This window comes from Vicia villosa, linkage group LG4, assembly GCF_029867415.1.
Source record: "Vicia villosa cultivar HV-30 ecotype Madison, WI linkage group LG4, Vvil1.0, whole genome shotgun sequence".
Taxonomy (NCBI): domain Eukaryota; kingdom Viridiplantae; phylum Streptophyta; class Magnoliopsida; order Fabales; family Fabaceae; genus Vicia; species Vicia villosa.
Genome location: NC_081183.1, coordinates 146,858,911 through 147,003,089, shown reverse-complemented (window position 1 = coordinate 147,003,089; position 144,179 = coordinate 146,858,911). Strand labels below are relative to the sequence as shown.

Sequence of the window (144,179 nt, the reverse complement as noted above, 5' to 3'; positions counted from 1 at the left end):
ACTCTTTGAATTTCAAAGCCCTTTGCGGCGAAGACCTCACAAATCTTACAGCATTACGAATGTTGGAGATGGTTGTATCTTGTTCTTTTAATCCATCGTTGACAATCAAATTTAGAATATGTGCGCAGCAGCGCATATAAAAAAAATCAGCTTCACCCATTAATCCATTCTTGATATGAACTCTCTTCTTCAAATATGCTACAGCCACGTCATTGCATGATGCATTGTCAACAGTGATTGTAGACACATTCCTAAGACCCCATTCCCTCAGCACATCCTCAAGTTTCCTACCAATGGTCTCGCCTTTGTGATTAGCAACTGAACTAAAGCTAATGATCCTTTTTTGGTAGTTCCAATCATTATCAATAAAGTGGGCAGTAATTGTTATATAGCTAAGGTTTTGAACGGAACTCCAGCAGTTTGTAGTAAGTGCTACCCTACTGCAATCAGACCTAAAATAAGCTTTCAATCGCAACTTCTCATCAAGGTATAGTTGAAAACAGTCCCTAGCAATTGTTCTCCTAGACGGGATAACTAAAATTGGTTCTAATTGTTTACATTAGATCTGAAAACCCGGACCCTCGACTACTCTAAATGGGTGTTCATCAAGGATAACAAACAAAGTTATTGCCTTTCTACAAGCTTCTTTGTCAAATTTTGGGCTAACAGAAATCAAGCCACTGCTTCAAAAAGCAAGGTTTGTTTGTTTGAGGTCATTTTCTAGGTAAGGGTTTTTGTAGCAGATTTTTGAGTGGGCCAGCATGTTAGACATTCCGTGTGATTTAGGATCACATCTATAACATTTATGGCAATGTTTGCAGGCAACAGTTCTTTCAGCAACATCAGTTAATTCGAGAAAATGGTCCCAACATGAAGATCTTTTCCTAGGACCATCTGCATTAGGCCTCCTTTTCTTGTTACTATTGTCAATAGGAGGAATAGAGGCCTCAATCACCACCTCAGTTGCAGCTGCAACTACAACTTCAATTGCATACAATTAATAAAGCATACAAATGAACACACTTTCACTAAGCTTACATGTATTTTACCATACAAATAATAAAGCTTACAAATGTGAACTAGGTAAAGCAAAAACATTTAAAAAAGGAACACACTTTCAGTAAGCATATACATTCAAAATGCTTGTTCACTTTTATACATATCTTTTAACGTAGAAACATGTTAGAAACTTCTGATGTACACCATTCAACACCGGTAACAGAAAAGTAGTGCACCAATAATAATCTATTTATGGCTTTTGAAGATGAATCATTTAATAAGACAAGTTATTAGAGACAAAAACATTCCAATTAGTGATAAATAGTCATAATAAAACACACTTTCACTAAGCTACACTTTCACTAAGCTAAAAGATAACATACTCATGGTCACATTATTCCACTTGAATCTAATAGCACACAGTCAACATAAACTATTAACATTCTTATATACTTACAGTGTTGTTGCTCCATAATATCCAAGACAACTCTCAGTCCTTCTCTACTGCTACCTCCTTGCTCCATCTTTCCAATTTCCAATTTAGAGATCCAACATGTCAAAACAAAATTCATAAAAAATTAATACAAATAAATCAATAATGTAGCAAGAAGAAACACATTAAAAACATTAATCTGAAAAATAAAAGTAAACATACCTGATTACTGAGTGTTTTACACGAATAAAAGATCCAAGTCCAACATGTCAAAAGAAAATCCAACAAAAAAATAAATACAAAAAAATCAAGCAAGAAGAAACATATAAACAACATTAATCTGGAAAATAAAACATACCTGATTACTTGAGTCAATTTTAGACGAATCAGTGATGCAACATGTCAAAATAAAATCCAAAAAAAATTCAGAAACATGTAAACTATGTTAATATAAAACTTAAAAACTTAAATACTCAAAAATTTAATTTCAAAACTCATGAACAGGGTCAAACCCTAAACATGGAGTTATAGAATCAACAACTTATGAACAAAAAGTTTAAAAGAGGAAACTTTTTAATAGATGTTAGGTATTTCATGTATAGATGAAACAAAAGATTGGAAAAATGCGATGAAGACAATAAGAGGGAGAAGAAAATGAAATTACCTTTTGAAATTAAAAACAAGCTGAAAAAGAAGATGAAGGAACGTTAGATGAGCGAGAACTACGGTGTGGAAGAAGGATCTACGCCATTTTTTAGCTTCTCAGCAGCGGCGGCGATGGCCTAGGGTTTGAGTATTTTGAAGGTAGTGATGAATGAAAGAAATGAGAGAGTGAGTCTGTGAGTGTATTTACTAGGTCTGAGTGTTGAAAAAGTGAGAGACTTTAGTAAGTAAATCAGCAAAAACGACATCATATGGTAAAAATATGTGTTGGTTCGGTCGGTTTCGGTTTTTTTTGGTTTAATTATGTTGGTCTGAACCGGTCCAGTGTTATCCAAGTTAAACTGGCCAGGCCAACCGATGGAACCGTCCAACCGATCCAGCCCAATCCATTTTCATTTTTTTTACAGTTTTGTCGGTTCCGGGTCGGGTCGGTTGTGTTTGTCCAGCCCTGATACAGAGAGACAAAATAAAGTAAGATAAGAACTTGAATTAAGACAAGATATATGATACTATAAGAAGAAACTAGCGAAATACCCGTGCGTTCGCACGGGTATGGGTACGCGCATTTGTTTTTAAAATGTAATAAAAGAAAGTTAAATTTATTTAATCAACAAATTTTATTATTTTTACAAAAATAATAAATTTGTGTCTTTATTTTTTGTATATATATATATATATATATATATATATATATATATATATATATATATATATATAATTTTTAAACGAACAATTTACTTTTTCGGATATAAACATAATTTTTGAAGATTGTTGTAGAATGTGGCCACTAACGCAACTTGGTCAAGTTTCTTCGTAATCACAAATATTAATTCTACAATATAATAAACCGTTAAACAAACCTGAGGCGTGACACTGTCCTTACGGATTTATCCGCCTTCCTTAAGGATTTATCCGCCTCATATGCGCAAATCTCCCAGGATTCAATAGGTTCTTCCCAAATTCTTATCCGCCTCATAAGCGCAAATCCCCCGGGATTCAATAGCTTCTTCCCAAATTCTCATTATGAATTTGAGGTATCAGAAAATAATAGAAAAAACATTTATATTGTTGACGGGTAGTTGTAGTCTAATGTCATGTCTAATTTATTAATAATATTAATCGTGATTTATAACTTAATATATTAAATATATTGAAAAGATTTAAATAGTTTTTTTAACAAAAAAAATAATGACATAACAAATGACATGTGCTAGTATGGATAACAATTGGTAGGGAATGGGTAGGGTATTATAGTACCCGTTTTCATACCGCAGTTTGAAAAATCTCCGTACTCGAGCCCATATCCGTTGGGCACCAACGTTTGAGCCTATTCTCGTGCCCTATAGGTACCTAAGTACCCAAACCCATATCTATACCCGTTTACTGGAATTTCTAATAAAAATTCATGATCAATTATAATTTATCATGTGATTTTAAGTTTTTTGACAACATTAATAAAAAAATTAAAGATGTTATTATTGAGTTAAGATATTAACCAACACTTGTATTAAGACGCGTACAAATCTAATAGTGATGTATGAGACGCGGTGAGACCTAAGGTACCCGTACCCACGTCCATACTCGTTTATTATAGTGGGTAATTATTCGTGCTCATTTTATAGGTTTTTACCCTATTCGTTAATGGTCATTTTTGCGGGTGCCCATTGGGGATGGATCCAATTGTCATTCTTAGATGCTATGGTCGGATAGGAAACTTGATACTAATATTTTGAATTATACTAGTTAAAATTAGTGATAAGTGACACACATTTTTGTATTTTCACGTATATTAATAAGGCTTAATTGCAATTTTGGTCCTCCTATTATTCATTTTTTTGGATTTTGGTCCCCTTATTTTAAAATTTGGAATTTTAGTCCCTTTGTTTTAGTTTTTTGAGGATTTTGGCCCCCTATAAAACCGAAGGCAATTTTTAATGAAATGGAACTCAAATTAATGACATGTTCAACATAAATCTTAAATAAAAATAGCTTTTTTGAACAGATTATTGCAGAACTGGTACTGACACACCATCAATAAGAGCGTCATTTTATTTAAAGTTGCCTTCAAATTTGCAGGGGGCCAAAATCCTCAAAAAACTAAAATATAGGGACTAAAATTCCGAATTTTAAAATAGAGGGACCAAAACTCAAAAAAATGAATAATAGAGGGACCAAAACTGCAATTAAGCCTAATTTTTTAAAAAAATATTGTATCTTAAATTAAAAATATTAGTAACATTAATAATTAAAAAACAACACATTTTTTTCTTCATATTTGAACTCATAGATTGTTTTAAGTATATACACAATAATATAAATATGCCTTAAAAAAACTAAATATATTTAGTGCATAAATATAATTTTTCCATATATACAAATATTTGGATCAACTATATATTTTACCGTATGTAAATATTAAATTTATTTTGACGTTATTTATAATATAAATGAAAAAACAAAAAAAAAACAAAATTATTTAACCAAGAAGGTTTAATATTTTTAAAATTAAACATATTTTTTATTTATATTTGAAGCATAAATATAATTCTTCCATATATACAAATATTTAAATCAACAACATATTTTCCCGTGTGTAAATATTTTTATTTTTATTTTCATTCAGGTAATTTGTTTAATTTATAAAGTATTTATTAATAAAGTATTAAAATAATTACATTAATACAATAATTTTGTTTCGGTAATCATAAAATAGTTATGAATTGTTTATATTATCATATAATTTTAATGTCAATTAATTCATTCATTACTTTTTTTTGTCTAGTATCTTTTTACTTATAAATATTTGCCTCAATTATTTCTTTAGTAGTTACATAAATAATTAAAAAATAACATATTTTTTCCGTGTTACATTTAAGTATATATTTTTTTAAACTTAAAACATATAGAATGAACTTGACCTGTTAAAGTTTTAAATTTTAATATTTCAACCATTTTGTGATTATATAGATAAATGTATATTGGTCAATAATGAACTTAATCCATTAAAAAATTTCTTATTTATTTATTTTTATCATTATATTTTTATCATTATAATTATATAGATAACATTTTTAGAATTAAAATTTATTTTTTATAAGCAATTAAATTGACTACACAATAGTTTAAAAAATAAAGATGAATATTTAATTTAATTTAAATTATAAATTTATTTTTTAATTTCACACCTATTAAAAAATGTAGCTAATTTGAATTGGAAAAATATTAGTTGTTCTATAAAGGTATTTTTTATAATTATAAATAATTAAAAATAAATATAAAATAAATGATAAAATAAAAATATTTATTTATAAATATTTTTTCATATAATTAAATTATACAAAAATAAAAAAAAACTTTATTTTATAAATATTTTTTATAACGTTTGATGTTCACACTATTCAATGTGATATTTGCACTATTCAATGTAAATCCATTTTGAAAGGTTTTACTATAATCATATCAATAATATCAAAAATAATTAAAATAATGATGATAATTTATATTAAATTAAAATAAATAATAGCATTTTTTTTTAATAAAAAAAACACATCTAAGTAATTTAAAGGATATCCCTACATATACGGATTTTTTTATGCTTTTGATAAATTAAAATTGTAATCTTTCACATATTGTTAGAAAAAGAATTAATAAATTAAAATTGTAATCTTTTCACATATTGTTAGAAAGGAAATTAATAAATTGATTAACTCAATAATTAAAGAAGTGTAACCAAATAGATATAATAGTAAAAAGTATTATAAAATAATATGATGAAGAAATATTCAATCAAATTATATATTTCAATTAGTAATAATTATTTAATATAATTGATAAAAAATAATTTACTATTAGTAATTGAGTGAATCAAGTATATTAAAAAGTATTGAATATAATATTTATTTTCATTGAATTTAAGGAAATTTAAAATACATATAAAGTTAAATCATGCACATAATATAAACATAAAACATGCCTAAATAAAATTTATTGAATTAATATTTATAATAAGAAATTAAAGTTTTCATAAATGAAATCACATCATATTTATTGTAATATCAAATCCTTGATTATTATACTTATATAAATATAAGTAATATATAATTATATTGATAAACATAAACCAATATTACATGAAAAATATAATTACAAACAAATCATTATCCCTACAAACTAAAAATCACATTCCATGATACTAAATATTTTTTCACTGGATAATAAACAACACTAAAAATGCCCCAAAATTTCCTACCATTTACGATTATAAGCAATATCGACCCAGGTAAATTATCACACAGTCCAATGAAAAATATAATTACAAACAAATCATTATCCCTACAAACTAAAAATCATATTCCATACTAAATATTTTTCCACTTCCATTGCATCTACGGTTAGAAGCAATATCGACCCAAGTAAATTATCTCACAGTCCAATGTCCTTGTAAATCAAGGAATAACAATATCGTTGATTGCAGTCCAGACTAAACTCTGCTAATATTTACTTCATAACAGTAACCAAGAGCATACTTCATAAGCGTAACCAAGAGCTATAGATTCAAAGAGAGAATGGAGAGATCGATGGAGATTTATGATGCACAGACTAATAATTCATCATAATAGTAACCAAGAGCTATAAATTCAAAGAGAGAATTGAGAGATCAATGGGACCTGTGATGCACATATTTACAGACTATTGAAAAGTATGACTTGAATTAGATGAGAAAAAACATGAAAAAAATCCAAGGATTGAAAATCAAGCCTTTTGGCAACCAAGGCATCGTTATGATACATGCTTTTATTCTACCTGCTCCAAACATGAAACTAATTGATATTTATTTAGCCTGCTCCAAACATGAAATCAATTGTTGATATTTATTCTGCCTGCTCCAAACATGAAATCAATTGTTGATATTTATTCTGCCTGCTCCAAACATGAAACCAAAGATACACTTAAGCAAATTAATAGTGTTTGATTTCATCATCACACAAAATGGTAACAACCCCATAAGCATCACATAAATCAAAATTGTTACAAAATCAAAAAGGAAGAAACTTTACAAAACCTCAAATGTAGAAAAGCAAAATAACACAAAACTCATATGATAGAATTCAGAAGAAAAAAAAACAAATTCCTTAGGATGGCACAAAAGGTAACACCAAATCGATCCAGTGCCCGATTGAACAACGACCAGGCCCGGCCCAAAGCAAGTGCAGCAAGAGCTGTTGCACAGGGCCACATACATTAAAGGGCCTCACTTTTGTTAAACTAAAAAATTGGCTTGTAATATTTTCTTTAGGAATTAAAACAAAATTTAAGTTAATTTAGTATTGTTACATCCTGTGAGTCAATTTTAAACTAACCTGTGAGTTACTTATTTCATGATTTACTCTTTCTCTAAGCATTTATTAATTTTTAACGTGGGATTATAATATTTCATTATTTATTATTTGACAATAATTAATATTTTAATATCAGATTTCCTATAAATGTGTTTGCTATTGTTTGATTTAGTCATCAATCAAAATTTTTTAAATATCAATGTTATGAAACTTATAAGTTTAAATATATACATATATATAGAAAAAAATTAAATGTGCCAAAAACAAAATCTATTATTTTATTTAAAATTTTTAAACTTATTTATTAGTATACCATCTCCTAATAAAAAATTTATGTGTTTTCTAAAGAAATATTTTATATTTTATATTAAAAATTATATATTAGTACATTAGAGTATTAAAATTTGTCATATACATTGTCTTCAACTAAATTTATAATTGTATGAATGATTCTAAAAAATTAAGAACTTTTATGGATGGAAAAGATTAAAAAAAAATTATAGTTGAATTTGTCGAAATATTTCTAAACAATTATTTAATTTTTTTAGTTCTTATGCTACAATTTTAAATAATTTTTAAAAAAAAATTTATACTTTATTTTATAATGAACATATTATTAAAATAGAACAGGGCTTCTAGACAGTTTGGGCCGGCCCTGACAACGACTGAGGTGTAGCATCCTGCACCATAGAGAGAAAGAGAGGAGGAATAAAAAAAATTAGAACACGATGTTAAAATTTTGGCTTCCTCGTTATACGTGTACAATTTTGTTTCTTTTGAGCATATGCAATACTTCTCACACTTGATATATATGGACATTTTTAATTATAGTAAGATTTAAATCCACCCATAAAAACTATTAAAATTGAATAATTGTTTGCAACGTAACTATTCACAAAAAGTAACAGTAGGTACGTTGATAACAAATAATGAAATTGATTATTCCAATTAAACCATTTAATTTGATTGAAACATAATTCAAATTAAATTCATTTAATTTGATTGTAAATATTAAAAGTATAAAGGACAATATTTGGAACAACCAACGTTACAAAATTGATTGGAGAAGAAAACAAATGAATAAATGGAAAGAGGAAGAAATGAAGTGAAATGGAAAGAGAAAGGGAACGTTACATAATTGATTGGGGAGGAAAACAAATGAAAGGGAAAGAGGAAGGGAATGAAGTGAAAGGGAAAGAGAGACACATGTCATTTTCAGGAGAAGTCACGTGGGTTGCTGTGGAAAAAGTAGAATTGATTTTCTTATATGGTAGATAATATTCTATTATGTGTTTGATTAAGACAATCGTGATAGTATTATTTTATTGTTTAATCATTAATGTATTTCATATATGTTTAATAATAATATGATAGAATAAATATTAAATTATGCTATAAATTTTTTTAATTATAAATATATATTTGAAATTAATTTTAAACTATAATAAATAAAATAAATTAAATTTACAAAATAATACGACAAGTTTAGATATTTTTTATTAAAATTCATTGATGCTATTCAATAATCAATTTCAAATTTAGAAAACATTTAATTCATTGATAATTTTTAAGCTTAATTAGTTCTACGATCTCTTAAATTAATCTAAGGGTTCATTTAATGCGCATGATAAGAGACAGGAAATGATATACGTATCATATCTTATCTCAATTTAGTGTTTGATGACACAATAGGATATCCAATTTGTTAAAAAAATATGCAAAATATGCAAAATTGATAAAAATCAGTTTGGAGAATTTGGAACTGAGTTGAACTCACTGCCCCGCTTGAGTTCAAATTGTTATTGTGAGATATTGGATCCAACTCTAGTATGGTCGAATGGTAGCTGGTGTCGAAATGTGCATGTTGTAGTCGAAGATGGGTTTAGCATGCAGGTGTCGAAGATGCTAGGGTTATTAGCATGTTAAATTAGGTTTTAGTGTTTAAACCTAATTTGTTAAGTTAGCTTGTTTATTAAGTTAGCTTGTGTAATGAGCCCTGTGGAAAAAAACCCATTAGTTAGTATGTTAGGTTTTATTATAAATAGCATACTAGTCTATCATCATTGCATACTACAAATTCTAATTTAGGGTGAGAGGGTTATTTGTTATTCTTATAACTTGTAATCTTGTTTTAAAGAGAAATGAAAGAATAGCAGTTATAACCAATACTTATTTTTTTTGTTTTTCCCTAATTCCCTATTATACTTTGTTCTTGACATTGTTTTTCACAACAGTTATTATGAATATAGGCTGGGTTAGAATCCGACAAAATACAGATATAATAAGAAAATAATTTACTAATTTACTTTTATAAAATATAATTTAAAATAAAAAAATTAAATATAATAAAATAAAATATAAATAAAAATTAATATGATATTAAATTAAAAAATATTAATAAATAATTTTTAAAAATATGTATGATTTTGCTATAAGGGTAATTTTGTAACTTTATATAATATAAAAAACTTAAAATCTAATAAATTGAAATATTTAAAAATAAAATAATTATTAAAATTTTAAAAATATGAATATTAATTTTATTTTTCTATCAAATAAAATATATTTTCTTAAAACAGTACTTTTTTCATTTACATATTATATATACACATTTTTATTTTGTTTATTTAACATATATAATATAATTCATGATATTTTTCAAAGAAAATTAAAATTGTTTATTCATCCGTGTCAATGAATTTTTTAAAAATTTATTTAAAAAATTTATCAATTTATAAATTTTAAAATATTTTATAAAATAATTTGAAAAAAAATTAGTTGTTTTACAAAGGTAAATTTGTCATATATATCACTTGGGTCTATTTCTTGCATGAAAAATCACAAGCTTTTGTCACATTCAAAAACTTCAAGGCTTGTGTTGAGAAGGAGACAGAGGCATATATAACATGTTTGAGGACAGATCGAGGCTGTGAGTTCAACTCAAATGAATTTGGAGAATTTGGTCGATCACAAGGAATCAGTAGGCAACTGACAGCAGCCTATATCCCACAGCAGAACGAAGTTGCCGAGAGGAAGAACAGGACGATTATGAATGCAGTCCGATCCATGCTAAGTGAGAAACAAGTTCCCAAAATTTTATGGCAAGATATTGTGCGATGGTGTGTGCACATTCAAAATCAATGTCCAACAATAACAGTTCAAAATACAGCCTCAGAAGAGGAATGGAGTGGTAAGAAACCAGTGGTGGAGTATTTTCGAATCTTTGGTTGTGTAGCACGTTTCCATGTACCGTATAAAAAAAGGAGCAAGTTAGATGATAAGAGCAAAAAGTGTGTTTTTTTAGGAGTCAGCAAAGAATCTAAAGCATGGAGATTATGTGATCCAATCTCGAAGAAAATTATCATCAGCAGAGATGTTATTTTTGAAGAAGAATAAAGTTGAGAATGGGGCAGAACAGACGAGGAAATCAAGGGAGATATATTAGAATGAGGCGATGAAGATGAAAGTGATGATCAAATTGAAGAAAATGGTGAAACAAGAAATTCGAGCAACAACTCAAGAAGTAGTCCATTAAAGACATCGTCAAATCAGCAAAATCTGAATACACTTGAAGTTCTTGACACATTTGGAGAATTAGTTGAAGGGAGGGGAGAACGAGAAAGAAGAGCACCAGGTTGGATGGCAATGTATAAAACAGGGGAAGGAGTTTCAGAGGAAGAGAATCTCAATGTAATGATAGGAGTAACTAATCCAATTATGTTTGGAGAAGCAAATAAAAGAAAGAAATATAGAGAAGCAATGTCAGCAAAAATTGAGGCCACTGAAAAGAATAAAACCTGGGTGCTTATAGTATTACCTAAAGGAGTAAAGGCTATTGGAGTTAAATGGGTGTTCAAGACTAAGCGCAATGAAGTTGGAGAAATAGAGAAATTCAAAGCAAGGTTGGTTGCAAAAAGGTATGCGCAACATCATGGAATAGATTACTGTGAAATATTTGCTCCAGTTGCGAGGCTTGACACCATTCATGTGATACTTTTAGTGGCTGCTTAGTTCAGCTGAGAGGTCTTTCAACTCGATGTAAAAAGTGTCTTTCTTCATGGGGAACTCAAGGAGGAAGTGTTTGTGCAGAAACTAGAGGAATTCATTAAAAAGGGAGAAGAAGAGAAAGTCTACAAGCTAAACCGAGCACTCTACGAACTGAAACAAGCACCACGAGCCTGATACAGCAGAATTGAAGTGTACTTTGTGCATGAAGGATTTGAAAGATGTCCCACTGAGCACACCTTGTTCACCAAGACAAAAGGAGGTAAAATTCTAATAGTTAATCTATATGTTTATGATTTGAATTTTACCGAGAATGATAGAAGCATGTATGATGAGTTTAAAGCTTCAATGATGTCAGAATTTGATATGTCTAATTTTTGGGGATAGAAGTTAAACAATGTTCAGATGGAATATTCATATGTCAGAGAAGGTATGCACAAGAAGTATTAGCAAGGTTTGGTATGGAAAATAGCAATGCCATCAAGAATTCAATATTTCCAGGTACAAAGTTGTACAAAGATTAGGATGGAGCTAGAATTGATGAAACTCTATTCAAGCAAGTAGTTGGAATTCTCATGTATTTGACTGCAACCAGGCCTGACTTAATGTATGGTGTTAGCTTAATAAGCAGGTTCATGGCAATTTCTACTATGTCACATTGGCTTGCAGCAAAGAGAATTTTGAGGTACTTAAAAGGTACAACAAATCATGGAATTTTCTTAAAAAAAGGGTGAGCAACTTGAAACACTTGGCGTTTATAGGCAGTGATTATGATGGTGTTAGTTGGAGATTTCGACAAATAGATATTCTAAAAAGTTTTTTGCTTCGAACGAAGAATAGCTTTATAAGGCTATTTGTAAGATTCTTTATGTCAAAGATTTCCTGTAAGTCGAAGTAAGGCATGAGTTGTAATATCTTTGAAGTCGAAGAGACGAAGGGCTTAGGATATTTCGAGGTATTTTTTGAAGATACGTATTGACAAAGTCACGTTTTTTCGTACTTCAGAACTTCGAGCGGGAATGTTTTGAATTTCAAAGTGATTCATTTGGTCAGAGAGACACGTGGAAGCATCAGGGAATCGAAGCACATGCAAAAGAACAACGTGGCGTTTTAGTAGAGTAAGACCGTTAGGGTCGAATTAGTATAAATAGGGATAGTAGTGGTAGGATTCAGAGGTGTTCATTTTGTACAAATCACTAAAAAAAACCGCTCAAGTACTAAGTGAAAGAGAAAGAGTTTTCATTGAGAATGTACGTGTAACACCATTTGTACTTTTACATTATTCTCAGTTTTACAAATTCAAGTTATTTACATACATTTCTTTTTCTATTCATGTCTTTTATATTTATCATCGAACCCTTTTAAATCTTTTCTTCGAATTTCATCTTTACATACTATATTGCCTTTATATTAGTTACACATTCGAAATATCCCTTTAAAATATGAACTCAGTCATAAAATTAAAAAATTTCAGACACATGTCTTAGGATCAATCTAGTCGATCCTGCAAATTATCAAAGTACATTTCATAATTTGGAAGACTAGCGGTTATTTACTAGAAATCACTGTAAACAAATTGGCACACCTGGTGGGACCAGTGTCGAAAGTTTAAAGGTTCATAAGTCTCGTTTATATTTGCTTGTTCTTTTTAGTTTAGAATATACTAAGACGTTGTATGAACCTTAGGAGAGGTAAAACTACTTATAGTTCACAACCAATACCTAAAAGAAAATATAACAGAAAAATGGCTAATGTTGCCAGTGATCAAGGAGGACAAAATCCTCCACAAAGGTCAGGCACGGTCGTTGCAAGTTCGACCAATGCTTCGACCACTATGCCTGGTTCTCAGGCCATGCCTACATCTACAGGAACATAAAGTGTTCAATAACAACCCTATTGAATGTTAAATTTACAACTCAACTAAGACAAATTTACAACCCAACTAAGACAAACCAACAACTATTCCAAGTTACTGAAACATATAGTGTTGTACACAAAGAATCAACATTAACCCTTATGATGGCATTAGTGTGGAATACAAAAAACACTTTCTTCTCAATTTTATAGATTTAATATCTTGGAGCAAAGTTTTACAACTCAACTATCAAACCAAACTCTATGCCTTAAGATATGAATTGAGGCGTTAGAGTGGTGCACAAAGATAACTCAAACAAAGACTCAAAAGATAAACCTTAACACCAAGAATATTCAAAACATGCACACTCCAAACATTAAGTTTGAGTCTCCTTAAATAGAAATTCAAATTTGGGATTTTTCTCCTTTGGATTTCTAATTTAATTTCGTCCAGAATAATAACAGATATTGTTGGATTTAATTTGCTCTATAAAACTCCCCAACAAAAGATATGAATTGTTATTAATTTAAATTCAAATTTAAACTCCATTTCAATTGATTTAACAAATGCATTGCTCAAATATAGCAACAAATATGATTGAATCTAAGCATGATTTTTCTCCAAAAATGCAACAATATTGGCCTCTTGAACCAGGTCCAAATGTTGCACACATATTTGAACATCGTGTCCCACACGTGTATCTTCTTCACCATAACTGCAATAACATTTTTCTGTTGAGAGAGACCACATGTTGCATCACACCCTTCTTTACCACTCCTGCAATAACATTTTTCGGTTGATCGAGACCACATGTTGTAGCACACATGTTGGAACATTGTGTTCCACATGTTACACCAATACATCCAAGATAACTATCTTCATATAAATCTTGTTTGTAAAGTAAATCTTGGATATAACAAGCCATGACCAAATATTCCTTCAAGGTACGTCCAATAAAATATTCTTTGATTAAGTCAAATCCAAATCTTTTCAAATTGAATTTGGATTACAAACTTCAACATCAACTGAAAAAGTCAACAACATAACTCTTCTGAAGGACATCACATGTTGAACCTTTTATCTCTTGCTTATATGGTTCCGTTAAGCACTTTGGCTAAACAACTCTTGCTTAATTGATTTTGTCAAGCACTTTATCTACACATCTCTTGCTTAACTGGTTGTGTCAAGCACTTTTGCTCAACACAACTCTTGTTAAGCAATAAACACCAACACACTAAGATGTTGTAACACATGTTGTAACTTCTTGTTCACATGTAATCCAAATACATCTTGTACATATTGTGTTTACATAACACAACCAAACACACTACATTATTTGTTGAGTATGACCCATATAGTAATAATATAATGATTACAACATCAATACGATATCTGGTTCTGACTACAAAGGAAAGAAGATATAAAATTTATAGAAGAATATTGAGCATGAATCTATATGTAGACATTGAATTGAGGTAAAGGCGATGAGCCCATGCGTTTAACCCAAACATGTCTTAGCCTCAATTGTTTGTTACAGGGTGATGGGGGCGATAGCCTCAAAGATACGGTTCAAAGTATCATTGTAAACAAAGTCATAATATTATATATTGCCTGTAACTCTATAACCCTAATTCTTTACATAAATAAAAAGGTATTATAGTTGTTCTATAGTCCTAGAGGTAAGCATCATTGACTGAACTGCATTAACAAAGATCGATTATGTTCAATATCTTTTACTTATGTTTCTCTTTAATCCTCTATCTTAATCGTTGTTCTAACCATATTTAATTTAATAATTTGATAATGTTAAATCTTGTAATGTTAAACATGGTCTATGAGTTCAACTTGCTGGACTAAAAACCGAAACTATTATTGGTTCAAACACCCAGAAAAAACCGATGGTTATAAAAAGAGACCCCCACTCATACCTGACACCCCATACCATTTTTTTAAAAATGAGTGTAACCTATACTAGGTACCGAATATATTGAAAAATCTAGTACATACCAATTTTTTCGAGTTTTAAAAAAATCTGATAGACAATGAATTTTTTGAATGTTTTTGTTTTCTAAACTAAGTTTTAGGCATTTTTAACAAAACAGTATGACAATATTAATATATTGCATCAAAAGTATCTGTATAGTCACAATTAAATAATGTATAATGTACTACAAAATAAATACAAAACAAATTTTGTTGACTTCATTACTTCTTCTTCCCAGTTCTTTATACGTATCCCATATGCTATTTCCGATGCTTTTGCATCTTCACTGCAAATTTGTCTCCAACGGTCATTGACGGGAGACCATGAACAACCGTGTTTCAACTTCAGATGAATCTAATGACTGTTGTTAACAACATCAATTGCAATAAGCTTATGTCTACTCGTAGACATATGTGGAGATACCACTAGTGGGAATAAAGTTATGTTAAGGTTCTTGGACCACGTGGCCAATGTGATATTGTATCTAGAAGCAATAGGGCAACCCATATCAGAAATCATCACATATTTGTCACGACCTTAAACTCCCAAGCTAGCTACTCCCAACGAACTCCTAGCTTCAAAAACCATGTCATAAAACACATTGTAATACAATTGATGATTTTGATATACTTCACCATCTAACAGTGCCCAAACCAAAAACCATGACTCTCCCATCCAAGTAAAGTTGCAATAGCACGAAAATCACAATTTATATTAAGCTCCACATGAACAATGTCATTAATGTAGTAGTGTAAGAAAACATTCTGAAGTGAACTACCCGATTTTTCACACTAGGCTAAAAATCTATTATACTAGAATTTTCTAAAAAGTCTAAAGTTTTGTTGCTTCCCGAATTTTTCAATAATTTAAAAATTAATTTCGATTTTGCCAAAAAATATTGTTTTTTTAATTAAAAAATATGATATAAATGCACAAGATTTTCACAAAATTCAGCAAAAAACTAAGGATTTTTCCCATAAAAAATATTGATTTTTTTTTTAAAATCCAATAAAAAAAATGAGTTTTTAAGAAGTTTGGTAAAAATGCAAAGATTTCCTCCAATTTTAAAATTTTCATATCGGATTTTTGATAAAACTACCAAATATTTTAAAATTTACAACTTCTCCGACGTAATTTTTTTCAATCATATGTAATTTTGTGATAGGAAAATAATGACAAAGGTATATTAGTCAATATAAAAATAAGGGGAGGTATTGGATATGAGTGGGGGTGGCATGAGAAAATCTCCTTTAAAAAATATTTTAAAAAAATTGAAAAATCAAATGGATGCTTTGAACCAAACTCAAGTTTGAGAATACACCCGGTCTAACAAAATTAAGAGGAATAAACTTGTCCCTCCCTTACTTATACATGACACCCCATTTTATATGTTTTTATGATTATACCCTTGTTTAAAGTTACAAAATTTTAAAAACTATGAGTTTTTATAGAAAATTTTAAAATTAGACTTGAAATTTTGAGAAAATACTGAGAATTTCAAAATTTCCATGAATTATTATCAAAAATTTCAAAACTATATCAAAATTTTTAAATTTTAAATAAAAACTCATGAAAATTTTACCAAGAACTTTTTATATGTGCGTTTTTACAAAAAAAATCTAATTAAAACTCTTGTATTTTTTATCAAAATTTTTGAATAAACTATCAAAAATTTCATTATCAAAAATTTTAAATAAACTATAAAAAAAAATTCGTTCGACCATTTTATTTAATTTAATCAAAAATATTTTTAACATCATAAAAATATTAGGGGTGCGATATTTAAATTTGGGGTCCAAGTCCAAAACTAAATTAAACTTACTTTTGTTTTTTCTTAAACTAATTTCATTTGTTTTCAGAAAATCTCTATCTTCCAACACAAACACTTTCAGTCACCCTAGCCCCCTTTCTCGTGCGATAGCCGCCGCTTCCCCCTTCCCGTCCGGCCAAGCCTGTTCAAACTCCGGCCAAAACCAATATCAGTTTGATAATCGAAAGCAACATGTCAACATTATTGTTGCAGTTACAGAGAGTCATAAGAAGCAGAAGTGTTGATTTGATCTCCACACTCCCGCATTCTTCATCTTACTCTTCTTCTAGATCTTTCTCCAAATCATCACCCTACGTTGGTAAAGCTTCATTTTCTTCCCTCTTACTTAGCACATTTTTCATTCCTTTTTTATACTCATCAATGGTTTACGGTACAATTTGCAGTCAAGGTTGGAATTCCGGAATTTCTGAACGGAATTGGAAGCGGAGTCGAATCTCATGTCGCTAAGCTCGATTCGGAAATCGGTGACTTTCAAAAGCTTCTAGTTACTCGAACCCTCAAACTCAAGAAACTCGGTATTCCTTGCAAACATGTAAGCTATTTTATTTGCCTAATTATTTTCTTATCGTGTTTATTCACATAATTACAATTTACAAATGCATATGCCTTAGCATGGAATTTGAAAATTTGCCAAATTTTGTAGTCTTAGTGAATAGGTTAATTTTCAGCTTCTCTATAAAATTTGGGGTTTTGGGAATAAAATTATCTTTTGCATTTTAGCCATAAGAACTAAGTTGTTCTCCGGGGTAAGATCACCTATGTAGAGTTAAGATACAACTTATGGTAGTCTAAAAGTAATAACACAGAAAAAGTTATAACACATAGATTTCTTTCAAACACCCTGATATATCCACACTCCAAAATATATAACTTATATATTCTTCATAACATTGTAAACCAAGAGTATAAGAGAAAGATATGAATCAGATGTAAACTATAAAGTCTCATTGTTTGATGCATTTTGTAACAAAAAATTAGAATAGATGCATATAATGGATAAACTCTAAAGAGAAAGTAAAATAAATGACATACAAAAGTGAAAATTTCAAACCATTGAGAAATTTAGCAATGTTTAATATGATCTCAGATAGTTTTGTAGGTTGTAAATTATTGAAATCGCAGTAAGTTGGGTTTCAAATTGCAGAGCATCCTGATTCCTGAAGCTCAGTATGGGGGTAATTAACTTAGTCAACCAGTCAGCTTGGAACTTTACTTTTTATAAGTAATACTAGCTAGAATCAATTGTGTAGTGTAGTAGGTATAAAATTCATGAAAAATCAACAAAAAAGTTATGCTCAATAGAAGGTATGTAAGAACCAAACAGTTTAATTAGTCATTACAACAAGAGGGAATTACAAAAAACATTCCCAATTTGTACAAAATCCAAAATGATGATCAAAACTTTGTTGTGGGCAAGTTTATAGTATCACACAACCTGAAAAATATATCTAGCACTTCTCCGAATTCTTATGTATTAGAAATTCAAACATGCAATTACATTCTGGCAGGTTTTGTGTTAGATTAAGTGAAGACAATAAGAGTAAATTATATTGAACCTATGTAACCTTAAATAAGGTTTTAAATGGTGTCAAATTCACTACTTTGATCTACTTAATTAACTCTTGGATAGAGATATATCTCAATTCCTTTATATTGTTTCTCATAGCATAGTTTGATTCTATCACTTAATTAATTAACAAAGATCTATCTACCCTCTTTTGTCTGGGTTTTCTTTTAATTAGGGAGAATTCTACCTATAGGACCTTTCATTAGGCATGAGTGCAGGTATTGAAGTCTCTCATTCTCAAGGTTTCCCAGTGTTTGAGTATATCTTTGCTGTTAAAAAAATATGGTCAGGCATACTCATCATTTGAACTAATAAACTTCAGATAGTAAGATTCAAATCCAATAAGATTAGAAACATAAGAAAGAAAATGCTGTCAATTGGAATCCTACACTTTAGCTAGTGCAGCTTCACAGTTTACTTTCTTTCTATCACACATCACATACCAATCTTATAAATTTGCACTGTCATCTCACAGTTTCCAGCATTTTCTACCATAGTATGGCAGTTGATATCTAACATATTGTTATGGTCCCTTGTCTGGGATCGTGTTGACACAGTCCCAGACGCGGTAGACACGTTATTTCGACCTATAGTGAAGGTTGAAGCGGACTCGTCCTTGACAGAGTCTCTTCTAATTCACAAGTATTTTTGATAATAATTATTGATGAAATTTATTGAAAATATGAATGCCTTTAAATAGGCTTACAGTAGAAGAGGAATCACTATCATTTCAATTTAAATAATAATAATCCTATTTAATAGGTAGGTTCTGTTCTGATCCCCAAACCTTTTTCTGAAAATACTGAACTTCAAGTTTAAAAATTCTGGTAGTCTAACTTATTAAAAACAAATAAAATAACTAATAACTAATCCTACTCAGCCTAACTAATTCAAATTAATAAAATTAGAGTTCTTCCTCCTTTGATACTGCTTTCCACAAATGCATCCATATCATCACTTCCCTTCTCGGTATTGAGCGTGTCCTCAAGCTCAAATTCTGGATAAGCCTCGCAAAACTGATTATAAGGTTCCCATGTTGCATCTTCTGGAGTACATCCTTCCCACTGGATTAACAATTCTCTAGTTCCTCTATTTATTCGACTGCGAAGGGCTGTTTTGGGAGTAGGTAAGGCCTTGCCATCGAACACTGGGGGTAATTTTCCTGCTGAAGTTGGTGGAGGTCCTTTATATTCCTTGAGGAGGGACACATGGAATACATCCTGTATTCTACTGTCCATAGGAAGCTGAAGTTTTTAAGCGGCCGAGCCTATCTTGGCCACTACTTGTAAAGGACCAAAAAACTTTGGCAGGAGTTTGTGATGTTTCTGTTTGGACACAGGTAGTTGTTGATATGGGTGAAGTTTTAGCCAAACCCAAGCACCAACCTCAAAGTTCAATTCTCTATGTGCAGAATAATATGCATTTCTCATGCGTTGTTTAGCTTGCATGAGTCTTGCTCGGGCATCTTGGAGGACTACATCTGGTTCTTGAATAGCTATATCAACTGCTTCAATGCGGGTGGATCCAACAGTTTATTGGAGAAAGCGGGGTGGGTCCCTTCCGTATACCAACTTAAAGGGTGTGGTTCCCAGAGAAGTATGGTAAGAGGTATTGTAACAGAATTCCGCCCAAGGAACCCAATCAACCCATTCGTGCGGGTAATCACTAGTGAGGCAGCGGGTGTACATTTCGAAAGTGCGGTTGACCACTTCTGTTTGTCCATCAGATTGTGGATGGTAAGCAGAAGAAAAAGCCAACTTAGTCCCACTAAGGCGAAATAATTCCTTCCAAAATAGACTTTGGAAGACTTTGTCACGGTCCGACACTATGGACTCCGGCAATCCATGAAGCTTGAAGATTTCTGCAAAGAAAACAGTGGCCACAGACCTCGCCGTAAACGGATGAGATATCGGTAAAAAATGCGCATATTTGGAGAGCCTATCAACCACCACCAGTAGAACCGATTTACCATGGGCTTTAGGCAGTCTTTCCACAAAATCCATGGAAATATCCGCCCAAATCTGTTGTAGAATTGTAAGAGGTTGCAACAGTCCTGCAGGTTGAAGGGTCTGCCATTTATGGCGCTGACAAACTGAATAATTCTGTACAAACTCCAAAATAGTAAGCTTCATGCCCTTCCAGTGGAAATCTCGTCGAATCCGACAAAGGGTTTTTAGGCTGCCTTCATGTGTCATGTCATGAATGGCGGAGAGGATAGTGGGTATAAGAAAGGAGGTGGGTAGCAAATGTATCCTGTTCTTGAAGAAAATTAAACCATCATTAATGGACCACTGTGACCCCAATTCTCCCTGTTCAATGGTTCTCCTCAGTTGTAATAATTCCGGAAGTGTTGCTGTTTCCTTGCGAATATCTTCCAAAATACCTGCATGAAGAAATGATATTGCCATTACATGCGGTTGCTCCTCTTCTCGCCTGGACAAGGCATCCGCACTTCTGTTTAATTTTCCTGCTTTGTGTTCTACTCTGAAATCAAATCCCATTAATTTACTCATCCAATGTTGTTGTGGGGAGGAGGTGGTCAGACGCTGTTCCAACAAGTATTTAAGGCTGAAATGATCTGTCCGTATAAGGAAATGCCTGCCCCAAAGGTAGGGACGCCAATGCGCTACTGCTTTGGCCAACCCGATCAATTCACGCTCGTAGGCGGCTAATTTTAAGTGTTGTTCTACTATTTTGCGACTAAAATAGGCAACAGGGTGTCCTTGTTGCTGTAGAGCAGCTCCAAAACCACTGCCAGATGCGTCACATTCAACCACAAACTCTACATTGAAGTTTGGTAATTTTAGTACCGCGGCTTTTGATAAGGATTGTTTTAATGCTTCGAAGGTCATGTCAGCTGCAGAATTCCAATGGCAGGCCTTTTTCTCTTACAAACTTGTTAGTGGAGCTGCTATTTCTCCATACTCTTTGATAAATTTTCGATAATATCCAGCTAAACCAAGGAAACCCCTGAGGGCCTTTACAGATTGAGGAATGGGCCACTCTGTGATAGCTTGAATTTTTGCTACATCCATTTCGACTCCAGCACCATGAATAATATGACCCAAATAAGCCACTTGTGACTCACCAAAAGAGCATTTGGATTTCTTTAAAAACAGCATGTTGGTCCTCAATAGTTCAAAAACTAGCCGCACATGATGTATGTGTTCCACCCAAGTTTTACTAAAAATTAAGATATCGTCAAAGAAGATTAGCACAAACTTACATAAGTATGGCTGGAAAATTTCATTAATCAGATTTTGAAAGGTTGAAGGGGCGTTGGTGAGACCAAAAGGCATGACCATAAATTCGAAGTGTCCATTCTAATTCTACTCAGCCTAACCAATTCTAACTTATTAAAAATAAGTAAAATAACTAATAACTAATCCTACTCAGCCTAACCAATTCTAATTAATAAAATTAGAGTTCTTCCTCCTTTGATACTGCTTTCCCACAAATGCATTCATATCACATGTTATCTGATAAAACTATACACAATTTAAAAACCAAAGTAATATTACGCAAGTGAACATGATAAAGCCGATGGATAGGATTTTTAACTGTTATTAGTTTGTGTTGCATCTCTTCCACCAAATTTTGTGCAGAAAAAACTGTTATTTGTTAAAAGTCTCATTAATTCGTTCCCTTTCCCCACTTAATTCAAGCGGGCAGGGTTGTGTTATAATTATGGAGTTACTGTTACTTTGAAACTAGATGAATCTGATTTGTGCATATCATTTGACTGCGACTACCTTTAAAATGAAACTAGTCGGCTCTGATTTTTGTTAAATTTACCTAAATGAAACTTGGTAAACTAGAGGGCTTGAATGTTAGGATTAGTAGACTGTGGAAGAGTCTTTAGGATCCCTAAGATTTTTGTTAAATTTATCAAAATTGAGGGCTTGAATGTTAAGATTATTAGGGCTTGCGAAGAGTCCTTAAGATCCTGTATTGTTGCTTTTGCTGTCTTAGAAAATAAACATGTTTTCATAGGCATGATAAAGTCATTCGTGGATATTTTCTTAACAATTTATGCGTTTAATATAGTTGATCTATGACATAAATTATATATTTGAATTATATTACTTTTCAACTTGCAGCTTTTACTGTTTGGATTTAAAAAAAATCCCTTTCAATGCTTACAACAATTTCTGATTTCTGTCTGCAAATCCCATCTTGATGTTTCCTTTAGCCATTAGACTTGTCCTAACTTGCTACAAGAGTATGATACACATGTTTTTGTGAACTAAGGGGTTTGATGTACTATTATTTTCATCTGGCGAGGCATATGCCCGTGTTTGATATGCAGGTATATAGTACCAGCATCTAAGATGCCCATAGGCATATGATTCCATAATCAACAACTGAGTCAGGCATATGATTCCATAATCAACAACTGAGTCAGGCTGTGACCTTAAATGACTTTTAAAAGAAAATATAAATGCCATACCTAGGAGGATCTTTGATACCAGATTACTTTGTATCTTACATTTGTGCCCAGAATGCGTATGCATCATTAGAATGCGTATGTATGTATGTATGTATGTATGGTAATCATATCTTAAGACTTGTAGACCAGGAATGCAGTTACCTTTGACTTTTGGTAGGATTGAGGTTAATGCAATGTTACATTGATTTTATGGTGACATTAATTTGATTGTGCTTGGCCACATGCCATACAATTAGCTAGTCCACCAGCAAACTTTCTCACAACTCGTTTATGCTTTTTTGCAGAGGAAGCTAATATTGAAACACGCACACAAGTACAGGCTGGGATTATGGAGGCCACGTGCTGAACAGGTCAAAGCATGATTAGTTTCTATGTAGTAAGTAGCCTTTCTTTGTGAAATCATATAAAAAATGTTTAGCCATTGCGGAGTGACAGTGCTCGACTTTGCATAAAAAGATGAAGTTATTGGCTCCGGAAACCTCCCACCCTTATTTGTCACATTGATGTTTGTCATTTGCACCAGTCAAGTACAATGAACTAATCTGAATTGACTGTTTGTGATTGTTATGTCCAATAATTTCACTGCATTTTTTGCGTTGTATCAGTTGTTTCTAGCAAAAGAGAATTAACTTAGGACTTAGGAGTTTGCAATGGTTCATTTTTTTGGATGCTGTTAAATTTAACGTGCTCTTCCCGCCTTTCACACCCTTGCTAATTATCTCATGCTTGATCTGTTACTCTTTTTGTTGTGCATGAATCATTATTTAACTGGACGTCTACTTTGAAGAAGGTTGGTGATGATCCATGTTGTTTGATGAGTTGTTCTTGTTTGGCAATGTTTCATCACTTTTCCGCATTTTATATTTTGGAATAATTTATTATTTAATTATAATTGTAAAATTTGTACACTCCGATCAATAGTCTTTAGTTTTAATTAAAATTCATCTTTAGTTGACACCTAACTTCAGATTATAGGTGTTAATCTGATTTTCATGCTAACACATTTTTCATCTTACTGTTCTTCTAGTTTCTTTCTCTTTCCTCAGTTGGACCTTTTCGTCCCCTCTTTTCATACTCATCAATTGTCCGAGTTTCTAAATGAAATTGGAAATAGAGTTAAATCTTGTGTTGCTAAGCTTGATTTTGAAATTGGTGATATCCAAATGCTTTTTCTTACTGAGTCTTTAAACTCAAGAAGTTAGGCTTCCCTGCAAATATGTAATCCTTTTCTCCTTTTGCCAGCAAGTGAAAGGTCATGTTGATTCTTTACCTTGTCTCGTTCAACCCTTAACACGAGTCTGGAAACTTGATTATTGGGATTAGTTTTAATCTTTATCACATGCACATTTGAATCGAGTGAGTTTTTCACAATTCAGTCTAAATCTATAATCTTTGTGTTGTTTTCCTCTTTGAGTTATATAGGTCTGTCAAAATTTGGGTAATTTTCTACTCTAGAAAAGTACTCCCTCCGTCCCAAAATATAAGAGAAAAAAATGCATTTTTCTTGTCCCAAAATATAAGGGAAAAATTCATCTTTCATTTCTTTCAAGATAAAATTAAATGCAAATTGCATTTAACTTACATTCTCTCTCATCATTTCCATAACCAACAACCAATTAGAATTTTTTTAAAATTTTTCAAAACACTTTATTTCAAAAAAATCATAAGTCAAATGAGTGTGTTATTACTTTTCTTAATAAGCGTGATTTTGTTTTTTTCTCTTATAATTTGGGACGGAGGGAGTATTCCGTATCATCTCCTTAACTCTCTCACACACACTTTATATATCCTACATCAGTAAACATCCAGACACAACCCAATACGCACATGATAATTTTAAGAATTAATTTCAACAATAAGCTGCCACGTTTTGCTAACATCATACGAATGTATACCGGAATGTATGATTAATAACAATTCCACATTAACTTACGATAAAAGAATTGAAATTCAAGACTGGGCAGTGGTTTGCAATTGCGTTGCAGAACATGAACACTGAAGTAGTAGGATTTATGATGAAAATATCATTGAGTAGTCTAACTAGGTAAATCATTTCCTTAAATTTATCCCCTTTCTTTTATGGGTGTTCAAAACACTAATAATAGAATTTAAGGTGTTTCATCTCGGGTAAATTTTAGAGTGTTCATGCCCCTGAGTAAAGCAAACTTCTCCATTTTTAAATTTTAATAGTTTTTAGTTTTTTTCAACAAATTTTATAGATATTTTTAATTTTTTAATACAGAGTGTGAGCACCATTAAAAATGAGAAAAATAATGGCAAAGAAAAAACTACTATTTGCTTTTGAGTGACATTTATATGGGCTTAGGTTTTGTGAATGTGTTACTAGAAATTTTTACCCTGCACCCCTACTTCTATACCTCACACTTCCTACATTTTCAAATAAGTTAAATTTACTCCTTTCTTAAATTATCTATAAAACTTTTTATTTTTATTTTTTAAAAGAAGTTAGTGCAAAAACTTTTAACAAAAGCAAAAATCTAGTAAGCAAACAAAAGATCTGCTAGAGGTTTTTTTGTGATCATTATTATCATTGAAAAAAAAAAACTTACATATTTGAGGTTAGTATACAAATGCAATATATTTCTGAATTTTTCATTAAGAGTTTGTTTGGTATGACATTTTTTTAATTTATAGTTTATAAGTTCATATGATAATAAAAAATCTATTTGATAATAAAATTGTCATTACAAACTTATAACTTATTTTAGTAGTTTATAATTTATTTTTGCAGCTATTGTTTTAGTTTATATTTTATAGTTTATTTTATTTTATTTCACTATCTATATTATTTTAATTAATTCCACTTTTACTTCCTATAATTAATTTTATGGGTGCGATGAGAAGCATTTATGGGTACGACACTCTGTAGGATCAGGTAATGTACCCGTCGACGCAGCTCCAGTTCGTCTCTGATGTGGTCGCCCGAGCCTCTGTAGGAACCAAGTGGTGCTCCCAGTCTGCAAAGACCTCATCGAGCTGCCGACGGGTCATGGCGATAGGAGCTGAGTAAGAAGGGTGGCGAGGTATGGTTTACTGGTAGCCGAACTAACGCATGACGTGCTCTGGAAGATAACAGATAATGATGATCGAACTGGCAGCCAACCATCCAAAATATAGCACGATCTTATCAAATGAAACCGTCTCACGGTGATCAACGTAGTAGTCATAGTGAATGTCCTCAGCAGCCATGCGATCAAGACAACGCCTGTAAGGATCTGGCACCTGGTTCCCTCTGAGGGGGGGCGTAGGCTTTGGCACACGACATATTCTTAGTGTAATCCGGCACCTTTCCCCAACCAATAATTTCAGGGAAGTGCTGTAGTATCCAACTCTGAAACAAGACCCAATGATCACACATACTATCACAAATATATAATAAACTTTGAGAAAATGTAGAAGGATAAAAGTTTGATACCACTAATAGGGTACAGTTGCCAGCCACAGTCCTCACCTTCTACAGGCATCCCTCTCCCAGTCGGTGGTAGGTGTAGGCCAGTGTAGTCGCTCCCCAGTTGTACTCACGGACACGTGCAATGTCCTACAACTACGTCAGATAAACGACATCAGTGTAGGTCGAGCCCGTGTTCACAAAGAGCTGAGTGCCTATCAAATATAGCAAGTAACATCTCAGCACCCGCTCTCTATGAATATCAACCTCTACCTTGTCACCAGCAGCCTGATGTGCCGCTGTAAGCTCAGCATCATATATCCTCTACAAGGTGTGAAACCTCACATGCGCCCCGCGGGTCCTTTCCACCTCCTCAAGCGCATCATCGGGATCAACCCCTAACTCCTCTATCAGTATATCCATCGCTTCCTCCTTCTTCAGCCTACCGTGACTAAGGAGGATACCCCTGATAGGTAGATGCAGGAGGCATGCAATATCATCTAGAGTAATTGTGATCTCGCCGTGAGGAAGATGAAAGGACGATGTCTCTGGATGTCACCTCTCCGTAAATGCCATCAGCATCCCATTATGAATCGTCTGGAAAACAACCGTGCAGAGGTCCCTCCGACCATAAGCTACGAGTGAATCCTGAAACCACGGCTCGTCAGGCTCCGCGAGAGCAGCAATCTTTCGGGTGTGGTTGTAGAACTTCTGGGGATTCCTCTCCTAAAATTTTCCAAAAAAAGCAATGTTATCTTCAAGCAAAGTCATAAACTGAATAAAAATAATAATAAGTAATAAAAAAAGAAAATTTACCTCTCTCTCCCAAATATGTCTAGCCGAATGATCTGCATACCCTGTCAGTAGGGACACATCTACAGGACCCCCCAGATACTAGACATGCTCCGACACCAGATCATCCTCGCGTAGCTCAGCAGATGGCACCGAAGATCCTGCAGCATCTGTCACTGACACATGCACAAATGTAGAAGAATGGCCCCGTCGACATCTGCAGGCGGCAGGCATCTGTGAGGAACCCTCTACATCATCGCGAGGCCTCTGTGATGCAGTAGTAGATGGAGTAGCCCTTTTAATTGAAACAGAAGGAGAAGGCCCGTCAACTGGAACGGATGGAGACGGCCCGACTGGAACGGGTGTAGCAGGTACATCGGGTGTATCAGGTACCTGTCTTGGAATGGTAGCTCCATCTGTCACCTGTGATACTACACGCATCCGTTCACGTCGCACGGATGCATGCTTTGCAGTCCTCCCATGTATAACTCTGTCAGGATGGTCGGCCATAATGTCTGCATTCCTATTTAATAAAATCGAGTAAGTTACTAGGTACTTATAACAAGAAAAAAAAGGAAAAAAAATTAACACAGAATTTTCCATAGATGCATCTACGAAAATGTCTTACAATTGAAAAAATGAGTTTCTTCTGTAGGTGCATCTACGGAATGACCCAACGTTTCACTCTTCCGTAGATGCATCTACGGAAGGTTATGAAACCTTTAAAACACAACAATGGCGTCTGGTCATTGTTGCAGAGGGTTCAAAACACCTTTTTAATGGATTGATCATCCATTTCACACTTGAAACATGACCTACATTATAGCTAAACCTTATTTCTAACAATACTAAATCATTCTTACACCTAAAAATCGAATTCAATCTCTATTTTAAAAAAACTCTAAAACAACTCAAAACGTCGAAAACTTACCGATTAAATATAGTTTGGAACTTGTTGGAATGTGTTGGTAGTTGCCCTTGACGTTTCCGACCGAACTCGAGAGGAAGAAATGAACTTGTTTGGAAGTTTGTTTTTTGAGTTTGAGAGGAAATGAGGTTTTGGAAATGAGAAAGTGAAGAATGGGGGAGAGGAAGAGTCTGACACGAAGATAACATCAAATGCTTATGTAGATGCATTTACGAAAGTTTTCGTATGTACATCTATGGAATAAAACAACGTTAAACAAAAAAGGTGTTTTTTGAGGTACATCTCCAAAAACAGATGAACAAATTTGTCAAATCAGTGGTGCGTGAGAGACTTAGGGGGTGGAGTGAAGATTTTTTTTTTTAAACTTTAAGTGTGCCTAAATTTTTTTAACTTTGTGATTTTCTTAATCTTATTGGTAGTTGCCCTTGACGTTCCCGACCGAACTCGAGAGGAAGAAATGAACTTGTTTGGAAGTTTGTTTTTTTAGTTTGAGAGGAAATGAGGTTTTGGAAATGAGAAAGTGAAGAATGGGGGAGAGGAAGAGTCTGACACGAAGATAACATCAAATGCTTATGTAGATGCATTTACGAAAGCTTTCGTATGTACATCTATGGAATAAAACAACGTTAAACAAAAAAGGTATTTTTTGAGGTACATCTCCAAAAACAGATGAACAAATTTGTCAAATCAGTGGTGCGTGAGAGACTTAAGGGGTGGAGTGAGGAATTTTTTTTTAAACTTTAAGTGTGCCTAAATTTTTTTAACTTTGTGATTTTCTTAATCTTATTGGAGTTTCTTTTAGGCCCTTAGCCTTTTCTCCCTTGCCATTATTATTACTTTTTCTTCTGTTTTAATTTTCATATGACCTTTGCTGACCATAAATATTAAAATACTTACATCCAAATATTTTTAATGTATTTAAATAGATGGTGACTAGTGTTTTTTATTTTTTAAGTAAAAAATATTATTTATAAAAAATATTTACTTTATCAAAATTATTTTATAATACAAATATAATATTGTGTCATTAATCATCAACTTCTTATTTCATTTATTATTTATTAACCACTTTAACTATATTAACTAATAAAATATAAAATATTAACTATTTTACTATTTAAGATTTTTGACGTTTGAGAATTCATTAATCAAATTATAAACTATATTAATCAATCTTATACACATTATTAATCAAAGTTGATTCAATATTAAAAATTATTTTTTGATGTCAAGACACTTAATAATCAAACTATAAACTATATAAATCAATTTTTCACGCTCAATTAACCAATTTTATTTTACTACTTAATACTATTTTCTATTTTTTGATTGTAGAATATAAATTAACCAAAGTATGAATTGTATTAATTTAATTTTTATATACTATTAACCAAAATTGTTTTAGAGAAAAAATTATAAAAAAGAAAAAAGAAAAAAGACTTAAATAGTTTTGTGGTCTCTGTAAATAACGAGTTTTTGAATTTGGTCTCTGTATCTTTTTTTTTGTCTGAGTCCCTATATCTCACTTTTCTGTTGGCGTTGGTACCTGACGTTAAAATTCTATTATAAAAACGCCTATGTGGCTGACGGTGTTGAGTTGACATGTGCATATGTGGCTAGGGTGTTGAATTGACATGTGCCTATGTGGCTAACGGTGCTGAGTTGACATATTTTTTAATTTATTTTTTATTTTGATATATTTCACGTAGGCTAATTTATTTTTATTATTATTATTATTATTATTATTATTATTATTATTATTTAATTATTTGAGTGTTAGATATTAAAAGCTAAAATTGGTCCAAGGTTCAAACCCTCTTGGGACAAATTTTTGAAAATGTTGGCTTTTAACATCTAACACTCAAATAATTAAATGATAAATTAGCCTACGTGGAGTATATCAAAATAAAAAATAAATTAAAAAACATGCCAACTCTGTTAGCCATATATGCGTTTTTGTAACAATATTTTAATGTCAGAGACAAACGCCAACAAAAAAGTGAAATATAGGGACTCAGACAAAAAAAGAAGAAGATACAGAGACCAAATTCAAAAACTTGCTAATGTACAGACACCACAAGACTATTTAAGCCAAGAAAAAATTACTATTTACCGTATTTGTGAATTTGTGAACAATAAATAAAATTAAGGTGTAGATGTAAAATTGAGTATCAAAATTAAATTACTATTTTTCTATTGTATAAAAAAATCACTGGCATTTCAACCAAGTTAATAAGTTGAAGGACAATCCCTTCTTGATTTAAATGTCTGTGTATTTCTTATTCATTTTTATCAAGATTGACTCAAAGATAAAGTCTCTAAGAAAATTGTATTCTTAAGCCTCGTAAAACATTAAAATAAAGGGTTATATTAGACAAAACATAGGGATAGCAAGAAAATCTGTACCCGCGGATAAAATCCGTCATGGATACTAGGGGTGGCAAAAAGGATCGTGGCTCGCCAGACCGAACTGCGCACCAGCCAAAAAATGGCGGGTTGAGTTGGATTTTAGGCCCGCCGCCCGCCAAAGTCCGCCGCTCCTCCAAAATTCTATCTTTTTTTAGTTAATTCTAGTAATTTCAATTCTTGATGGTTTATTTTATATATTTATTTGTAAATGTGTATAATATTTTTTTTAAGTAAAATTTTTTAAAAATTACTTTTATAAAAAAATGTTTTAAAAAATAAGTGAAAAATTTAATTAAAAGGTAAAAAATCTATTAATCTATTAAAAAATGAAGAAAAAAAATATAAATAAAAATAGGCGGACGCTCGCCAACCCACCATCAATGCGGGGCAGGCATGATTTTTGTGCCCATTTTACTTGGCGGGCATGCGCACCCCGCTCTTTTTTTGGCGGGCTTAAGACGGAGCGGGCGGCGGGTGTGGCGGGCGGCCCGTTTTGCCACCCCTAATGGATACGGGGCGTATATCTCAACAGATATCTATGGATAAAATTAATGGATATTTAAATATTTGTTTAGTAATAGATATGGATACGAGTTTAATGATATCCATGTTCGCGGATATTCATATCCGTTAATAAATTATAAGAATTACTTAAATATTAATTTATTATACTATGTCTTCTCATATTCTAAAAAATTAATTTTTTATTTTTTACTTTTAAAATTTTCTTTGAAGAAAATATTTTACATTCCATACAAATTATATTGGCTATTTCATATTTAAGCATTTTCATTACTCCATACCTTAAGTCAATAATTCCACCATAGCTCACAATCCTAATATCTTTCATTGAAAAAAAGCATGGAATTATGGATATTATGTTTTGGTAAACATGAAGAAAATTAATGTGATAAATTTCGTTATTAACATAAGAGATATTTGCATGGATGTTATATGATAATAATTCATTGTGTCTTTAAAAGAAATTGGAAAAAAAATTAGAAAAAAATGTTATTCAGGGATATTTGTGAATATCCGCGGATATCTTTAAACTCGCGGATTATTCATTTAACGGATACCCGCATGGATACGGGGCGGATATGAATATCATATTTACCCAACGGGGCGGACACTGATATCATACTATCCGCCCCCATGGATATCCATTTACATCCCTAATAAAGCATATGTATTAGACTGACTAGGCTGTATTTAGTTCATTGGGCATTTCTAATATAGTCTTATGGCCCGTTAGGTTGTATATAAATATTGTAGCTTTTTTGGAACTATACACAAGTTACATTTTTCTCCAATTTGAATTTGCTGCCCATGCCTCATCTTCTTCATTCTCATAAGCTGAGCCATAGCTGTAATATGGTAACCGTAGTACAGTAATTCTAAATTTTCTTTCTCATTCCCGTCCCTTTTCCAACCTTTCTTTCTTCTTCAATGGTTTCTGATGCAGAATCTGACGAACCTACCACGCCAAAGAAACCAGAACCACCCAAGAATGACCAAAACGATCCCATCTTGAACCCCAAAGATCCCTATTATTTGCATCCAGTTGAAAACCTCGGTGCCACCATTGTCGCACGACCTTTAGATGATAATAATTATGATAACTGGAGAAAATCCATGAGAAGAGCCCTGATCTCCAAGAACAAGCTATCGTTTATCAATGGAACCCTCCCCAAACATGCGTTCTCTGATCCATACTTTGAGCTCTAGGGTCGTGCCAACAGTATGGTGCTTTCTTGGATCAACCACTCTCTTTCACCTTATATCGCTCAAAGTACAATTTGTTTTGATTCCGCCTTTGATCTCTGGGAAAATCTTCGAGAAAGATTTATTAAAGGTAATTTTTTTTCGATTTTCTAATCTTCTTCGCGATCTACATTTCATTCAACAAGGTGATGGATCTCTATCTACATACTTCACCGACCTCAAGAGTCTATGGGACACATTGGAGGAATCACGACCAACACCTTCGTGTACATGCCAGACCCCCTGCACCTGTGAATTGTCCCAAGCCGTGCGAAACTTCAAACACATGGAATACATCACATGCTTCTTGAAAGGTCTGAACGATACTTATCATAACATTCGTACACAGATCCTTCTTCTTGACCCTCTTCCTAGCATAAGTCGCGCCTACTCACTCAATGTTCAACAACAAATTGTTCCTCCTTCACTATCCCCCCTAATCTGACGACTCTTTATGCCAATAATAACAACAATTCTCGCAACAAAGAGACAACCACATCCAAAATCTCCATGCTTTGTACATATAGCAGCAAAATCAATCATATGGTGGAAAACTGTTACTTGAAACATGAATTTCCCCTGGCTATCGCAACAAGAAGTCTAAGAATGCATCGGAATCCAAGGCCAACTCTACTCAGGACAAAGACAATGTCATTACCAAGGAAGATTATTAGCATCTCATGCTTCTTCTGCAACAATGAAGAAAAGATCATACACAGACCAAGAATGATAAATCTTGGAATTATGACACATGCGTAATCTTAGGTATGATTAACACATGTAATTCTTTTCATAAACATTCTATCTGGATATTAGATTCAGGGGCATCACACCATGTTTTCCCCCATATAAATTTTTTTCTGCTATCTCTATGATCACACCTGTGCAAATCTATCTCCCTAATGGTACTTGCTTAATTTCTCACTACTCTGGAACCATCATACTTGAACCATCTCTTCATTTACATAATGTCACTTACATACCAGAATTTAAGTTTAGCTTGATATTATTTCTAAACTCTGTCAAAACTTCAATTATAGCCTATCATTCTCACACAATTCTTGTTTTTATTTACGACGTATCTACCAAACAGATAATTAGCCAAGTGATTCAACATAGCAACCTTTACATTCTTCACAAACAGCTTGTGCACAATTTTGCACATGTTAATTTTTCCTTATGGCATCATCGTTTAGGGTACCCCTCTAATGAGGTTTTACACACTATGTCACAATATTTTTGTTAGAAATATCGGAAAGATCGAATGGATCCAGGCTGAATCGCGAACGGAATCACTTTCCTTAAAAGTATTTCAAGCACACTCTCGATTGTCTTAGAGTTGGAACGACCTTAATACCCAGGATAATTCAGCCTTACTCGAGTCTGCACAAGACCGGTGAAGAAACTCGAATGTAAGGAAGCTGTTTGGAAAATATATTAGAAGATAATGATTTTGTGTGTTGATTCTGAAATGAGAAGCATGTATTTATAGGCCATGCAAGTGTTATTTCACAAGTTTGTAACTCTTGATGAAACAACACCATTTCAATGTATATTTGCAATGGTTCATAAAAAATACAATGCACCACTTCATGAAGTGTTATGTATTTCGAATTCAAATTTCAAAATTCAAACTTTAGGCAGTGATCAAATCTGGAGCGATACAAAAAACAAATTCACAGTATTCCGGGTGAAGGCTGGGCCTCCCGCCGGAGGCGGCCGGAGCGCCACCGGCTCCGCCTCATTAACGCCGTGAATAGCCCGATCACTCTGATGCGACGTGCCTAAGTTCTCAAGTGCCGTCTACAAGCCGCCACTAGCGCCTCTACGCCCACGCCCTCGGACCCGGTCCCGGAGCCGGTGGCGACACCGGAGAGGGTGTTTTTGGTAGAGACAAGTGGCATAAGGCTGGGGACCACCACATATGTCTATGTGGCACTTATCCTCTTTGGCTCCTTTGTAAAGTACATTGATCCAAGGATTATATAAATGCTTTTAAAGTTTACTCCACTTTCTATGTGGGACAATTTATGAAGCATTTATTGCTAATTAACTCTATTCCACATTTGTCATTTTGGAACACAACTATATGAAATTAAACTCATAATTTCCAACAATTTTCCTGTTATTAAACACTGCAAAATTTATGCTTGTAATACTTGTCACTTATCCAAACAATGCAGATTTCCCTTTAATATTAGTAATTTTGTTTATCTCAATTGCTTTGATTTAGTGCATATGGACATATGGGGTCCTATTTCTATTGCTTCTATGGATGGCTTTCAATATTTTCTAACCATTATGGATGACTTATCTAGATATACTTGGACTTTTCTAATGGCTAACAAATTTGACACTAGATTACACATTAAAATTTCATTACTTACTGTCAAACTCAATTTTCCTTCAAAATCATAATTATTAGAAGTGACAATGGTACATAATTTCTTATGCCTTCCTACTATGCTTCTCTAGGTATTATACACCAAAGGAGAGAAAGCATAGACACTTTCTTAATGTTACTAGGTCCCTTTTATTTCATGCTAATATACCTAAAAGTTTTTTTTTGGTATTTCTTATTATGTCATGCTATTTTTTTAATCAATAGACTTTGTAGTCCTACTATAAAGAATCACACACCTTATGAGCTGCTATTCAAAACACCTCCTACCTATGACAACATCAAAATCTTTGGGTGCCTTTCCTATGAATCTACCCTTACAAGACAGAGAGACAAAATTGATCCTAGAAGCATTAAATGTATCTTCTTGGGATTCACCATAGGTATCAAAGAATATCTTAGGTTCAATCTTAGCACCAGGTCCTTATGTTCAACTAGAAATTGTGTTTTCTATGAAAACATTTTCCCATATACCCTACTCCCTCCTAACTAATTAAATGATGCTTCCGTTCTTCATACAGAAGACTCTAATCACCCGTTCCTCTTTGATTACACTCCCATAACAGATTCACCTATCAACCACCATAACAAACCTAATACTATACATACCCCTGCCAATAACACTTGATGCTCACACATTACCACTATCATGCCAAACCAACCTACTCTCAATTCTCCTAATAATGATAATGAACACTCCCCTGATATAGATAACACAAGAAAATCAACCAGACTTAAAAATTCCCCTGCTTATCTCAAAGATTTTGTTTGCAATAGTTCTCATAACTCTATCCTTTGTGATATTTCCAAATATATTTCCTATCATAATCTTTCTCATGCATATCACTCTTTTATATCCATTGTCACTACTGCCTGTGATCCCAATTCCTACAAACAAGCATCTACAGATCCTTATTAGGTCAAGGCAATGAAAACTGCAATCCAGGCATTAACTGATAATAATACATGGTCATTTACCACTCCTCCTCATGGCAAGAAAGCCATAGGATGCAAGTGGGTTTATAAAACAGAATTGAATTATGATGGCAACATAGAAAGGCATAAAGCCAGATTGATAGCTCAAGGTTTTAAACTAATATAAGGTATTGATCTATCAGCGTAAATACACATTGGATCAATAACACTGGTTTGCTTAGCTGCAAACTAGTCATTACTCCAATGGCTCGTGATACTCGCCTTCAATAAAACGATGGAACTCCTTTGCATGATCCCACAAAATTTTGCAGGCTGGTTGTACAACTCATCTATCTACTTAACATCAACCCGACATATCCTACTCTGTACAATAATTGAGTCAACATATGAACAAACCCACAGACACCCATTACAATGCTGCACTCAGATTTCTTCGTTATCTCAAAGCATCTCATGGCCTAGGTCTTTACTTCCCAAACAAGTCACCGCTACAACTCAAGGCCTTTTTTGACTCTGATTTGGCAACATGTCCTGAAACTCGCAAATCTATCATTGTTTTTTGCAAATACCCCAACAATTCTCTAATATCTTGGAAGTTAAAAAAGCAACCAACCGTTTCCATAATTTCAACAGAACAAGTCGAATACTGATGAATGGCTTCAAAGTTCTGTGAATTTCAGTGGCTTACCACCATCCTCAAAGAACCGATGATACCATTCAAACAACCCGCCCTCTATACTGTGACAATGCCTCCACAAGACATATAGCCAGCAATTCCTCATTTCATGAAAGAACAAAACACATTGACTTAGATTGCCACAAATTTCGTGAGAAACTCCAACAACAACTCTTTCATCTCCTTCCTATCACATCTTCTCAACAACTACCTGACGTTTTTACCAAGCCATTGGATGCTACACCTTTCCATTCAAACATTGTTAAGCTTGGACTCCACTCAATTTACCCCCAAGCTTATGGGAGGGTATTAGATAAAGCATATGTATTAGACTGTATTTAATTCATTGGGCTTTTCTAATACAGTCTTATGGCCCATTAGGTTGTATATAAATATTGCAGCCTTTTTGGCATTATATACAAGTTGCATTTTTCCCAATTTGAATTTGCCGCCCATGGCTCATCTTCATTCTCATAAGCTGATCCATAACTGTAATATGTTAAATATATTTTCGTCCATATAAAAAATTTAAATTCGATTTCAGTTCTTACAATTTTTTTTGAATAATGGTCCTCGTAAAAATTTTCATCCACACTTTTATGAAGATCATTCTTTGAAGAAATTTTTTTGAGGAACTTAAAGTAAAAAATGTGATATTTAAAAAGGCCACAAATATATTTAACAAAAAAATATTTATTAAAAAGATCTCATTTTTTTACTATTTTAAAAATTAAAATAAATAACATACTATTTAAAAATGATTTTTTTATATATTTAAAATCCAAAATATAAAGCTTTGATATTTTTATTTAAAATTATTATAAATTATAAAAAAATTCATAATAAAACTTAGAGAAATGCCAAGGAGTGCCTAAAAACACACTTTTTAAGATTTAATTTAATTTTTTAAAAATTTATATTCAATAAATTAAAAATTAAAATAGTTAATTTTTTAAATATTTTTTTTTTAAAGTACTTGTATTCAATATATTCAATGACCCTAAAACTTAATATCACAATTCGGCTAACCCCTGCTTTTTTTTTTATCTTTTACAATTTGTGAGTATTTATAAAATAAATCTTAAAAATTCAATTAGGTTATATATTTTTTTTTGATGACACAATTATGTTATATTTTATGGTAATGCTAACAAGTGTCTCAGGGGCATTGGTTAAGAGTTTAAAAAGGTAAGTTTTGTTATTAATATTTGCATTCATTGCATTAAAAATAGAAATAATTAACTTCTTTTAAGTAACAAAATGTATCTTTTATTGAAAATATTTTTATTTAATGAATTAAAAATCGAAATGATTAATTTATTTAGATAATATTTTCTTTATTTAGAAACATTAAAGAGTACTCCCTCCCGGGACATTCGTTAGCATGACCCATATTTTATTAACCTCATTTTTTATATCACTTCCCTATTAAAAGCATGTCAATGAATTAAACTCAATATATTTAAAAACACAATATAGTGGTAAATTTTATTTGTCAAAATATTAATTGTATCCCTTAAATATGTTTCCTTTCTTTTAATTGCTTTATAGTAATTTATTTTATGATAATAACGTTATTTAATTAAAAAAAACTTTAAAATGATAACATTAAGTTAACTAATTTTAATAAATATATTTTTTGACCATTAATTTAATAGTTAAAATATATTTAAATAATCATTTGGAAGTACTAGTTATTTTTTATTTATATTTTAAACTTTAAAACTTTGTTTTTACTAACAGAATAGTGTACTTTTGTACTTTTTACAAAAGAAGAGAGTGTACTTCTTTTTTGTCCATCGAAGTAAAATCAAACTCAATAAATGCACCATATCTTTCTTGTTGTCATAGAAGCACACAGATCTCAATTTTGTATTCCATCGAAACCTCTTGAGAGTCATGACTCATGTTGAACTGATTTTGATAAGGAACAAACTAATGAAGTTAGTCTTCTCCTTCACATGCAAGCACATGAATTCATTCAAAGAAAATCTAATTACTCCATCCGTTTATAAATAGAAATATCTATTGTTTTTAAATACAAGTCATTTTCAACGTCAATAAAAGATCACGCGGTCACCAATTTTATAGAATATTTTTTGTTTAATATTGTGCCTTTAATGTTAAAGTCTAGATGAATTGAACGTGGCCTTGGTATGTTTACTTATTGTTTTATTTAGTGATTTCTTTTTTTCATATTTGGAGTCTCTACAAAATTTATAAAATTGGCGAAAATGACCTCTAGATAAAATCTAAATAATGTTTTTGAGGTCTTAAAATTTTAGAATTCAATCTCATCTAATATATGTTTGTTTAGAAATAGTATCTCGTGTTCACCACCATATTTTCTTTTTAGAAACTTTATTAAAATCCTTTTAAAAACACGAAGTAAGTTCGTGTCTCAAAAATAATCAAATCATCAATAGACTTCAAACACAATATTTTTATCTAAAAAAAAGTAATATGACCCATAATTATTATTTTTATAATATTTTATTATATTTTTCGTTCCATTCACATCACACAATTAATTCAAATTGTAGAATTTAGACGGAGATTTGTTGAGAATTCAAATTGTACAACCCAAATCAATGAGAAACAATGTAAAGTAGAATATATTTTTAAAGTGGTGTTGTCGTAGTGCCTCACAATTTGGTTTATCTGTTATGTTTTGGGGAAGAAGAGGATCTCGATCATCTTTTCGGTAATTGTCCTGTTTTAAGGTCGTGGTGGAGGAAGATATGTGAATGACTTCGGATTAACGAATCCTTGTATCCGGGTTCCATTATAGACCGTTTTCAAGCTTTGGAGATATCTTGTAAATCTCGTTTTATCTTACACTTGAGTTGGTTTTTTGAATTAGTTTTATGTTGGGTTATTTGATCTTGTAGAAATGATATTCTTTTTAATGGTGGTTTCTTATGTAAGATTGATGTTGTTGGTATGGTTAAGTTCTTAGTGTTTGTATGGGTAATTTCTTTCTATGGGATAGGGATGAGTCTTGTTTGGTCGGATTGATTTGTCGATCTGAGCTTGTGTATTGAGGTTATTTAGGTTGTTGTTGTGAGGAGGGTGTTTTGGTTGTTATTTAGTTGGAGTTTTTTCTTTGTTGTCTCCATGGGTTTGACACCTCTTGTTCTAGTGAATAAATGTGGTTGGACCTAACTCATCTCTATAAAATTGGATTTTAGAGTGAGGATTGCCCTCACTTATAAACACATGTTGGAACGTGAAAATAATTGGTGGGTGGTCCGATAGCGAAAATTTAATAGGTGGTCCACCGGATCTTAAACCAGACTCTTATACCATATTAAGAAGTGTGGTTGGACCTAAGTCATCCCTACAAAACCGACTTGTAGGGTGAGAATTGCCCTCCACTTATAAACACATATTCATGCTATATATTATCTGATGTGAGACTCTTAGCCCAACAAAACACAATTTGAATAGTAGAATCCAAAATAAAGTAGTATTAGTTTGATTATAACCATGTAAATTATTTTTAAAAAAATGTTAATATCGTTTGAATTCTAAAATTTAAAAATTTTCAAGGCGGGAGTGCGTCGAAGCATGAATTGACCTAGCGACGTGAACTTTGGGTGAGGTGCAGTGCACTAGCGAGCGACTTCCTTCCCCAAAACAAAAAAAAAGAAAATCACATTTGTTTATTTCATGTTAAACCTCAGAAAGAGAGCCTGTTAATCATAATCATACACAAGTGCCCCGCGTTTGTTTGGATAAAGTCAAACAATGGTCGACGAAGACTGCAACGTACGGTGGAAACATAGTACGTACCAACCCCATAAGGTAACATGTCCTTATGTCGGGTTCCATCCCCTAATATAAATACCCTCACATGATTACTCCAAACATGTATTAAGGTGCCATTAACATGAACGTGAGCTCCATCATAATTCATAACCGGAAACAAAGTCAAAAATTGTATACTTCTTCTTCTTTCAATCAACATCCACCAACTCACTTTTCAATCTCCCTCTCCTATAGTATTTATCATCAAGTTGACCTTATCTATTTCTCATCAATTACCATTATTACTATCACGTAGTATAACAACACCACACGAACCTACTAAGAAACTCTCTAGCCTCCTCTCTCCCAAAATCAAATTCAAATTCAAATTAGTGTAGCTAAGTCCACTTTTGGATTACTACTTCCTACCATACATGAACGTGTCAATATCAAATATTAATGGCCGTATTTCTTGACCAATAAAATTATTCGGATTATTCACTTGGCTCTCTATGTTCAACCTTTTTCTTCTTCTTTCTCTTTTTTGTTCTTTAGTAGATTGGTTACTAAATTTATATCTATGTCGTTTTCAATATTTTCCACAAAGGTTACGTTACAAATTAAGGAAAGATAACGATGAAACAAATGAAGAAAAAAAAGTTAGATAGTACATATTTTTCTTTTTTCTATATCACATGTCTAAGAATTTTGAATAACATATTACATGTCCAAGATTATTCAATGTAAAATGAAACAAAAAAATTGAAGTGATTTTTTTCTTTCATATATGATCTACTATTCTCCTATATATCCTCTTAATCCAAAGACATGGACTAAAAAGAATATGAACATTTATGATGTGCCTTTACCTTAAAAGATGTACAAAAAAAAGGAATAATATATTTTTTGAAATAAAAAAGGAATAATAATCTGAAAAAACAAGGAGGCTAAAAACAAAGTGATTTAGTTTCCTGAAAAGTTGCTAACTGTACTTCTGCTATTGTTGTTGTTGCTGCCGCTGTTGTTGTTTCCATGACCACCACCACCGATGATGGAGGAGATAGCGGCGGCGAGAACAGCGGTGAAGTTTGGATCGGACGTGATAGCGGCGGTGGCGGCGCTGACAGAGTCTGCTAAGGAAGATTGTTGTTGTTGCTGTTGTTGTTGTTGTGTTGGGGCTTGTGTGGTTGTTAAATGAGAAGAACCAACTTCTTGAGATAATTGAAGACCAGAGAATTTAGATTGATTATAAAGCGATGCTGCTGCTGCTGCTTGTTGAAAATTCTGAGGTTGTTGTCCTTGAAAGAAACTAGGGACTTGAAATGGTGCATGATGAGGTCTTGGAAATTGTTGCAATGGATTTGGATTTTGGATTGGGTTTGAGTTTTGTGTTAGATCCAATGTAACAGTTGGGAATGGTGCTGAGGCTGAAAGTGTTGCCATGCTTGTGGAGCAAGGAAGAATAGCTCTTGCTAATAAATTTGGGGTCATGATTCCATCTGCACTTGACATTGAACCTGATAGTAACATGCTTGCAGCTGCTGAGGTTGTTGATGCCATTGCCATAGCTGCTGGTGGAAGTGGATGGTTATGTGTTCCTTCGTATGTTGTTACCAATATTGTTTTGTCCTCAGCACAACGTTGAACCTATGAACAAAAACATGAATCATCATTAGCTTTGAGCTACATTAATGTTTTATTCAGAAAGTTTATTCTTCATTCATCAAGTAATTAAGAAGCTTTTCTTATTCATAAAGTTTATATATAGGCCAGATACATCGCTTATTCATCGTATCTAAAAAGGACCATAGTACTATCAGAAAGAAAACTCACTTGTTTGCGAACTGGACAACCAACTGCCATAGTGCATCTGTAGTATGCTCGAGGACATGGATTTCCTTTCGCCATTTTCTGTCCATATTTTCTCCATTGGCATCCATCACTAATCTGCAATTGTGATCGATCGCATAATTCAGTTAGAAAACTAATCATGAAATCATTCATTGCCTTAATCAATTATGTATGATTTAATTAGTAGTAGTTATTATGTATACCATTGAAGCTTCTGATCTAGCGCGAACGGAGACACGAGCTTTTCTCATTGTAGCTTCTGTAGCAGATTGTTCAGCAACATTGGAAGAGTTGAGTATTTTCTGAACCTTATTAGGCCCCCAACCTTGTGATTCTGAATCAGGACTATCTTCTCTACCATTTTTACCATTGTTATTTCTCTTATGATCTCTAGCTCCAGCTTCAATAAGACTATTCTGAGGCGTGTTCGATCGTGTTCTTTCATCCGATGAAGAATTTGATACTCTATCATCAACTTCAGCTGTTCCATTAGTCCCTATCTCAAGAAACTGCCTCGGTACAATTGCTCCACCAACACCTTGGTTTTTATCCTCAGCTTTTGCATTAACAACCTGAATTCCAATTACTATTAATATCTATGAAACTAATACTTATTTTATTTGAATTTGGTTCATAAACTGAAATCTTATATGCTAATTACGTTTTTATTATTACCTCATTTTCTGCGTGGTGATTCTTTTGCATTAATGCCATGAGCTGCATCTGCATAGCGGTGTAGTTACCGGTAACATGACTAAGCATCTCTTTCAGCTTTTTGTTCTCTGAGTTCATCCGTTGAAGCTCCATTTGCAACTGTGCTAGCTGAATTAATAAAACAAGTTTATATTAATTATCTATCAAACCAATAACAAACTCAAAGATTAAATTAAATTAAATTAAACAAAATTATGTATACCTCAATGGTCTTGGCATCAGATGAAACTCCATCATCCACAGCAGATTGATCACTTCCGGTGTTTGCAAGTTGTAAACCGGTCTATAATATTTGAATCAAATTTAATTAATCAATAGAAGACAAACACGCTATTATTTATAATTATAAACAAGATTTGATAATAATTATGAGAGGCTATATAGTAATTAAGAAGCTTACATTAACGTGAATATTGGAAGTGGAAGGTTTTACATCGGTTGAAATGATCTCCTTTTTGATGTTATTGTGTTTAACCACATGATGATCGTGTGAAGCTGAAGGTGATGAATTGTTTCTTTCAGAGAAGAAATCGACTTCGCCGGTTATTTTCCGATCACCACCATCTTCAGCGTTGGTGTTGCGGGTGAGGTTTACAGGGAATCCTAAAATAGGAAACATTCTATCGTTGGTGGTGTTGGTGTGTTTGGAAGGTAAAAAAGAGTGAGATATTGGAATCGGAGAGGAAGAAGAAGTGTCAAGAGCAAGTCCCCAACCTTTGTCCATATAATAAATAATGAAAACACAAAAAGGGAAAAACCAGAGAGATGAAGAAGAAAAAGGAAAGAGTTTAGAGAGAGAGAGGGGGAAGAGATGGATGAAGTCTTTCACCAGTGAAATGGATTAGGGTATAAAAAGAGTTTTGGAATAGAAGGAACGTGGACCAGATGGAAAAAGAAATTTGGATTGGATGAAAATTCCACGATATTTATTGTATTTTATTATTAGTCCTCAAACTGTTGCGTAAGATGGTGCGTCAGGTTGGACAGTGTCCCAAATTTGAATGCTAGGTAGGTTATCTCCCTCCACACACAAATTACAAATTAACCATACAATCACACGTCCACAGTTTGCCAATATATTTCATATTATTACTATTATCTCTACCTTGCAAATAGGGAGTGAGAATAGACTAGTTATACTTTGTCAAAGAGTCTGTGTTACAAAAATATTTTAAGTTTAACTTTCAAAGAAATTACAGTATAAAATAATTTATGACATGATAGGTTTTAAAATAATTTTATTTAATTTTTAATTTTTTGACTAAATAAACTTTTATTTTTTCAAAAACAATCCTGATTTACTCGATTTAATTTTATTTAATAAATAATTTATATTTAACAGAGTTTAAATCTAAAACTTTGAAAAGAGGATACTCCTTTTAATTAATTGGTGGCCTTACTATTCATTCTTGAGGAATTCTTGCATGGAAATAATCATAATTCACATTCTTATAAACAACTAATAAGAAGTGAGAAAAATTTTAATTTATTTAATTTTTAATTTTTTTTATTTAGATTTATGGGATGGTTGTGTAAGAGAGTTTCTAATAATTTTCCTTGATTAATTCTTGCTTAATTTGGTTATTTAAATGTATCTGTTTGAATTACTATCTAGCTAGGTTATTAGGAGAGTACTAGTATCTTTTTACAAGTATTAAAAATAATATAATTAGCAATAATGTAATAAATCCAATCCCAAGGAATAAAAAATAGTTGTATGAATGCGACGAGGGGTAGAAGTAATGAAGAAAAAGAAAAAGATAGTAGTACAAAAAAGGGGGTTAGATTGAATCAATGAAGAAAAAAGAAGAAAGGAAAATAGAGGTAGGTTCGTGTATGTTTCGTGAAGAAAGGTTTTGACTGAATCATAAATGAGAAGAAGAAAAAGAGCCACCGCCCCCGAATACTGCGGGGACGTTACACGTGATGAAAATGATATTCTTCATGTTCTCTCTCATAGTAGTACACACGCAACAACGCAATGAAATGAAATATGAGAAGAAATTCAACAAGAAGACACGATAAAGGAAAAAGCCAAGTCAACTAATTTGACGGCCCGGCTCTTTCTCTGTCTTCTGTGCTACGTCGGATCCATGACTGAACTCCTCCCGGAACTATGTTGACTCCTTACTCTGTGGGACCATTTCCAATAATATCATACTAAAAATATTGTAAGTATTAAAAGGCCAAAAAAAATAAATAATAATTAATCTATTAGTCATTTCACGTAGCTTACAAAAATATAAATGAACTAGAATAAAACTTTACTATATTACAAAAAAATAAATTATAAAGGAGTATTAAACTAAAAGTGATAAAAGTGATGTATATAATGTATATAATATTAAATAAAACAATTGGATATCACAAAACATATTTAAAGTGTCAATTATTTTAAAATAATTCATTTATTATGAAATAAAGAAAATAAATTTTTAAAGAAAATAATTCATTAGAGATTTACAGAGATTCGACATAATGCTTTGACTTACTCATCTCCCTACAATTTTCTTCTATAGAGTTTCTACTATGATATAAGATTTTGATAGGATTTTTTCACGAAAAGGACAAGAGTTTTTCAATGACTTTCCATCCTATAAAAAACACGAGTTTTAATTTTGGAGACCTCATAATCTAGAGATTTTACCACTGGGACAATCTCGAACCAATTGAGAGTTTATAACACCAGACTAAGTTCGCGAACCAAACAAGAGTATTAAATACGAAGACCTCTCAACCAAACAGAGGTTTTATCAAGTTTACCTCGAGAACCAAACAAAAACTTTTTAATTGATTTAATTACAACTAAAACAAACTCCTCACAATGTGATATTATAATAATACAAGCACCTCATAGATAAAAGGTTCATTTTCAAAAGCACTTAAGGCAATAGTGAATAAATAAACAAAGAGAAAAAAGCGAAAGAATGGTATTTATAATACATTTTTCTGGTGTGTAATGAAAGGAGGGGGACGAGAAGCCCTATATTTACAAGATAAAATGTGGCTAAAAAAGGAAAGGATCTATGAGCCTTTTAAACCTCATAATCGATTATGCGATAGGGATAATCGATTATGTGATATGGAGAGTCGATTATGTAGTACAAAAATGAAGGTTTTCAAAAGGCAGCTCCACTAATCAATTAAGAGACCCAATAATCGATTATTATTGTTGCAAGAGTGATAATTGATTAACCATAATAGGCTAATCGATTATACCATGTAACAAATACCTCCCGATTAAAATGAGTTTTTAATATATTAGTTAGGCACAAAACATTTTATGGTTAACGTAATAAAATAAGACAGGCTTTCTGATCATTCAAAAGTATGCGTATGTTTTTCTTAGTAAATTCGAGAGCTAATCTTATACCTCTGCAGGCACAAATCACTCTACAAAGACATAACAAGCTTTCACACTCCACTCCCTGTCTTTCACAACTATGAAGCATCCAGTTCCTTGCTACAATATCTTTGACTTTAAAACTTCACTATAACCTTGAGTCTTCTCTCTGATGAGGCTTGAGATAACTTTTCCCGATAGACACCGTCATCACACACACGTGCTGAATAGAGATCTTCACTGAATTTACCGAATGCTTCTTGAAATTATGTTTTGTCCTCATAGATAAGCTTTGATATCTTGATCTTCACGCATCACAAATTGATCACTGCATCAGATGACGATTTCACCGTATAATATTGTCATCATTAACGCCATATGGACTTGATCAACAATTTTGATAAAGACTCCACTTTAAAAAAAATTCATCATCAAAACCAAATAGATTGACGTGGACATCATACATGCAAGTACATAAATCCACATTAGCCACTAGAAGTTCCCTTGCAGCTAGAAACTATTGTGAAGAGGGCAAACATATGGTAACAAATCTTAGAGACCATAGTGTGACAATTGTACACACTCATGGAATACTTATGGGACTTGTTGTTAACTCCACAAAAACCTCCCAATGTGAAGAAGAAATATGAAAATTGTGTACTTTAAAGCATTAATTTTACACACTTGAGAATAACTATATCAATTGTACAAGATACTTGAATATCCAAATCCTTCTTGATTTATAGCATAACAAAAATTATTTTTTCCTTTCTTAGTGTTAGTCCCAACCGCATTTGGGCAGTAAATTTGGGTGCAACTAATCACACAAGTAATAATCAACTTTGTTTTCTTTATGCAATCACTGTGTAAATTACCAAAAATATAAACATCACACATGGATCTTTTTAGCCATCGTAAGAAAAAGGTTTCATTATGTTGTCTCCATTGTTAACTTTTACATATGTTTTACATGTGTCAAACCTATCTTGTAGTCTTAGTTTTTTTTTCGTTTTCACTATACCTTTCAGGATTTGAACTCTAGAAATATTATTAAATGCTAAGAAGAGTGAAAGACGCTACTACTTTGTCATTGGAGTTAAATCACAACTATCTTTTTAACCAACAATATATTTCTTTGAATCTCTCTCTCTCTCTCTCTCTCTCTCTCTCTCTCTCTCCCTCCCTCCCTCCCTTTTAATAATGATGACATAGTATTCTGACATTTACGATTAGAGCTTAACTTTCCGCAAACAAATTACCTTCTTAACAAAGTACGATAAAGAGGAATTTTTTGATTTAAAATAAACAACATGAATATTTTATTTTAATGTGATTTATAGGTAAAATGAAAGAGCAATAAAAAAGGGGAAGTTATAAACACCACATAGTCGAGAATTGAAGGAGATAGGGTGACTTTAATTTACTAAGAAAACATTAGACTAGCTAAGTCAATTAAAGTAAGGAAGATGGGGATTATGAGTAAGTGAGTTCTCTAAGCAAACAAAAGATAATTTAGCAAAATGTAAAGTTAGAGTTTCTACTTTTGCAAAGTAGAATCCTATATGTAAGAACTAACATATCTGACTCAGTATCATGTGCGAGACCTTAATAGGTCTTTTACGGTAAGTGACCAAGATTTCATCCCTCGTTTTTCAACAAAATAACGGAGGTTATTTAAGGGGGGTTTTAAACTACTACAGTTAAAAAACTTTGAAATAGCAGCGATTATTGACCTCCGCAACATACTGCACTAGAAAAATAACAATGTATTATAACAGTTTAAAACCCCCACAATATTTTTGAAAAATGAAAAAGGGATGAAATCTTGGTCTTCTACTGTGAAAGAACTATTAAGGTCTCGCACTAGAGATAAATCCAACTTATATTAGAAAATTAAGTAGGCCTAAAGAAACTTGTGCACATCTTGAAAATACTTTAGAATGAAGAAAACTTAATTCACTATGTGAATACAACTCCGCATTAAAAAATTTCACTTACACCATATCCATTACAAACAATCCAGTGTTGTTATTTGAGACATAATCTTAGAATCACGAACTTTACTTCACATGACTCAAGGGTTCCCGCTTCATGAGGTGACACCCTGGGTGTTACCTTTGCGTAGTGTGGGGGCTCGCCCTCCTAATGAGACACGTGCACAACGCCACTATCCCTCCACCAGTTATGCGGACTAAGTCATACCATGACTTCCTACAAAATAGGTAGTCAGCAACCTCCCCGAATCAAGAAAGAGTGATTACTACCTTTTAGGGTTTCCTAAATCTTAGGCCCAAGGGTCTCTACTTCTCCCCTAACAGGAGAGAGGGAGATCATTCATACCTTAAGCACAATGCTTACATACAGAATCTCTCATCTCACATGAGCTGACCCTCTAAAACCACTGTAAACGCTATAACACCACAATACATGCCCTTTCACCGTCGCGGGCAAGTCCTAACCGCCTAAAACGGTTATAAATCTACTAAGATCTATAAATATACCCTACCTTTGTAGGAATACCACACACACCAATACTTTTTTACCATTACATTTATTTTTACAATTATCTTCAATTATTCAATTTAACTTTCTATATCTATATATATATATATATATATATATATATATATATATATATATATATATATATATATATATATATATATATATATATATATATATACAAAGAAGCACTTCTATTATTTTATAATTTAAGTATTTTACATTCTAACTATTAAAATCTTGTCATCATTTTAATTCAAATATATGATTTTTTATCATATAATTTGATTCTATTTAAAAGATATTTCTCAAACAAATTTAGTTTAAAATATAGTTGATTTATAAGTATTAATAATTTATTTACTTTATAATTCAAATCACTTGAGTTATTAGTTTTCTCACAAAAACAACTATATAAAAATGTGAATTTATACATTAATTATTTTATATTTATAAAATTACAATTATTAATTACATATCAAATTAAATCAAAAGTATTCTTATACAAGACGATTTATCCACCAATCGTTAATTGGTTCAGTGGTGATTCACCCTGAATTTGGTAGGGAGGACCACGGTTCGATCCCCCACAACTATGATCGGGAGGGGATATTGTTTGCCCAACATGCGAATCTAATCCACGATCCATATAATCATGTTAGTTTAATTTAATTTTTATCATTAAACTGCGGATTGGATTTGACAATGAATTTTATCCGTTAAAATTTAAACGAATCAAATTAAATAATTGATAAAGTTAAACTCAGTTTCAACCCAATATGCTATGCCTCTAATTTCTAGTGTTTTTTCTTAGTAAATAACCCTTGCAAAAACTTCCCCTTTCCAAAAAAATAAATAAAAACTCTTGCAATAACTTCTTTATATTGGATTTGATTGGACAAGAAGTCGCAAGCTAGCTGTCTTTGGTATCAATCTAATAGGAAAATTACTGGAATTCATCCCTCAACTACTCACATGAATAATCATTTGACATTTATGTATATATGCATTGACAATTGAACAATAACAAGGGAACAGTTCCTGTCAAAATTCTAGAAAAAACACATCCATGGATATTTATATATCAACCGGCACTCTATGAATTTTCTCTCTCAATATTTACTCGTCAATCAACTTGCATTATACATTTATTAATTTCTTCAAATTTCTTTCTCATTCCATTACAAGAAATTGACAAATTCAGAACTTGAATTAATTGTAACAACCAAATTATGTACTAGTGGGCAAATTATCTACCTGCCTTACAATGACGGTATCTCAAAACTAAAATAAAATTATAATTATAATTTATTTATGGGTAAATTAACAATCATATGACACCAGCATAATGATCTAATTTGGTAGTAATATTAATTAGTAAAAGGGATTTGGTATTACTTTCTGCCTAGTTAGAATACATGTTCCTTTTGGCTATTGCATTGAAATTTTCAGAACATGGTCAATTTTCTTTCAATGATATCACCATATATGATAGTAAATTACTACTATATAGCATCATCTTTTGTCATTGTATTACTTTTCTGTTCAAAGCAGAAGAGTCAAGAAAAGCAAAACTTATAACTAAATGCCAAAATGATTTATAGACATTCTTAATTTATCCTCTGTCCTCTATTGAAACCTTTGTACATTTTTTTGTTTGTTTTAAAACGAGTTTGGCATACCATGGAAAAAACCAAACTAGTAGTAAAAAGATACCCTTCACACTTAAGAAGCTTAATTAAAATATGTTATTTTACAAGATGGTAAAAAATGGTTAATTTTTATAATTTTATTCTATTAAAAAAAATAAAAAGTTGATAATATACATTTGAAAAATAGAAGAAAAAAATATAAAATGAAGAGATTAGGCCGAAATCCAAAGTAGATAGTTAAAAACATATACTTACAATATTAACTTTATTAAAAACTTTACCAGAAAAACTCAATGAAATAAAACAATAGGGAGAGTAAGAAATGTGCAAAATAAAATAATAGATCAAACATTTGAAAAACTAAAAAAAATATCAGCAAGACGATATTCAGAATGACCTAAACATTAGAAGAAATAGAATTTCACTATTATTATTTTGAAGACTAAGTGAAACGATTTTGTATGCATAACTATTGCCTTTTTTTTAAAATATGACCAGTAATGAAACACATAATTTTAGTTTGTATTTTACTTTTTTTTTATGTTATTAAATTTATGTCGTAAATTTGAATTTGCTCATTCGCAATTAAATATCTTTGCAATTACCAACAAAACTGAATTAATGAAACAATCCATATTTTACTTTTATTTGAACTAATTAAACATCAATTTTCATAGGAAATAAAAATATATTTAACACTATCAAAATTTAATTTAAATTATTTGTATCGGATACTTTTGACTTCTTAACATCATAGGCATAGTTAATTTTTTTATTATAAATAATCTAGAAAATATATGCATAACAATACAGTGTTTCTTAGATGTATGAATACAATTTTTAAAAAAATTGAGTTTATTATAAAACAAAATTAGCAGCACAATTTATTATCGATTACTTTTATTTTTTATGAATAAAAGAATCAATTTTTTTTTACATTATTAACCTGTTGGTGCACAAAGAATAAAGATGGTGACAAAGAGAATAATAGAATAACGGCGCAAAAGAGATGAGAGAATAAAATGTTGTATATATTCTACTTTAATGATAGCTATTACAAGGCTATTTATAAGAAAAGAAAATCTTGCCACATAAGCCCTAAAACAGTAAACTTAGTGAATAAGTCTAAGGTACAAACAGTACTACAAAATACTAAAGTACCCTTACTACTAAACAGCTAAGCTAATGGGACCCAGACAGCATCTTCTGGTCAATACTATCTTCTGAGTAACCATCAGAAGATCAGTCCATCTTCTGAATATTGAATTACTCTTCAATACCATCCCTTAATTCATATTCTTCAATCAAAACTGACAACGCCAATTCCATCCCTCAAGAGCAGAAATTGATCCGTCTTGATCGCCTTTGTCAGAACATCTGCCACTTGCTTCTGAGTGCTACAGTGCACAACTTCTAATGTTCCATTCTGGACTTGGCTTCTCAAGAAATGATACTTAGTCTCAATATGCTTGCTTCTTCCGTGTAACACCGGATTCTTGGCAAGATTGATTGCAGACTTGTTATCAATCATCAGCTTCAAAGGCTTCTTCGCTCTAATCTTCAGATCTTCTAATAGATTCAGAAGCCACACAGCTTGACATGCAGCTACAGCGCCTGCGATGTACTCAGCTTCACAGGTTGATAGAGCAACAACAGGTTGCTTCTTGGAACTCCAAGAGATAGGGCCTCCCAGAAACATGAACAAATATCCAGAAGTACTCCTTCTATCAACTCTGTCTCCACACCAATCAGAATCAGAATAACTCAATAACTCTGATTCTTCCTTTCTCCCAGAAGGAAACAATATGCCAAACTTCAGAGTTCCCTTGACATATCTCAAGACTCTGACAGCAGCTTGGTAATGGGACCACTTAGGTTTACTCATGAACCTACTAACCAATCCAACTGCATAGCATATATCAGGCCTGGTATTACACAAATACCTTAGAGAACCAACCAGCTGTTTGAATACCGTAGCATCAACATCTTCACCTTCAGAATCAGAGTCCAACTTCTGATTCACTTCTGACGGTGTAACAGCAGCTTTGCAATTCTCCAACTTGAATTTCTTCAGAAGTTCTAACTCATACTTCAACTGATGCAGAATGATACCATCTTCTGAGTACAGAATCTCCATCCCTAGAAAATATGACATTTTCCCAAGGTCTGTAATCTCAAACTCATTCATCAGCACCTTCTTGAACTTCATCAGATCTTCTGGACAACTCCCTGTAAGCAATATGTCATCAACATACAGACACAGCAGAATCATATTGCTTCCAGAATGTTGCACATAAACTCCATATTCCATCTCACACTTCTGAAACCCTTGCTTCTTGAAAAATGAATCAATCTTCAAATTCCAAGCTCTGGGTGCTTGCTTCAATCCATACAGAGCTTTGTGTAATTTGTACACCATCCCTTCCTTATTCTTTTTCACAAAGCCAGGGGGTTGTGACACGTATACCTCCTCTTGTAATGGACCGTTCAGAAATGCAGACTTTACATCCAGATGCATCAAGGACCAACCTCTGTTCGCAGCTAACGCAATCACCAGTCTGATTGTTTCATGTCTAGCTACAGGAGCAAACACCTCAAAGTAATCTAGTCCAGGTTTCTGAAGAAAACCTCTAGCCACTAGCCTTGCTTTGTGTTTACCAACTGATCCATCTGGCTTCAGCTTTACTTTGAAAACCCATCTGACGCTGATGGCTTTCTTCTTCTTTGGAAGTTCTGTCAGCTTCCAAGTTTTGTTTCTTTCTATAGCCTCAAGTTCTTCTTTCATGGCATTCAGCCAGACCTTCTTCTTGAGCGCTTCTTCTATACTCACTGGTTCAGAATCTACTAACATAGCACACTGAATGACCTCTCCTTCTGAGTCAACTTCTGTGTCTTGCAACATGTCAAAATCTGCAAACCTTCTTGGTATAGTTCTGACTCTTTGTGGTCGCTGAGCTACTTCAGAGTCAGCTACTCCTGAGTCACCACCTCCATGATCATCTCCAGAAGCTTGTCCTCCAGACCCTATGTCTTGAGAGTTTTCCCTTCCAGAATCATGACTACCACCAGAATCTGGATCATCATCAGAATCTGGATCAGAATCAGATTCTCCATCTGACTCATCTTCAGAAGATGCTTCATCTTCTGACTCGTCTTCAGAAGATTCTTCATCTTCTGACTCCAACTTTTCTTCAAAAGTTATCTCTACATCAGAAGTTGGTTGAGACTCTCTCCAATCCCAAACTTCTGATTCCTTCACAATGACATCTCTGCTGACTTCAACTTTGTTAGTTTCTGGACAATAGAGCTTGTATGCACCTGTACTGTGGTACCCCACCAATAACATCACTTTGCTTCTATCATTCAGCTTCTTCCTTCTTGCTTCTGGAACGTGTTTGTAACACACAGAACCAAAAACCTTCAGATGACTAACACTCTGTTTCTCTTTAGTCCACTTCTCTAAAGGAACAATTTCCTTCAGCCTCTTTGTTGGACACCTGTTGAGCACATATGCTGCAGTAGCAACAGCTTCTCCCCATAGATTATGAGGAAGCTTCTTCTCTTTAAGCATACTTCTCGTCATATCAAGCAAAGTACGGTTTCTACGTTCAGCAAGACCATTGTGTTGAGGAGTATAAGGAGCAGTAACTTCATGCTCAATTCCATTATCATCACAGAACTTCTGGAATTCTGTAGAGTTATACTCGCCTCCACCATCCGTTCTGAGAATCTTTATCTTCTGACCACTCTGCTTCTCAGCCTTCACCTTGAACTTCTGGAATTCTGTAAACACCTCATTCTTAAACTTAATGAGAGTTACCCACGTCATTCTTGTGAACTCATCCACAAAAGACACAAAATACCTATTTCCTCCAAGTGAAGGTTCTGGAAATGGTCCACACACATCAGAGTGCACTACTCCCAGAGCATGCTTTGCTCTTGGAGCAACTTCTGATACGAATGGCAATCTGGGTTGTTTGCCTTTCATGCATACCTCACATGACTTCTCAGGCTTTACAATCTTAGGAATGCCACGTACGAGCTTCTTAGAACTTAGATGCCCCAGACTTCTATAGTTCAAGTGCCCCAACCTCTTGTGCCACAGCTTACTATCACCTTCTGAGCCTTCAGCACTCAGACACTCTATTTCAGCTGTTTCTACATTCACCTTGAATGTTCTGTTGCTTCCCTGTTCAGATTGCATAATCAACTTCTGATTGGAATCATACAACTTCAAGAGGTTATTCTTCATAACAACTGAGAAACCTTTCTCAATGAGCTGACCCACACTCATCAGATTGCTTCTGATTCCAGGAACATACCAAACGTCTTTGATCAGAACAGTCTTTCCATTCTTCACTTTGACTTTGACATTTCCCATACCTTCTGCATATAGGTACTTATCATCAGCACATCTGATCTTTGTCCTCCTTTCAGAGTCAAAGTCTATCAGCCATTGTTTGTTTCCAGTCAAGTGATTTGAACACCCAGTGTCCATATACCACCATTCTGACGAACATCTTTTGTCCGACTCTGAAGCCATCAATAGCACAGGTTCATCATCTGATCCTCCTCTGGCTATATTTGCTTCTTCTGATCTCCTTCCTTTGTTTGCCAAACAGTCTCTAGCAAAATGGCCAAACTGTTTGCAACAGTAGCATTGAACTTTCTTCTTATCCTTTCCCTTCTGATATCTCTTATCATCAGAAGTTGAGGCTTCCTTCTGGAATCTATCACCACGTCTATGCTTCTGGTCCTTCTTGACAAAAGAAGCCTTCAGAGCTTGCTCAACTTCTCTCTCAGAAGTTCTCTCAGTCAGACGCAACTCTTGTGCTTCTAAACTGCTTTGCAACTCTTCTATTCTCATGGTTTCCAGATCTTTAGAATGTTCAATGGATACAACAATATAATCAAATTGAGGAGTAAGTGACCTCAATATCTTCTCTATGATTACTTGTTCAGAAAGAGTTTCTCCACAAGCCTTCATCTCATTAGTGATCACAATCACTCTAGAGATATACTCAGAGACTTTCTCATTGTTCTTCATGTTGAGATTTTCATATTGCTTTCTCAGGGATTGAAGCTTCACCTTCTTTACTGATACGTCACCACCGTAACACCTGACCAGTATATCCCACGCCTCCTTTGACGTCATAGAATCAGCAATCTTCTCAAACACATTCACATCCACACACTGATGGATGAAGAACAACGCCTTTTGGTCTCTCTTCTTCGTCTCTCTCTGCGCTTCTCTTTGTTCTTCCGTTGCATCCGCTGCAACCGGAATATATCCTCCAGTGACAAGATCTAGAACATCTTGAGCACCAAATAATACACGCATTTGAATCATCCATCTATTCCAGTTTTTACCATCAAGAACTGGAAGTTTGGTATTCAAGTTGCTTCCACTCATCTTTAAACTTGTGCAGACAAAAACAGATTTCACTCACACTCACACAGTGTTTCCCAACCCACAAACAATCAAGAAAAAATGTGATTCAACACAACTTTGTTTCCCAGAAACAAAATCAATCACACAGTCACACAAACTCACGTTCACTCGTGTTTCCCTGTGTTTGGAACCGGAGCTCTAGATACCAATTGTTGGTGCACAAAGAATAAAGATGGTGACAAAGAGAATAATAGAGTAACGGCACAAAAGAGATGAGAGAATAAAATGTTGTATATATTCTACTTTAATGATAGCTATTACAAGGCTATTTATAATAAAAGAAAATCTTGCCACATAAGCCCTAAAACAGTAAACTTAGTGAACAAGTCTAAGGTACAAATAGTACTACAAAATACTAAAGTACCCTTACTACTAAACAGCTAAGCTAATGGGACCCAGACAGCATCTTCTGGTCAATACTATCTTCTGAGTAACCATCAGAAGATCAGTCCATCTTCTGAATTTGCTCATTCGCAATTAAATATCTTTGCAATTACCAACAAAACTGAATTAATGAAACAATCCATATTTTACTTTTATTTGAACTAATTAAACATCAATTTTCATAGGAAATAAAAATATATTTAACACTATCAAAATTTAATTTAAATTATTTGTATCGGATACTTTTGACTTCTTAACATCATAGGCATAGTTAATTTTTTTATTATAAATAATCTAGAAAATATATGCATAACAATACAGTGTTTCTTAGATGTATGAATACAATTTTTAAAAAAATTGAGTTTATTATAAAACAAAATTAGCAGCACAATTTATTATCGATTACTTTTATTTTTTATGAATAAAAGAATCAATTTTTTTTTACATTATTAACCAATAACCACTATGTATTACATTAAATCAAGTTGAAAACTTTTAATTAATTATATGACATAATAAAGATTGATATATTAGTGTAAAACTTGTTTTAGTACATCTCCATTAAATCCTTCTTTTATAAGTTTGAAAAGCATAAGCATTTATTAGATTTAGCAATCCTTATATGTTTCACAAGACGTCTAATGAAAAGCAGAGACTAGATTTTTTATCATCAAATTGCTCATAGTTGGCAAAAAGTCTTGAACAAGTTGGCAAAAGGTCTTGAACAAATTTATTCATTTTTAGACTTTGTAAATCTGTATTTATGAAGTTTCAATAAGTTAATGAATCAATATCAAAATTTAAAAATAGGGGCTAATTTTTCAAAATTTTACGAACCAATTGGAAAATTGTGAAAACTTATGAGAATCACATTATAATTTTATAAGGGCGTATTTGCTAAAATCTAATAAAAAAATGATCCATTTGAGATTCACATTGTGTAATGAATTTTTTTTCATATTTTAAATTATTAAGTAGTATATGAAATCATTAGTGTAGCTTTGATAAAAAAGATTTTATGAAATCATTTTATTTTGGAAATTATGTAAAATTTTTATCCTAACAATATAATAAAAATAAAAATCATTTAAAATTTCTCTAAATAATATATTTCTTGACAAAAAATTACACTATCAAACTCAAACAATATTAATTATTATTTATTTAAATAGGCCAAATTTAAATTTATAAAAGGAATACGACGTCCACTAAAAGATAAAAAAAAAGAAAATTGAAATTATTTTGGTATGGTATGCACATGTTACACAAATAATAATAAAAATACTATATAATATATATTTTTATTTTATTTAATCTATTTGTCTATTTAGCATGCTTATCTTGTGGTAGGTATAGTCAATGATAGACTTATTGACCTATTTTGTAGTATATATTATTTAATAATAAATATTTATATACAAACTATTATAACTATTATATATTATTTTTGTATTTTTTAAAATATTACTATAGTCAAAGATGAGATATGTAAATATTGAACTCCCTAAAATAATAAATTCATTTATATTTAGATATATTTATGTAAAATAAAAATCATAAATTTATTGTAAGAATCCCATTTAAATGTACTAAATTTATCTTTAAATATAATTATTTTTACAGACATAATCAGTTCTATTTATAAAAAAACTATTAAAATTAATTCTAAGTCTTTAAAATTATTATTTTTTTCTCTTTCAAAATGAAAACCAAAGACACAATAAACCGGTCAATCCCTCCAACCTTGCGAAAGTAAAGTTAATTAGAAAGAGGAAAATTATGAGAGTATATATATTTGTTTAATAGCATATAGTCTTCATACATGACACCTTTTCTTCGTTCCATGCATGCTCGTAAGAAATTTCAATTTCTAGAGACGCTCTTTCTTAATATTGGTCTCTTTCAAATGGCCTTTAATACTTCTTTTGAACAACATATGGTTCAAGTTTGAGACAAAAGGCACTCATGATGTTTTTTCCAAACAAAGAAAAGGAAACCCACTTGAGCTTCTTTTCTTTACCTTGACTATGAAGAGTCCTTCTTTGAAACAAAAACAACTTTGCATTTATAGCTCCTCCCATTCTACCCCTCAATCTCAACTAGAATAAAAGGGTGAATTAAAGTAATGGACATAACCCCATCAAATCAAGGAAATTAACGTCGGTTGAATGTTGACTAATTTGTACGTGTGCATGAATATTGTGAGATGGCTTAAAAGCTAAATCAATTAAAGAAAATACTCCTAGGGTCTGTTTGGTAAAAATAGCGGTTGACTGATAAGTTAGCTGATAGCTTATAGCTTATGACTGATGGCTGATGACAGATGACTTATAGCTTATAGCGGATGGTTGAGACTGATAGCTTATAAGTTCATTGAAGTGTTTGGTAAAATTAGCGGTTCAATAACTTATAAATGTAAAATGACATAAAAGATATTTAATATATAATTATTTTATTTTAAATTAAAATAAATTATAAGGGTTAAAATGGATTTTAATTGAAATAATAAGGATAAAAAAGGAAGAAAAAGTAATAAGCTATAAGACATAAGCTAAAACGCTATTTGAAATAGCGTCTGGAAAATAAGTTATAAGCTAGTAAAATAAGCTATAAGCTCGTGATGAAAAGACCATTACCAAACGGGTCTAAATTATTATATGAGCTTATAAGACATAAGACATAAGCTATAAGCTCGAAAACACGTCTTACCAAACAGAGCCCTAGTCCTATTAACCCCACTACTAGCGCACTCGAATTATTTTTTTATTAAAAGAAATATCTAAATCTTTATATTTGAATTGAAGAGAAGGGATTATTGGGTTTATCTTTTATAAAAACTAGTAACAAATACGTGCGTTCGCACGGGTTCTGGTACGGGACACACATTTGGTTCAGATGTATATTTTTAATAAAAAAATATCTAGTTACATGTGAAAAAAATAATAATTGAATGTGTAATTAATAAAAAAAATTGACCAGTAACTTCATGTCCCGTTAATAATCAATATTTTGATAAAAAAAACTTCATGTTCCCGTGTACAAATATTAGTTTGATCAATAACTTCATGTCCCCGCGTACCTTAAAAAATATTTTGATCAGTAACTTCATGTCCCGTTAATAATCAATTTTTTTTTGGTTAAAAGGAGGGCCGAGGCCCTGAAAAAAAACAATTAATAATCAATATTTTGAACAATAGTTTTATGTCCCGTTAATAATCAATATTTTATATTTTTATTAATAACTTCATGTTCCCGGTACAAAAGGTTTAGTAAAACTTAATCTTATTTTTTCATCATATTTTATACACTAAATCTAACTTAAAAAAATATTATTAATTTCATTTTAGAAGCATAAATTTTCTTATATATTATTTTATTTTTAAAATTCAAAATTGTAAAAAATATTTATTAAAAATAATCTATTATAAAACCATTTGCTTAAATAAGAATTTTGGCTAAGTTTATTCTGTCACAAAAATTATTGGTCTTAAAATCACTTATTACCAGACTTATTAAATGACTATTATGATAGTGAATGATAAAAAATTAAAAAACAATCATTAATTATTCTCCTCATAAGTTGTATAAGGTAAAGTAGTAAAAATATTTGAATTTAATTAATTAAAATATTTTGATTGGAAAGGTTGAGTATGGGGTTAGAGAAAGTTGTATTGGGAAGATAAATAACACTTAATATATTTGTCTAATCACACTTAATATTTTGGTTCATATAGAATTATGAAATCACACTTAATATTTGTACAATTATTTTATATATTATTTTTTTCTTTAAAACTTAGTATAGAAAAAACATGTGAGGTTTATATTAAACTTAGTTAAAATATATTCTCATAATTAAAAAAAAACATTTTAATATGCAATACATTGTTTTATTCCCATAATTTAATCTAACAAAAGAAGAAAAAAAAAGTTAAGTATCAATATAACAATATCACGTAAAATTTATTTATAATAAAGCATATTTACAATTTTTTTCATAAATTATTTCATAATAAATAGACTTTAATGTATTAATATCAAATAATTACTATAATATTACAAATTAACTATATGTTAATTCCATTAATTGAAGTTTACCGTTTTACTATATATTTATAGAAAAAAATTAATTTTACTATAAAGAATCTATAATTTTATATCAATATATTGAAGTTCATGTAATTCGTTTATACATACCAATTTTTAAATTTATCATATAAAAAATGTTGAAGAGTTATTATGAGAGAATTTGATTTGATTTTGTATTCAAAATAGAACTATCTTACTATTTTTTTACAATATTTTCAAAAAGAATGGTAATAATGAGAGAGATATTATAATTATTGAATGGCAATAAAAGAGAAAGATAACTATAATTTCATAAAGAATAATAAAATTTATCAATATTATAATAATTATTGTATAGTATAAATGATTTAAAATAATAAAAACATAAATTTAAAACTTAAAAAAATTATTATGTTTTAATAAGTAACAAATAGTATTTATAATGGTAGTTTAATAAATAATATGTATAATTATATTTCCAACAACTGATAAAATAAAATAAAAAATAAATTTTGTATTTTGTTGATGCTAGACAACTATTAGCTTTATTATAGGATATCAATTTTTCATAATTAATTTTCTTTTCTTTTCTCTTTCTTTATTCCACGTGTCTTTTTGTCATTCCACAATCCAGTTCTCCATCAAAGACCATTATTACTATCAAAGACCATTATTACTCCTCATATCTCTTAAGACCATCATTAGCCCTCATATCTCTTACATCAAAGGACATTATTACTCCAAAACCATTCCTTTTTATTGGTCGTCTTTAAATTCTCACTTACTATCTTTTAAGATTTTTCCTCATTTCTCATTTTTCTTATTCTTATTTGGATCTGTAATAACAAATAAAAAAAATAGAATATTTTCATTCAAAATCACACAACAACTTCATAAAAAAAAACCCAAAAAATCACACCAAACACAAAAAAATAAAATAAAATAAAACTAAAAACCCAAAAAATTAAAATCAAACATTATTATATAAAATCATAATAGAATATTTGTTTAGAAATACCGTAATTTGATACAAATCATAATAGAAATTCCATAAACATCTATGCAAAAAATGAAACTATATGCCATATAAAATCAAATATTTGTTTAGAAATACCATAATTTGATACAAATCATAATAGAAATTCCAAAATACATTATTATATAACATTTCAAACAAAGCTACCATCATACTTGGCGCCGCAAGATATCTTCCACCGCGAAACCGCAAACTGTGGTAAGAGAGTCGAAACGCCATAGAAGCCGCCGGAAACGCTATAGTCGTCGCAACACCTGAACTTACCGAAATCACATAAAACATTTCAAGAAATCAAACCATCAAATCAAATAAAAAAGAACTTGTTTTACTCACCCCAACATCCACTTCTAACTCCATAGTGCAATCTACTTAGACTTTCTCTGCTTTCTTTTTATCTCTGTTAAAATTGAAGCTCCATAGTGAAATTTACTTAGACTTTCTCTGCTTTCATTTTGTCTCTGTTAAAATTGAAGCTTTTATCAGTTTATGATAACTCAAAAAATTTATGGTTAACATAACAAAGCATCTTCAAATGCAATAAAAAATAAAAAATAATTATAAATTAAAAGATTTCTTCATATTATCACATAGTATTTAATTTGGGAGCAACACTTATTTATCAACTTTCTTACCAACAAAGTATAAATTTCACATTCTCAAGAAATTTAGCTCCAACTAAATAAAAAACAATCTTTTTCACTAGTTTCCCTTGAATAGAAAGAGATCAGTAAGAATCTGAACAATCTAGATGAGTTTTTGAGTAATAAATGCAAATCAATACAAAAAAAAATATATGAGATTGGAAAATAAATAAAGAAATATGAACATTGTTGATTTTTAGGGTTTGTATCAATGTTACAGATAATGAGAAGAAAACACAACAACCATTTCATCAACAATCATCACTTTCACCATTGTCTGTAATATTGAAAGTCAAATGCTTAAAAGTAAATGTTGGTTCTCCAAAGTTGAAAACCTAAAAAGATCAAATAAAAGAGAATATGTTATTAACGTTGTTTTCTTATACAAAAAATCATTAAATAAATCTAAACTTAGGGTTTAAGGAGAATAAGTTAATAGCAAAACCTAAACTGAAGAAATCACACATAAAGCATTTCGAATCCAACCACCACCATGCTCGTCGTCGGAAACATGTTGTCGCTGCAACAGATCTACCATTGTGAAAACGCCTATTACCGTAAAATCGCCGGAAACGCCATAGCCGCCGCCAAAGTTTCGTAGATCTAAGCAGAGATGGATAAAATAGTACAAATCATGAAATTTATACTTAAAACATAACTTGAAGAACTTTGACCATCATTAACAAAATAAAATAACCATAAAACCATACCTGAAGTAGAACAAAATAAGCTTCTAAACAATGGAGTAAGACCTGGAAAAAAAATATGTAATGGAATATTGTTAAATAAAGATGAGTAAATTTAAACAAAAAATTGATGAAATAGCTGAGAACATAATTGAAAAAAATGAAGGGAGAGAGAGAGGACCTAAGAAAAAAATGAGAGAAAGAGAAAAAGTTGAAAATTTAGGAAAGAGAATGAGAGAGAAAAAGGAAGAGGAAGAGAGAAATGAAGTGTTTCTATCAGAAAGTTAATTAATATATAATATTATTTAATTTTTCCAACCACCAGTTTTGCAGTGAATGAGATAAAACATGTGAGAAATAAAAGAAAAGCAAAGAAGAATGAGGAAGGCATCCAAGTGGAGTCATGGTTGAGCAGCAGGGCAGTTAGGTCATTTCAAGAACATCAAATTTTCTTATATGATAGATAAATTAATACTACTTCTATTCTTTTATATAAAAGACAATTCATTTTTTTAGATTTATCGAATAATTAATGTATCTAATATATATATATATATATATATATATATATATATATATATATATATATATATATATTAGATACATTGATTATTCAATGAACCAAAAAAAGTGAATTGTCTCTTATATAAAGGAACAGAGGTAGTAGTATATTTTGAATAAATCAATTTTTCTCTGTCTAAGTTGACTATTATGCTACTTCTTCATAGTTTGACTTAGGAGTAGACCTGTTAAAATGGGCTTGATTCATCGGGCCGTTCCATAATCCCAACAATTTAGCGCGGGTCGGACTGCAAAATACCTTAAAAAAATAAGACTCTGTTTTTTTGGGCCAGCCCATCGGACCTATGTTTTTCATGGGCTGGACACAACGGGTTTCAGGCTGACCCATTAAAAAAATATTTTGGTAAATTTTGGGGAAAAAAGATTGAGATAAAATATGATTGCATAAATGTGTTTTCAAGTGATAAAAAAAAGTTAAAGAGGACGAAAATATATTTTCAAGATGATGTGATCAAGGAAATGGTTGTGAGGGAAAAGAAAGTTTGATAAGTATTGGTGATAATATTAAGTTATTTTGTACTTTTACATGGATGATTTTGTGATATATATATATATATATATATATATATATATATATATATATATATATATATATATATGTGTGTGTGTGTGTGTGTGTTTAAACATCACTTATATACGTTTATGATGACGATCTACCACTAGTAGATGTTGTTAAGTCGGTTCTCCTTTGACCTGACTTAAGAAGCGACACAGTGGCAATGCCGTAAATATGTATAACTTAGTTAGGTATGGTGTATTAAAAACTAACTTAATGAAGATTAAATAAATAATATAATATTAAAATACGGGTTGGGCCCGGGCCATTGGACCGCACGGGCCTTTGAAATATGGGTCATGTTGCCTATCAAGCAATCAGACCGAGCCAGCCCTTTTAAACATATTGGCCCACCGGGCTGAAGCGGGCTGGGTCAGTCCGACCCATTTGACAGCTCTATATAGGAGTACTTCATTTTTCTCTAAAATACCTTCGGTTTGATTTTACTAATTTCTTGAATTATTCTTCGATGAATCATTTACTTGAATCTTAAACGATTTTGATTCTGATAAACTCACTTGTACAAGTTTATGACAACTGAGAACACATATTTGGTTTTTTTTATGGTAGATCTTGCATTCCTCTTTGGTTGATGTTAAAATCACACCTAACCAAAAGTGTCTCAAGATCTATATCAAGAGACATCGAGAAGATATGTGTTATCTTCATAATACATCATTTCTCTTTTCAAAGCTTATAGATATCCTGGTTATATTTATTACATGCATAATTTAGTTTTCTTTACATTGGTGTTAGTAACAGTTTGAAAATGTTGTAAGTGCGACTTGCAACACAAAAAAATATATCACAACTTAGTTGTTATGATTAGTTAAATTTGTTATATCTTCTCTAGTTGTACAAATACCTCCTTTTCTTGAATAAGTATTGTTATTCATTCAATAAACATACTCCTCTTTCAAATTTGCTCTGATCTCTTTTTAATTCCTCATTTTGTGAAATAACTTCAAAATTAAGTTTGTGAGATATTGGATCGAACTCTAGTATGGCCGAAGGGTAGCTTCTTGGTTCGACAGGATTAAGCATGAAGTCGAAGGTTGTTCACATGCTTGTGTCGAAGATGCTAGGGTTGTTAGCATGTTAAATTAGGTTTTAGTGTTTAAACCCTAATTTGTTAAGTTAGCTTGTTTATTAAGTTGACTTGTGTAATGGGCCTTGTGGCAAAAGCCCATTAGTTAGTATGTTAGGTTTTATTATAAATAGCATACTAGTCTCTCATCATTGCTAAGCTGCAAATCCTAATTTAGGGTGAGAGAGGTTATTTGTTATTCTTGTAAACTTGTAATCTTGTTTTAAGAGAAAGTAACAGAATATCAGTTATAACCAATTCTTGCGTTCTTCTTCTTCCCTGTTCTTTATTCTTCCCTTGCATTATACTTTGTTCTTGGTATTAAATTCACAACAAATTGGTGCGGTGAGCGTGGAGAAGATGCCTTCAACAAAGTATGAGATTGAAAAGTTCATCGGAGTCAATTATTTCGTTCCGTGGCGCTTGAAGATGAAAGCCCTACTGGTTCAGCAGAGTTGTTTGAAAGCGTTGAAGGGAGAGGCAGCCATAAATGCAGAATTGACGACAGCGGAGAAGACGAATATGATCGAGAAAGCACACAGCGCAATTTTATTGAGCCTTGGTGATAAGGTTCTCCGGCAGGTATAAAAGGAGACGATGGCATCAGGGTTATGGGTGAAACTTGAAAGTTTGTACATGACCAAATCGCTGATAAATCGACTCTACCTGAAGCAAGCTTTGTATTCATTCAAGATGATTGAAGACAAAGTGTTGGCTGAGCAGTTGGATATGTTCAACAAGCTGATTCTTGATCTTGAAAATATTGATGTGAAGATGGATGATGAAGATCAAGCGCTGTTACTATTGTGTTCTTTGCCTCAATCACATGCTCACTTCAAAGAAACTCTCTTGTATGGAAGGGAATCCCTGACCTTTGAAGAAGTTCAATCAGCCCTATATTCAAAGGACCTGAACGAACGAAAGGAGCATAAACCTTCGACTGTTGGCGAAGGTTTGGCCGTTAAAGGAAAACTCTTACGAAAGGATGGTAAGTTTGACAAGAAGAAGAGCAAAAGCCAGTCGAAGTCTTACAGTGGCGAAGCATCTGGCATTCGATGCTATCATTGTAAGAAGGAGGGTCACACAAGAAAGGTGTGCCCTTAACGCCTGAAAGATCATGGAGGTAAGGATAATGGCAACGCTGCCATTGTTCAAGATGATTTCGAATCATCTGATGTTCTTGTGGTTTTAAGCAGTGACTCTAGGAAGGAGTGGATTATGGATTCAGGTTGCACTTGGAACATGACTCCAAACAAAGACTTGTTCGAGGAATTATGTGATCAAGATGGTGGATCAGTACTGCTGGGAAATAACAAAGCTTGCAAGATTGTAGGTGTTGGATCTGTGAGATTCAAGCTCCATGATGAGTCAATAAGGTTGTTGACTGAAGTCAGGTATGTTCCTGATTTGAAGAGAAATCTACTTTCTCTTGGTGAATTTGACAAGAAAGGATATGTTTTCCAAGGAGAGAAAAGTATCCTAAGAGTCATGAAGGGTTCGAAGGAAGTCTTGAGAGGCGTGAAGAAACAAGGCTTGTATATCCTTGGGGCTGAAGTTGTAAGTGGTTCGACAAATGTTGCATCCACGAAACCTTTGTCGAAGATAGGAATCTGGCACATGAGATTGGGCCATGTCAGTGAAAGGGGTCTGGTCGAATTAGGGAAACAAAATCTGCTTGGTGGAGACAAAGTCGAAAAGCTGAAGTTTTGTGAACCCTGTGTACTTGGAAAATCTTGCAGAGTAAAGTTCAACAAAGGCAAACAAAGAACACATCGATCCCTTGATTACATCCATGCTGATCTTTGGAGGCTTCCAAGGTGTCCATCACATTCAGGAGCAAGGTATTTTCTATCCATAGTTGATGATTATTCCAAGAAATTATGGGTATTCATTCAGAAGACTAAGAATGAAACTTTTGAGAATTTCAAAAGTTGGAAGACTCTAGTAGAAAATCAGACTAGCAAGAAGGTCAAGAGGTTGAGAACCGATAATGACCTTGAATTTTGCAATGAGGCATTCGACAGTTTTTGTGCGGGCTCTGGTATTGCAAGGCACAGAACTACTGCAGGTACTCCATAGCAAAATGGTTTGGCTGAAAGGTTTAATCGAACTATTTTGGAGAGAGTCAGATGCATGTTGACTAGTGCAGGGTTAAAGAAGGTGTTCTGGGCTGAGGCTGTTTCGACAGCAACATATCTGATAAACAGATGTCCTTCGATAGTGTTAGATATGAAGAAACCTGAAGAAGTTTGGTCGGGACATCCACCAGATCTCGACAAACTGAGAGTATTTGGCTGCGTAGCCTATGCTCACATTAGGCAAGACAAGGTCGAACCTAGGGCTCTGAAATGCATGTTCATGGGATACCCTGAAGGAGTCAAAGCTTATAGGCTATGGTGCCTACAGCCAGGTCACAGGAGGTGTATCACCAGTCGAGATGTAGTTTTCAATGAAGCTGAAATGGCTTTTAAGAAAACTGATGTTGGTCAAAATGCAGAAACATCTGACGAAGAGCTGGAACAGGTAGATATTCCTGTTGAGGTGGAGCATGTTGATGCTGAATTGCATATCTCTGATGAAGTCGAAGAAGAAGCAGAAGATGCTGAGGAAATTGAGGAAACTGTCGATGACTACCTATTGTCAAGAGATAGGTCAAGAAGAGCCATCAAGCCACCTCAGAGACTTGGATATGCAGATCTTATAGCTTATGCCTTAATCTCTGCAAGTGAGGTTCTAGACGAAGAACCTAGAGACTACAAGGAAGTTATGAGGAGTCAAAATAAGACTGAATGGTTGAAGGCCATGGATGATGAGATGAAATCTCTTCATGATAATCATACTTGGGAACTGATCAAGAAACCTGCTGGGGCAAGGTTAGTCAGCTGTAAATGGATTTTCAAAGTTAAGGAAGGAATTGAAGGAGTGACGTCGGAAAGATACAAGGCAAGGTTAGTTGCAAGGGGTTTCACTCAGAAAGAATGTGTCGACTTCGATGATGTGTTTTCTCCTGTTGTGAAGCTTAGGTCCATTCGAATGTTGCTTTCCATGGTGGCACAGTTCGATCTTGAACTGGAACAGATGGATGTGAAGACTGCGTTCTTGTATGGTGATCAAGATGAAACGATCCTGATGAGGCAACCTGAAGGGTATGTCGAAAAGGGGAAGGAAGATTGTGTGTGCAAGTTAAAGAGATATTTGTATGGGCTGAAACAATCTCCTCGACAGTGGAATAGCAGATTCGACAAGTTCATGGCACGCATAAGTTTCATTAGAAGTCAGTTCGACCACTGCGTTTACTTCATATTTTGACCTGGTAATTCATTTGTTATTTTGTTGCTTTATGTGGATGATATTCTCATAGCAAGCAACAATGTTGAAGATGTGACGAGGGTGAAGGCTGAACTCAATAAGGAGTTCGATATGAAGGATCTGGGAGCTGCTTCCAAGATTCTTGGACTTGACATTCGAAGAGATAGAAAGAAGTCGAAGTTATGCTTATCTCAAGAGGCATATCTACGGAAGATTCTCGAAAAGTTTGGTATGTCGAATTCGAAGCCAGTTGTGACTCCAACAAACCCTCAATTCAAGCTGAGTATTGATCAGTGTCCCAGTACTGATGTCGAAAGAGCCTATATGAATAGCATCCCATATGCTAATATAGTTAGTTCTTTGATGTATGATATGGTCTGTATTAGACCCGACATAGCATATGCAGTAAGTCTTGTAAGCAGGTACATGACGAACCCTGGAAAGGCTCACTGGCAAGCATTGAAGTGGATTTTAAGGTACATAAATGAGTCTCTGAATAGAGTCCTAATTTATGGTGGAGCCTTGGGTGAAGATAGTAAAGCAGTAATAGAAGGATATGTCGACTCTGATTATGCAAGTTGTATGGATTCCAAAAAATCTATTTCTGGATATGTTTTCACTATGTTTGGCACTGCAATTAGTTGGAAAGCAACACTTCAGAAGGTTTTTGCTCTATCAACCACTGAAGCAGAGTATATTGCCCTAACTGAAGTTGTGAAAGAAGCATTGTGGCTTGAAGGTTTTGCAAAGGAGCTGAAACTTCAAGGTCGAGGTATCACTGTTAAATGTGATAGTCAAAGTGCAATACACCTGTCGAAGAATTCAGCCTATCATGAGCAAACTAAGCACATTGATGTGAGGATGCATTTCGTCAGAGGAGTAATCGAGCGTGGAAAAGTCCAAGTGCTGAAGGTTTCGACTGAAGACAATGCTACTGATATGATCACCAAGACATTGCCGAGTTACAAGTTTTTCCACTGTATGCAGTTGATAAAGCATCATGAAGAAAGCTAGTTGTTCCCTTGATGTTGTAGAGTTATATCCAAGGTGGAGATTTGTGAGATATTGGATCGAACTCTAGTATGGCCAAAGGATATCTTCTTGGTTTGACAGGATTAAGCATGAAGTCGAAGGTTGTTCACATGCTTGTGTCGAAGATGCTAGGGTTGTTAGCATGTTAAATTAGGTTTTAGTGTTTAAACCCTAATTTATTAAGTTAGTTTGTTTATTAAGTTGACTTGTGTAATGGGCCTTGTGGCAAAAGTCCATTAGTTAGTATGTTAGGTTTTATTATAAATAGCATACTAGTCTCTCATCATCGCTAAGCTGCAATTCCTAATTTAGGGTGAGAGAGGTAATTTTTTATTCTTGTAAACTTGTAATCTTGTTTTAAGAGAAAGTAAAATATCAGTTATAACCAATTCTTGTGTTCTTCTTTCTTTTTCTTTATTCTTCCCTTGCATTATACTTTGTTCTTTGTATTAAATTCACAACAAAGTTGCCATAACAAATTGGTATCTATAGCCCTAATTTGATTCATAGCTTCCATCCACGGCAGATAAGGGCACAAATTCCAATTAATTCTCAATCAATCTACTAGTATTTCAAGGAGAACACTACGATAGATGGTGTGCACAAATAAAAGTTATATTCAACTTTCAAGATATGCTTAAAATCATGAATAATGATTTATTGGCATTAGAGACAAATTCTACTGAGGCACAAAATACTTATCACCGTGAATTGAGCAAAAAGGATGGGAAAATCTCTTCTTGATCTATCAGTGTGTAGATTCAAATGTCATTGAGAATATAATTGAGGAAGAAAAGACTAAGGGTGTGTGAGGCACACTCAATAAGTTGTATGGAGGTGATGAGAAATTGAAGAAGGGAAAAAACTTTAATCTTTGAGGATATATATAATATGAGAAGCTGAAAATGAATGATAGTGTTGTAATTGCATAGTTATTCTCGAGATTGGTGATGTTGGTAAATCAAATGAAATCATGTGGATAAAAGACAACTGGAGTGCAAAAAATTAAGAAGGTTATAAGATCTTTAACTTCCAAATTCGGTCATACAGTTGTGGACATTGAAGATTCCAAAGACTTGTCTGAAATGAAGCTTGAAGAATTGCAAGAATCTCTTGAGGTGCATGATTTGGGGTTGAAACAAAGAAACTCAGAGAAAGTTGCAGAGTAAGCATTGTAGGCTATGTTCTTCAAGAAAATAAAAAGATTCTTTAAACACTAACAAATGAAAAGAAAAATGGAAGAATAAGTGGCATGAGGATGGTGCTAGAATGAATCCAAATAGTCAAGGAGAGGCAAGCAAGAATAGTGCCTCTGATAACAAGGTCAAGAAGAAGCCAGATATGAATGAGATGCAATGCTATTGCAGTAAAATGTTTGGTATTTTTACTAGAGACTGCTACTTCAACAAAGAAGCTAATGATAATGATAAGGAAAAAACAATGTTTTCTCACGTCGGAAAGAGTGTCTCTTAGGAGGTTATTTTGATGGCCAACTGATATAAGTTTAAGATTTACGTTAATCACGTGGATACTTATCTGCTTATTTTAAAATTAAACATCACAATACCACCGATTTATCTATGAAAAGTAAATAAACACTTATTTTGACTTTTCTTGTATACATTTATCAAAAATAGATGAAAAGAACGGGAAAACTACGAATTAGAATGGAGAAAACAAGCAAAAGAAAACATAGAAGGTTCAAGGCTCGCTAGGCCTCATCCATATGCGCGCTAGGCGCAATGTAGGGCTAGGTAGCAACACCTGGTGCAAGTACTTCATGGTAAAGTAATGCTATAGCGTTGTTCGAGATGGTGGTGTACTGGACTAGAAAAGGCGGCCAAGGAAACATTGAAGACATGGTGAAGAAGATATTAGGTTCGTCAGTATGTCAGAGCAGGGTAGGCATGTTTGGCGAGAAAATGGTGCGCCCAGCACGACGCTCAAAATTTTGCCTACAATAGAAATTTTCCAGTTTAGTGTAAAGGGAATTTTCAATGGATCTAAGAAGTACATAATAGGAATAGGTCCACTTTTATTTACAACCAGAGGATAAGAAAGGAACTTTAAAGGTGAAAATTCTCCTCAGGTGACAGGGCATATCCTGTTTCTGAAGTTGACGTCTCTAGAAGACCAGTTGTTATACTAATCATGTGAAAGTGTAGCTTAAATTTATATTGTTAGGGTTAGATGTGGTAATTATATTCATATACTAAATATGTCATGGTGTTCTAGGTAAATTTACGCATGTTGTAATATCGATCTTTTAAATCTTAACGCATATTTTAGCCTTGCAACCTAAAACCTGTTTCATGGTGTGACATGACATTGCAAGGTGCTTGTCAATACTAGATCTAAGATAAGCGTGAGATAATTCTAGCAAGTGTACTAGTCTCGTCGAAGCAATAAATTAGTTCTTCTGCATCAGGATTGCAAATTTAACAAGGTAATAATAATGTGATTTAAAATAAATAACTAATGAAGGGTTTCAATATTGATTTTGGAGTAAAATCAATAATGAAAATCGATTAGATTTTTAATTCGAATCCCCTAGTTATACCTGTTGATGAACAGTGTATTATATGAAGAATAATTATGCTCTAATATTACAACAAATTAACAAGACCACTGTACCCAATTTCATGGTGTACAATTCACAAATTTACGCAATAATTCCCTAATTCCTTAGGCCAATTCGGAGTTAAATCAGGCGTTTCTAAGTTCGTTAATTCAAAAGTCATAACTTATAATTACCTATTCCTAGTTAATTACAAAGTTGAATAATTGTCTTAGTTCAAATCGGTATACTTACGGTCAGTAATCTCTACTTATCTTTAGATCAATTAGCACACTCGTCAACACGGAAAAAACGATGTACACCAGAACAATTAAATAATTATTATAACATAAAAACCTTCAAATTATATTAAACAATCATATGATCCAACATAATACAATTATGTTCATCTCAAAAGACCTAATATAAAATAACTTAACTACTCATAGTGAAAGTTAACAATTATCATGAATTGATAAGAAGTATTCATTAAAATCTATGGAAAATAAACTCTTCAATGACTTCCTATACATTTATAAGATTACATTAGTAAAAATATAGTGTTTTATGACTACATCATTACATTTTTTTAATTTGTGTGTAAAAATCTTAAAAGACTGAGGAAATATCGAACACTTGAATATTTTTTTTTTTACTTATATTTTTCTTGAGATCAACCATGCGCTTCTCAACGCAACGGATAATTTAACTATGCATGGGGACATTGTTTAGTGATGGACTATTAATTTCGAGTTGCATTCAACTTTTTTTCAAAAGCAATCATGGATAAAGTCTCTCTTAATTTGTGAAAGGAATTTTAAGGCTTAGATACTTTATGATTGTAAACATTGTTAGTTAGAACATAGTTTGGTATATAGTTTCATTTTCAGGAAAAAATGGCACCATAACAATTACTCCAACTATACCTTGAAACGAATCCTTTGTTGTTCTACATTGGGAGAGGGTCATTAAGAGGTGAACACTAAATTCAAACTATAACACACTTTCATAAAATTCAAAGCATTAAGTTTTAGGGACCTCATCAACCTACACACATCCAAATTAATTACAATTACAATTTTTTCTAAACGAAGAAAATGAAAATTTATTATCACCCAAACTAGTCAGACATTCTTGGTCGTTGGTCAGAAAATGCAGGTAATATATAGCCATATTTTTCAGCAAAATATAGACAATTTTATAAAATTTTAAAGTCAACGATATACGTATTATTGCACAATTTTTCCTTCACTATCTCACCGTTGGGTCAAGCTTAAATATTTTCTCTAATTTTGTATAAAGAATAGCGTAGAAGTAGACCTATTTAAAATTGATTGATGGTTTAACTCTAGTTCATTTTAACATTATAGTTGAATTATTGATGAAGAGCCTTTAAATATATTATGAAATTGATATTAATATGAGGTAAGGTGATGGAGATGGAACCGTGGACTGGAGTAGAGGTAGAGCCATAGTGTCCTATCTAACATTTTTTCTTTTTGATTATACTAGTTGTCTAGTTCTTGATGGATCAATTTTTCAACTTTTCTTGATAAAAATAATAGGTATTACAAAATATTGTATATGACAATTTTCTTAAATAATTATTTTTTGAATTGGTAAATGAATAATAAATGCATTTTAACATTATATAAAATATCATTTAAAATTATTATTTTAAGCTCTAATATTTTTTTCTAATATTTTTTTTTGAAGTTTTACATTTATCTCTTTATATATAATAAAATTTATACATAAATAAAAAACATATATTTTTTTAATTACAAAATCATTCTTCTTAAAAATTATATTTATTAATAGAGAAGATACAACATTGCTAGCATAAACCTTTTAACTCTATAAAAGATTCATTGTTTTTGATGTTAGAAAACTAATGATGTCAAATAAAAATGATATGAAAATATGTTGATTGTTAGAAAATGTTTTCTCATGTTTAACTATTTTATTTGAATCGATTTTGAAGGCCGACTGATCTACGATAAAACCTCTCGTCTAAATCTCACCGGTGAAAAAAATTCCAAATTTCCTCCTACCCATTCTATACCCAAAAATATCTTTTATAATTAAAAAATTCACAGATATCTTTCTCTTCATAGATAATTCTTTAAGGAGGAGTGCTAGCAAAACTCTCTTTTCAACATTCTTCAACACTCACTTTTTTATTGGTTGAAAAATGTGTGGGTCCCTCATTTTAAAAATAGATCTCACATAAAGTGGTAAGACACACACATGTTTTAACCAATAAAAAAATGAATGTTAAAGAAAATATTCAAAAGAGAGTGTTGTTAGCATTTCTCATCTTTTAAAATATAGTCTAACTTCTTTTCTATTATTAGAAGTTAAGATGTGACATGCTAATTACAAACATGTCTCCTATTAGAGATCAAATATTTATCTATGAAATTCAAATTATTATAGTAAATGACAGTTAAAAAAACAATGTAATAATAGTAACATAATTATACATATAATGATTAAAAAAAAGCAGCATTGGAAGACTGAAAAAGAAAATGGAGATGTAGAATAAGGTTAGAGTTGACTAGTAGATCCTACCCCACGTGGCTTACATGAATGACGTTGAAATGTGGTGTGTGGTTAGGTTGTGACAGCATTGAAATGTAGAAAATGTGCAGACCATTAGACCAAAAAAATGGAACCATGCGGCGAACGGCATTGTGACAGCTCCCGTTGCGTACGCTTCCAAGCTACCCGTTTTTGATACCATTCACATTGGGATCATCTCCTCGTGTTTAGTAAATTAAATTCATCAATCCTAATTCCATTTTATAAAGTTGAATTGGTTCTTGTCCTATTAAGCGAGTTTAATAAAACAGAAGTGACATTAATTTGTTGAATCCCTAAAGTGTATAACCTCTGCTCAATTTATTATGATGAAATTAGAGGCGATAAAATGGTTCATTCTGAACATCTTTATTTTGCCTCCACTTTTTTTGTTTTGTCTTCATTTTTTTTTGTGAGACGTTAGATTCGTATCTTCTAATATGTCTGTTTTGTATCTTATTTTCTTTTTTATTTTGAGTTTTTGTAGACACAAATATTTATATAGAATTTAATATTTTTAATCTTAAAAAGTGCAAAAATCTGCTCTCATTTATTTGCGGAACAAAGATAAATTTTGAAACCCACATCTTTAATTTAATTATGTTTGTCTCGTTCCGTCTCGTTTTTTTAAGATTTTTGCAGAACAAACTTAAATAAGACAAACATGTGCGTTTGTCACCGTTATATGAGATCCATACTGCTTTTGAAAAGTTATAGTTTAGTTACAGTCGAATAAAATAATTCACATATAGATGTACTCACAATTTTAACTATTTGAGGAGTAACTTACTCACAATTTTTAAAGTAATATAATATTTTAGTAAATTAATTAGTCTTAGTTTTATTTTATAGGTTTAGTTAATAAGTAATTTTCTAAATCATTTCAGAATTAAAAAAAAAATTTAACTTAAAAATTCTAATCAAATTTCTGAACTATTAAATTCTTTTAATTAAATTTTTTATACTAAATGATCGTTAACCAATGTTTATATGGATGTTGACATACCATCTTATAAAAATAGATCTTTGTATTCGAGTATTATGAGGCCCAATTTTAAGCCCATAAGATTTATAAAGAAATTTGTAAGAAATATTTTATTGCATCATATGCATTATCAACACATTTGTGAAAATGTATTTCCAAAATCATAGTGATTAACCGTGCTATAAATATTTGCAGCATAACTACGACCGTGATTTAAACCATGCTTGGAATCTAATAGCTTGACATAGCCTCTGTTCGTCGATATGAAAACTAAGAATTTAGCATGATTGAACAAAAGTAAAAAGTACCGAAATTGAGTTTACCTGGGAAATGGTCACAGCTGTCTCAATACCATATTTGTTAGGACTTAGGACTGCTAATTATGGAAACCTAGCATGAAGAACTAGTACATTTGAAATAAAACTTATAGAAACTTTCTGTTATGAGTCAACTATTCCAAAAGCAACTTTTAAGAATTAAAATGTGAGTTTTTAAGAATCATTGTGTAAAAAAAAAAACAAATCAAATATTGAACTCCTATATCATAGCAATCTCTTACACATAACAACCACATATTTGCATTACTCAATTAACTCCCTCTTTTGAATTCATTTTATTAGAATGTTTTAAAAAGTATCCATTGTAATGATGCTGAAAAGGTATTTTTGGAATCACTTTAAAAATACATTTAAATAAAGTTAGTCATAAAATTGGAGCTAAAAAACGAATGAATGGTGTGTTCATGAGGTGCGTCCAGAGATATATTTATGAAATTTGATAGACATTTTTGAATTTTGAGACCAATTGAAAAAGTAAAATACGAAAGATCGGTTTTGAGGCTTGATCCCTTAGCCACAATTTTTTTTATGTTGGAAGTCCTAACCAAGGGAATACATAAATAAAAACATTAAGAAAGATGCCAACTAGAAAAAAAAAATGCAAAATGTGATTTTGAGGCTTGATCTCTAAGTTACATTTTCTCTTGGCTGGAAGTCCCAACCGAGGAAATAAATGATATTTATTTTTTAAGAAATTGGAATGTTGTGGGCCCACAGATTATACCTGGAATGTTTTGCAATGTGTGTGAGACGTATACAATGTTGATATTTTAATCCCTTGTATCGAAGTGGCATGTTGCTCGACAAAAAAAGGGTGTGTCGAAATACTTTAATTTGTGTCGAGTTGTATGAGATGTCGAAGCAGGTTGTTTTATACAAGATTTTGACTTAGACCAAAATAGGTATTTTGGACTTTGGCTTAGGGAGAAAACAACCTAAAACTATAAATAGCGGAAGTAACCCCTATTCTAAGATACACTTGTATTCACAAAATTTTGCAGTTGCAAAGTGAATAATAATTTTTCACAGTTTGTGGGCCGAGAGAAACTCTGCAGAAAATATTTTTTTCTCCTTTTAATTTTTTTAAACCCTAATTTACCTTTCTCCCCAAATTCTATTTCTTCCTTCTTTCATTGTCATTGTGTTGCGATAAGGAATTGCTCAAATGTTTGGGTTGGTATTTAAAGCACTGATTAAGCAATTCGTGGGAAGAAAATCACGATGGCAATGAGTCATCCGAATGAGCATTTTCTGGCAAGTTTCCCAATTCTGAAGGGCCAATATTATGAGAATTGGTGTAAGCAGATGAAAGTGGTTTTCTGTTATCAAGATCTTTTGGATCCTTTGAAATAAGGAGTAACACCACTTGGAGAAAACACATCGGGTGAAGAAAAGGATGAACACAAAGAATTGAAGAAGAAGAATCATAAAGCACCTTTATAATTCATCAATGTGTTGGTCCAGATAATTTTAAGAAGATGAGTGATATAGAATTACCGAAAGAACTAGGAAATTCTCGAAAAGTCTTTTGGAGGCGCAGAAACGGTGAAAGAGGTGAGGTTACAAACTCTCAAAAGAACATATGAATTGCTTCAGATGGAAGAGAGTGAAAGCATAACTGAATTATTCACAAGGGTTATAAAATTGGTGAATCAAATCAAGGTATGTGAAAAAGTGTTGACATCAAGATCAGTTGTGGCAAAAATCTTAAGGTCATTGGCTCCAAAGTTCGACCACGTGGTGGCAACCATAGAAGAGTCGAAAGATTTGTCAATATTGACATAGGAAAAGCTTCAAGGGACGCTTGAATCTCATGAACAAAGAATGACTGAAAGAGTTGCAGGAAAGTCGAAGAGTGATGTGGCTCTGCAGGCTCAGTTTACACAAGAAAAGAAAGGAAAAAGGAAATTGGAATGATAACAAAGGTACAGAAGGCTACAATAATTTCAACTGGTCGAAATCTGCAAGAAGGAAGCTGGTCGAATCAGAGAAAGCCCTCATACCAAAGCAACCGAATAGGTGGTGCTGCAGGTAGAGGAAGCGAAGGTGGTCAAAAACCGGACAAAAGTCACGTTGAATGTTTCAATTGTTAGAAGTATGGTTATTATGCTAGTGATTGTCCAGAAAAACAAGAGAATCAAGAAAGTGATGCAAAGTTTACAAAAAATGAAGAAGAATAGATGATGCTGATGGTCACAACAAGAGATGAACAGATATTTAAGCACTAATGGTATTTTGATTCAGGATGCTCATCACACATGTCTAGAAGGAAATATCGATTTATCAACATAAATCCCTCTACGAAGAACACGGTGAAATTTGCAAATGAAATTACTCTAGCAACTAAAGGTATTAGTGATGTTCTAATTATGAGTAAAGATGAAAAAATGTTAGTAATCTCTAATGTGTTGTACATACCAGGCATGAAGAGAAATTTGCCAAGCATAGGGCACTTGGTCAAAAAGAACTACAAGGTGTCGATCAAACACAAGATGATGAGAGTTATTGACTCAAGTGGAAAGTTAATCTTGAAGGCTCCCATGTCTCAGAATAGAACCTTCAGGATTAAATTTAATGTGATGGAGCACAAGTGCCTTGCAACTTCAACTAGCACAGATGAATGGATATGGAACTATCGACTAGGCCATATCAACTTCAATGACATCAGAGGGTTGAAAAGAATAAATATAGTTTCAGGATTACCATAAATCGTCATTCCAAGAGAAGTGTGTGAGGAATGTGTGCATGCGAAGTAGCACAAGAACAACTTCAGCAAGGATGCAATAAGCAAGTCGAAGGCAATCCTTGAAGTCATATACTCTGATGTATGTGTTCCAATCCAGGTGGATTCAGATGGAGGTAACAAATACTTTGTCACATTCTTAGATGATTTCAGTAAAAATTATGGACTTACCTAATCAAGAAGAAAAGTGAGGTGATCGAGGTGTTTGCCAAATTCAATCTATGGTTGAAAGGAAAAGTGGGCGAAAGTTTAAGATTCTGAGAACTATTGATGGTGGAGAATATATGTCGAAAGACTCTGACACATTATGTGGAAAAGAAGAGATTGGGCATGAGGTGGTGCCACCCTATACTCCACAGCAAAATGGAACTGCAGAAAGGAAGAATCGAACCATCATGAATATGGTGAGAAATATGTTGAAAGGAAAGCATTTAACTGAAGAATTTTAGGTGAAGCTATGCCGACTGCGACATACATATTGAACAGTTGTACAACAAAGAAGCTAGAAGGAATCACTTTAGAAGAATGTTGGTTTGGTGTCAAACCTAGCTTGAGTCATCTGAAGGTATTTTGATCTATAATACATAGACACGTTCCAGATTAGTTGAGAAGGAAACTTGATGAGAAGTCGAGTTAAATGATCCTAATATGATATCATTCGACTACTGAATACAAGTTGTTCGAGCCAATGGACAAGCAAGTAGTGATTAGCAAGGACGTGATCAGAAATGAGCTTAAGGAATGGGATTGGACTGAGAATGTCATAAAGAATTCAGTGAGAATCTTATATGAAGAACTAGCCACTGAAGTCGAAAGAGAAGAAGTCAGAAGTGATGCAAGTCCAAGCATACCTCAAAGAACAAGAAACATACCTACAAGGCTGCAAGAATGTGTGATTACATCAGATGATGTGGTCGATGATGATGGTAAGCAAAGAGATTACGCTTTATACACAGATTTCGAACCCGTCAATGCAGTTGAGGAATCAAAGGATTCAAAGTGGATGAAAGCTATGACTGAAGAATTAAAGTCCATCGAAGATAACAACACTTGGTCACTTGTCGAATTGCCTAAAGGAAATTGATGTGAAATGGGTATACAAGGTGAAATATAATCTCAAAGGAGAAGTAACTCAACACAAAACTAGACTTGTAGCGAAAGGATTTCTTCAAAAAGAAAGAATCAACTTCATTGAAGTTTTTGCACCTAATGCTAGGATTGAAATAATCAGGTTGGTTGTTGGCCTAGCAAGCTTGAACAATTGACACATATGTCAGATGAATCTAAAATGTGAATTCTTGAATAGCCCCTTAGACGAAGAAGTCTATGTTGCACAACCAATTGGGTTTGTGAAACACTACAAAGAGAGAAAGGTGTACAGGCTGCATAAAGCCCTGCATGGACTTAAGCGAGCTCCAAGAGCTAGGAATAAGAAGATCGAATGTTTCCTAAGGGAGAAGAAATTTGTGACGTGCACAACTGAACATGGAGTATATGTAAGAAGAAGCAAGAGTGAATTGATTATAATATGTCTCTATATCGATGACTTGTTGATAATAAGTAGTTGCAAGAAAGAGATCAAAGACTTCAAAAGTGATCTTAGCAAGGAATTCAAAATATTTGATCTGGGCGCCATTTCATATTTTTTTGGCATCGAATTCTACAAAAGTAGTAGAGGTCTGATGATGCATAAAAAAAGATATGCAAGTGAAATTCTCAAGAGATTTGAGATGAAAGAATACAACTCGACTTCGACACTTGCAGAATAATGATTGTAACTGTCAAAAGAATCAAATGAAGATTATGTCGACCCAACCTAGTACAAAAGACTTATTGGGTCATTAAGGTACCTTTGTCACACAAGGCCTAACTTAGTATACAGTGTGGGCATGGTGAGTATATTCATGCATAAGCCAAAGGTATCACATCTAGCAGCAATGAAGAGGATATTAAGGTATCATAAAGGAACTCTTGATTATGGCATTCTATTTCCTGCAGCTGATGAAGGAAAAGAATGTAAGTATGTGGTTTACACTGACACAAGTTGGTGTAATGAGGATGAGGATAAAAAAATCCACAATTGATTATATGTTTATGCTAAGTGGAACACTAGTTGCTTAGGGTTCGAGAAAAGAACCAGTAGAGGCACCATCGTCGTGTGAATCAGAGTACATAGTTGTCTCTCTTTGTGAATGTCATGCAACATGGATGGTGAATCTGATCGAAGAGATTACAGGGAAAGATCATAGAGCAATTACCATGAAGATCGATAGCATGTCAGCTATCAATATGGCAAAGAATCTGATAGCACATGGAAGAAGCAAGCACATCGAATTGAGGTTCCATTATCTTCGGGAGCAGGCAACAAAAGGGTAGATGAACTAGGAGCACTACAGAATTGAGAATCAAATTCCATACATCATGACGAAAGAGTGCAGGTTGAAATGTTCAAGAAGTTAAGAGCTATGATGAATTTAGATAGCTTAGACACAATGAATTAGGTGGTGTGTTGAGATTGTAATCCCTTGTGTCGAAGCAACATGTTGCTCGACCGAAAAAGGGTATAACGAAATAGTTTAATTTAACTCGAGTTGTATGAGATGTTAAAATGTCGAAGCAGGTTGCTTCACACAAGGTTTCGACTTAGACCAAAATATTTATTTTGGGCTTTTATAGTTTTGGGCTTTGGCTTAGGGAGAAGACAACCAAAATTTATAAATAGAGGGAGTAACCCCTATTCTAAGATGCACTTGTATTCATAGAATTTTGCAGTTGTAAAGTGAATAAGAATTTTCCACAGTTTGTGGGCAGAGAGAAAATCTGCAAAAAATATTCTTCTCCCTCCTTTTAATTTTGTTCAAACCCTAATTCACCTTTCTCCCCAAATTCTCTTTCTTCCTTCTTTAATTGTCATTGTGTACCAATAAGGAATTACTCAAAGTTTTGAGTTTATTTCCAACATAGATGGATGTGAAAGGACAATCTCTTTCTTCTTTCTTCCTATTAAAACATTTTATGTCAATATTTCAGAAAAGAGAAATTTTTCTAGAGAGAAAAACTTAAAAGAGATGGAGAGATATGAATTCATAGGGTTCACTATTTTAAGAATTAAAAGATCTTTGAATTTGTCTAAGAGCATAAATATAGGGGGTGGTATTTGCCACATGTACCACTTGTGTCATAATAGTATGGATAATTGAATGCAAATGGTGTAGTATTACATAACCACCATATCCAAATAATGCTACGGTGCTTTTCAATTTTTTAGTGTATATTGTGTGATTAGTGGGACCCATTTTAAGTTTTTAGATGGGTAGTATGGATATTTACAAATTTTAATTAGTGGTTTAAATAATTGAGAAGTGTGAAATAATATTTTATATTAAGCGGGGCCCATTTATACCACCAAATTGGGTGGTATGGATGTGGATGCTCTAAGAGGTTAGAAAATACTTTGAATTTTAATGACTTATTTATTAAGAGATGGAGAGATTGAGTCATTAATGAACTAATTTCTTGCAACTCAACTGTAATATTTTGTTGTAACTCTTGATTTATAAAGGATGAGAGAACTTCTATCTCTCTTAAAGTAAATCATTTTAGATTTACCTCGGTAAATAATTTATGCTTGTTTTTGTTATTTATCTTGTTCTTGCTATTCTAGTTTTTCTTGCACTTAAATTGATAAATTCTTGTTGCTTGCCATTGATATCTTTTCCATGCATTATAGCTCTTGATTTGTTTGAATCCTTCATTTCACAACAAGAAGACCTTTGAAAATATTGGACAAATTTAAAAATCTTCTACATTTTATAAAAAGGTTTCATCGAAATTTACCTGATGTGTGTTAACCCGAGTGGTACCAAAAAAATGTGTAGTTTAAGATGGTTGCTCATTGCACCCTTAGTATTACTTTCAAACTCTATGAAATTTTTAAAATTGCTCCTCTCGTCCCATCCAAATTTTGAATCCAGAAGCACCACATATTACAAGTGACATCAAATTCACTCGAAATGCACCAAGTAGGGGTGGGAATAGGCTGGGCCGAGCTAGGCTTTGCCAAGCCTGAGCCTGGCCTGCTACAATATTCAAAGCCTAAGCATGGCCTGTAGCCTATCATAGGCTTATTTTCTTGGCCTGGGCCCGGCCTTTTTGAAGGTCTGATTGGCCTATTAGCCTACTTAAAAGCCTATTTTATTTGAACATTTGTAAATAAGTCATTCAACTCGTCTTTATATAGACTAACAAATTAAAAGATCAGTGAGATTAAATGTTTGTTTGCATTAGTTTATTTAAGTTTACCTAGTAGCATAAATTTTGTGATATTATTTGTTTGAGAGTACTTATCGAAATAACTTATGACATTGTTCATAAGATTCTTTTCATCTTATTTTCATAATTTCTTCAAGATAACTAAAATTTATTTTTATATTTTTAATTCAAAGTAAAAAATATAATATAATAATAATAAAATTATTCATATTTATTTAAATAGGCCGGCCTCTTAGGCTTAAAAGGCTTTTTATGTGGCCTGTGGCCTAGCCTTTTTAGCTAAATAGGCTTATAAAAAAGCCTAGGCCTTTTCTATTTATCTAAAAAGCCTGGCCTGACCTAGGCCTATGTAGGCTGGGCCGTAGGCCCCTGTTAGTCGGCCTGGCCTATTCCCACCCCTAGCACCAAGTGCACAAATTGCCTTGTTCGGATTTTGAAATCTTGACGCATATATATTGCAATAGAACTCAAGTTTACCCGAAATGCATTTATAGTCATGTCTAAATTTTGAAATCCAGACGCACCACATATTAAAAGAGAGTCCAAATTCACCCGAAATGCACAAATAGCCCTATCCGAGTTTTGAAATTTGGACGCATTACATATTTCAAAAGAGCTTAAATTCATCTAAAACACATTAAAAATCCAAAAGGTACATTGCGACCATTTTTGAAAATTTAAGAGTGTGTTTGGATGAGGTAATTGGAAATTTTAAAGGAATTTAAAATTTAAAGCAATTCAAATGATTCAATTGAAATCCATTCATTTTTAAATTATTTTGTTTGGATGGAGTATTAAGATAATTCATTGTTGGATTTTTGGGGTCATTTTTTATAAAATTTAATTTTTTGGACCAAATTAAAAAAATTGAAAAGTAGGGACCAATTTGCAATTTTTAAAAATTTGAAGGACCAAATTGTAAATTTAAAAAGTTATTAAGGACCATTTTGCAATTTTTTGAAAATTTTTGGGGTCAACTTTGTAATTTTGTAAAATATGAGGACCGATTTGTAAAATTTGAAAAAAATAATAGTAACAAATACATTCTATGGAGCATGAGAGGAATTTCAAATTCTTTGATTTTTGGTGTCATTTCAAAATGATTAAATTTAACTTAGATAAAATACTCTATAAATTTTCATCATTATAATAATTCTTCATTGTTGTATCCAAATAATAAATTTTGTACAAATTATTTTAAATTCCCTAAAAACATTACATTACCTCGTTAAAATATTTCATCCAAACACACTCTAAACTTTTAAAAGTAATAATATAGGTGCAATATTCATGCCCGCCCAAACCTAAGTATTTCTCATTCCAACCAATTTGGCAATTTAATCCAGTAAACTTGGTTGGGTTTGATGACCCAAATTGACAAATCTAATCCACTCATGATAGATAAGTTCCAATCCATGACATATTTATTGATTCCTTGTTCCTATTACACACTCTCAACTATGATGCTTATTTGCTTCACGGCTTATAAGCTTAGCACCTACCAAGGCCTACAATTGGAGGCACCCTTATAAAAAGTATATGAAGATGCTTTCTCATTACGTCTTCAAAACGAGCTATTCATGATTTTTGTGAGAACCTACCAAAAAGTTTAGTAAGAGACAAGATCCACCTTGAGGAACAATGAGATAGAAATTCCAAAATTAAGGAATATATTCTAAGTTTCTCAAGCATAGTAATATTACTGAATTTGTTGCACACTGAAAAAGTAAAAAAAAACCTCATAGAGAGAGAGACACACACATTAATCATTACTTAGTCCACTAATCTTCCTTTCTGTGTCACCAGCTTATACCAGTGCAGAAAGCAAAAGCCATTAATAAAGAGAACAAAAACATATACTAAAGAAATCAAAATAGAGAATATATAAAAGCAAAAAGAGATTATAAGAACAACACTTCATCTATATTCCTTATTTCTTCAACACTCTCCCATTGTTACACTACAAAATTAAACCATATAGATTTCTATACAATCAAATACTTTAATTAACAATACAATGTTATTACTATTTACTCACATCCTTCTCTCATTCCTCATAGTCACCTCAAAATCTCAATCAACCTTATGCAGAACTTCCTGTGGCAACATTCCAATCAAATATCCATTCAGCATTGATGATGGCTGTGGAAGTCCATACTACAGACACATTCTCGCATGTTCCGACTCCGAAACAAAACTCGAACTCCAAACACCTTCCGGCCGATACGAAGTCCGTAACATATCCTATGACAATCCTCACATTGTTGTCACTGATTCATTCATGTGGAAATGCGAGGACGGCGAGAATTTCCGTCCGACGAGACCCTTTAGTTTAGACACTAGCACAAAGCTGAAACTCTCTAAGCAAAATGAGTACATGTTTTTCAACTGTAGTGAAGAGCATGTGATTATTCAACCAAAGCCTGTGTTTTGTGAACATTTTCCTGAACACTGTGACTCATCATGTGACAGTGCTAGTTATCTGTGTAGACATTTACCAGGGTGTTCTTTTTCTCTTACTAGTAGTTCTTGTTGTTCTTATTATCCGAAAGCAAGTGAATCTTTGAGGTTGATGCTTAAGTATTGTACTAGTTATGCTAGTGTTTATTGGAGAGATATTGGTATTCCTCAACCTTATGATCAAGTTCCTGAATATGGAATTAGAGTTGATTTTGATATACCTGTTACTACTCGGTGTCTTATGTGTCAGGATGAATTGAAAGGTGGTGGAACTTGTGGATTTGATACTGTGAGTCAGAGTTTTGTGTGTTTGTGTAAAGATGGAAACTCTACTACTCATTGTAAAGGTATGTTCAAAATATTATCCTGTTTCATTCAGTACTAATAGCTACTAGAAATTCATAAACACAACCGTGTGTAATAGAATTCGAACTCTGGTAATGACGTCTAACCAAGCAATATCGGTTTTTGTTAGTTGAGTTATGATTTGCGGTTAATGAGAGTGTAAAAATCAATTGGCTATTGTTTGTTTGGCAGATCATGAAATGGCACAGCATAATAGGAAGGTTCATGTAATAGCAGGTAACAGAAGAAATAAACAAACTTTTCACAATTAAATATGTTACTGAAATGAAAAATAGGCTAATGATTAATGTTGTGTATTGGAATTGTTGATTCAGGGACAGTTACTGCATTCTCTGCTGCAGGAGCAGTTGGAATTGGAGCTGGAATTTGGTACTTGAAAAAATTGAGAAAAACAGCACCAGTCACATGTGGAGTTCAAAGTAATGAAAATAGATTATTCTAAAAAAATCAAATGATGTGTGTAGCACTTACACACAGATACAGATATTGACATGGACACGTCTGTAGAGAGAGTAATATGTATCGGTGTCATGTTTGTGTCAGACACCGAACACGCCTTTGTTCAGATATGGCGGTGCAGAAAAACCATACAAATTTACAAACATTTCTATCTTTTTGTTACTTCCCCCTTAGCTATTTTATTTTATTTATTTACTAATGTAAGTGAAGGTGTTAGAAGATTAGTATACAAGAATATAAACTCTTTGAATTATGTACTCAATCCTTGTTCAATATAAGAATTGATCTCAAACAATTCTGTGTGATTTTTTTTACCATACAAGTTTAGACTTAAGAATCAAAATCATGATAGAAAAGTAGAAAGTAAAAACAAGAAAATGTTTGCTGAAATTAACATGCTTTGTTAACAACACAATCAAGAGGTCCTGCATTGAGTGTTAATAAAGGCACCATTGAAGCTTTAGCAGCAGCAAAGTCTTGAGATGATGAATATAATGGTGCACAACTTCCATATCCAGATGGTACAAAATAAGCACCATTTAAGAATTCATCACCATAACTCCTCCATTTCCAATTACTCCATTTTCCATCCGTTTCTCTTTTCGTAACCTGTCACAATTGCGGCCGCAATATTAAAGGTCAGTAACACGAAAGTAACTATAATTAAGAACAATGATGCAATTTATAATTAAGTGCTTGTAACATTTTTTATTACCTGTTTTGCATCTGATTTTTTGGAAGCAAAAAAGTAGTTTCCTTGACTGAAAATAATAGGGTCAGCACTACCACCAATGGCATACATGAGCCACTCATCATATCGGTTGTTTACAACATGAGCATAACCAAATCTTACCCTGCATTTCATTTGTAATTAATCAGTAATTAGTCAAATAAGTATATATAAAAACATTGTTATTGAATCTTTCACAAAATTAATCCGCTTAATTAGTTAATTAATTACCTTGGCATTCTTTCTATTAGATCACTGCCAAAGTGGTTGAAAGCAACTGTTACTTTCATTACTCTATCAGCACTGTAATCATCATTGTGTCCAAGCAACATCACCTGCAACAATAACATTTCTTGTAAACGAAATTGTCATAACTATTAAAAACTCACACACACCACTGTAAGAGAGAGTTTGAATCCTGGTGATGACGTCCAGAGCCATTGTATTTACTTACTTTATCATGCTGAGTAAAGTAATTATTTGAGATAGTAACAAAATTTGAAGCATGAGTAACATCGGTAAGTCCATCAGCGCACCTCGCCAAAAAACAATGATCAATCCAAATATTTGAAGAAGCGAAAACACTAATCCCATCGCCATCACACCCTTCGCGATATCCAACATGTTCATTAGTACTCCTAACCATACCCGCCAAACCCGGTTTACAATCATGAATACTAATTCCATGAACAATCACATGACTAACACCTTGTATTGTAATACAAGGTCCATTATTTCCAATTTCAACCTTAACACCTCTTCCATCAATTGTTTTGTAACTATTCACAATGAGCTCATTTTTCAGCTTGATTACCATGTCATTTGCAAATGTAATCCAAAGTGGTTCGGTTTGGATTGCTCCGTAACGAAGTGTGCCTTGTTTCGGGTTTATTGGATCGTCGGAAGGATCGGTTACTTCGTATATGTCACCGTACTTTCCTCCGATCGCGTCTTTGCCGAATCCGACCGCGCAGTCGGCTAACGATTGGCGGTTTGATGCCCAATTTGAATTGGTCCGCCAACATGTATCAATTGTGTTCATGACAACATTGTCTTGTGTTGGAATTTTGTAGCTTGGAATGTTATCTAATAGTTCGTTGTTGTTATGATCTTTTTTTGAATTTGAATTAGCTAAGGTAGGTAGAATTAAACATGATGAAATAATAACTAGGAGAATAATAATAAAATTAGTTAAAGTGGCCATTGTTTGTGGGTTTGAGACATTAACAAATTGTTGTAGGAGGGAAATATATAAGTACATAGTTTTATTTTGAACAAAGTGTTAGTGGTACACACGATTGATGAAGGGTGGTGATGTAACATATATTGCACAATTAATAGTTCAAAATTGATGTACATTGCTAAAATGCAGAAACGTGGTTGCACGGTTGAGATAATTGTAATCTAATTTTGCCTATGGTATACTGCCACTGGTTATGTTACGGGAAAGTATAATATTATTATTTAGTAGTAGTGGGCAACCTTGCATTTAATCATGATTCAGGCACACCAATAGATAAATTAGTAGACATCCTTCATAAACAGAAATTTTTAAAAAGTAATTTTTTAATGTTTTTTTTATAAAATAAAGAATTAAATATATTTAAAATCTTTATAAAGTTAGTTATTTTTACTTTTAATTTTTTTTTGTTAAATATTGTCCCTCTAAAGTTAGAAATTTTAAATTTTGGTCCTTCCTGCAACTTAACAACGATTTTTACAACTTAACGATTGAATTAGCGACGGTTTCCTACTTATGATTTTAACATGAGGACCAAAAGTTAAAATTTCTAACTTTAAATAAACGATTCCTCAAGAAAATATTTTAAAGAGATGAAAAATAAAAATTACCTAACTTTAGAAAGACTTTAAACATATTTGATCATAAAATAAATAAATATATTTACAAATTTCCTTCTAATTTTTAGTTATTATGTTACTTTTCTTGCATTTTAACAATTATGATAACCAATTAAATTATTTATATAGACTTTTTAACATAAAATCATTTTATTTCTAGTGTTTTTATTTTTTAATTAATATATAAATATTTGTTGTTATTATATAAGAAAATAGACATTAATACATAAATTTAAAACCTATAAAAAATAAATATTATTATGATTACATAATTTAAATTGGATCTTATTAAACTATCTCTTGATCACACAACAAAAATGATTATGTGCAGTTGTTGTATGTATGCAATGAGAGAGGATGGAGATAATGAAAATCTTTGTATATTTTTGGGAAAGAATGAAACAAAAAAAATAAGGTTGCAAAATTACAAAATTGGACATTTTGAATAGTGGGAGTTGACCCATTTGAGGAGGGACTCGACCCATACTGCATGAGAGTCGACTCCAAGTGGACAGAGAAGTTTTGAGAAAATTTGCTTTAGTTGGAGTCGACTCATAACACGTGGGACGACTCCTTCGTGATGTGTATCGACTCCAAATTCCTGAGAGTCGACTCAACCTGAACAGAGATTAAAAATGCAAAACCGCTATCAGTGGGAGTCAACCCACAGTTTGAGAGAGTCGACTCCTTAGTGTCGTGTGTCGACTCTTTTGCCCCCAATGTGTCGGCTCCTTTTTGATAGTGAGTTTTCTTTTTAAATATGCTTCAGAGAGAGTCGAACGGATTAGTCGACTACAAACATGGTTTTTCACAAAAATGCTTATTTTGACATTTTAAACTTGTTCAAATGCTTTTGACTTGATCTAAAAGTGTCTTAAGATGAAAAATACAACCTATACATAGGGAGATAAGGTCCAATGTACAAATACTACATACTCCCTCCGTTTCTTTTTAAGTGACATTTTAGCATAAAGCTCTTCAACCAAGATAGTGGATTATTAGAGTTGTTTTTTCTATTATACCCTCATTTATTTTCTCTTTCTAAATAAATTCAATAATCATTCTCTTTTTTCAATGACTAACTAAAGAATTTATTGAAAAAGTAAGGGTATAATTGACAAATTATAACATTACATGTTCGTTATTGCTTTTTAGAATTGTATGCCATTACATTTTCTTTTGGTATTGATTTATTTGTAAAATCGTAGGTTTTGATATTGTAAAAGCACGCATCTAGTGCGATTTTGACATATATTCAATACAGTCATTATTTTGTATATTTGGTTAATTTTGTGTTTCGATCTTGATTATTTGGTGAACTGGTTAAGTCATTATGTGCAAATTCCAATCTTTAAGCATAGTCTTTTTGTACGCTGAAATTCGTTTTCGCCATGCAAATCATCTTTTATTTTAAAACTCTGATAAAAAAATTTCAAACTATTTTCAACTTAAGTTTTAATTTAGAGGTCTACTCATCCCCCTCTAGACTGTTTGAATACTCCATATTCTTGCCCAACAATACTTTGATAATGAATTTGGATTAGTCTAAAAGGTTATGCAATTGTACTAGGTTTAGTGTTACACTACTACAAATAGAGCTTCTAACGTCGAACGCGAAATACATTTTACCTCGGCAAAAGAAATGAGGTAACGAAGGGTGTCATGAAAAGTAATGAATTAACACCTCGGTTTTTAAAACACTGAGGTAAATATTTATTATGGCATGAGTTCGAACCTCAGTTTCTGCACTTTTATAATTTACAAAAACTATTGCCTTTTTATCTCGGTTTATCATAAAAACTGAGAGGTCATTAGTTTTTTTATATAATAAAATTCGTTATAGTGTTTACAAAGAATATTACATTAATTGTCCATGAAGATCATATGTTGGATCTTCAATTCCTTGATATTCTAGGCAAGATCGAATACAAAGAACCTCTTTTCTCAAAGCGAAACAAAAGAGTTTGTTAAAGGATATTCTCTACGGATATCGCATGAACTTGTTTCTGGTGAAAAAAATGAGTAAGATAATTAATATCAATAATCAAAAATATTTTTGGTATAAATAAAAATTTAATAGAACAAACCTTAAACCTAGTTGATTTTTTATTCTTGCAATCCATCGAAGAGAACTTTTCCAAGTTTCCTTATTTTCAAGCGCTTCATATGTTTCATTTAGATTTCCAATATCGTAAGAGAACTTATATAATGGACGTCCCTTAGGTTTCACTAATGGTGGATTCTTGAGCGTTGATAACCTATATATGGACGACAAAGATTTGTTTAAGGTCGTTGAATGAAAATAGTGAAAGAAACACTTATCTATCATCTCGGTTTTTAAAACAACCGAGGGGTTAGAGTAAAATATTTTTTTCCAAAAATGATAACATTGTTTATCCATAATATAAAAGTACATTGTATGAAACAAATTTTCACAGAATATTATATTGTTTACCAAGAATATTAAAATTACAGCATAAGCAGGTCGCATACAATATTTGTTGCATATAATGTATTTTTAATATTCTAGGTAAACAATGTAATCATTTTTGAAAAAAATTTATTTATTTTAACCCCTCGGTTTTAAAACAAAATAGAGGGGTTAGAGTTTTTTTTAAAAAAAAAAAATAGTTTTATTGTTTACCAAAAATATCAAAAATACATTGTATGCAACAAATTTTCACAGAATATCAAGATTGTTTTTCCAGAATATCAAAAATGCAGCATGTCCAGGTCCCATACAAGGTGGTAGAGATCTGTATTGAATGTCAGACATGTCTTCCCCAATATTAGTTGTTGATGCTATGATTATCACTACTTTCTCTAGCTTATACAATTTGCATGTTTGGAGTGCACTCAACTTCTAATAAGGTGTTTGTTCCAAGAATTGAAAAATGTTTTTTAAGCACTTGTCATCCATCAGGAAACACTTTTAGGAATATATCATAATTGTTCAAAACCTTAAACAACAACAACACCATTGTTTGAGATGGATTGCAAAAACTGAAAAAAAAATATTTTGTTCTAGGTAGAAGAGCATTTTTTCCAGTTTTGCAATCCATCCTGAAAAAATGATGCATTCGACAGTGGGGCGGCCACATATAAGATAAAATTAGAGTAAATTCTGTTTAGCGAGTGTTTTATAGTAAAATCTAATTATTTCATCCATCGGTTTATCAAAGGAACCGAATGGTTAAATCATTTACGTTATAGTTGTTAACAAATAAAAAAATAAAGTGCACTAACTGGGATTCGAAGCATGTCCTGAATGTTATTTCACCCTGGTGTTTATAAAAATCGAGGCAACACGTTATTTTAACCTCGGTATTTTTCTGGATGATGTGAAAGCTTCGTGATTAAAAGTGTTATTTTTTGTAATATTCATAGGCTTACCAACCATGTGATTGAAGTAAAAATATTAGAAACATCATTTACATACTCGTGATGTGGTTGTCTCCTTCTTAGTTTCCATGATCATTCAAGCTTTCTAAAAGACAATTCCCTATTATTATTATTATTATTATTATTATTATTATTATTATTATTATTATTATTATTATTATTATTATTATTATTATTATTATCTTATTTGCCATTACAATTAACAAGTCTCAAATTTTATATTTAGACTAAGATAGATTAAACTTGCCTAAATATGTGTTCAATCATGGTTAGCTCTATGTGAAAATTCCAAAGGTCAAAAGCTTGCTTGAAAATTTTAATTCATGATAAAGAAAAAAACAACTTGGCACAAACAACCAATCTTGTCTTCAAAGAAATGTTAAATAATATTATATAGTTAACTATTATATTTTAGCTTAATTGCAATTTTGATCCCTCCATTATTCATTTATTTGGATTTTGGTCCCTCTATTTTAAAATCCGGAATTTTAGTCCCTATATTTTAGTTTTTTGAGGATTTTGGTCCCCCTGCAAATTCGAAGGCAATTTTAAATGAAATGACACTCTTATTGATGATGTGTCAATGCCAGTTCAGCAATAATCTGTTCAAAAAAGCTACTTTTATTTAAGATTTATGCTGAACATGTCATTAATCTGAGTTCCATTTCATTAAAAATTGCCTTCGGATTTATAGGGGGACCAAAATCCTCAAAAAACTAAAACAAAGGGACTAAAGTTCCAGATTTCAAAATAGGGGGACCAAAACTCAAAAAAATGAATAATATTTTTCTATAGGGGGACTATAATTTATCTTTCTATATCAATTAAATATTTTCATTAGAGCTAATTTCTAAACTTCTATTCCTCCTTCTATTTTTGGGTCAAATATATTTTTGATTGTTAAATTTGTGAGGTTTTGTTCTAATGTTTCAAAATTGCATGTTTTTTTTACAAAAACAAACTCAATGCATTTCATTCAAAATAAGAGATTGAATATAAGGAGGAATCAAGTTTATAACACTAAGTCTAGATCAAGAATTGGCCGCCTTCGCAAGGGAGTGAGCAACCGAATTCGTTTGACGCTTAATGAACTTCACCTCGAAGTTGAAAAAAACATGTAATAAGTTTCTAATAGACATAATAATTAAACTAAACTCGGAATCACCCTTATGTTTGGAATGGATGGCTTCACCACCCGTTGAGCGTCGCTTTCAAAGATGACATTATCCAAGTGCATAGCTATAGCATATATCTTCGATAGCGTCTTTAATGGTCGAAACTTCCGCTTCAAGGATGGAGAGAGTACCAATTTCTCAAGTAACCCCTGCAACAATGAAATTTCCACTTTTATCTCGCACACACCAACCTTTATTAGTTGTCCCACATTTCTAATTAAACCCCACATCCATATTGCACTTTAATACCCTTCCGATGACGGGTTTCTACTGGTGACATTATGATAATTATTTTCGCTTTCCTGGTTCCTTTGTGCCATGAACCAATCCTGCCAATTATGAAACGTAATCATACCCAACTTGGTTGCTTCCTCTTTCTCATTATGCCAAATAAGATCTTTCCTATTCTTCCAAATCACATCCATCATAACTGCAAATCTCCTTGCAACCTTCCTATCCTCCGAACTACAAAAATCAAGAATAAGAGATTTTGCATCATTAAAAGAGTGTAACCGGGGGTCTAGAAGATTGGACAAACCTGCTTCTCTCCAACACTGAAAAGTTATATCACAACCGAAGAAAATATACCAAACATCTTCATTTTGATTCTCACAAAACTGACAAACAGACGGGCAAGGGACAAAATGTTGTCGAAGATTGGTACGGGTTGGTAAGCAATCCCTAAAAATTCCCCACAAAAAGTGTTTTTCTCTAGCTGGGGCTAATATGTTCAAAAGACTACTCCAATCCTCCTTTATACTGTTGTTATTTTGCCTCACAAAAGAACTCCTCCATAATTTGTATCTCCTACCACCTCTTTCAACAATGGGACCTGTAATATGTCTTCACAAGCTACTTAATCAAATAATTTCCTTATCAATCACATATCCCATTGTCTCTCATTTTGTAGCATAAGTTGTTTAACGGTAATATCATATGTACCCTGCTTTTCGGGTCCAATAAGACAACCTTCTCTTCTGCCCCTAAGCCAAGGTTCATTCATCGCCATAATTTGACTACCATCTCTTATACTCCACCTGCAACCTAGCGCTAAAACATCTCTAGCCTTCCACAAGCTTCTCCAAACAAAACTAGGATTATACCCGATTTTAGCATCGAAAAAAGAAGTTCTAGGATAATACCTTGCTTTGAAGATTCTGGAAACAAGAGTGTGTGGTTTACTAATCAAGTTTCATCCTTGTTTAGCCACCTTAGCCATGTTGAAAGCTTTAAGATCTCTAAAGCCCAACCCACCTTCCTTCTTAGTACCTGTTAACTTATCCCACGACATCCATCTTATACCACTAATATTATTATATCTTCCCCCCACCAGAAAGAATTCATCATCTTCTCAATCTCATTTATGATCGCATTTGGTAAAATGAAAATGTTCATACGTTATTGTTGTATAGGTGATGAGATATCTATAAACTTCTTCGTAGATATTCTATTAGAAATTTTAATTAGAGCAATGTTTGTTGATATGATTACTCTCAGATTTTTTTGAATTGATATTTTATTCTTAGTTGTTAATACATATGAAGTTGTATTAAGACAAAAATACAATTGTTCAGATTTTTTGTTTTTGTTTTTACCACCGGTCTCCGGTCCATTGAACTGGCTAATTTAGTTCGGGAGTCAGTTCTAACATCAAATAGTTTCAATCTCTTTCAAATCGTAATTGCAGAAGATCGAACTGTAGTTCTTCCTATCAAGTCCAACAATAATCACCACTTTGTATTATTAACACAAAATTTATTATATTCCATAATATTTTTTTAATGACATTGTTATTGAATGATTTATGATTTAAAAGAACTTTCCCTACGGATGCACGAGTTTATAATGGGTAAGTATATATATAAAAAAAAAAAAAGCAATTACTGCGTTAAAAACAAAAAAGAGGTACTATATAGTAAAATATAAGAATTGGAATAGTTATTTATTTCATAAACAACCAATACGTTTTTCTTTTTTTGCTACAATTATAACAAATAGCAATATTATTTATTATTACACCAAGTCACCAATTAATGAATGCAAATTAAGATAAAATATATTCTAGTAGTGGCTGCTTTATTGTTCACACTATATATACCACAATCAATTTCAAGTTTCTAGGCATAGCTGCACATCCCATAAACACAAGAACCTCTGTTGTCGCACTTGTTACCACATCTCCCACAATGCTTCTTGTTACTCCTGGGATTCACGCATTTACCTTCACAACATATCTTAGGAAAGCTACATTTCTTTCCACACCTCCCACAGTTAAACATGTCTGTGGTTAAGTTGACACATCTGTTGTTACAGCAATCAGGGCCTGCACTACCTTTGATATGACAAATCTTGGGATATTTATCACATGTAAGAGAGACTCTGTTTTGTTTTCGGGAAAGGATGAAGTGGCTTGTTCCTTGAAGATTAGAGTTTGGTTCTTCCATTGCATAAGATATTGATGATGATAATGTAATGGCCAAAGCCATAATTAGCAATGTCAAAAGGAAAAGGTTCATGGGTTTCATATTTGTATTTAAAGCAAGGAGAGGTAGAAGAAAATTGGATATGTGTAAGATAGTACTTTGGGTTGGTGAATGTGTTTTGAATGAGAAGAATAATAAACGATGGTCTATTTATAGAAGAATAAAGGTTCATGGCTCATACATAGTTTGGCCTTTAATTTCATATAGATTGCATGCATGACATAATACTAGTTAGAGGGGTGGTCTAAATCAGTGTGGCTGAATTGATTATGTAAACCAAGTTAGGCTTGTTTGGCAAGAAATACTTCATATACGTATTAATCAGTTGAAAATGAGGTAGAATACTTCGAGTATTAATTGCGTCTATCATTTTATTTTATTTTATTTTATTGACAAGACGTCTATCATTTTATTAAGCTAATAAAACTTTTAAATCAATTAACACTTAGGGTACCGGTATCCATCTAAAACTAAAACTAAAGGGTACCGAAGAATTTACAAAAATAATATAGGTGGTGTGAAATGAAATAGTATTATTCAATATTATGACTGTTTATATGAAGCCTGGTTGTATGTAAAACGAGGTAAGTAGGCAGTCGTTTATGGATATAGTCTACGGAGGAAAACAGAAATCAGTTACAGAAGCACCAATATACCGGGAATGGATTGACCTATGCTTATAAGAGTATATACGCTTAGACAGCTAATAGTTTGACTTTCATCAATCAATTAAGTACTAATTATCAATTTGGTTAACAAGGCCATACTTTAAAGTACTTAAAGATCATATTTCAATAAAGATCTCATTTCTATTCAAGAGATATATCTACCACCTTTTCAATATCATACATGTGGTATAAGTAATAGACAGACATTCACTTCTTCAATATGTCATTGAAATGCATAAAATTGTAATTGTAATTGTAATGTCAACAAAAATGCAGAAGAATGAAATGAGTTAATTTTATTTTCTTAAAGAAAATGTAATTCAAGCTCAAACACAATATATCACAATATTTTAAGAATGAAATGAGTTAATTTTGTTTTCTTAAAAAAATGTTTAATTCAAGCTCAAACAAGCAACACGACGATGAATTTACACAACAAGATGTTCTAGAATCAAATGTATATTATTCTATAGCCAATGCAAGCCTGACGAGTAAAACGGCTGCAAATTGCAAACAAAGAAGGATCTGCCAATTGTAATCTGAGTGTAGCGGGGAAAATCTGATATCGAAGCCATTATATTGACTCGACTCAATATTTCAGTGAAAGTCGCCACCGCGCTTTATTGTTTCCAAAGGAAAAGGGAAAAGAACGAAAAAACCCAAAGTTTGTTTTTAAAACAAAAAGAAGAGATCTTAGGTACGGGTGTTGTTTATACAAGGGGAAGGTTTTAAGCACCCCTCATATCTGTGGTACTCCACAGGAACCTTTTTGAAAATCTGTGTCGTGTGTGCTAAAAAAAAGAGTTTGTTTTATTTTTAAAATAAGCTCGGCAAAGCGTTCACTACAACACGCGTGGGCTTTAAAAGCGTTTTTTTTGGGCTTTAAAAGCGCTTAAAAGCGCTGTGAAAGCCAGCGCTGGCGTAGGTAACAAAAGCGCTTTTGAAAGCGCTCTGGTAGACCCCCCCTATAAGAGCGCTTTTCTGAAAAAAGCGCTCTGGTAGACCCCCCTATAAGAGCGTTTTCCTGGAAAAAACGCTCTCGTAGGGTGGCCTATGAGAGCGCTTTTTCTGGAAAAGCGCTTTTGTAGGTGTCTATTATTTTTATAATTTTTTTATTATTTCTAAACCTGCACTTTTGGCAGCAATATTTCAGAACCTGTAATTTACTATTTTTTGGCAGTATTTTTTCATGAACCTATAATTTATCATTTCTAATCGATATATACCATTATAATCGATATCGATTATATACAAAAAAAGTATTATATTATATACCATTAATGTAAATCAAAATACATATATACATATTTCTAAACCAAAACAACTAAACCAATTCACATATTTCTAAACCAAAACAACTAAATGGGAAACAACTTCCGAGTTCTTATGCAACCAATGTACGCTTCCTGTATTATCTGGAGCTATGTTGTATTGATGCTTTAGTGGAGAACCAGTAGTCACCTGAGCTATGTTGTATTGTGTCACAGAATATGAATCAAGTAACTGTACCCCAAAGGATCCTGCCACAGAAGACTCCGGGGTACAATTACTTGATTCATATTCTGTGGAACATAATCGGCAGGGGCACATTGTGTTCTATCCTTTACCAGTCCATCCACTGTTTGAAGCTCAACCTACAATAGAAAAACGTGATTATTACTAACTACATATAGAAAATCTTGAATCATGTAAAAGTTGATGAAACAGATATAGCAGAAAAGAAAATTAAACCTGCAAACGCTGCTCTGTAGCTCTGGTTGTGCCTCTTAGCACACCCAGTTCATGTTTCAGCACGTGAATTGCTTCACTTACATGGATCCCTTGTAGGTCTATCATTCTCGCATGCCCTCTACCATTAACTTGCATCTTTGGACCAACTGGATTCCTGAAAAATCATAGAGTTGTACAGTGCTGGAGAAGATTATAACTCCTACATCAACATCACACAAAATTCCAGCTGCTTCGCCTTCTTCAACAAACTGTTTCTCCGCTTCGAAAACGTAACTTGCCTACTCATAGAATTATCAATCATCCTTATCACGATATTTCCTCTCCCCATTCAAATAAACCCTAACGAACCAGAAAAACACAGATCAAACGAATCAGAACTTCAATTTCATCACCAAAACCAAAAAGCACGAAAATCAAAAGTATAAACATGAAAAACGTAGATCCTGAAAAATTGTAATGAATATTGCAGTTTCATTGTTGCGGTTCAATACAGATATGAGAGAAGACGAATATGGAGGAAAATTGGATCAAGTTTCGGAGAGAGAAAGAAAATCTAGAGAGAGTGAGAGAGAGAGAGAAGCGCTTACTGGTTAAACCCTAACCTGAACAGAGAAGAGACGGTTGAAGGCTGGAGATGGAGTGAGGAAGGCGGCGGCGGAGTCGGTTGAAGGCTGGAGAGGGAGTGAGGACGGCGGCAGTGAGGGAGTCACGACGGAGAGGAGACGGTTGCTGGAGGGAGGGAGTTTGAAGAAGGAGCAACGAAAGGAAGAAGAAGGTTCGCGTGTTTTGGATCTGAAACAAAACGCGTGTATTTGTAAAATATAATTTTTTAAATGGGCTACCAGAGCGCTTTTCAAAAGCGCTTTAATAACACCCCCTACCAGAGCGCTTTTTAAAAGCGCTCTCATACCCCCCTACCAGAGCGCTTTTTGAAAGCGCTCTCATACCCCCTTACCAGAGCGCTTTTTTTGCATCATTTTCCCTTGTTTATTAATTTTGTTTTTAGCGAACCATACGAGAGCGCTTTTGCTAAAAGCGCTTTAGTAGCTGCGCTGCTACAGCTTAAATTTGGCGTAGTGGTTAAGCTTTGTGCCTACATACCTCCTCGGTGCAATGGAGAAGTCAGAGCTAATGTAGTTTCGCTTAAAAGGGAAAACGTTTTAAAATGAATAAACACTTTATTGTCGTCGGAGAGAAATACTCAGCCATTGATCTTGAGCATGAGAACAAACAAGTTCTTTGCGTCGCAAATGAAAGAAGGGCTCCAACTCGGATAAAATCGACGAGTATGCCACTAGCTCTCTCACACGGAAAAGATCTCACTATATCAATCAATTTCAAAATCGTGGGGTATCGCCACTCGTTTCAACAATTAGTCGTGTCTAAACTTTTGAAGAAAAGGCCACTAAGGGCGAAAGATATTTTTAAAGAAAAGGTTTTGAAAAGGTTGCAAACATAAGAAGGTTTTGTAAAAAGGGAGAAGATTTTGAAAATTAAAGAAGGGGAGGAGATGAAGAGGCTATCCTATTGCGTAAAATAAAAGCTAAGGAAAAGAACGGTCTAACCGAAGAAGAAGCCAACCCTTGACATTATGGGTCAAGGTAAATTTCCCATCCTTTGGAATATCAATATTAAACCAACACATTATCACTTGGGGATCCAGATGAACTTATTATCTTAGCACCACTTTGCATTAAGCACATTAAAATTCTGACGAAAATCGGGCAGAGTAACGGCTGTTTTCGGGTAAAATCCTTATATCAATGCCTTAGATTTAGCCATCAAGGACTTTCAAGGAAATACCTGCATGCACAAACAGACAACAATCCAATGCCAGACAGACAGAATAACAGCAGAGTAATAACAGAATAAGGGTCCAGAGGTACTAAGTCCATAAGTCCAAATCTCCAGAATGCTAGGGATAGTAACCAATAGTCCGAAAGAGAGCCTTAAACGATTTTTAGATTTTTGTTGTTTATTAGTGTTTTAGCATTAAAGTAAAGTATGGTCCAAGTGGACAAAAGAAAATAGCGGAAACATAAACATAATGTCCAAATGGACAAAGAGAAAATAGCGGAATATAAACGTCCAAATGGACAAAGAGAAAATAGCGGAATATAAACGTCCAAATGGACAAAGAAAAATAGCGAAATGTAAATATGATGAAATGATAAAATAAAGCGATAAAGCGAGAAATATAAAGAGCAATATAATAAATTGCGGAAATTAAAGTTAGTTGTTAAATGTTAAAGATAACCATCTTGAAACTTGTCAAGTATGTTATCAAAATTAGTAATAAAGATCGATGGTGAGTGAAGGATGTTCTCGGATTTAAATTCAATGGACATTTATCAGAAGCTTGATAAAATCATAGCGACTACACGATAAACTTCCATAAGTCATAAATCAACCGCATACAATTCTCTTACATATTTGATCTTTTTTTATTCGGAACACGAAATATTGCGCTATGTTAAGCAGATCGCCAAGTGATTTATGTAGAAATCACCCTACAACGAGGCCGGTCAAAACTTTATGTGCTAATGCATGCGAGAGAAGCGATATGTAGATCACTCTCCGAAAGCAATACCGCACGAAAAGAAAATAGGTAACGATCTAGTCTTTACCAAGAATCCATAAGAATTCTCAAGGTATTAAGACTTTCATCGATCAAAAGGAAAAAAGAAGGAGAAGAAGAATAAAATGCATAAAAGATAATCAACTCACATTATCATTAATATCATTCATCTAATATTATGGATTTGGTCATTTCAAACCTATCAACATCCTAGATCCAATGATATTAATGAAGTGGAGGAAGAAGGAAGCCAAAACAAGCATAAAAAAGGCAAAAGACACATTCTGTCCCAGGGGAAATCGATTTGCCTAAGGAGGAAATCGATTTCCTTAGTGCAGGTTTTCAAATCTGGCGTAGAAACGGAATGGAAATCGATTTCCCTAAGGAGGAAATCGATTTCCTCAGTGCAGTTTTCAAAAAATCAGCATTAAGAAGCACAAAACTTGACTTAAGCAAACATACAAACACCTTATGATCACATATCAATTGGAGCACGAATTTTCCATCAATTCACCATCAAATAGGACCAATATAGCATTAAAGATGCATTGAACACAAGCAACAAAGATCTACATCTTAGAGTTTAGGAATTTACCAATTCTTGAATCAAATGTTGAAATAGCTTCAAGAACAAGCACAAAGTGTGTAGATCCTTCAAAATTGGAGATGAACAAACAAAAGAGAGAAATGTAGGAGGTTTAGTTCAAAACTAGTAAGATTCAATGTGAATCTCACTAATTCTATGAAAATGAACTTTGGGTGAGGGTTTTGGAAAGGGTGAGAAATGAATTTGCAAGCAATTTTTTGGCTCTCCAAGCTTGAGAAGTGAATTTGCAAGAACTTTTTTGGCTATCAAAAGCTTCAGAAATGAATTTGCAAGAACTTTTTTGGCTATCCAAGCTTGAGAAATGAGGGAGTAGAGACCTCTATTTATAGGATGGGAGCAAGAGTAGTGGTAGTTTGGTCTTTTTGCATTTGGTAATTAACTTGTGTTTAATTGGTGTTTAAATGGTATTTAAATGGTAAAAATGGTAAAATGGGGTTAAAAAAGGTTTAATGAAGGGAATTAATTTTGATGAGGTGGAAAATTGGTAAAATGACAAAAATGATCAAAGAAAATTGGTGCCAAAATGATGTCATGCTTCCCTCCTTATATTTTTTGAATTTCGCCCCAGGGAAATCGATTTCCCTCATGGGTAAATCGATTTCCATAGTGAAATCTTCAAAAATCCGTTTTCTTGCACTGTTTTGATTTCTGCCCGATCTTTTACCTGTAAAATATGAACAAAAGAGACAAAATACATATTTTTGGATTTTGGTTAGTATAAAACAAATAAAAAGCTAAAAGTGCTTGATGATTCCCCTCAAAGGAAAAATGATACCTCAAGATTGTGATCTTGATTGATGATTGAAATGCAAATGATGTATGATCTTAGGGTCAAAAATTGGGGTATGACAGATGCCCCTATTTAAGTTTCTTCTATCCGGAGATGTGAGGGTTAAAATCCTCAGCTCGACGTGATTAAAGAGACTTAAATATAACACACACAATTTTTGAACCTAAGGTATAATGTGATGCTAGTGGATGCATCAAGTATGATTATGGAATAGAGAGAAATATAACACCACTGGGGGGATGAGAAAGGACTCCACTAAGGAAAAGGTATGTGTTATCCAGGAATAGTATTGGACTTCGCAGAAGAAAGAGACAGTCGACAGAAGCTTTCAAGGATAAAACATGAAAGGAAATCTGGACAGGAAAACAACAGAGATGTTCAGAAAGAAAGATCTCCGGAACCCACATCAAAGACACTCAGGGATAAACAAGAATGAATTTGGAAGGGACAGGAAATCGACAGAGACATCCACAAATGGTGATGGATGAAACTGGAAACCCACATCAAAAACACTCAGGGATAAACAAGAATGAATTTGGAAGGGAAAGCAAATCGACAGAGACATCCACAAATGGTGATGGATGAAACTGGAAACCCACATCAAAAACACTCAGGGATAAACAAGAATGAATTTGGAAGGGAAAGTGTAATACGGTGAACTGACTTTTTATCGAAATGTACGGTAAAGCAAGAGTCGCCACCGACTTTTATTTTATCCAAACAAGTTAGAAAGGCTAAAAGAAACAGGAAAAACCTTTTTAAAAGAAAACGGGTTCGGGGAAGGTGTAAGGCACCCTTTGCATCCATGGTTTTCCATGGGCTCTTAATTGCTTTGCTCTTTGTTTTCAGAAATGTAGAAGAAAAGAATAGGGACTTTAGCTCGTAAATGAGCGTAGCCCTTTTGAAGGATTATGAGAAAGAATATAAAAAGTTTAGAGCAAGGCAAAGCAATTAGGGGCAATTACCTTAAACTTAGATGATAGGTTTCTTTTAGCCTTTCAGGATGAAAGGGTCTATCCATGCCATGAGAGGGCAGGAAGCCTTTCGTTTGGAGGTAAACGGGTCATCGCATTATCGTTCGCCATAAGACTGACCCATGCCATAGAGAGGCAGGTAGTCTAAGGGAAAGATCAGAATAGCCTTCTTCGTTAGGCAACCAGAGGATACCTCAGCCCTTCGTAGGCAACTTCCGAGGGTCGAGATCATGTGTATCAAAGGCAGCATCATTAGGGACCATGAGCTTAATCGAGGCAACATGGCTGAGGTATCCTCGTATTCGAGGGACTGGCTATTCTGCAAAAGAAACACAAGGCAACAAGGCAACATGCAAAAGGCAACAGGCAACAGAGAGGTTTACCCAAAAGTGTGCGTGTGTGCACCAATCAAGTGATCATATTCAATTATATTATCTTATAATTAGGTGACTCTAATTCAATTCAGAGTTACACTCCCTAAAATTACTAACCACAGCAATATAGACAGTATAATTAAAGCAATATGGGGAAGGGAAATTGCAACCAGCGGAGGAGAGGGGAATTGAAACCAGCGGGATTAAAGCAAATGGGTTTGAAACAAGTAATAATATAATCGAGATTAGGGTTTAGGGTTACCGATACTCGACGCTTTGGCAATTGACAAACCCTGAAGAGGTGGGAAAAATAAACAAAAATAAGGGGTGAGTGCATTATCGGTTCGGAGGCGAACATTGCTAACCCTAATAAATAAAAAAATAAAAGATAAAGCAATTAAGAATAAATAAATAAAAAGGTACTTAGCTTTGCATTTGAATTTGATCTGACATGGTTGGCGGTCGGAGGAAGCCTCAGGGTTAATCCTGAAAAATGGCAAGGGCAAAGGCAAGGAAGGGGGGGTGAGTATATGAATAGTTCAAAAAAAAAGTATAAAGGGTAAACCCTAAAATCAAGAAGAAACAAAATAGACTTTGAAAATACAAGAATCGAATACTTAGTTTCGTATTTGACGTGGCGCATAGTCGGAGTGTATTTGAAGAGTCAACCCTGAAAAGGCATAGAAACAGAAATATTCAGTGTATGGACTGACCTTCCTAAACCCTGATTAGGGTACAAAATAAATAAGAAACACGAACGATTTAATTAATTATTGATCTCACGACCTAATTACTTAAATCGAATGTAAAAATAATTTTTTGGAATTTAAATAAAATAAATATGGATTTTTAGAGGTTTTTAATAATTAAATCAATTTAAATCTATTTTATAAATGATATATATTAAATATTATCTAAAATAAATAGTAAATATTAAAATGTTTCTATAAAGTTTTTATATAGTTTACATATATAAAATAAATTTATTTGAAGAAATATAATATATATATATATATATATATATATATATATATATATATATATATATATATTAAAACAAAATACAAGAGGCTATGTAATAAAATATAAAAAAAAATTCTAAAAATCTTAACTTTTGATCCAGTGCGGCAAGCGTGTGAGGTGTATGGTGCGCCTTCAGGCCTGGCAGCGTTGGATGAAGAGTGATTGATGATCTGAGGGCTGGAACGAGGAGGTGCATCACACACGCGTGGGCCACGAAGCAGCGAATACATTCATTCAAAAATCAAAACGCGCGCGCGTCTGAGCTTATCGGAGAAGGCCACGTCCTTGTCTTCTTCAACAAAATTCTGAAACACACCCTTTTATAGCGCTTATGGCAGATGCGCTATAAAAAGTCTTTCTCTACTATACCTGCAAAATTGCAAATTCCCCAAAACGAAACAAAAATTTGGCGCGACCCTATAAACCTGATCGTCCAAGTGCCACGATTCCAGTAATGCTCACCTTAAGCCCTAATTTTACTTAGAACAAGAAGCCCTATTTGAAGGTCCGAACCCTAACAATGGCGGCTTGTTCGTATGGTCATACAAATGCAATCCAATCTCCAGAAACACTCATCATATCATATAAAACACGAATATAGGATCAAAACATGTAAAGAATGCACGAATCATGGCAATCGATAAGATTTTTAAAAGCACAAACCGTAAGATTTTTCATGGAGATGATGTGAGATATATTGAGCCATGTGTGATGCCTTGGAGCCATTGATTCACTGATTTTCCTTTGAGCAGACCAAACCCTAGTTTCAGAGCCTTGTATAGGAGAGTGTGTTCTGGAGCTTTATGTACTGATCTGACTTTGTATAAGAGAACTAGTATGGGCAAATTTTGGGGTATGACAGCTGCCCCTGTTCAATTTTCTTAAACCTGAAGATGTAGAATGGTATGTATGCCAGTCGGAATCTGAGGGTAGAAGAGGATTGGACACTAGAATGCCCAGAAATTTGCCCTTGTTGAAGTAGGGACTTTTGTCGGAGATGGGCTTGAAGATGCCATCTAGGTGTATGATGGGGATGGGCTTGAAGATGCCATCCAGTAGGTCATGCATTAGATTATTTTTGAAGTGTTTGAGAAGTAGTTGTCTGAGGGTTGATCGGGTCATTACTGTTCGTAGTAAATGAATTAGATCTTTGAGAGTTGATCGTGTCAGCACCGTTCGTAGTAACTGAATTAGACTTTGGAAAGATGATCGTGTCTATACCGTTCGTGATGATAGAATCAGGTCTCTTGTTGTGTCAGCACCGTTCGTAGTAACCGAATTAGACTTTAGAAGCAATTGATCGTGTCCACACCGTTCGTGATGATGGAATTAGATCTCTGAGAGTTGATCGTGTCAGTACCGTTCGTAATACCTGAATTAGATCTCGGAAAGATGATCGTGTCTATACCGTTCGTGATGATAGAATTAGATCTCTTTAAAGGTCGATCGTGTCAGTACCGTTCGTAGTAACCGAATTAGATCTTGGGGAGATAATCGTGTCTACATCGTTCGTGATGATAGAATTAGATTCTCTTGTCGTGTCAGCACCGTTCGTAGTAACTGAATTAGACTGGGAAGGTCAGTGATCGTGTCTACACCGTTCGTGATGATAGAATTAGATCTCTGAGAGTTGACCGTGTTAGTACCGTTCGTAGTAACCGAATTAGATCTTTTGCCGTGACAGTACCGTTCGTAGTAGCTGAATTAGACTTAGTTGGTCATTGATCGTGTCTACACCGTTCGTGATGATAGAATTAGATCTCTGAGCGTTGACCGTGTCAGTACCGTTCGTAGTAACTGAATTAGATCTTTGAAAATGATTGTGTCATTACCGTTCGTGGTAAATGAATTAGATCTTTGAGCGTTGACCGTGTCAGTACCATTCGTAGTAGCTGAATTAGATCTTGGAAAGTTGGAGGTTTCGTTCATTTGTCTGTACATGTATCCTGCAATAGGTATAGTTAGTCTTTATGCAATGTCATGATGCATGTATTATGTAATGAGTCCCTCAAAATAAATGAGAAACTTTGTATGTTATTGATGAGTTCATTACGAGGTAATGTATGCAATGTATGAATATGTTTATGACATATGATATGTGAATATGATTTATGTTGTCTTGATTGAGAAAATAAATCTATTTGTCTTTGATGTCTGATCTTATTTGAGGATGCTCAGCTGGGAATTTATGATTCTTGCTTGGGGATGATCAGTAACTTGATGGACCCTGATTGGGGACAAAAGTATTAGTAACCCATGTTGGAGAAGAGCAAAGTGTTGGAGAACCAGCAGTGTTGAAGATGTAAATTTTGTTGGGGAGCCATGTCTTTGTCGAGAGCGTTTGAAGATATCTTCTTAATGATTACTGTGTGGGGGTATGATCTTGTGAACCCGGCTCTGTGGGGAGACATGGGTGTCTTGAAAGTTGCCCCCAGTATTATAGTACTTGCCATTCCTGGATTTGATTGATTAGGCCACACCATTGAGTATTGATCAAGATGTCTGACTGGACTTGCATAAATTTGCCCCTGCTAGAAAGAACTTTAGAAGGGTTCGCCTCGCGAGGACTTTATGAGGTGTGCGCTATGGGCGACATGCCCCTAGTAACTAGTATGATGCCTCTGACTGATCGGAAGTAGCTTCAGAACCACTTGGGTGTATGCCCCTGATTGTGTTGGCATTTGAGAGATTCTCGGAATCTTGACTTAATTACCCCAGATTGACTGGATAAACCATGTCATGCCCCCTTGTACACATAAGAGACATTGCTTCTGAAGTGATTTTGTCTGTCGGGATAACTTTTAGTCATTAGTTGTACCATGTGCAAATTCTTCCTGATACTAACATTCGAAATTATGTAGCAAAATATGTTTAATAATGAATTCATGAGATGCCATGCATACGTTTGTCTTGAGTTTTTTTTTGGAAAAACATTAAACAGGAGATGTAAAAGCGCGATACAAACATGATTTTTGTAAAAACGTGATGTTTTGTAAAAGACGAGATACCAACTCGGCATTTGTGGTGAACCTTAAGGAGTCGGGATGCCTTTTTGATGACAGTATGCTTTCGAACTAACCATGCTTCAATTAGGACTTTCAAGGGTTGTAACGTAGCTTGGTTCACGGTTTAAGAAACAAAGGATAAAGGCTCAAAATTTGATTGTACCCACCCCTCTTCGTGATGATCTTCAGTCTTAAGCTCAGTTAATTCAACTTATGCATTCAGGTTCCAAGAGACTTTTGGATTTGCACCTTTGATAATGATGATGGTTCACAAACAAAGAGAACTTTTTGAGATGGCAGTCACTTCTTCCTTTTGGTAATCACAACATTGTGTTGTTCAGGAATTTATTGACTTCTCTGTTTTCATCTTTTTGATATCCCTAACTTTTGCCTGAACTGTTTATTTTTGAGATTACAGTCAGCGGGATGCCTTGATTTTTGCCTAAGTCATCTTTTAATTTTTGACTTAGCAGGCTTTTCTTTGTACATATGTTTTTTTTTGAAAGATATTGATTGCCTCGCTTAATGATTGATGAACCATCATTGGCTTTTGATTGACATCTCCAACACTTCTCTGATGTGTGCGGATGAACGCTTGTGATTGAAACCTTTGTTTAAAGGTGTACTGAATGATTCTCTTAAAATAGAATGCACAGCCAAATTAACTGAGAACTACCCTGCCCCAGGTTATGATCAAGGGTTTTAATTAGTACAAGAGAGAAACTTCTACTTATTAGGCTCAAAGGGGTTGACGAGGGAATAACATCCTTATATCTCCACTGTTTAGGAATTGAAACAATGCCTGTACATTGTCAGCATAGTCTGTTCAAAAGCATACTGTATGAGGTTGCGGTATCGTTTTCGTCATCCTCTCTCAAAAGGTATACAACTTTAGCAGGAGTTGAGTATCACAAAAACATATGCAGATTAAAGACATAATTTAAAATGAGTGATAACGAAATAATTTATTCAAGACAAACATATGCAATGCACTGATGATGATTATTAAAACAGATAGTGTCTATCATAATTTGAATGTTTAAACAAACAGAATAGAAATTGCAAATGAAAGTAAATCTAATGATCTAAAGTTCATCCACTCTGATATTAATTAGTCTTGTCGTGATTGTGCATGGGAGTAGTGATCACTACAGGAGTCTTGGGATGAGGGAATTCAATTTCACCAGCATTGATCATATCTTGAATCTTGTTCCTCAATGTCCAGCAATTATCGGTGTCATGTCCAGGACTATTAGAGTGATATGCACACCTTGCATTAGGATTATAACGAGAAGAAGAAGTACTAGGGTTCCTCGGAGGGTCCTTCAAAGTAACCAACTTTGACTTCAACAAGTGTCGTAATGCCTGAGCCAGCGTCATATTGATCTTTGTGAACTGACGCCTAGGTGCATCTGACTTGCGTCTTTGTTATGGAACTGGTGTAGAGATCAGAATTGTCCCCACAGATTGGTTGGGTTCATTGCGACCTTTCCGATTGTACTCAGCATTAGCCATATGAGGTTCCTCAAGTGAGTTGAAGTCAATGATCTTGTCATCAATGAGGTCTTGGATCTTGTGTTTCAACGGTCCATAATCTTCTGTATCATGACCAGGACTATTCGAATGATAAGCACATCTTGCATGATACTTATACCCAGGAGCGGGATTAGTAGGAAATGAATATGGAGGCAATAGAGTTATCAAGTTCTGATTGAGCAGTTGTTGCAGAGCTTGAGACAGCGGCATGGGTAACGGAGTGAATGACCGCTTAGGTTTGGATTTCCATTTATCTTGCACACCTTGCTCCCTTTGTTGGTCCTTCTCCTTCTCGGCCAGAAGTGCCTTTAATTCTTCTTGCCCCTTGGCCAAGTGAAAGATTATTTTCTGGAACTGGTTATTCTGAGCCTGAAGATTTTTGACAGATTGTTCGAGATCAATTTCCTTGCTGAAATAAACAGCGGGAAGATGAGGCATTTGTTTTTATGAAACCTGTGATGCGATGTTTATGAATGATATGATTATGCATATGCAATGTTCTCAAGGAGTTAAAGGTTTTTTAACACATTTTAAAAAAAATAGAAACAAAACAAATTAATTATTTTAATTAGAAACCAATGTATTATATGTTTTTGAAGTTACATCAAGGAAATACTAAAGAAATAATAAATAAAATAAAAGAAGTCATTCTTCAAGTCGGCGCTTCCTCTTCAATCCTCTGATTTCTTCTTTATGGGCTTTGACCATCTCGTTCTTTTCTTGAATAAGCCTATCAATCTCTCGCTCCCATGATTGTATTTGATCAGGTGAGATAAAGTCTTCAATCTTCCACTTGCGAGAGAAATAGTCAAGCATGATATCTCGTTCTTTAGCATTAGCCACTAATACTGCTTTTTCTGCCTCAACCTCTTGTAGACGCTTTTCAAGATCAGCCTTTTCTTGTCTTAAATGAGCAACGGTGGCAGCAAGGTCTTCGTTCGGAGCGGGTATATAAGGCTCCACTTCTACGTGAACCTCTGGAGGAGTGATTCTTGGAACAACAGGTGTGTCAGATGGATATGGTATGCCAAACTCGACGACTCGGTCATAAATCCATTTAAAGTAAAAATCTGAAGGAGTATGGACCCTTGTTCCCAAATCTCTTGCACCTACCTTTTTTACTTCGTACCAAGCTTTAATGAAACGCTTCTTCCTTTCGGTTGTACCTGAACCATAGTCAAAACTTTCCGCACTAAGATATATGGAGCGAGGCTTATCTTTCAAAGCAAAACCAAACTGATGTCGAGCAAGTATAGGATTATAAGTAATTCCTCCTTGGGTGCCAAGAAGAGGCACATTAGGGAACTCTCCACAGTGATCAAATAACTGAACTCCCTCGAACTCTTTTGGATACCAAATGATGTCATCATATGAAAGTTTCATAATCCTCTGGATCCAAGTTAAACCTTCTTCATTCTTTATTGCTGATCGGGGTAAGTGAGAAATAAACCACTTATGCAGGAGGGGAATGCATCCTAGAACACAACCTCGTCTCTTTGTCACTCTGGCATTGATGGAATGCAATAGATCACCAAGTAGAGTAGGAACAAGATTCTTGCTAAGGAAGATTTTGATAGCAGCCCTATCACTAACTTTGTCGCAACGGTGAAACAGAACTTGTCCATATATCAACAGAGTTAGAACACTTTCCAAGGCATCCATGCTTAGAGCTTCAACAAAGATCTTGGCTTTCTCGCATAAGAAATCCACGGGTATCCCAGAATAGTCTCTTTTATTGATCCAAACCTCGCTGATTTCTGATCTTGGCAGGTGTAAAGCAGCAGCAATGTCTTCCAACTTAGGACCTCCTTCCTCACCATTGTAAGGGATTTGATCAGGTATGGGGATGCCCATTATATGAGAAAATTCTTCCAACGTAGGTACCAGTTGAAAATCTCTATAAGTAAAACAATGGAGAAGAGGATCATAAAACTGCATCATAGAGTTGAGGAGAGCTTCATCCACTTTCGTTCGCATTAAGCTTATCAGTTTGTTGAGAGGCTCGGAAAGAACGAGAGAACCAGTAATATCATCACATAAGAGTCTCAATGTAGTAGGTACTTTCTTGAAATTGAGGAAGAAAGGCTTTCGGATGAGAATTCCCATATTCAAATAACCTACAAAACAAATTATGGTTAAAAGACCTTTTTCTCCTTGAGATGGGTTAGTCATGTCATGAATGCATGTATGCATGATGCATCATAGAAAAACAAATCCACACAAATCACTCAATTTTTGGCTTAAGGCTTGCATGGAGTCTGATCAGGTGTCCTTCCCAAGGGCATTTCTATGGATAAGGAGATTTCAGCAACAGGTTCTATAAGTTATCCAGAATTGTCAGCCCTTCTAAAGCACCCTCGGACATGATGCATTCGCACCATGCAATGATACTTTGAGAGAGAACCTATCTGAATTGTAGCATCGGGTAGCGACTAGTTCTTAACATTTGTCAAGAGAAGTCCCCCCACTACGTTCCTAAAGGCCAGGATGGGTTAAGGGTAACTAAAGGTCCTTGAGCTCCGGCGCACCCACAGACACATACATAGACCTCCCTCATTTGAGAAAGGTGTGCATATGCTATGGAGTCCTAACTCAAGTGTGAACTTCATATTGACTCATCTCCCACATATGTGAAAGAGGTCGCCATGACTATGCCACTCTTAATCTTAAGTGTTCTTGAATCCGGGAATAGGATTCGTCCATCATTTAATTCCCAAAACGCCCCTGAAAAATAAAACAAACAAAGCAAACAATAGAAAACATTTAAGTGATTCCTAAACTTTTAAGGTAACCCCTCTTTTATCGAAATTTATCCCCAGCAGAGTCGCCAGTTCTGTAATACGGTGAACTGACTTTTTATCGAAATGTACGGTAAAGCAAGAGTCGCCACCGACTTTTATTTTATCCAAACAAGTTAGAAAGGCTAAAAGAAACAGGAAAAACCTTTTTAAAAGAAAACGGGTTCGAAGGGTAATTATGCAAAGGGAAGGTGTAAGACACCCTTTGCATCCATGGTTTTCCATGGGCTCTTAATTGCTTTGCTCTTTGTTTTCAGAAATGTAGAAGAAAAGAATAGGGACTTTAGCTCGTAAATAAGCGTAGCCCTTTTGAAGGATTATGAGAAAGAATATAAAAAGTTTAGAGCAAGGCAAAGCAATTAGGGGCAATTACCTTAAACTTAGATGATAGGTTTCTTTTAGTCTTTCAGGATGAAAGGGTCTATCCATGCCATGAGAGGGCAGGAAGCCTTTCGTTTGGAGGTAAACGGGTCATCGCATTATCGTTCGCCATAAGACTGACCCATGCCATAGAGAGGCAGGTAGTCTAAGGGAAAGATCAGAATAGCCTTCTTCGTTAGGCAACCAGAGGATACCTCAGCCCTTCGTAGGCAACTTCTGAGGGTCGAGATCATGTGTATCGAAGGCAGCATCATTAGGGACCATGACCTTAATCGAGGCAACACGGCTGAGGTATCCTCGTATTCGAGGGACTGGCTATTCTGCAAAAGAAACACAAGGCAACAAGGCAACAAGGAAACATGCAACAGGCAACAGAGAGGTTTACCCAAAAGTGTGCGTGTGTGCACCAATCACGTGATCATATTCAATTATATTATCTTATAATTAGGTGATTCTAATTCAATTCAGAGTTACACTCCCTAAAATTACTAACCACGGCAATATAGACAGTATAATTAAAGCAATATGGGGAAGGGGAATTGAAACCAGCGGGATTAAAGCAAATGGGTTTGAAACAAGTAATAATATAATCGAGATTAGGGTTTAGGGTTACCGATACTCGACGCTTTGGCAATTGACAAACCCTGAAGAGGTGGGAAAAATAAACAAAAATAAGGGGTGAGTGCATTATCGGTTTGGAGGCGAACATTGCTAACCCTAATAAATAAGAAAATAAAAGATAAAGCAATTAAGAATAAATAAATAAAAAGGTACTTAGCTTTGCATTTGAATTTGATCTGACATGGTTGGCGGTCGGAGGAAGCCTCAGGGTTAATCCTGAAAAATGGCAAGGGCAAAGGCAAGGAAGGGGGTGAGTATATGAATAGTTCAAAAAAAAGTATAAAGGGTAAACCCTAAAATCAAGAAGAAACAAAATAGACTTTGAAAATACAAGAATCGAATACTTAGCTTCGTATTTGACATGGCGCGTAGTCGGAGTGTATTTGAAGAGTCAACTCTGAAAAGGCATAGAAACAGAAATATTCAGTGTATGGACTGACCTTCCTAAACCCTGATTAGGGTACAAAATAAATAAGAAACACGAACGATTTAATTAATTATTGGTCTCACGACCTAATTAATTGAATCGAATGTAAAAATAATTTTTTGAAATTTTTTGAAATTTAAATAAAATAAATATGGATTTTTAGAGGTTTTTAATAATTAAATCAATTTAAATCTATTTTATAAATGATATATATATTAAATATTATCTAAAATAAATAGTAAATATTAAAATGTTTCTATAAAGTTTTTATATAGTTTACATATATAAAATAAATTTATTTGAAGAAATATAATATATATATATATATATATATATATATATATATATATATATATATATATATATTAAAACAAAATACAAGAGGCTATGTAATAAAATATAAAAAAAATTCTAAAAATCTTAACTTTTGATCCAGTGCGGCAAGCGTGTGAGGTGTATGGTGCGCCTTCAGGCCTGGCAGCGTTGGATGAAGAGTGATTGATGATCTGAGGGCTGGAACGAGGAGGTGCATCACACACGCGTGGGCCACGAAGCAGCGAATACATTCATTCAAAAATCAAAACGCGCGCGTCTGAGCCAATCGGAGAAGGCCACGTCCTTGTCTTCTTCAACAAAATTCTGAAACACACCCTTTTATAGCGCTTATGGCAGATGCGCTATAAAAAGTCTTTCTCTACTATACCTGCAAAATTGCAAATTCCCCAAAACGAAACAAAAATTTGGCGCGACCCTATAAACCTGATCGTCCAAGTGCCACGATTCCAGTAATGCTCACCTTAAGCCCTAATTTTACTTAGAACAAGAAGCCCTATTTGAAGGTCCGAACCCTAACAATGGCGGCTTGTTCATATGGTCATACAAATGCAATTCAATCTCCAGAAACACTAATCATATCATATAAAACACGAATATAGGATCAAAACATGTAAAGAATGCACGAATCATGGCAATCGATAAGATTTTTAAAAGCACAAACCGTAAGCTATTTGAGGTGATTTTGGACGTGTTGCTCGAGTGTGAGGATTGGAATCGCTTCAGTGATGTCCAAGGAATGTATTGGGAGCACTAACACCACCTGAATTGGCCTGCAATTCTCGATTGGAAGTTGAGATTTTCTTGACTTTTTGAACTCGAATTTAGGGTTCTTCAGAGCAAAATTCTGTAACCCTTGCATCTGAATGGCTTTGGTACTTATAAGGGAAGGATTTAGGTCAACAATTTTGAAAGAAATCTCCTTGAATCAATGATTTGCAATATTTGGAAATTTGATTGAGAATTGATTTTTGAAACTTCCAATTATGGCCAATTTCAATCTTTTTGTCCAAATCTTGCCTTGCACGAAATTTGCACTGATTAGGTGATATATTTGATGATGAAAATAGATTCAAATCACACCTTTTGCCAAAGATTTGATTTTCTTTTGATTTATGTCATTTTAAATCTTTTTTAATTAAAATAAAAAATCACAATAAATCAAATAAACCATTTATTTTCGTGGCAATAAGATCTTGGGCTCTTGGATACTTGTGAATCAAGATTGAGTCAAAACAACTTGGGCCCATTTGCAAAAAAAGTCAAATTCCTTCACAATTTTCCCTCCAAAATAGTCCAACTTTAACAAGGCCTATCTCTCTCAATTTTTGAGGTATGGAAGTGTTCTAGGACTTTTTAGAAACCTTAGAGAGTCCTCTAGCCAGTGTCTTTGGTCTCATATCAAAATTATTTTCCATGCTCCTTGTGTATCCTTTTAAAAAAATGACTCTTTGTTGACTTTTGAAAAGGACCTGTAATGTTTTGGTCCATATCTCTCAAATGAAGCATTTTTAGACTTGGCATGTGAGAGACAAAGTTGTAGAAAATCCAGTTTCCTTCAAGATGAGCTTTGGATGGAAAATTTTGGATGTTCCATGTGAAAGTTATGGCTGGTCAAAGTTTAGTTGACTTTTCCTATACAAAACCCTAATTTAGAAACTTTTTGTTTTGCTGATTTTTTATCTTTCCTTGATGAACCATGATCAATTATTGATCAAATGGTGAATGATGCTTCAATATGAGGATCTTGACAAAAAATCAGGAGTTTTAACTTTACTTTGACCATAGTTGACTTTTAGGTTAACCTAGACGATTATTGACTTTTTGAACAATTGAGTGACCAATCCTTTGAGATGAGACTTGATATTTTTCATGGAGATTATGTGAGATATATTGAGCCATGTGAGATGCCTTGGAGCCATTGATTCACTGATTTTCCTTTGAGCAGACCAAACCCTAGTTTCAGAGCCTTGTATAGGAGAGTGTGTTCTGGAGCTTTATGTACTGATCTGACTTTGTATAAGAGAACTAGTATGGGCAAATTTTGGGGTATGACAGAAAGCAAATCGACAGAGACATCCACAAATGGTGATGGATGAAACTGGAAACCCACATAAAAAACACTCAGGGATAAACAAGAGTGAATTTGGAAGGGAAAGCAAATCGACAGAGACATCCACAAATGGTGATGGATGAAACTGGAAACCCACATCAAAAACACTCAAGGATAAACAAGAATGAATTTGGAAGGGAAAGCAAATCGACAGAGACATCCACAAATGGTGATGGATGAAACTGGAAACCCACATCAAAAACACTCAGGGATAAACAAGAATGAATTTGGAAGGGAAATCTAGGAATAGAACTAGATGGAGAAGACAAACAAGTATTTGTTTTTGGTAGATGCCAAGTGAGTTGGACTTAGATCTCAAGGTAAGATGTTGATAACAACAAGACCTCGGAAGAATGTAAATGAGTATAAATTTGTTTCTATGCATGATGTTAAATTTTTCTATGCATGATGAATGCTTAATGCAATGCGATAATTTGTGACGATTGAGGTAGACTCTTTTGTGAGGCACGATAGGAACTCGATTCCTCAACACGGGAACTCTGCCAATTCTGCTTACGAAGAAGATGCTTGGACATACTTCTTGTCACATTGGTAACTGTATCAGACTAGTGATCCTCTAAGAAGGACTGATAAAACTGCTTGGGGATTACTGAAGAAGATGGCCCCTTATTGACTAATTGTTGCAAGTTAACTGATCATGGCTTCAGCGGGACGGTATTTAAGGATGAACTGATCATGGCTTCAACTGAACTGTACTCGGGATGAACTGATCATGGCTTCAGTTCTTGAAATGCATGTTGGAATGGCTTGCCCCAGTATAAGTCTTGAAAGGATATTCTGATCAACAAATCTTGACCGAACATCTGAACAACAGGATCTTGAAATAACATGCCCCTGATAGGATCACTGATCAAGTTTCTCGACTGTTTGAACTTCCTGAAAGATGAGTGCTTACTTGCAAATAAAATGTTCATTCAAGAATGGCAATTTTAATGTAAGGCTCAAAGCATATTTTTGAAATCAAAGTCATTTTTGGAATGATATTATTGATGTAAAGCAAAGGAATCACTGGTCAAAACATAAAGGTTAAGACATTCAAAGTGAAAGGTAAAGCAAAGACATGATATCAAAACAAATGATTGGCAAATCTCATGGGAGTCAGCTTACGCAACCTTGTTGTCGTATGCTTTCAAACAAACCTGACCTCAATTAGGTCTTTTAAAGGTTGTAACGTGGCCTGGTTCACGGTTTAAGAAACAAAGGATATAAGGCTCAAAATTTGATTGTATCCACCCCATCTTCGTGGTGATCTCCAGTCCTAAACTCAATCAGTTCAACTTATGCATTTAGGTGCCAAGAGACTTCTGGAATTGCACCTTTGTAATGATAATAGCTCACAAGCAAAGAGAACTTTTGAGATGGCAGTCACTTCTTCCTTTTGGTAGTCACAACATTTTGTTGTTTAGGAATTATTGACTTCTCTTTTTTCATCTTTTTCTTTTGATATCCCTAACTGTTTATTTTTGAACTTACAGTCAGCGGGATGCCTTATTTTTGCCTAAGTCGTTTTTTGGTTTTTGACTTAGCAGGCTTTTCTTTGTATAAATTTTTTGATACACATTTTTTTTTTGAAAGATAGTGACTGCCTTCCTTAATGATTGATGAACCATCATTGGCTTTTGATTGGCATCTCCAACATTTCTTTGATGTATGCGGAGGAACGCTTGTAATTGAAACCTTTGTTGAAAGGTGTACTGAATGATTCTCTTAAAATAGAATGCACAGCCAAATTAACTGAGAACTACCCTGCCCCAGGTTAAAAATGTGGGTTTTTTCGTACAGAAAGAAACTCCTACTTCGAAGGCTCAGAGGGTTTGACAAGGGATTAACTTCCTTATTTCTCCAGTGTTTGGGAATTGAAACAATGCCTGTACATCATCAACAGAGTTTTATTTGAAAGCATACAGTTCAACAACTTGGGTATTTCGTTGTCATCATCCTCCCTCCAATATTTGCATAAAACACAAGTTTGATAGAGAAGGCAAAAGGAAGAAAAAGTTTTGTAAAAGAAGGTATAAACATAGTAGATGTGAATGAATTCAAAAATGCAATGCTCATTTAATTAAAATCACCATTCAGAAACAATCAAAGTTTGAAAGCAAACAATACAATGAAGGAAATACAAACAGTATAGAAACAAGGCCTAGTGACTAATCAGCAACAAAGATGAGCTATCCGTGTGAAACACTTGGCTTTAGGAGACTATCTGGCTTTACTTGTCTTCAGCCACTTTGATCTGGCAAAGGATTAGTGACAACATTGGGACCAACATCCTTGAAAGATAAAACATTTGTCCTCATCAACTCTTGCACTCTAGTCCTCAGTGCATAACAGCCTTCTAAATCATGACCTACACCACCTTGATGAAACTCACAACAAAGATCAGACTGAAATCCTTTGGAAGGAGGATCTCGAGGAGGAGGCATGGATCTTATTGTGATCAACCCTTTTCAAACCAAAGCAGGATATAATTCAGTGTACGACATAGGAATAGGATCAAAGCGAGTCCTATCACGATTTTGATCTTGTTTCTGCTTTTTGTTACCTTGAGAAGGAACAGACAACGAATGTTGATGTAGAGTCCTACGAAGCACTGATTGAGGAAAGCAAACAGGCGTTTCCTTCTCTACTCCAAAATATGAATTACATGACATAACAGATGGTTGCCCTTGAGTTGGAGTAGCAACGGAAAAGGCTAAAGGAGTACCCACTTTCTTTGTAACAATCGGAGGAATGTTGCATTCTCTCTTCAACAAGACTTGCAGGATTTCCACAATCTGATCCATCTGGCTTTTCAACTGGCTAACCTCTACTCTTAGCAACTCTTGGTCTTGTTGAAGTTCTTCCATACTCTTTAGATACATGCTTCTAGTTCAATGTGTCGAGGAATCAACTTGACAGATAAGCAAACCACTCTGAAGATGGAGACAGACGAGAATAAGTTTTCTGGACAACCTGGATGTATGTATGCAAATGATGCAATTGCTGTTTTTTTGTTTTTTATTTATTTGATTTTCAAAGAATTCAAGTTATTAATTTGTAAACATCAAAACATGAAGGAGGTAAATCCTATATTGGATCAAAGCTTTGATCAAGTTATCATCAAGATCAATTATCCATTTTGGTGGATTAAGGTTTTCACCCCATCGACACCCAAGATCCATTGAGTTTTATGAAACTTATGATGTTTACAAAGAAAGACTTATGAGTTCCTTGGAAATCAAATGAATGCATGGATGTATGGTTTATGCATCAATCACAATCAAGATCACACATGGTCACACAAACAGGGTTCAAAGGTTCGACGTCACGAGTATGGAGTCAAAGTTAAGAACCACCCACAAAGGTATGTACTAGGGAATTTTGTACCTGCCGAACGGGTTCTACAAAGGTTCCCAGAGTTTTCAATCTTCTATCGGATACTACCGGCTCGCACAATTGCTCATGGGCGTATATAATATGCGTAAAAAGACCTCGTCTGAGCGTAGCATCGCATGACAACAAGCTCAAATTGGTACTCGAACTTGTTTCTGCGCTACATCCTAAAAAGGCTTAGATGGGTTAAAAGGGTTCTAGGCCATTCAGCTTCTACGGTCACTCACTATTGAAAGTAATAGCGTTCTTACGATAGTTCGTAACAACATCTACTACCTTCCATGAGGCTTCCACTGATTGGGGTTCCACCATATGATGCTCATGTTAAGGATTGCTCCTGAAATGCAACTATTGGTCTTACCACCTCCTATCTCAAGTTACTCACGAAAGTCCGGGTTAGAACTTTATCTCATCACAGAGGAACCATCGAGCACCAAAAAGAAAAAAAAAGAAAAAAAACAAACAAACAAAGCACACAATAATATATACAGATAAAACACAGGTAAACAAAAATAGGCTTAACACACTTAAAACTGGATCCCCAGTGAAGTCGCCATTTTTTCTGTAGCGGGGAAAATCTGATATCGAAGCCATTATATTGACTCGACTCAATATTTCAGTGAAAGTCGCCACCACGCTTTATTGTTTCCAAAGGAAAAGGGAAAAGAACGAAAAAAACCAAAGTTTGTTTTTAAAACAAAAAGAAGAGATCTTAGGTACATGTGTTGTTTATACAAGGGGAAGGTTTTAAGCACCCCTCATATCTGTGGTACTCCACAGGAACCTTTTCGAAAATCTGTGTCGTGTGTGCTAAAAAAAAGAGTTTGTTTTATTTTTAAAATAAGCTCGGCAAAGCGTTAAGCTTTGTGCCTACATACCTCCTCGGTGCAATGGAGAAGTCAGAGCTAATGTAATTCCGCTTAAAAGGGAAAACGTTTTAAAATGAATAAACACTTTATTGTCGTCGGAGAGAAATACTCAGCCATTGATCTTGAGCATGAGAACAAACAAGTTCTTTGCGTCGCAAATGAAAGAAGGGCTCCAACTCGGATAAAATCGACGAGTATGCCACTAGCTCTTTCACGCGGAAAAGATCTCACTATATCAATCAATTTCAAAATCGTGGGGTATCGCCACTCGTTTCAACAATTAGTCGTGTCTAAACTTTTGAAGAAAAGGCCACTAAGGGCAAAAGATATTTTTAAAGAAAAGGTTTTGAAAAGGTTGCAAACATAAGAAGGTTTTGTAAAAAGGGAGAAGATTTTGAAAATTAAAGAAGGGGAGGAGATGAAGAGGCTATCCTATTGCGTAAAATAAAAGCTAAGGAAAAGAACGGTCTAACAGAAGAAGAAGCCAACCCTTGACATTATGGGTCAAGGTAAATTTCCCATCCTTTGGAATATCAATACTAAACCAACACATTATCACTTGGGGATCCAGATGAACTTATTATCTTAGCACCACTTTGCATTAAGCACATTAAAATTCTGACGAAAATCGGGCAGAGTAACGGCTATTTTCGGGTAAAATCCTTATATCAATGCCTTGGATTTAGCCATCAAGGACTTTCAAGGAAATACCTGCATGCACAAACAGACAACAATCCAATGCCAGACAGACAGAATAACAGCAGAGTAATAACGGAATAAGGGTCCAGAGGTACTAAGTCCATAAGTCCAAATCTCCAGAATGCTAGGGATAGTAACCAATAGTCCGAAAGAGAGCCTTAAACGTTTTTTAGATTTTTGCTGTTTATTAGTGTTTTAGCATAAAAGTAATGTATGGTCCAAGTGGACAAAAGAAAATAGCGGAAACATAAACATAATGTCCAAATGGACAAAGAGAAAATAGCGGAATATAAACGTCCAAATGGACAAAGAGAAAATAGCGGAATATAAACGTCCAAATGGACAAAGAAAAATAGCGAAATGTAAATATGATGAAATGATAAAATAAAGCGATAAAGCGAGAAATATAAAGAGCAATATAATAAATTGCGGAAATTAAAGTTAGTTGTTAAATGTTAAAGATAACCATCTTGAAACTTGTCAAGTATGTTATCAAAGTTAGTAATAAAGATCGATGGTGAGTGAAGGATGTTCTCGGATTTAAATTCAATAGACATTTATCAGAAGCTTGATAAAATCATAGCGACTACACGATAAACTTCCATAAGTCATAAATCAACCGCATACAATTCTCTTCCATATTTGATTTTTTTTTATTCGGGACACGAAATATTGCGCTATGTTAAGCAGATCGCCAAGTGATTTATGTAGAAATCACCCTACAACGAGGTCTGTCAAAACTTTATGTGCTAATGCATGCGAGAGAAGCGATATGTAGATCACTCTCCGAAAGCAATACCGCACGAAAAGAAAATAGGTAACGATCTAGTCTTTACCAAGAATCCATAAGAATTCTCAAGGTATTAAGACTTTCATCGATCAAAAGGAAAAAAGAAGGAGAAGAAGAATAAAATGCATAAAAGATAATCAACTCACACTATCATTAATATCATTCATCTAATATTATGGATTTGGTCATTTCAAACCTATCAACATCCTAGATCCAATGATATTAATGAAGTGGAGGAAGAAGGAAGCCAAAACAAGCATGAAAAAGGCAAAAAACACATTCTATCCCAGGGGAAATCGATTTGCCTAAGGAGGAAATCGATTTCCTTAGTGCAGGTTTTCAAATCTGGCGTAGAAACGGAATGGAAATCGATTTCCTCAGTGCAGTTTTCAAAAAATCAGCATTAAGAAGCACAAAACTTGACTTAAGCAAACATACAAACACCTTATGATCACATATCAATTGGAGCACGAATTTTCCATCAATTCACCATCAAATAGGACCAATATAGCATCAAAGATGCATTGAACACAAGCAACAAAGATCTACATCTTAGAGTTTAGGAATTTACCAATTCTTGAATCAAATGTTGAAATAGCTTCAAGAACAAGCACAAAGTGTGTAGATCCTTCAAAATTGGAGATGAACAAACAAAGAAAAGAGAGAAATGTAGGAGGTTTAGTTCAAAACTAGTAAGATTCAATGTGAATCTCACTAATTCTATGAAAATGAACTTTGGGTGAGGGTTTTGGAAAGGGTGAGAAATGAATTTGCAAGCAATTTTTTGGCTCTCCAAGCTTGAGAAATGAATTTGCAAGAACTTTTTTGGCTATCAAAAGCTTCAGAAATGAATTTGCAAGAACTTTTTTGGCTATCCAAGCTTGAGAAATGAGGGAGTAGAGACCTCTATTTATAGGATGGGAGCAAGAGTAGTGGTAGTTTGGTCTTTTTACATTTGGTAATTAACTTGTGTTTAATTGGTGTTTAAATGGTATTTAAATGGTAAAATGGGGTTAAAAAGGGTTTAATGAAGGGAATTAATTTTGATGAGGTGGAAAATTGGTAAAATGACAAAAATGATCAAAGAAAATTGGTGCCAAAATGATGTCATGCTTCCCTCCTTATATTTTTTGAATTTCGCCCCAGGGAAATCGATTTCCCTCATGGGTAAATCGATTTCCATAGTGAAATCTTCAAAAATCCGTTTTCTTGCACTGTTTTGATTTCTGCCCGATCTTTTACCTGTAAAATATGAACAAAAGAGACAAAATACATATTTTTGGATTTTGGTTAGTATAAAACAAATAAAAAGCTAAAAGTGCTTGATGATTCCCCTCAAAGGAAAAATGATACCTCAAGATTGTGATGTTGATTGATGATTGAAATGCAAATGATGTATGATCTTAGGGTCAAAAATTGGGGTATGACACTGAGGTTGATGTGTCATATCTACTTTACAACTCCACCAAATTAATATAACCATTGTAGATAAGTGACTAATGAGCAAGCAAAGCACGACTCAAGGCTTCAGATTCGCTAATTACCAACAGTACTAATAGAATGGTGTGCTTCAGATTCATTTATTACCAACAGTACTAACAGAATGGCGTGCTTCAGATTCGCCTAAATTACCAACCGCTACTAAAACAGAGTCAAAACCAGTCCTACCTAGTCAATTCAACAGGACTAACAGAAATTCACGCTTCAGATTCGTTTAACTTACCAATACCTACTAAAACAAAATCAAAACCAGTTCTACTATGAAATCGAACAATATCCACAGAATTAACTTAGGATATAAATATCAACCAGCATTTATTTATTCTAGACTGCTACTAAAGCAGTGTAGTCAATAGTGGCCAATAGCAGTTAAGAACAATCAAACAAAAACATACAAACCTACAAAGTTAAATCTACCTATTCAAGTAGAACAACAGAAGCCAATGCAAAATTAAGTATGAAATGAATTACCTGAGCACAGGAAAAGATGAACACGAGATAATTGTTGAAGTCTGGGAGATTGGAGTATTGTTGAATTTGGTTCCAAATCTGAGACTTATCAGCGGAAGAAGAATGAGAAATTTGAAGCATGAAGCATAAAGAACTTCATGAAAAACATGAAGCATGAAGCATATTAATACTGAAATATAATAATAATGAAGCATGAATAGAGAATCAAACATGACAACTAAGAGTCACCATTTTGTAGCTTAACCAAGCCTATTATGGGAATCTTATCAGTTAGTATATTTAACTCAAAAACAAAAAACAAGCACCAGTCACTATTTTAGAAGTGATTACCAAAAACTACACTCACCTCAAAATGTGCTAAAGATGCAGGGGTTGGTTGAAAGAAGAAGGAGCTTTAATCAACACAGTACTTGCCCTGCATATTGAAAGCAACACAATGGAAAGCTCTCAAAGAGTTCAAGAGAGAGACATAGCAAAAAAGCAAGGTATGTTGAGGGAAACTAAAACACAATATGCAGAAAAATTGAACAAAAATAGGGAAAGCCATTTGTTGGCTACCTATGCCGAAGTTGTAAAAGGTGATGATTCTGCTGCAAGGAGATTACAAGAACAAAAGCAATGAAACATTAGTTGACATTCATTCTGTCAAATTATGGCTATATTCTAAAAATCCTAAGAACTTCATGAACAGAGAAATCAACCTGAAATATAGCACAAAATCAACTGTTGTTGTGTTGTGATGATGGTATCAAGTAGAACTCGTAGCAAGAGTGTTCCTCACTGTGGATCATCAAAGCAGAAAAAGAAAGAGGAATATGATATGAGTTTTGCTGCTTCTTATTTCAAAGGTATATAATTAGCCAATAATCATTGAACAGCATGCCATGCAAATTTAACTCATTGAAATGAAGAAATGAAACTCTAAGCAAAAGTCGAAAGTTGTGTAGAAAATGAGAAATCAACAAGACTGGCAGCAGAATACCTTTTCATTTTAACTGCAAACCAACATCATGTAAATTAAAATTTGAGTAAAAGAAAAGCAAAGCAACCACTAGAAAGTTTCAGAACTTTACCTTATTCTGATCAATTTCAGAAGATGCAAGTGCTTCAAGAGCTAATCCTGTGAAATACAATAGATAATTATAATATCAGGATTCAGGACAGAGATATGATATGTTAATTCTAAACCATTCATTTTGTTAGTGTCAGAGTATTTCACTAAGTTTATTTATAATACACTCATGATCTAATGTTCAAAAATATATTTGTCAAACTAGCTAATGTTTCAGGGCTTAGATATGTTTCACACTAGCTAATGTTCAAAAGAAGTGTGGCAAGCGGATTGAGTGTCTCAATAGCAAGCCTTAACGGTCGTGTTGCTGACTACAAATATCCCAATTAGAGAAATAAATGCATCATAAAAACAAATACTAACAGATAATGTCTATGAGGTATTTAATCAAACAGATAACATTCATATCAATAAAAGTATGTCTATTCTACAAAAATATCAATTACAATAGGGAAGAAAACATGTTTTCTCTTGAGTATAGTCTTCTTAACTTCAACAAATGTTGAGTTTACCAAAAACACTTACATCATTCAAATGGAAAACTCGGCGAAACCAGAAGTGTTTTCCAGTCATCTAGATTGGTATTCATCAAAAGTGAAATCAGTTTTGTCTAAATCAGTAGAAGCTGAAATAGACAACAATGATGAAGAGAGAATCATTTACAGTTACAACACTGCTTTTCATGGAATGGCTGCTAAATTAAGTGTAGAAGAAGCGAAAAAGCTAGAATCCCACAAAATTCATTTCAAACAAAATTCATATCAAACAAAATTCATTTCAAACAAAATTACACATAGCAATAGGAACTAATTTGTGAGTATAAACCCTAATTCTTCAGCTACCAATGTCGCTCAAAGTAAAAAAACCCCTAATTCTTCCTTACCAATGTCGTCACTGTGAAATGGTTTCCTCTCGGCTTCGTTGTCGTCACTGAGAAATGGTTTCCTCTCAGTTTCGGTGAGCAAATGAGCGGTGCGGTGTTGGAGAAAAAGAGAGCTTCGTTTTTCAATGAGCGAATGAGAGAAGCCATTTTCAGTCGTCACAGGAAGTTAAGCGAATGAGCGAATGAGCGAAGAGACGAAGTTCACAGAAGCAACGCGAAATGCATGATGATCGGTGAAAGCGATGAAGTTCACAGAGTTGATTGAAAAATGGGTTTCGGTATGCATGCGATGCGATGAAGTTCAGTGAACTAGTTGATTGAAAATGGATATGCATGCGATGAAAAACTATTTTGTTTTTGTATATTTTAATAAATTATGTTATTAAAGAGTTTTAGTATATTTTATTCACCTAATAAATATAGACCCATTAATATTGCCACATAGATTATATATTTTGAGTTATAAAATTAAACAATTTTTTTATATAAATTCACACCAGTTTTTTAGTTTAAAAGGAGTAATTGAAATTTGATTATAATAAAAATTTTAATTTAAACCCGTTTTTAGGAAAAAAGGTGTATATTATAACCAGATAATGCAAAAGTGACATTTTATTTATAAAATTGCCACCAAAATTCTCATTTACACCCGTTTTTAGTAAAATGGGTGTAAATTTTAAAATTATATTGTTTTATTTGTAATAGTGAGGAGATAATCATAACCGTATTTTTTTTTTTACAAATGATCAAAAGCTGTTTTATACATAAAAACAAATCTTTTAGAATATCTATGATTCTCAATTATATTGTTATCATCAAAATTCCATAATTATTGGTCAAACTACTTAATCCATTTCAAGTTCTAAGCATAGCTGCACATTCCATAAACACAAGAACCTCTATTGTCACATTTGTTGCCACATTTTCCACAATTTTTTTCATTACTCCTAGAATTCACGCATTTACCTTCACAACATATCTTTGGAAAACTACATTTCTTTCCACACCTCCCACAATTAAACATGTCTGTAGTAAAGTTGACACATTTGTTGTTGCAGCAATCAGGGCCTGCACTACCTTTGATATGACATATCTTGGGGTATTTGTTACATGTCAGAGAGATTCTGTTTTGTTTTCTAGAAAGGACGAAGTGGCTTGTTCCTTGAAGATCAGAGTTTTGTTCTTCCATTTCTTCAGATGTTGCTGATATTAGTGTATCAGCCAGGGCCAAAATTAGCAATGTCACAAGGAAAACGTTCATGGACCTCATTTTTGTGCTAAGCTAGAAGAGGTCAGAGAAAGTTGATATGAGTAAAGGTTACTTTGGTTGATATGTATAGAATGAGAAGATTACAAAAAAGATGGTCGATATTTATAGAAGAAGGGAGGTACATGGAAATATCATATAGTTTATTGCAATTTCATGCATGAGATCATAATATTAGTTAGTGGGGTGGTCTTAATCAGTGTGGCTGAATTGATAATGTAAACCAAGTTAGGCTTGTTTGCCAAGAAATTCTTCGAACACGTTTTCTTTTAGTAAAAATTTCTTACCCACATGTTAATCGGATGAAAATAGAGACTAAACAACAATTAATATGTACTCTCGGATGAAGTGTTTAAGCTTTTCTTTAATCAAATAATCTAATAGAGAGACTCTCACACTTTAGGTATGGAGATTTAGAAAGTTTTGAGGTCAAAGACTATATATACTCTATGTATCCACGTTTTTACAACCTTAAAATTGGTATTATGGGATAAGGTATTTAAGTATTAAATGCCAGTGTGTTTTAAAAATCGGACCGGACCGACCGGTCGAACCGGGAACCGGCTAGGTAACTGGTCTGGTTCAATAGTCAGATCGGGTATGCCATCAAACCAGTGGGAATCGGTGAAAACCGGGAAAACCAGAAAACCAGCGGTTTAAATGTTTTTTTTTTTTAAACTTTTTTTTAAACTTTTTTTTAAATATATTTTGTAGTGTATTACTTAAATAGCATTCTCACATAGTTTTTTTCGTTAGTGAAAAATTAAAAACTTTATTGTCTATTTGTTATCTTTGCTAATAAATTTTCTTAAATAGCATAAACATATTGAATTTTATTTGATTTTCTTTTTAGGAGGATCCTATTTTGAATTAAATTTGGTACACATTGGAGTTATTTTGTTATAAACTATTCAATTAGATTATGTTGTAATTAGACTTTGTTTGCAATTAGACTTTGTAATTTTTTACTTTTTTGTTATGTGTGATACCTTTGTTTAAAATTTGAATTTAAGTTATGAAATTGTGAATTTATGATATGATATTTTTAAAAAATTTAAAAGCTAGTTATATTTTTTTAGAGACTGAATCATCCGGTTCGACCGGTTTTATACCTATATAATGACAGGTCTATTTAACCAAGTTATCCGGTTTAATCCGGTTTGGTCGTGCGGTTTGACCAATGACCCAGTGATTCGACCGATAAACCAGTGACCCAATATCCTCAACGGTTCGATGATCGGTCCGGTTTTTAAAACTTGGTTTAATGCTTCTTTAATTTGTATATAGAAAGGTGAGATGAAATAGTATATTATATTATATTATGTCCTATCAATAAAAAAAATTATATTATGTCCTAGATATTTATGTCAATGAACAACTTATACAAAATTATGAGCAATTCTTGCATGGACACGTACCTAAATCCATATATTTAGGAACAACCAATAAGAAGAGAGAGAAATTTAAATGATTTAAAATTTAATTTCGTTTTTAATTGCCAACATGGAGGGTGGTTGTGATAATGGAGGAGAGAGAAAATTTTAGTTTTATTATTTAATTAATAAAAAAATGTGATTGGTTGTGTGTAAATCCAGGTGGTGTAGCTGTGTCCATCTAAGTATTTTCCCAAAATTATACTATGTAGTCTACGGCGAAACCATAAAACAGTTACAGAACCACCATACACCACTGCTTGACCGGTACTTTTAATTAAAATAATAATATAATTGGAAAGCTGTGCTCAACGGCTCTTTTGCCTTTTTAATTTTTTTATTTTAATAATTTATTTGGTTATAAATAGAAGCAAATATTAGTCAAATTTTTCTTACAAATTTATTCCTTACTGATAGTATTTAAAATTTTTCTCTCACAATTTCATCTTATTAGCCTTCAATTGATCATATATTTTACCAAACTTTCCATCTTCTTAGTTCAAATTATTATTATTATTATTATTATTAAGGCCAACTGAACCTTAATCAATATAATTTTCAACAATCTATGTTCCATTTTATGCAAAATCAGCAAAATTCTAATCTTCAAAATTCTCAATCCTAGCCGTCACTTTCCTTCTTTTTCCTTCCCCTCTCTCTCAAAGAGGGGTGATTTAGGATCAATTTTGATCCAAAATCACCCCTCCAAATCGTTTTTGTTTATCTATTACTTAATTAAGTGATTTTCACACTTTTTTTTTGTCTTTTTTGTGATTTCGTGGGTCATCGTTTGTTTTGATTTTCCATATTTCTGTGGCGTATTTTGATTTCTCGTCTTTGTGCGGGTATTTTGTTTTTCCGTTTTTGTGTGGCGTTCATTTGTTTCAGGTTGAAAGATTAGTTTCGATCTAGTGCAGATTCAATCAATGACTTTGGTGTCGTCAACGCTACAGATCCGGAAGCATGAATATTTCGGACATCTCAATACAGTCAATACATTAATATTTGTAGGCATATGCAATTTGCCGTTTTATGCTATTAACATGGATGCTGTGGATTTGTTCGCAGATTCATCCTTTTTGTTTTTGGCGATTTTGAATTTGTATTGCAACGATGTACTCTATCGATTTGAATGAATGAATATAATTTATTTTCTGTCAAAAAAAAAATTCTCAATTTCCGTCATCGCCAACAAACTCTACCGTATTTTTTCCGTCACCAAAAAATCCAAATATTTATTTTAGACCACAAAAAAAATACTCATGGGATGAATTTTTCTCATCATGAACCCGTAACACCAAATGTTTTTTTTTTTGGTAAAAGGGAGGGCCTAAGCCCAAGACAACAAGAAACTAAACAACAAGAAGCCTAGAAACCAGAACGCCATCCATGTCCAACTTCAAATCCTTCGACAGGAAGTCGGGTGCCTCAAGAAAAGTGAGAAAATCATTCTGCATCACTCTTCCATGACAGGCTAGAGAGTGAGCTCAAGCATTTGTCTCCCTATGCGTAAAAGTGATTTCCACCTCTCCAATAGCAATCATCATTTGAATAATCTGCTGCTTCATATTCGAAACGCAATCCATGTTCTTCTTTGCTTTAGATAGAACCTCTACAGCCACCCGAGAGTCTGAATTCACCTCCATCTTTGAAAAGCCATGCTGCATAATCAGCTTCAGCCCCACAAAGATGCCCCATAACTCAAGTTGGTATTGAAATAAATGCCTTTTTTAAGAGGATTTCTCATCAACCCCATAGGTCTCTTATACACTACGCAAAATTCCAATTTTACCCTCTGCTTTCGTAGATGCACATCCGGACGCAATCCATATTCCTTTCGTAGATACATCTACAGAAGCGTATAAAACATAGTGAAACTTCAGATTTTCCCAATTAATTGGAAAAATACCAAGATCCGTAGATGCATCTACGGAACACTCTATTGTCAAATCCCTTCATACCTTTCAGTAGATGTAACTACGGAAGATTTTTCTCAATTAATTAAGAATTTGGGATTTTCCCAATTAATCAAACCCATCAAACCTTTCCGTAGATGTAACTACGGAAGATTTTTCCAAATTAATTGGAGATTTTTCCAAATTAATTAAGTTCGATGACATCTACTTAGTTGTTAAAACATAGTAAAATTTGAGATTTCCCAAGAGATTTTCCCAATTTAAGGAAAAATCCCAAATTAATTTCTCAATTAATTGGAAAAATATCAAACTAATTAAGTTCATGAAATCTTCCATAGATGTATCTACGGAACATTCTGATATTCCCATTTAATTGGAAAAATCCCACGTTTCATTATGTTTTAAGGGGTTCCGTAGATGCATCTACGGAAAAAATAAATTCTTTTACAAAAAAAAAGTATTTCGAAAATGAATCTACGGAAGCATGAGGGCAATTTTGTCAATTCGATGGTGTGTAAGAATGCTTTGGGGTAGGTTAAAAAATCCTTTTTTTTAATGCTTATTGTAAATTATAAGTGTATTTTATACAACATAATATAAATATATTAAAGCAGTTTTTATATAAAATAAATTGTTTGTGATTGATTGTGTTATTGGTGTATCTAAAATCCTTTTTTTTTAAGATTATGTTTAGAATATATATATATATATATATATATATATATATATATATATATATATATATATATATATATATATATATATATATATATATATATATATATATATATATATATATATATATATATATTAAAATTATGTTTATATTATAAGTATCTTTCTACTCTGGTGACTTGTAGAAAAAATATTTTAATATGTTTTAAAGTTGTAATTTATAATAGGAGCATAAATTAGATTAAGTAGATATAAATTTAAATCTAACGAGCTTATTCAATGAATCTCGTACTAATAAAATAAAATATTTGTAAATATAGGGGTGCTCAAAATCAAACCAACCTAATAGAAAATCGCAAATCAAATTAAACTGTAACTACAAAAAACCGCATTTGGTTCGGATTTATTTGAGTCATTTTTTAACAAAAACGCACGGCTCGATTCGATTTGCGGTTTGTATTTTGTAAACCAAATCAAACAATATTATGTTACAATCTAAATTCTACTTAAGTCACATCCAACCCAAACTTAAACCTCTTATACCTTAACCTTATGATTACGAACACTTTTCTCATTTACACATATGATTTCAGTCCCGATCTTCTCAAATCTCTAATAGCATTATCGCGCCTCCTTTGCCACATATATCTCCCCTCTTCTTCTCTAACCTCTATTCTCTTATATTCTTTCTTTTTCACTTTCTCATTTTTGTGCAAATGTTCTCTATTTCAGTTTCGTTTTTATCGCACATCTTCTTCTCTAACTAATCTCTCAATTCTTTTGTTTTTTCTTTTTCATTTTCACTAATCTCTCGTCACTTTTATTTTTTTGTTTCATTATAATAATTTTTATATTGTTTTATGCTATTATTTTATGTTTATTATTCCACTTTTGTCTAATTTAATTTTTACATATTAAATGGAATGTTGTTGTCAAAATATGACGAGTTTTGTTTTTATTTGTTGTCATCTATATGTGTATGTATGGCTTAAAAAAATATTTGTAAAAAACTGAACCAACCAAATCGAACTAAATCGCATTGATTTGGTTTGGTTTGGTTCAGCTTTTTTCCAAACCATGCTCGAGGGGACTGCTTTAGTCCATATAAGGTCTTTTTTAATCGACATACCTTATTGGCTCCACCCGTGGTACTGAAATCGGGTCGAATCTTCATATACATTTCCTCATCTAAGTTTCTATGTAATAACACTTTATAACACCAAAGTGTTGTAATTTCTATCCAGAATAAGAAACAAGAGATAGTAAAATTCAAACAATGTTCTTCTTTGCCATTACTGCAAATGAATCATCGTAATCAATGACATATGTCTGATTATAACAATTTTCTACTAGTCTTTCCTTATAAACAATGCCATCTTATTTATGCTTTACGTTATAGATCTATCTACATTCAAATGGCTTCTTGCCTCCTCCCAGCCAGTCAATAATTTTCTAATTACCATTTTTCTCAAGATCTTCCATTTTCTCACTCATAGCTTGGGCTCAATGTTTATATTTCAATATTTCTTCACTAGATGATAGGATTCTCAGAGAATCAATAACTACAATAAAATTTTGATATTGCGTGGAAAGATGTCTAAAGGAGATATATTGAGAAATATGATATTTATACTTAGAGAGACAAGATCTTTTATCTTTTCTTAAAGCAATGGGAAAATCATTAAGGTCAATATCACAAATATTATAAAAAATTTGAGAATCACTAAGAGAATATTTTTCAATACTTTACCTCCAATTCAGGTAATTGAAGTTGTTTCTATAGTAAACCAGGTATAATTTTGTATTCACTATAATTGGTTTCAAAGGTACTAGTTCCTACAAAACAAAAGACAATGAAGGAATAGAAATATGACTAGATGTAGGTTCAAGACTATGACTTGAAGTAGGTTCACTCACAATATGAAACAAATCATACTCAAAGGTAGACCCAAGTTATGACTAAGGATCAAAAACTCAAATTCAGAGTCAGAGTCATTCATGCTCCATTCTGAGGCTGAGGATGATTTAAGTAAGACACTTTTTTTGAAAGGTGACATCTTTAGAAAAAAGTAATTACGCTTGTGAGAATGATAATATGTGTACCCTCTTCTGTTAGGAAGATAACACATAAATACACATCTAAGGGTACACGAGATCTAACTTAGTTTGGTATTGCTAATGGACATGGACAAAAGATACATAACTAACTACTCAAGATTCGAGACATAACAACCTAGAAGCAAAAGTAAAAAAGTGAAATTATAAACTGGAAAGGACTACTATTAAATATAATACGAGATGATACTGATTAAGTATATAAGCAGCAGTCGAAACTGCTTCACCTCAATATGATTTTTGGAACATACACTGGGAAGAGAAAATCTCGAGCGACTTTAAGAGAAAAAAAATTCTTTTTGCAACACCATTTTATCGTGGTGTGTTGACACATGTGAATTCATGGATGATGCCCCTATTTATTGGTAAAGCTCTAAAAATTCTGATTGATAAACTGTTTACCATTGTCATAACATATTTTTTTAATACCTTTCTCAAATTGTGCTTATGTCATACTATAAAGTTGAATTAACAATTGTGGTAATTTGAATTATTATTTATCAAGAAAATCCAAGTTACTGTTGAAGCAGGCATAACGCCAAGCAACAAAAAAGATTTGGAAATATTGATCCGGGAATTATATAACGTCCTCAGGGATGGAGAGATGCCATTCAACAGTTTCTACGGTTTTGAACTTTGGTTTGAATGAGCAAAAAGTAAACAAAGATATAGACAGGAAAAAAATAAACACATTCTTAGAAGAGAAATAAATTATCAGGAATGTAAATATATTCACTCTTCACAAACATACACTTACCAACCCGTTATACTCAACCTACGATACTCATCTATGCCATCACGTATCTCTCACATAAGCGTCCATCTCTGGAGCACAAACGAGATCATCTCACAACTAAGGTTATATCTAACGCGAAGTCGCGAGAACATTCGTATTCTCGCGTCGGCGATCTCTCGCACGTCGCTCAAACACGAAAGTATTAAGTACAGATACCCACAGTGAATGCTAGCTCTAAATCTTTCTCTAGAGTTCAGAAGCAACAAATTATCATCCTAGATAAGGATTCAAGAAGTTTATCTCTAAAGCAACCCAAATCCCCAGCATAGAGCAAAAATCTAAGACAACAATCAACATAGATTTGTAAAGCAAGTTAAACATAACATTATAATCGGTAAATATACATAAGATTCGAGTAACTATACAAACAAACCCAACACAAAGAAATACACATAGAATAGAAGAGATAAACCAAACATCTCGCGGGTTGTCAGCTCCGATTGATGAGAAATCCACCTCCGATCTTCCAAGTGCATGACCCGGTGTTGTTTTCTAAGCCAATCATACTCTAAGAATGAAGTTGATGGTGTTGGGACTAAAAAATACCCAACCCATAACCTAAAAATGTGATTTTCCCCCTTTTTAACAAGTCTGAAAATTCGTCAGCTCGCTTAGCGGCACAGAGTCCGCTTCTGCTAAAAATCAGATTTTGTTTTCGCCATAACTCGAGAACCGTAACTCCGAATTGCACCCGGTTCGAAGCGTTGGAAATATTATTCAATGATCTATCCAATAATGAATGAATGGAAACCAAAATGATGATTTTGGTCATCCTTATTTTGAGCCTATGGAAGTCCGCTTGACGGTGGCTAAGCGGGCTTGCACCAAAACTGCGAAATCGAAGTCGTGCCTTTGACACTTTATTCCTCAAGGCTCCAATAAGCATGAATACCTATAAAAACAAAGGAAAAACTATAAAATGGTATAAAAGTATATGAAAATAAAACTATTCACAAAGTATACGTATTTATATACAAAACGGGGAATTATTCAAACGGTATTAACAAAAGTATTGATAAGTGCCACTATTTACATACACAAAATAAGTACATTTTGGCACTTATCAGTTACTCAAGAAAAATCATCAATAAAAGAAAAAATTATATTGCACCGGAAATTTTAGAAACCATGGTTGATCCCCAATAATCAAAATAAATCAGATTAAATAAGACTAGACTGTTGGAACAATATTGGTTTGTACCATATCCCTTAAATTTTGATAATAAATTTTTTTAAAGAATAATTGGGTAACTAATGTTGGTTCAAGTATGCAGGGAAAATAGATCGAAATTCTAATTCAAAGTCAGTTCTGGCACTGCATTAAACATTCAAAGAGAAGCCTTAAAATGCATATTTAAAAGATCAGACTCTGAAGAATAGGATTCTGAAGCGGTCAACTTCTAAAGAACAGAGTCTGAAGAAAGTCAACCTTTGAAGGATTAGAACCTGAAGACTCAGACTCTGGACCTGATCAAGGATCAGGACCTGAAGATCCCAAATTCTAAATGAAGTCTACTTATGAAGATTCAACTTCTGAAGACTCAAAACCTAAAGCCAGTTAAAGCTCAAGGATCAAGAAACTCTGATAGGTCTCTATGAGAATCTGAAGAAATTTTTCTTCTGTTATAGTCATCTCCTGGTCACGTGAAGACTTAGTAGAAATCTGCACAAGACAGAAGGAATTCAAGTGATAATATTCCTCTTCTAGTAAAGGAAGTTCAAGTGGCCTCTCAACGACATTAACCATATTAGGAAGCTTTCTAACTTCTCTGATGATTCTTCTCTCAAAGACTCCTTGTGCGTGAAATCTTCTCCAACGACTCTTTTGTGTTCCTCTATATAAGGAGATGAAAATTGGAAGAAGATACACAACATTGCGCCTTGACAATAAAAGAGTTGTTACTCTGTCAAAACTATTGCACAAGCATAAACTTAGAACTTGTTATAAATTGTATATTCTTAGAAGTTCTTAAGTCGTAGAGTTTTTTTGTGTTGCATTTTGTTTACACCTCTGATTGTATATCAAGTGTTAGTCTTAAACAATCCTTAATATATATAAGATAGGTTGTTAGAAGTCTCTTTCTTGTTGCTTGAGCATTGAAGTCTCTTGCTTGTGTGTTTGAACGTTTGTAATCAGATTTAGTTATGATAAAAATTCCTTGGAAGTTCAAGGGGACTGGAAAACTCCGATTTTGTGGGAGGAACTTAGATGATTGCATATGTCCTTCTTCTTTACCTCCGAACATTTATTCTGCCACATACTTAAAACTCTGATTCAGACTCTAACCTTGGGTTCAAAATCTAATAAGAGACTTTTAAAAGAAAAAGAAGAAAAAGTTAACACAATTCAACCCTTTCTTGTGTTTTTCTCACCTTCATAGACATGATAATATTAAAAAGACAATATTAGAGAGAGTGTTAAGGTAGCACATATATAAAAAGATTACAAGAAAATAGACTTAAGTGGTTTGGACATATAGAAAAAAGACATGTATAGAAAATAAAATTGGCTGCTAAGAAGAATATATCAGATTGAGAGAAGTCAAACAACTATAGGCAGAAGACCTAGAAAAATTAGAAAAGAAACTATTAAGAAATATTTTGAGATTAACAAATTAGATATTAGATAATGTTATATATATATATATATATATATATATATATATATATATATATATATATATATATATATATATATATATATATATATATATATATATATATATATATATATATATATATATATAATTCTCACATCATACATCTACAACTCATGTTTTAGTTTCGATTTCCAACTCTTACAGTTTCATGTTTTATCTACCAATCGAAATATAAACTCCAAATAATATTTTATTTCAACATTAAAATTAAAGTTAAGTCTCATTCACTTTTGTATTATTTTTCATCAATTTTTTGTGCCTTACCCAAAAAACACAACAATATTCTTCATCTTCTCCACCTAATAAACGAATCACCATATTCTTCATTTTCTCAACTAAAAGAACCAAATAAACAAAGAGAAAAATAAATAAAACCGAATATATATAATTTCAAGTATTCGAATAGCAGCTCTTTTATTTAACTCATAAACGACAAGTTACATTTTTTTCTTCAATTAATAACAAATAGCAATATTATTTATTATTACACCAAGTCACCAATTAATGAATGCAAATTAAGATAAAATAAATTTTAGTAGTGGCTGCTTTATTGTTCACACTATATATACCACAATCAATTTCAAGTTTCTAGGCATAGCTGCACATCCCATAAACACAAGAACCTCTGTTGTCGCACTTGTTACCACATCTCCCACAATGCTTCTTGTTACTCCTGGGATTCACGCATTTACCTTCACAACATATCTTAGGAAAGCTACATTTCTTTCCACACCTCCCACAGTTAAACATGTCTGTGGTTAAGTTGACACATCTGTTGTTACAGCAATCAGGGCCTGCACTACCTTTGATATGACAAATCTTGGGATATTTATCACATGTAAGAGAGACTCTGTTTTGTTTTCGGGAAAGGATGAAGTGGCTTGTTCCTTGAAGATTAGAGTTTGGTTCTTCCATTGCATAAGATATTGATGATGATAATGTAATGGCCAAAGCCATAATTAGCAATGTCAAAAGGAAAAGGTTCATGGGTTTCATATTTGTATTTAAAGCAAGGAGAGGTAGAAGAAAATTGGATATGTGTAAGATAGTACTTTGGGTTGGTGAATGTGTTTTGAATGAGAAGAATAATAAACGATGGTCTATTTATAGAAGAATAAAGGTTCATGGCTCATACATAGTTTGGCCTTTAATTTCATATAGATTGCATGCATGACATAATACTAGTTAGAGGGGTGGTCTAAATCAGTGTGGCTGAATTGATTATGTAAACCAAGTTAGGCTTGTTTGGCAAGAAATACTTCATATACGTATTAATCAGTTGAAAATGAGGTAGAATACTTCGAGTATTAATTGCGTCTATCATTTTATTAAACTAATAAAAATAGTATAGGTAGTGTGAAATGAAATAGAATATTCAATATTATGATTATATGAAGCCTGGTCGTATGTAAAACGAAGTAACTCGGCAGTCGTTTATGTATAGTCTACGGAGGAAAACATAAATCAGTTACAGAAGCACCAATATACCATTGCTTGACCTATGCTTGTAAGGAATATACGCTTAGATAGCTAATACTTTGACTTTCTTCAATCTAATCAATTTGGATAACAAGGCCATACTTTAAAGTACTTAAAGATCATACTTCAATAAAGATCTCTTTTCTCTTCAAGAAATAGTTGTACATTAAAGCACTTGTAAAACAAACATGTTTTTTTTCTATTTGTTGTGAAAAACGATACCAATAACAAAGTATAATAGGGAATTATAGGGGAGAAGAAGAACACAATAATTGGTTATAACCGTTATTCTTTTACTTTCTCTTAAAACAAGATTACAAGTTTACAAGAATAACAAATAACCTCTCTCACCCTAAATTAGGATTTGCACCTTAGCAATGATGAGAGACTAGTATGCTATTTATAATAAAACCTAACATACTAACTAATGGGCTTTTTCAGCAAGGCCCATTACACAAGCCAACTTAATAAACAAGCTAACTTAACAAATTAGGGTTTAAACATTAAAACCTAATTTAACATGCTAACAACCCTAGCATCTTCGACACAAACATGTGAACAACCTTCGACTTCATGCTTAACCTTGTCCAACCAAGAAGCTACCCTTCGGCCATACTAGAGTTCGATCCAAAATCTCACAAATCTCCACCTTGGATCTAACTCTACAACATCAAGGGAACAAACTAGCTTTCTTCATGCAGCTTTACCAACTGCATACAGTGGAAAAACTTGCAACTCGACAATGTCTTGGTGATCATATCAGCAGCATTGTCTTCAGTCGAAACCTTCAGCACTTGGACTTCTCCACGCTCGATTACTCCTCTGACGAAATGCAGCCTCACATCAATGTGCTTAGTTCGCTCATGATAGGCTGAATTCTTCGACAGGTGTATTGCACTTTGACTATCACATTTAACAGTGATACCTCGACCTTGAAGTTTCAGCTCCTTCACAAAACCTTCAAGCCACAATGCTTCTTTCACAGCTTCAGTTAATGCAATGTACTCCGCTTCAGTGGTTGATAGAGCAACAACCTTCTGAAGTGTTGCTTTCCAACTAATTGCTGTGCCAAACATAGTGAAAACATATCCAGAAATAGATTTCCTGGAATCCATACAACCTGCATAATCAGAGTCGACATATCCTTCGATTACTGCTTTACCATCTTCACCCAAGGCTCCACCATAAATTAGGACTCTATTCAGAGACCCATTTATGTACCATAAAATCCACTTCAATGCTTGCCAGTGAGCCTTTCCAGGATTCGCCATGTACCTGCTTACAAGACTTACTGCGTATGCTATGTCGGGTCTAGTACAAACCATAGCATACATCAAAGAACCAACTATATTAGCATATGGGATGCTATTCATATAGGCTCTTTCCACATCAGTACTGGGACACTGATCAATACTCAGCTTGAATTGAGGGTTTGTTGGAGTCACAACTGGCTTCGAATTCGACATACCAAACTTTTCAAGAATCTTCCGTAGATATGCCTCTTGAGATAGGCATAACTTCGACTTCTTTCTATCTCTTCGAATGTCAATTCCAAGAATCCTGGAAGCAGCTCCCAGATCCTTCATATCGAACTCCTTATTGAGTTCAGCCTTCACCCTCATCACATCTTCAACACTGTTGCTTGCTATGAGAATATCATCCACATAAAGCAACAAAATAACAAATGAATTACCAGGTCGAAATCTGAAGTAAACACAGTGGTCGAACTGACTTCTAATGAAACTTATGCGTGCCATGAACTTGTCGAATCTCCTATTCCACTGTCGAGGAGATTGTTTCAGCCCATACAAGGATCTCTTTAACTTACACACATAATCATCCTTCCCCTTTTCGACATACCCTTCAGGTTGCCTCATCAGGATCGTTTCATCTAGATCACCATACAAGAACGCAGTTTTCACATCCATCTGTTCCAGTTCAAGATCGAACTGTGCCACCATGGCAAGCAGCATTCGAATGGACCTATGTTTCACAACAGGAGAAAACACATCATTGAAGTCGACACCTTCTTTCTGAGTGAAACCCCTTGCGACTAACCTTGCCTTATATCTTTTCGACGTTACTCCTTCAATTCCTTCCTTAACTTTGAAAATCCATTTACAGCTGACTAACCTTGCCCCAGCAGGTTTCTTGATCAGTTCCCAAGTGTGATTATCATGAAGAGATTTCATCTCGTCATCCATGGCCTTCAGCCATTCAGTCTTATTTCGACTCCTCATAACTTCCTTATGGTCTCTAGGTTCTTCGTCTAGAACCTCACTTGCAGAGATTAAGGCATAAGCTATAAGATCTGCATATCCAAGTCTTTGAGGTGGCTTGATGACTCTTCTCGACCTATCTCTCGACAATAGGTAGTCATCGTCAGTTTCCTCAACTTCAGCATCTTCTGCTTCTTCTTCGACTTCATCTGGGATATGCAATTCAGCATCAACATGCTCCACCTCAACAGGAATCTCTACCTGTTCCAGCTCTTCGTCAGATGTTTCTGTACTTCGACCAACATCATCAGTTTTCTTAAAAGCCATTTCAGCTTCATTGAAAACTACATCTCGACTGGTGATACACCTCCTGTGACCTGGCTCTAGGCACCATAGCCTATAAGCTTTGACTCCTTCAGGGTATCCCATGAACATGCATTTCAGAGCTCTAGGTTCGACCTTGTCTTGCCTAATGTGAGCATAGGCTACGCAGCCAAATACTCTCAGTTTGTCGAGATCTGGTGGATGTCCCGACCAAACTTCTTCAGGTGTCTTCATATCTAACGCTGTCGAAGGACATCTGTTTATCAGATATGTTGTTGTCGAAACAGCCTCAGCCCAGAACACCTTTGTTAACCCCGCACTAGTCAACATGCATCTGACTCTCTCCAAAATAGTTCGATTAAACCTTTCAGCCAAACCATTTTGCTGTGGATTACCTGCAGTAGTTCTATGCCTTGCAATACCAGAGGCAGCACAAAAACTGTCGAATGCCTCATTGCAAAATTCAAGGCCATTGTCGGTTCTCAACCTCTTGACCTTCCTGCCAGTCTGATTTTCAACCAGAGTCTTCCAACTTTTGAAATTCTCAAAAGTTTCATCCTTAGTCTTCTGGATGAATACCCATAATTTTCTGGAATAATCATCTACTATGGATAGAAAATACCTTGCTCCTGAATGTGATGCACACCTTGCAGGCCCCCAAAGATCAGCATGGATGTAATCAAGGGATCCATGTGTTCTTTGTTTGCCTTTGTTGAACTTCACTCTGCAAGATTTTCCAAGTACACAGGGTTCACAAAACTTCAGCTTTTCGACTTTGTCTCCACCAAGCAGATTTTGTTTCCCTAATTCGACCAGACCCCTTTCACTGACATGGCCCAATCTCATGTGCCAGATTTCTGTCTTCGACAAAGGTTTCGTGGATGCAACATTTGACGAACCACTTACAACTTCAGCCTCAAGGGTATACAAGCCTTGTTTCTTCACGCCTCTCAAGACTTCCTTCGAACCCTTCATGACTCTTAGGATACTTTTCTCTCCTTGGAAAACATATCCTTTCTTGTCGAATTCACCAAGAGAAAGCAGATTTCTCTTCAAATCAGGAACATACCTGACTTCAGTCAACAACCTTATTGACTCATCATGGAGCTTGAATCTAACAGATCCAATACCTGCAATCTTGCAAGCCTTGTTGTTTCCCAGCAATACTGATCCACCATCTTGATCACATAATTCCTCGAACAAGTCTTTGTTTGGAGTCATGTGCCAAGTGCAACCTGAATCCATAATCCACTCTCTCTTAGAGTCACTGCTTGAAACCACAAGAACATCAGATGATTCAAAATCATCTTGAACAATGGCAGCGTTGCCATTATCCTTACCTCCATGATATTTCAGGCGTTCAGGGCACACCTTTCTTGTGTGACCCTCCTTTTTACAATGGTAGCATCGAATGCCAGATGCTTCGCCACTGTAAGACTTCGACTGGCTTTTGCCTTTCTTCTTGTCGAACTTACCATCCTTTCGTAAGAGTTTTCCTTTAACGGCCAAACCTTCGCCAACAGTCGAAGGTTTATGCTCCTTTCGTTCATTCAAGTCCTTAGAGTACAAGGCTGATTGAACTTCTTCAAACGTCAGGGACTCCCTTCCATACAAGAGAGTTTCTTTGAAGTGAGCATGTGATCTAGGCAAAGAACACAATAGTAACAGCGCTTAATCTTCATCATCGATCTTCACATCAATATTTTCAAGATCAAGAATCAGCTTGTTGAACATATCCAACTGCTCAGCCAATACTTTGTCTTCAATCATCTTGAATGAATACAAAGCTTGCTTCAGGTAGAGTCGATTTACCAGCGATTTGGTCATATACAAACTTTCAAGTTTCACCCATAACCCTGATGCCGTCGTCTCCTTTGATACCTGTCGGAGAACCTTATCACCAAGGCTCAACAAAATTGCGCTGTGTGCTTTCTCGATCATAGTTGTCTTCTCCGCTGCCGTTAATGCAGAATTCATGGCTGCCTCTCCCTTCAACGCTTCCAAACAACCCTGCTGAACCAGTAGGGCTTTCATCTTCAAGCGCCACAGACCGAAATCATTCACTCCGGTGAATTTTTCAATCTCATACTTTGTTGACGGCATCTTCTCCACGCTCACCGCACCAATTTGTTGTGAAAAACGATACCAATAACAAAGTATAATAGGGAATTATAGGGGAGAAGAAGAACACAATAATTGGTTATAACCGTTATTCTTTTACTTTCTCTTAAAACAAGATTACAAGTTTACAAGAATAACAAATAACCTCTCTCACCCTAAATTAGGATTTGCAGCTTAGCAATGATGAGAGACTAGTATGCTATTTATAATAAAACCTAACATACTAACTAATGGGCTTTTTCAGCAAGGCCCATTACACAAGCCAACTTAATAAACAAGCTAACTTAACAAATTAGGGTTTAAACATTAAAACCTAATTTAACATGCTAACAACCCTAGCATCTTCGACACAAACATGTGAACAACCTTCGACTTCATGCTTAACCTTGTCCAACCAAGAAGCTACCCTTCGGCCATACTAGAGTTCGATCCAAAATCTCACACTATTAAATATAGTGTAAATGTTTGGTATATATGTAATTGAATAAAGTCAAATTATAATAATATAATTAGTTAGAAATTATTTTAAGGAGGAGTGGACAAATTATATCAGGAAAGTTTCACAAAGTATTATGCTTCTTTTGGCCCGACCAATGGCCTAGTATGAAGGCTCAATCAAGCATACTTCTAATAGTGTAATGTTTTCTCTAATTGTTTCAGGAGGATCAGCACCACTTTTCAGACAAAATTTGACATATGAAATCAAATTTTTTTCAGGATCTTCTCTATTGAGTAGAGGAAACTAGTGTAATTTTGTCACAAATCATAATAGAAGATAAAAAATTTCAATGCACAACCATTGGAGAGTGGATTAAGCCTAGCAAAGACGATAATTGAACCATTATAAATTATGGTGTACCTCTCTCTCTCTCTCTCTCTCTCTCTCTCTCTCTCTCTCTCTCTCTCTCTCTCTCTCTCTAATTTCGTATAAATCTCATGTTAGGTTGTTCTTTACCGCCTTCTAGAATTGCACGTCATTTCGTTTTCTTTTGGTATTCATTTATTTGTAAAAGCGTAGATTTTGTTAGAATCGAAACTTTAAGTTTGTCTTGTTGAAGATTAAGCTGAACATTGTGGTTATAAAATTCATGTAGTATTGATATTGTAAAAGCACGCATCTTATGTAATTTCAACATATATTCAGTGCAATAATGATTTTGTGTTTCGATCTTGATTACTCGGTGAACTGGTTAAGTCATAATGTGCAAATTATAATCTCTTTGTTCGTTGAAATTTGTTTCCGTTGCGCAAATCATCTTTTGTTTTAAAACTCTGATAAAAAAATTTCAAATTATTTTCAACTTATGTTTTAATTTGGAGGTCTACTCAACCCCCTCTAGACTATTGAGTACTCCATATTTTCGCCCAAAAATACGTTGATAAAGAATTTGGATCAATCTAAAAGGTATTGCAACGATACTAGGTTTAGTGTTACAAAGCTTATCAACCATGTGATTGATACAAGGATTTTTTTCAAATAAAAATATTAGAAACATCATTTACATACTCATGATGTCATTATCTCCTTCATAGTCTTAGTGATCATTCAAACTTATCAGAAGACAATTCCCTTTCATTATCTCATTTGCCATTAAAATTAACAAGTCTCAATGTCAATATTTAGAATATGTTGGATTATACTTGCCTAAAGACATGTTCGATCATGGTTAGCTCTATGTGAAAATTTCAAGGGTCAAAACCAAAGCTTGCTTGAAAATTCTAATTCATGACAAAGAAAAAAATAACTTGGCTCAAACAACCAATCTTTTCTTCAAAGAAATGTTTAATAATATTATATAGTTAACTATTACATTTTTGTTAAACTATAATTTATCTTTCTATATCAATTAAATATTTTCATTAGAGCTAAATTTTAAACTTCTATTCCTCCTTTTATTTTTGGGTCAAAGATTTTTTTCGTTGTTAAATTGGTGGACTTATTGATATCCCGAAAATTTCACAGCCACGTTACAAGCTCCCTAAAGTCGAAGAAAAATCAGATATACCGAGCATTAATGGATTAAGGTCGGATGACG

The 144,179-nt window shown here is 33.5% G+C and overlaps 4 protein-coding genes and 1 long non-coding RNA gene across 5 annotated transcripts; 2 read left to right on the top strand and 3 right to left on the bottom strand.

The window, feature by feature from the left end:
* Window positions 1–17,119: 17,119 nt before the first annotated feature.
* On the top strand, window positions 17,120–23,827 carry LOC131595428 (uncharacterized). Its single transcript, XM_058867774.1, has 3 exons — window positions 17,120–17,407; window positions 17,493–17,641; window positions 23,411–23,827. Exons 1-3 carry the CDS (start codon window positions 17,281–17,283, stop codon window positions 23,486–23,488), a joined length of 354 nt encoding a protein of 117 aa, XP_058723757.1. The 5' UTR covers window positions 17,120–17,280; the 3' UTR covers window positions 23,489–23,827.
* A 17,024-nt stretch (window positions 23,828–40,851) lies between these two features.
* On the bottom strand, window positions 40,852–43,596 carry LOC131595427 (probable WRKY transcription factor 31). Its single transcript, XM_058867773.1, has 6 exons — window positions 43,157–43,596; window positions 42,959–43,039; window positions 42,718–42,864; window positions 42,246–42,614; window positions 42,025–42,138; window positions 40,852–41,838 (listed from the first exon to the last, which is right to left on the bottom strand). The coding sequence occupies exons 1-6, from the start codon at window positions 43,478–43,480 to the stop codon at window positions 41,155–41,157; spliced, it is 1,719 nt and encodes a 572-aa protein (XP_058723756.1). The 5' UTR covers window positions 43,481–43,596; the 3' UTR covers window positions 40,852–41,154.
* A 17,628-nt stretch (window positions 43,597–61,224) lies between these two features.
* On the bottom strand, window positions 61,225–62,574 carry LOC131599888 (uncharacterized). Its single transcript, XR_009282945.1, has 4 exons — window positions 62,280–62,574; window positions 62,079–62,169; window positions 61,527–61,651; window positions 61,225–61,447 (listed from the first exon to the last, which is right to left on the bottom strand). It is a non-coding gene; the product is annotated as an uncharacterized LOC131599888 (long non-coding RNA).
* A 21,959-nt stretch (window positions 62,575–84,533) lies between these two features.
* Window positions 84,534–85,915, top strand: LOC131599886 (LEAF RUST 10 DISEASE-RESISTANCE LOCUS RECEPTOR-LIKE PROTEIN KINASE-like 2.7). The gene is made up of 3 exons (XM_058872127.1): window positions 84,534–85,371; window positions 85,562–85,606; window positions 85,705–85,915. Exons 1-3 carry the CDS (start codon window positions 84,582–84,584, stop codon window positions 85,830–85,832), a joined length of 963 nt encoding a protein of 320 aa, XP_058728110.1. The 5' UTR covers window positions 84,534–84,581; the 3' UTR covers window positions 85,833–85,915.
* A 185-nt stretch (window positions 85,916–86,100) lies between these two features.
* LOC131599887 (probable pectate lyase 16) lies at window positions 86,101–87,779 on the bottom strand. Its single transcript, XM_058872128.1, has 4 exons — window positions 87,034–87,779; window positions 86,811–86,914; window positions 86,565–86,703; window positions 86,101–86,458 (listed from the first exon to the last, which is right to left on the bottom strand). Exons 1-4 carry the CDS (start codon window positions 87,619–87,621, stop codon window positions 86,240–86,242), a joined length of 1,050 nt encoding a protein of 349 aa, XP_058728111.1. The 5' UTR covers window positions 87,622–87,779; the 3' UTR covers window positions 86,101–86,239.
* Window positions 87,780–144,179: the final 56,400 nt, after the last annotated feature.

What these genes read in the sequence shown, in the direction of transcription:
- LOC131595428 (XM_058867774.1), top strand. Translation starts at nt 17,281, where the DNA reads ATGTCAACATTATTGTTGCAGTTACAGAGAGTCATAAGAAGCAGAAGT. An exon ending in CAAATCATCACCCTACGTTG is followed by an intron (nt 17,408 to 17,492) that starts GTAAAGCTTCAT and finishes TACAATTTGCAG; the next exon opens with TCAAGGTTGGAATTCCGGAA. An exon ending in TCGGTATTCCTTGCAAACAT is followed by an intron (nt 17,642 to 23,410) that starts GTAAGCTATTTT and finishes GCTTTTTTGCAG; the next exon opens with AGGAAGCTAATATTGAAACA.
- LOC131595427 (XM_058867773.1), bottom strand. Translation starts at nt 43,480, where the DNA reads ATGGACAAAGGTTGGGGACTTGCTCTTGACACTTCTTCTTCCTCTCCG. An exon ending in ATCACCACGCAGAAAATGAG is followed by an intron (nt 42,615 to 42,717) that starts GTAATAATAAAA and finishes ATTGGAATTCAG; the next exon opens with GTTGTTAATGCAAAAGCTGA. An exon ending in CTAGATCAGAAGCTTCAATG is followed by an intron (nt 42,139 to 42,245) that starts GTATACATAATA and finishes TCACAATTGCAG; the next exon opens with ATTAGTGATGGATGCCAATG.
- LOC131599886 (XM_058872127.1), top strand. Translation starts at nt 84,582, where the DNA reads ATGTTATTACTATTTACTCACATCCTTCTCTCATTCCTCATAGTCACC. An exon ending in CTCTACTACTCATTGTAAAG is followed by an intron (nt 85,372 to 85,561) that starts GTATGTTCAAAA and finishes TTTGTTTGGCAG; the next exon opens with ATCATGAAATGGCACAGCAT. An exon ending in GAAGGTTCATGTAATAGCAG is followed by an intron (nt 85,607 to 85,704) that starts GTAACAGAAGAA and finishes TTGTTGATTCAG; the next exon opens with GGACAGTTACTGCATTCTCT.
- LOC131599887 (XM_058872128.1), bottom strand. Translation starts at nt 87,621, where the DNA reads ATGAACACAATTGATACATGTTGGCGGACCAATTCAAATTGGGCATCA. An exon ending in ACTTTACTCAGCATGATAAA is followed by an intron (nt 86,915 to 87,033) that starts GTAAGTAAATAC and finishes TTATTGTTGCAG; the next exon opens with GTGATGTTGCTTGGACACAA. An exon ending in CTAATAGAAAGAATGCCAAG is followed by an intron (nt 86,704 to 86,810) that starts GTAATTAATTAA and finishes AATGAAATGCAG; the next exon opens with GGTAAGATTTGGTTATGCTC.